A 144,179-nucleotide genomic window follows, 5' to 3' on the forward strand; every position below is an offset into this window, starting at 1 on the left:
TTAGACTCGTATATATAGAAAAGAGGTCTTGTCATTTGTATCATTCAAGAATTTTTCATTTGTGTAATGTAAAGGAGGTTTCCCCCTCAAAGAGGTTGATTCTGAAGTCGTTGATCTATCTTTTCTATCTTTTTGTCAGCTAGTTGCATAACAGTGTAAGGATCCATCTATTGCATTGCAAGCCTTTAGATTATATTCCTTCAATATTAAAAGCATTAAAATATTATTTTGATATCACATATCTGCAACTCTATTAATGGTTAAAAGAATCAGCTAAAGGATATCTGGATCTGTGCATTGAAAATTTTTATACTTATTTATTGAGAAAATCCTCAAAGATATGACTTGACTTGTCAAGGCCACACCTTTCATTTTGTGGTTTACTAGGTGTTATCAATTCAACCGATTAAATGTTTTATATGGAGGGAATATGAAAAAATCTGCATGACTAATTCATTGTATAGTGGATCTTTCTATAGTATAGTAGATGTCTCATGCAAAAATATTTTTCACAGACATCACAAGGTAGTTGGAAAGGTTATATTAATGTTACATCCAACAACAGAAATATATTATATTTTATATATGTTATATTCGGTGACACATATGCATATGGTTATTAGTGCATTTCATTGGAAATCCTATTAATAAAAAGTATTGGAGAGCGTAGTATGTGTAGGTTGCATTAATTTCATTGGTAATATATGTAAGGAGGAAATGGCCCCAACCAAATTGAAATATGGTTCTCTGAAAGATGCTACAAAATGTGTATCTAAAATGAATCAAGTTGAATGTTGTCTACAGCTAGTGAGGAAGTAGTTAATTAATTATGAAGATAGTTTTCCAAGGATAGTGTCAGCTCATGGTGTTACTTTTCAAGGAAGACCTTATATTGTTGGGGTTAGAAATGCATGAAGAAAATGATTGACATCTCAACAGAAAAAAAATATGCTAGGCAAGTCTATGGTGAAGCATTTGTAAGCTAGGCTCGGAATCTTATGCAACATATGAAAAGTTCCTTTATCATGCACATTGCTTGGTATCAGTTTTGTCATAATAAAAGATCAGATGATTGTATCGCTTTGTTAGGTGTAGACAATTTGGCTCATATCAATTTGGTTATAGTGCTTCAAAGTGCTAATTTCATAGGCTACACAATCAGGGAGTTTTGTTAAATTCAAAACCCCCTTGCCATTGACATCAAAGGGGGACGTAAGCAGAGCAAGGATCACAATGATTTCCATCAATGCCAAAGGAGGAGATTGATGGCATTGTTGTAATTGATGGAAAAGGAATAGCGAAGAAGCATCAAAGAAGCAAATATGTGATGGAAAAGGAGAAAAAACAAAGAAGTGTAATGGCAAAGGATTGGCAAGGCAAGAAGCAACAAAGAAGAAAAAATGTGATGGATGTTGGTGAGCTGATGATGTTGCCTTATATTGTTGTCTGCATATGATGATTGATGATTGTTGTGATGTAAGGAAAGACTCCATGAATTCCATGACAACAAGGCAAGGTTGCTGAGACAATAACATGAATATGTTGTGATGCAAGGCCAAGGAAAAGGAAAACATGTTGGAAAGATTGTTGTGTTGCATTAATGGAAAATTTTGTTATTGATCATGAGGAATGAATGCTCAATTATATAGTCATATGTTATTTCTATAATGTTACATGATGTTGGCATTATGTTGATGTATTTAATCATTACATATGGTTGTGTTAATGATGTTGGATCTGACAACATTCAGGGGATTTCCTTGGTATGAAGTCCCAACTAGACCTCACACCATTTGGTGTAGGAGTCCCATCTGGTATGATAGCTCGGTTGCCATTATCTTAAAGATATGCCTTAGCTCTTACTTGTCAACACATGAGAGTGGTTCACTTAGTCTTTAAACAATGAGGTTCATGTGCCTAGTGAGTGCTTAGTGTATCTTTTGTCTAAGTTCTTTCACTGCAGAGAGAGAGGGTGAGAGTGAGTCTCAAGTCGAGAGGGAATAGTCCCAAATTAGGGAGAGACACACAACACAATAGGATTTGTGCAGATTCTGATGGAGTAGTCCACACGGATGCAATAGTCATAAAAACAAAGTGAACAAATAGCACATACAACACCCAATGGAGTATTCCACACGAGTGTGATGGTCATTACAACAAGTTTACAAGGATGAGTCTGTCTAATGTCAACGGATTAGTCCACACAGGTGACACGATGATAACAACTGATACAACACATTTCCAATAGTGTATGTGTTGTAGCTTCCATTGTTATTTAAGTCTTATTTTCAGTTTTATCACAAAACGAAAGAAAAATAAAAAAGAATGAAAAATCAAACCATTGTCTAAAGGTCGTGCAGGTTCAAAAGGCACGATCAAGCGATAGCTTGATGAGTATGATGAGGTATGCTGCAGGAAAGCAATGAGAACGAGGATTTATTAAAGCTTAACCCCTGCAGTTGACCATGATGTTAGCATCGTTGACCACAATGTGTGGCCTGAAATTACTGCGGGGGTTCAACCTCAATGAAGCTCCCATATATTCTTTACCACCGCAAAGTTTAAAAGAAATAAAGTGTTTTGTTTGATTGACGAGATGGCTTTTGAATGTGAACCTGCGAGAATATCTGGGTTGTTCGATCAATAGGCCATAGATACAACGACAATTGGGTGGGTAACTAATCAGATGCAATGGCATATGAAATATAGTTTAATTCGCTGAAGTCCGGGCCAATCTCAGCCATCCATCGAAAGAGACGTGATCTGACGGATATCAGGTGGAAAAGTAATCAGATTTTATCACTAAAATCGGACCTGATGGATCATTAACTAGCAGTTTATATTTCCTATCAGGTCTGTATGGGAGTCAAAGGGCTGTTGAAAAAGTAGGCTTGATAAGGTTTAGTTCAATCAAGTTTAAAGTCTCGTGAGTTCCGAAGGATCGGACAGTTTATTGAATGAGTGATCGGACGGTGATCCTGTATAGCTAAGGTGGACCCAACAGATTTATGAATCAGACTGTTGATTCTTTTGAGTTCTGTGGTAACCAAAGGTTTGTCATATTCCGTGTAAATTAGTCAATTTCGTTGTTTTAGAAGAATAACCAAAGTTAGAAGTGGATGACTAAAAATACAAAGAAAGGTGATTGGTCGGGTTCCCTTGTGTTTTGGCCAATCAAAACACTCCCGATACATACGTGGGCCCAAGTCCACGCACGGGGTTTTTTCAAATATAGTTTATTATGATTAAAATAGTTTAACCATTATTAAAGCATCTATAGAGAAACTTCATCAGCAACCAAGCAACAAATCTTAAAGTGAAAAATAATCATCATTTTTCTAAATTCTGTTACTTCTTGTTATTTTATTTACGAGGTGTCTTTTATCCTCTATGTAATATCCTGTAATAGCTTTCACTTTAGACTGTTAGGAGAATAGTTAAGTAGTTTTATAGTTTTGGTGATCACTAACTGTCTCATAATGTATAAAAAGATGAAAATTTATAGAGAAGGGGTTCGAATTTTGGAGAACTTGGATACTAGGCCACTGAATTCCTGATACAACTTTTGATTAATGAAAGATTCAGAAGTTCTCCATAAATCGTTTGGTATGATTTTGTGACTTCTTTGTTATGTGTCATCTTATGTTTTCTTCCTTTAAGTATGGTAATGAAGCTGCAGGTCTTTATTTTCTTATGTAAATGAAGTTAAAATCCCTTAAAAGAGCACTCCTATACTTGAAGTTCACACCTTTGCAATTCTTCTAAGTTACAGATAGTAGTTTCTGTGTAAGACAACATATTATCTATAACTTCTCCAAGTGTCACAGATAGTAGATCCTGTGTAAAACAACATATTGTCTATGACTTATTCAAGCTTTCTTCATTCATCATTTATATTCAACAATCAAATGGCATTCTGATATTTTCTTGTCACCTAAGTATTGAGGGTTAAAAACCATATTTCCCAGGTCCTTCATTTGAGAACACAACATATAATTAAATGACAATAACTATAAACATTAATGCCTTAAGAAAAATTTCTACACAGCCAGGAAATTGGTTTCTTAAGGTACAACATTCATTTGCGCCGTTGTTGGGGAGAGAAGACAAGAACACTTTTCCCTAGGTTTTCAATATTTTCCTCTAGTTGTTTAGTGAGGAGGAAATATTTGGCTATTTTGAACAAAAGCAATAACTCTGGCTCCAAGGAGACCCCATACAAGGTCAAACACATCACAACAGAAAGTTCAAGCCCTTTTAGATCCTGAAAGGCTAGTTTCCAAGAGGGTTGGAAGGCCTAAAACTCCACTTACACCAAGTCCTACATTGTCTGCACCAGGCAGCTGTTCATCATATGTTTCACATTCATCTTTTATTGACCAAGAGTCACCTTTTACATTTAATTTATTCCAAGAACCCAATTGTCAAGAACAGTCTTTAGAGTCTTTTTCTTTTTCAGTATCTGCTATAGTTATTCAACCTGAACCTATAACTACATTACCACCTTTACACACTCCATTTACTCCTCAGTCAGGTTCCACATCTGTTGGTAATTAAGGTTCAATAAATTTGGGAGAAAACATGGTAGCTCCTGCATTCTTGATGAATAGATATGCACCTATTCAATTTCCACAACAGTTGAATCAAATTCCACAAGAATACTTGAAGATTCTTCCTCATTCCACAGGGGAGGATGAACAAATAGTAGAGAATCATGTATCATTATTTTGTAATTTTGCAAAAAACCTAAATGTTGAACATCTGGATGTTGTTCTAAGACTTTTTGTTCAATCCTTGGATGGAGAAGCAAGAAAATGGTTTAAAGGGCTTCCTAATAACTCTATTCCTTCTTGTGAAGAGATGGAGTTCCTATTCACCCAGAGATGGGGAGAAAAAAGAGATCATGGGTATTCACTCACAAAGTTTAATGCTATAAAAAAGAAATATGATGAAGGTGTTGTTGAATTCATCAGAAGATTTAATAAATTGTACAATAGTCTTCCAGTGGAGATTAAGCCCCCTCTTGCTAGTGCAAAAATAACTTTTGTAGGGGCTTTTGAGTTAGATTTTGGATTTACATTGAGGGAGAGGAGATCCCCAACCCTTGATCAGATCCAAACGTATGCATTAGAGATAGAAGAAAATCTAGTGGATGCAGGTAAAACACCAGATACACAGCCTATCCAAGATAAGGGAAAGGCTAAAGTAGAATCTTCTCAAGATCAAACATTAGAGGATATGAATTATGTAATTAGAAATTTGTCAAATAAATTGATTAATATAGAATTAGAGAGTAAGAATTCTCAAATACAAGTACAACAAAATAGAAATTTTAATCCCCAATATAGGAGACAACCTCTGCAAATTTTACAGAGGGAGAGAAAAGATCAGGATCATATTCAAGCACCACTGTATATAGAGGCAGATCTTGATGGAGTAACAAGGCATCCAAAGGATCATGATGACCATATTTTCACATTGTATGCAGTAGATGAAGATGAACTAGGTGTTGAGGGAGGAGAATATAGTGAAACAGATGTCATCTATGATGATAATGAAATTAAAGAATGTTGGAAGCGGTTTTTTGATTTTATGTAGGCAGAACTACGTAAGAAATATGACTTGAGATCAAGGAAAATATCTAGAAATCAAGAAGATGAAGGTGAGCAGCAAGTTCCAACTCCTTACAAAAGAAGACTCCTCAAAAACAAGAACCACAACCTGCAAAACAATTGAATAAAGGAAATCAGCAACAGAATACAAGTAGCAAGACTCAAATGCTTCAAGGTGAGTCTTCTCAAGACAAAGATGAAAAAATTCCTTTAGAGAAACTTGTTTCCATTCCGCAAGAGATTTCAGTCATGAAGAAAAGTGAAGATGAGAATGAAAGGAATACTAAATAGAGCCATGTGTTTAGTGTCACCAAAGAGATAGAAAAGACCAGAATTCAAGTACCCCTCATAGAGTTGGTTAAAACACCAGCTTATCAAAGAGAAATTACAGAGTTTATTAATCTATCTCAGAATGTGAATATAAATGACATTGTGAATTTGCCAGAAGATAAAATAGTAGTGGTTTTAGGTTCACCTGTCGAGGAGGTAGATTCTTCAGCACCTCCTTTCTACATTTCTTTATTGGTTCATGATTTACTCTTGCACAATTGTATGTTTGATTCAGGAGCCTCACATAACCTTATGCTATTATCGGTGATGAAACAGCTAAACGTACAAGTTACTAAACCTTACAGAGACTTGTATTCTTTTGATTCACATAAAGTCAAGTGTTTGGGGGGCATTAAAGATGTGGTGGTGTCACTAGCCCAGATTCCAGCCAAAATTTTGGCAATGGATGTAGTGGTATCAGATATCCCTGCTAGGTTTGGAATGTTACTATATAGGTTATGGGGGGCTAAATTGGGTGGTGTTTTGAAACTAGATTTTTCCTATGTTGTCATACCAATTTTTGGTGGGGAAGAAAGGAGGATGTACAGAAAAACAAGATTTATTAGAATAATCACAAATAACAAAGCAAATAATTCACCTGTATATAGTCAGGAAAAATATGACTTATCTTGCTTCATACTGCATGATAATGCAGAATTGGCTGAAGGTAAGCAGAGGCAGCTTACTTCAGCCTGTGTAAATACAAAGCTGCAAACAGAAGGGGTGTGGAAATGCTTCTTTGATGGAGCCTATTCTAAAGAAAGAATAGGTGTTTCACAGGATGAAGGTCTTCAAGTTCATCAGTTGGGTGTTGGGCATAGGGAATAAAACCAACAAGTGGGAAATGTTGGACCATAATATATTGAGCCATTTATCATAGCAAAAAGAGGTTATCTTGTGTAAAAAGAAAGTTGATAAAGAGATTGTTTATCTTTGCATTGAAGAACACAATGATGCCCATGGATCAAAGGTAAACAATCTATTTGAAGTTGGCCATATGTCATATAGTGATGTGAAATTTTTTCTTTTTCTTCCTGAGGTCATAATTACAAATTATTTTCAATCAAAGCTTAGAGATGAAAAGTGGAGACATAAAAGTGACATAGATGATTTTCTTAAATATGTTGTTGATTTTTCTATTGAGCATATTATCCCAATAGAAGGTTTATTCAAGCAAGAACCTTCATACATAAAGACTTTCTTTTTTGGAGCTGATCATGACCATATTTTTTCTTATACTTTTGAAGATCATGTGGCAGATTACATGGAGAAATTTATTAATAGCCTACACATACCATTTTGTGGATATATTCCTAATTTTTGTTGTGAGCTACCCTTATGCATAGTTTATTTTCCATTCAAGATGAATTGTAATTTCAAAATTCATTGGTAGAATGGTTATAGATCAGGCACTCAAATGCTAACCCGATACCATTGGAAGATTGACTTCACCTGATTGAGACCAGTCATGCACATAGGTAGGAACCTATACATAAATAAGCTCAGGTGTTGAGTATTTGGTTTCCAGTTGCAGTTCTTTAGTTTAATTTTAGTCGATAAATAAGGGTGATTTTCCTAGTTGGAAATTGGTTTGCAGAGGTTTCAGACTTCAAGTATGTCAAGTTTCAATCTCTCAAATTTTAGGGTTTTCATAATTTCGGACTCCATGCCCAACTAAGGCACTAATCTGTGGTTCTTAGTTCTTCTGTGGCAAAAGCACTATCCCCAAGTGGAGCCAGATGTTGTAGCTTCCATTGTTATTTAAGTTTTATTTTCAGTTTTATCACAAAATGAAAGAAAAATAAAAAAGAATAAAAAATAAAACCATTGTCTAAAGGTCGTGCAGGTTCAAAAGGCACTATCAAGCAATAGCTTGATGAGTATGATGAGGTATGTTGCGGGGAAGCAATGAGCACGAAGATTAATTAATGCTCAACACTCGTAGATGACCATGACGTAGCATGGTTGACCACAATGTGTGGCCTGAAATTACTGCGGGGGTTCAACCTCAATGAAGCTCTTGTATATTCTTTACCCTCACAAAGTTAAAAAGAAGTAAAGTATTTTGTTTAATTGATGGGAAAACTTTTGAATGTGAACCCGCGAGAAGATCTGGGCCATTCGATCAATAGGCCACAGATCCGACGGCAATTGGGTGGGTAACTAATCGAACGCGATGGCATATGAAATACAGTTTAATTCGCTGAAGTCTGGGCCAATCTCATTAATCCATCGAAAGAGACGGGATCTGACGGATATCGGGTGGAAAAGTAATCGGATTTTATCGCTAAAATCAGACCCAATAGATCATTAACTGGCAGTTTATATGTCCTATTGGGTCCGTATGGGAGTCAAAGGGGCATTGAAAAAGTGGACTTGATAAGGTTTAGTTCAATCAAGTTTAAAGTCTCGTGATTTCTGAAGGATTAGACCGCTTGTTGAATGAGTGATCGGACGATGATCGCATATAGCTAAGGCGGACCCGAGAGATTTATGAATCAGAATGTTGATTCTTTTGACTTTCGTGGTAACTAAAGGATTGTCATATTCCATGTAAATTAGTTAATTTCGCTATTTTAGCAGAATAACCAAAGTTAGAAGTGGATGAGTAAAACTACAAAGAAAGGTGATTGGTCGGGTTCCCTTGTGTTTTGGCCAATCAAAACACTCCCAATACATACATGGGCCCAAGTCCATGCACAATTTTTTGTCAAATAAAATTTATTATGATGAAAACAGTTTAACCATTATTAAAGCATCTATAGATTGCATGGTGACTTGGATAAGTGTTGAGATTGTGAATGGAGGTGTGTCTTCGGTAGAGGCACCCGTGTGTGGCGACTTGGAGGCGCGCCCAAGTTGGGCAAACAACACGATCGTGCGACGAGGTGAACGAAGGGTTGGTGAGTCGTGCGGCGACCGTGCAGAGGTGCCAACGAGCTGGGCAACTGAGTTTGCCGAAGATTGTAAATTTGGCTAAGTATGAAACTTGGGGTTTCCAAGTATACTTGTAAAGCTTGTAACTTGTAAAAGATTGTATAATATATTATTCGGGCAGACTCATTGTTCAGGGAGTTGCCCCTCCCTTTATACTGTGCAATTGTGTTCTCGTTTATAATTGCTGATGATAATGAATGTGTATGGGTGTTCATTGGTATAAAAGAAACGTTAATAATACTTGGTTGTGAAACACAAATTAAGTAGGAGTAAGTGGTTAGGCATAGTCCACGAACATAAGTATTGGTAAAAAGAAAGTGTTCGGTGGTGCCGCACCTCGCTAAGAGCAGCTAATTCGGGCATTGAAGGTTGGAGGTGTACACTGATCTTATGTGTACACAACTTGAAGTAAGGGTCAAGGAGGTTGAAGAGGCAAGAGACCAAGGTCTTGCAGAGATTGTGGGCTTGCGAAAGTCTCTTGACGAAGCCAGAGATGAGATCGCGGTGTTGAAGAAGGCCGTGAGGCATAACTCAGGTGAAGGAGTGCCTCATGTGAAAGTCAAGGAACCGGAATCTTACGATGGTACAAGGAGTGCAAAGACTCTTGGCAAATTTCTATGGGACATGGAGCAATACTTGGAACGCTTAGGTCTATCTGATGATGAGACGAAGGTTAAGGTAGTTGCTCAGTTATTGACAAACGATGCTAAGATGTGGTGGCGAAGGAGGATGGATCAGATTGCCAATGGCAGTGCTGGTGATATTACTTCGTGGGATGAGATGAAGAAAAATTTGCAAACCCATTTCAGTCCTCAAGATGAAACATGGGAAGCAAGCATGAAAATTAAGTTCATAAAGCAGATCAGGAACCTTCAAACATATCAGCAGGAGTTTGCAAGTGCGGTTCTGTAACTTCCTGACATGGCGGAGAGGGACAAGGTGTTCAATTTCATTATTGGGTTGAAGCCTTGGGCACGCAATGAAGTGAAGAGGCAGAGGATTAGAACACTTGAAGAAGCTTTTGCTGTTGTGGACAGGTTGGTGGAGCATTATGATGAGACTTCTGATGATAGGAAGAAGAAGTCTGATAAGCCGAAACATAAGAAGAAGGATGGTGCTTTGAAATTGGATGATAGTTCGAAGACGAAGAAAGCTTTGAAGTGTTGGATATGTGCTGGACCACATACGGTGAAGAACTTTCATTCTAAACCGAAAGTGGCTACGATTGCACAATCTAATACGAAGAATGAAGAAGCTTCTGTGGGGATGATGCAGATACTTGGTGCTGCTGCTGCTACAGAGGTGGTCTCTCGGAGGGATCCTGAGAGGAATAGTTTGGAGTATGTTCGGATGAAGGTTGGAGGTGTTGATATACTCACTATGGTGGATAGTGGGGCTTCTCACAACTTCATGGGTGAAGATACTATGAGAAGAATTGGGCTGAAATTTGTACCGGTGAAGGCACAGATGAAGACAGTCAATTCTCCTCCTGATAATGTTCTTGGTGTAGCTGAAAAGGTGGACACAACACTTGGTGAGTGGACAGGGAAGGTCGACTTCACTATAGTGCGGATTGATGACTATGAGGCTGTGCTGGGAATGGAATTCATGAAACAATTTGATGCTATGATTGTTCCACATTTGAGGAAGCTGTACATTTACGATGGAAGGGAAGATGTACCCATTGGTGTACCAACCATTGGAGTGACAAGGCCTGATTGTAAGTTGGCAGTGATGCAAATGGAGGACGAGAAGCAGATGGAAGACATGAGTAAGCAGTTGTCTACGGTTGAGACAAAGCTTACCAAGCAGTGATTGGTCATCAGGACACTTTTAGATAGTATCTTGGATTTGTCAAGAAGGATAGAAGTGGTTGAGGATGATGATGATGAGGAGGAGGCATATGTGAGGTCGAATGTCCGGGGGGAGGATCGGGTCACTTATCTACAGAGGATGGAGATAAAAAATCCTGACAAATGGATTGAGATGATTAGTGAGGGTGAGCCTTTAGGCTCTACCCCGTCCACATCTTCTTAGATGACAAGAAGATGGGGCTCATTGTTAGCTTCTCATGGCAGTGAGTCCTTAAAACAGGTTGAGTAGGTATGGCAGATGGTGCAGAGATGGCTTGGCATCAAACATCATGACATGTTGCAGATGAGATGGAGTTTCCATGGACCTGAGCATGGGAGAGATTCTTGGTGAGTCTGGGATGTGGTAGAATCCGAGATAGACTAGTGAAGGCATAAGGATGTTCACTCTCATGGCTTGAGCGTGACAGTTGGATTAGCTACCCAACTAGTTCAGACATGGGGTCCAGAAGTGCACGGAGAGATGCTGGTATCAGGCAAACAAGGAGGACAGTTCACAGGATGAGGACGACACATGGTGGAGATGGAGTTCTACATATGTTGCAGGGATGTTTGTAGTATGTGGAGAAGTTGACATCATGGACCAAGGATGAGACAGATATTGATGATGATCTTGGTGGATGGCTACCAGGATGGTATGTTGTCGAGGACGACAACGATTTCAGGTGGAGGAGGATGTGAGGACCTGCGGTTCCGATGGAAGTGCGACCGCGTTCAAACGATGAGCGACTGGTTGGAAACTTGAACAAACGATGGAGTGCGAGCTAGACTTCATGTGCGATGGCGTTATGTGTTATAATGCGCACAAGGGAGAGAGCGACGATGGTTTATAGAGATGTGGGGAGCATGAACGCTCAACCCACGGCCGACCTACAACATGGGCAAGCCGACATGTGTTTGGGCGAGATTGCGATGGAGTAGGGGCGTTGGGCAAGTCAGCTGGGCAGCCAAGACTTCGCCCTACCACTTGTATATATTAACATTGCGTTGGAGTCATTTGGACATTCAACCATCACACAACAACATCGCTCAACAAAGAGAAGTGCGCAGAACAAGGTGTAGGCGCAACAAAGGAAGAAAGGCGCAGTTGGAGATGCACCCGTCCTTGGGCAAGGCTGCACGGAGTTAGTCGCTTGTCTTGGTTTTGGGTGAAGGGCACGGGCAGGGTCGCCCGTCGGCTGGAGTGAGGCTTGCACGGGTGTGTGGCGCCTGGTTTGTGCGACGACTTTGCACGGATTCTTGGGTGGCTCGGGTGAGCGCCCGCTCGTTGTGCAAGTGTGCACGGTGACTTGGAGAAGTGTTGAGATTGTGAACGGAGGTGTGTCTCGGGCAGAGGTGCCCGTGTGTGGCGACTTGGAGGCGCACCCAAGTTGGGCAAACAACACGATCATGCGATGAGGTGAACGAAGGGTTGGTGAGTCGTGCGGCGATCGTGCGGAGGCGCCGACGAGCTGGGCAACCGAGTTTGCCGAAGATTGTAAATTTGGCTAAGTATGAAACTTGGGGTTTCCAAGTATACTTGTAAAGCTTGTAACTTGTAAAAGATTGTATAATATATTATTCGGGAAGACTCATTGTTTAGGGAGTTACCCCACCCTTTATACTATGCAAGTGTGTTCTCGTTTATAATTGCTGATCATAATGAATGTGTATGGGTGTTCATTGGTATAAAGGAAACATTAATAATACTTGGTTGCGAAACACAAACTAAGTAGGAGTAAGTGTTTAGGTGTAGTCCACGAACATAAGTATTGGTAAAAAGAAAGTGTTCGGTGGTGCCGCACCTTGCTAAGAGCGGTTGAAAGACTACCACCGGTTTGGGGGCATGACACGCCCATTCGGCACGAGTTCGCACGCCCGCACAGCTCGTCGGCCCGTCGGCGTGTTCACCCGAGCTCGCCCTCCGTTGTCTCGCCTCGCCTAGTACGTATTCACCCTACTTGCTCGTTCGGCATGAGTCACCGCACACCCGCACGACTTCGTCGACTTGCCGACGCTCTCACTTGAGCTCGCCCTCCCGATGCCCTTGCCAAGCTTGCCCGACTTGCGACTTTACCCGACACCTCCATGTGAGTCTGCTTGACCTGCAACTGACCCACGCCCTTAATCATTTAACTCGACTCATTCAGTTGCCCGTCACTGTGCCCTGTGGCCCACCCACCTGTGGTCACCTCACCGAACACCGTTTCCTGTTTTGCGGCTAAGTGCTTCGGCCTATGATGTCGCCTGCACCTCGCCCTAAGTTTCAGTCCTCCTCCTTGGCTTGCCTTTCAACTTCTCCTTGAAGCTTTTCGAACTTGCCTTGGATGATTTCTTGAATGCCTTTCCTCCAACTCACCCACACTTACTTATATACCATCTTCGCCATTATGGGGGCGTCGGTCCATGGCCCAGTCGACCCATCATTTGGTTGTTTGGTTATTTTTCCATGTCGGCCATGGTGAGGGTGCCCACACCCAGGACCGCCCCACCATATAAGTTTGCCATCAAACTCCAACACTTAGTCGTTTTTTCACAAGTGACTTTCACATTTCCATCGTTTTAGCCAGCTCGTCGAACCGTGCAAGTGCGCCCAGCTCGCCGCCCTCTCGCCCATTGTGCACCCAACGCCAAATGAACCCAACTTGGGGGCCTTACACCATGTGAGCCATTAAAGCTTGGCAGAGATAGATAAGCCAATTGTGGGCTATTAATACAATATTTAATCAACCATTATACCATAGAAATCCCCAATTGTGGGCTATTAATACAATATTTAATCAACCATTATACCATAGAAATCCTCATCCGCTTGCGTGGCATATTATTAAGTAATGATTTAATGCATAATTGTAAATATAATTTTTTTGGGTATATATTCTGTATCTAGTTATAAGATGTTACAAAAGCACTTGAAACTTATTTTTAATATCTAATATTTCATTTTTTACCTGAGATTTTAGTTTTGAGTTTTTGTTTCTAAATTTTATTTGACATTTTTCAGCCGTTTATCTCTTATTATTTTTTTCATCATGCTAAGTAGGTGGTGTCTGTAACATCTTACACATAACCGGTCATTATTGGATATAAGTAAATATGATTATTCTTATGAGAAAATATTTAACTTTTCATTAGAAATTTGAAGATAATAATAGTTTTTTCAATTTTTAAAATTTTGAAAAATATGTCTGATGAATATTCTCTGATTTTTTCCTTTATTAAATTTTAGATGCTCGAAATTTTTCCATATCAGTTAGAATTAGCGTTCTAATTCTATTGCTAATGCTGATTCGGTAACAATGAATAAAAACAAAACCAATACATTTATTAGAAAAACCAATAGATGGAGTTTGATCCAGTTACTTTTTGTGCAGCTTCCTTGCACAGGATTCCAAACATAGTCTTCAAACACATAAACATCTGGATTCGCCAGAATCCATTGGATGGGGCGAGCAAGCAGAGTTCTAGTTACAATCTGCCTGACTTTTACGAGAAGGCCCACTGTCTCTCTACTCCATAGTTCCACTGCCTCGCAGGCACCGCCGGGTTGAAATTTAAGACACTCGTGTAAGCCCTGCAACCACCGGAGTGTACCCCTATTGTCTGAGAAGCGGTAAAACCTCCCGCTATAAATGTGCAACAGATACTATCTTTCCTGCACGCCATGGCTGCCTCGGCTTCATTAATATATGTATGACACGAACTGCTTGAACTACAATTTAATGGCGATTATAGGATCGCAGTTCAACAGCATAACCGTGTTCGTACTTGTAAGATTGAAAGGCAGGCTCTGATTCAATTGCAGTCCCTGGTTATCATGTCTCGAGTCTCGCAAGAATCGTTAAGCAGAGGCGAAGGTTGAATAACCAGCCTCATGGTGGCTGGATTGAAACTAACGATTTTATAAAAGCTCCCATTGACGGATTTGAACTCCAGCTCCTTGGCCGCATTACAGTAGATTCTGTAATCAGGGACGCCGCAACCATCGTTGGTGCTCAAAGGGTATGGAACAAAAGTATTGCCACACTTAGGACAGCGAGCTATAATGTCTGCAACACTCGGCTTGAAGTTGAAGTTCATCCATAGTACCAACACGCTTTGAACATGGCCAGAGCCGTATAAATCGAAACAAAATGCAGAACTTTGAAATTTTTTGGGGGCGGAAGGCTTATTTTATCGTTGCCAAAGATTGTAAACAGCACCGCTCACCTGGTGACCCACGGATTCAGATATGTAGATATCATAAATAACGTGTCACTGAGTCGAGACAAGATAGTCGAATTAACGTGACGAGCTAGTAAGAATTTCAAATCTGAAATATCCATTTGGTTTGGTTGGGGTATGTTTTGATTTTTTTAATAAAGATGGTTAGTCTGTTTTCATCATTTCAATAAAGAATACTGACAAATTAGTAAAACAAAATCTTTATATGGGCTGAACCCATATATTACTGGTTAAATTTTATCTATGTTTTGATATTTTAAATCTGAAACATCTGTCTTATTTGTGTTAGTTTTGATTTGAGACGAGAGGCTTATTTTACAGTGCAATATAATGTGTAAGGATGTCTGTTATAAATTGAAATTTTCCTTATGTCACCTGAAATAAAAATTTTAAAAAATCTATAAAATAAAAAAATAAAATAACTATGTATAAAATATTTAAATAATGTTAGCTCAAAAAAAAATTAAACGTAAAGAAATTAGATCACTCTCGGTTCATGTTAGATCCGTATTTAAGATGGATCTATGCTGGTTTTAACAAGCTTTGATAAGTTTAACAAAAACGGTTTTGGTCCATTTTGATCATTTTAACCAAGAATGTGACAACCATAATTTTTTTTGGATATATTAGATAGACAAATTGCTTTTCAAATTCCATCAAAGAAAGTTGATCAACAGTGAGGAATTTCAAATCTGAATCACCTGTCAAATTTGACGGTTTAAGCAACTCTAGTACCCGTTCTAGTCATTTTAACAAAAAATATTGATGGTTATGAAAAATTTCTGACTATATTTGACGAGCAAATCACCTTGTGACGACGAGCAATATGCCTATCAAATTCCATCCCTGTTCAACGCTAATAAAAATCATTAAAAAAAAAAAGAAGAAATTGATCAACACCAATTTATTTTCTTAAAACTATATTGAAAAACAAATTGGCATATAATTCCATCCCTGTCCTGAGTCTTCCATAAAAAGACTAACTAGACTTAGTGACTTGCCCATTAACTCAGTGTTCCATCAAAAAGACTAATTCCATCCCTGTCATGAGTCTTCCATAAAAAGACTAACTGGACTTAGTTGACTTACCCATTAACTGAGTCTTCCATCAAAAAGACTAACTAGACTTAGTTAACTTGTCCATTAACTGAGTCTTCCATTAAAAAGACTAACTAGAATTAGTTGACTTGACCATTAACCAGGAAAGACACGTGTACAACAGAGCAGAGGGGATACGTATTCAAGTGAATGCAGTTTTTTTGGGCTATATTGGACTTGTCTAGCACGAATTCTTTTTGCTTTTTGTTTATATTGGGCAGACAAATTTGACTTTACTAAAGTTGAGGAGCACTAATATTTGGACGGACAAATTGCTGGTCTAATTCCATCCCTGTCCCGAGTCTTCCATTAAAAGGACTCATGGACTTAGTAGACTTGAGTCTTCCATTAAAAAGAGTAAATAGATTTAGTTGACTTAACCATTAGCAAGGAAAGACACGTGTGCAACGGAGCAGTGGGGTGACGGATTCAAGTGAACGGAATTCAGAGATGGACATATTCACGTCAACTCGGCCGCCCGCGACAATGTGAATTCAAATAATTTCGTATTTATCTACGAGATGCACATTTTATGAAATGAACATTAATGGGATTGTGTGGGTTTAGGTTTCGTTAAGTTTAAATTTTATTAGGCGAAGTTGGGGTTTGGGGCAATGTTAAGGTTATACCAATTATTTATTTATTGATTAATAAAGTATATTTTTTAAATGATTTTTTTTTAATTTAATTAAAAATGATTAAATATATTTGTTAGATGATGTTTAATTTAGAGATGAAATAGTTTTTTTAACTGGGATTCACTAAAATTTGGCAATAGAATTTCAAAGGATTTTTGTTGTTTAAAATACAGTTTTCAATGCATAGATTGATTCAGCACCCTCAAAAAATCCAGAGGCACTCAAATTATGCAGATTAAGAAATTTGAAGTCAAGTTTTTAAAAATCTTTGTCAGATTTTGATTTAGATTATATTTTTGAAAAAGATAAAGTGTAAATGTTTTAAGTTTTGTTTTTATTGCCAAGTGATATAATTTTAAGTATAGTTATTAATTTTTGTTGTATGAGATGCAAATTTTTTTAATATATAAATACATTAAAAGTTTTTAAGAAGCGATGAGGCACTTGCTACAAATTTAACAACACAAATATACCATTCTAACAATTTTCGCTATATTTTGTACAAAACAAATGCATTTTTGAATCTATAAACATATTTAGTCTAGAAAAACAAGTGACGTAGTCAATCAATTAAGATTTAACAACTCAATTATGTCATTGCAATAAATTTTGTCTGAACATAAAAAAATATGCCTTGTAAAGGGAAAAGTTTATTTGTTCTATGTTTTTGCCTCTTTTTCCTCAATACAATTCTTTTTGTGATTGCTAGATTTAACAACTCAAATCTACAATTCCAACCATTTTTGTTAGATTTCTAGCAAAACTCTTCAAAAATATGCTTGGTAAAGAGCAAGTTTGGTAAATTATGTTTTTTTCTCTTAAAAAGCTAAGTCTAACTACTATACATTTTTACCTCTTTTAGTGGAATATGGTGATACAATTCTTGGCGTGGTCACTAATTTTTGCCACTTGAAATGCATAAACCAACTCAAAGTGCCAAAAAAAAACAAGGACACTCAATGTTTTTAATGATTCAAGTCTTCCATTCCAATGATTAAACCTAAAAAAGATAGAGTGCTTAGACTACAATTGTGAAAAAGGTGAACCCAAACAATTTTGTTTTTTTAAGTTAATCATGTTATATAATTCTGAACATCTCCCTGTTTGCCTGGGGTAGCTCAAGTGGAAATCCCCGTGGAATGAAGTCTCACCGAACCGGAGATCTTGGGTTCTAATCTTGTACTACCTCTTGGGTTCTAATCTTGTACTACTCCGGTTCAAATCTTGTACATCTTGTACTACCCTCCCCCATTGGGTTCTAATCTTGTACTACCCCTGTTCGAATCTTGTACATCTTATACTACCCTCCCCCCATTGCGGGGTGAATAATGGACATGTAAAAATGAGAGAGTCCTAGCAAGCTTAACAAAAAAAATATTATATAATTCTCGATAGTATCACTGTTTTTTGTAGTCGGAAATGTATTTTTGAATGTATAAACATATTTTAAATTATGAAAAACCCTCAAAGTATCTTGCTCGTACAAATTTAACTAAGTGAAGTTTGTTATTCAAGTAATTTTTAATTAAATTTTAAGCAAAACTAATTGAGAAATATGGCGAATAAAAAAAATGCTACCCAAAATACCATTATTAAAATGATTAATGATACTTAAAATAATTAATGATGTGAAAACTTGCCAATAGGACAAAGACACGATGTGTTGTTAAGGCACTGAGGGGTGTAAAAGTCATTGGTTCAAAATTAAGTGGGCAAAAACTCAGCCATGCTAGCATGGTTTGTATGGCCTAGGTTGATTGTCATTCCCGGTGATCTTGACAACTTAAATACCCCTAGATAACCCCTAATCAAGCCATAGACTAGGCATTAGACATTCCAATGATCTCACTACTCACATAACCTAGTAAACAAAAGAATTAATGATGCTAAAACCTAGTCAAACCTAAACATTTTTTGAAGTAGTGTAACCCAAAATTAGTCAACCCTCAACCTCTTCTAATAAAATTTAACCCGATCCACCTCATCCATTAATGTGGATCTCATAGATAAATTCTAGACTATCTAAATTTCGTAGTGATTAATTTTACATTGTCTAACCATTGTCGGTTTTGAAGTTTGCAGTCAAATCTTAATTTTTCTTGTTTAAAATAGATTTTTGACTATATATTCAACTCTCTGAAATTTTCTACAACAATTAGATTGCAGAGAGTTCACAAATTAAATTTATTATTTCAAAAAATCCCTACCAAATTCTTGACCATTTAGATTAAAAAATATACCCAAAAACCTTTCTAAAACAGACAAACTACCGCTTTGAATTCATCACATTATGAGGACTTGACGACGTGAACATGTCCGTCTCTCCACTCCATTCACGCGAATCCATCTCCCCACTCCTCTGTTGAACACACGTCTTTCCTTGCTAATGGACAAAAGTCAGTTCGCCCCTCTTTTTCTTCAGTTGAAGGAGGATGTCACGTTTATTTGACTATCTTGTCTCATAAACCTTGCCGTCCCCAGAAAGTATTTGAAGGCTGACACGGTATTTATGATATTCACAGAACTCAATCTTTAGGTGACCGATGCCGTATAAACGACTTTTCCATTCTATCGCAACCATAAAATAAGTCTTCCATCCAAAAAAAATCAGAGTTCTGCATCTGTTCCGATTTATTCGGCTCTGGCCATGTTGAAAACGGGTGCGATTGGGAGTCATATTGAAGCAGGAAATATAAAAGATTGGGTTTTTGTTAAGTTTTTCTTGGTACTGTGGATGACCTTCAACATCAGGCCGAGTGTTGCAGGGGTTATACCTAGCTGTCCCAAGTGTGGGAATACTTCTGTTCCATACCCTTTTAGCACCAACGATGGTTGCGGTGTCCCTGACTACAGAATCTACTGTAATGCAGTCAGCGAGCTGGAATTCAAGTCGGTCAATGGCAGCTCTTATAAAATCGTTAGTATCAATCCAGCCACCATGAGGCTGGTTATTCAACCTTCACCTCTGGTTAACAATTCTTGCCAGACTGAAGATATGAATAACCAGGGACTGCAATTGAATCAGAGCCTACCTTTCAATATCACCAGTATCAACACGATTATGTTATTGAATTGCGATCCCATAATGCTGAAATCGCCATTGAATTGTAGCTCAACCAGTTCGTGTCATACGTATATTAGTGATGCCAGGGCAGCCATAGCGTGCAGGAATGATAGTATCTGTTGCACATTTACAGCTGGTAGTTCTATTACTTCTCACATAATAAGGCTACAGCTCGGTGGTTGCAGGGCTTATACGAGTGTCCTAAATTTCAACCCGGCGCTGCCTGCGAGGCAGTGGAACTATGGAGTAGAGATGCAGTGGTCTGCACCGTCGGAGCCTTCGTGTAAAAGTCAGGCAGATTGTGACCAGAACTCTGCTTGCTTGCCTGTTCCAATGGATTCTGGCAGATCTAGGTGTCTCTGTATTGGGGACTATATTTGGGATCCTGTGCAAGGAAACTGCACAAAAAGTAAGTGGATAAAACTACAGCTATGGGTTTTCTGATAAATGCAATGACTTTTACTTATTTGGCTTAATTTGGTAAAATTTCAACTCAATTGTGTACTAATTTTGCAAAACTTTCGCTCCTCAGATGTATCAGGCTGTATTAGTCCTAACGGTTGTGGAGATGATAATCGAAGAGCTCTGATGGGAGGTGAGTTTCGCATGTTCGGATCTTCATATAGTCTGTTATTACTAGCTAAAATGCAAAGTTCGCATTTTTTATTTTTATAATTTTAGAATTTTGATATGTAATTGATTTGTTGTACAGAAAGAAAATTGGATTATTTGAAATAATCTATTGGTGATTGTAAAAGAATAAATAGGCAATTTATTTTACATGTGAAGATTAATTTTTGGGTTCATAATATTAGAGTAACATTTTAATATTAAATAGTGTTATAATAATATTTCAGTATTTTTTTTGGTAAGCTAGGGCATTACCATTTTTATTATATACAAAAGATAAAATATACATGCTTAGGCGACCTCAATCTGCTCTGTCAGGAAACCGGATCTGTTGGTCCCTCAAAAAACATACTGTCTGGAGAGTTTTCTGCTAAAGGCATAAAAATAAACAAAGCAAAAGTAAAGACACGACTTAGACATATCATAGTTTTTCTACATGATATCCATAGATGCTTAGTGACGAGGCCTGGCCTCACTACCATTTCTTTAGAATTACCCTAATTTGTGACCGAAATCAAAATGCAAAAAAGAACTAAGGGAGTAACTAAACTGACATTTCACTCTTCCATATTTTCCTTCTTGACTTCCTCGTCTCGTTTAGCCTCTAGCAGGTTCTTCAGCATTCCACGCATCTCTTCTATTTTGTTATCCTGTTGCCGTATCATAAACTTCAGGCTTGTCATCTCTTTCTTTGTTTTCAGCGTCCCCTGTGTCAGCTCAGCCATTTCTACCACTACTTGCTCCATCACTTTGGCTAATAGATGCTTCAACACCCAGTATGTATGAAGTACTGGCCTATACAACGTTAACCGCCCTCGTGTATTTCCAGGGTCCGGCAGCTACGAATTCCATTCATCCATTTTAGGGTCCGAGGGTTCCTCCAACACCTTATTTTCTAAAACTTCAAGGATTCTTTTGATATCTTCATTTGTCTCTCTGTTGTAGGCTTTCTCTGCTTCCTATACTGCCCGCCCGATAGACCGCTTGCCTCTCCTTTGCTGTTCCATTGCTAGATGCTCCGTTTCGCCGAGGTTCTCCTGCCGCGGTCTGCCTCGTACCCTACGTCTATGTCCTTTACCACTCATGCCCATTCTGCCTCTGTTGCCGCTTTTGCTGCTCTGCCCAACTTCAAAGGTTACCCTCGCTCTGCAATCCTCCTTTCCTATCTCCATTTCATTTGAGCTATATATTTCCACTTTAATTTGTTCTTGGTCTCTCCTCGTACTCCTTAAATCTCCCTCCTTTGCCTGCTTTTCCCTTCCACCTTCCTTCGCCATTGCTCTTTGGTATCGCTTGAGTCTTTGATTCACGTTCCTTTGCCAGACTGCGCCTGCGTTTTCCACCTTCCCTGTCTTCCTGCTATCTGTCATCCCTCCTGCTTCGTTCCTTAATTTATTTTCGCCACCTTGTTGCTGTTGTTGCGATTTCTCGCGGCCTTCTCTTTCACCTGTAATTTTCATGATTTGATATGTTGTTTGCCTTGGTGTGTGTACTATTCCTCTTACCTTCCCCTCTGCTCTCTTAATGACTGCCTTGTTAAGTGGAGAGTGTCTGTCGTCCTTCCATCCCATCCCTGTTGCTGAGTGGCCGTACTTCGCCACCCCGATCAGGGTATGAATGTTATCATGATCGTGTTTATATTGTTGCATTGTAGTCTTGTTCAATGATTTGTTTTAAATTCACCCATCTTGTCGTGGCCAGCTAGGATGTCCATCTAGTGTCCACTTTTTCCCTTAGTTCTCTGCATCCCCGATTTTCCAAGTAGTCTGCTGGTTTGTTTCCTTCACGTCTTACATGATGAATGACCTTGTATGCAATACGTTTCAATGATTCTTCTATCTCCTCGACAAGACCCGCCATTCTCCAGCTTTTAGCCACCTTTTCCCAAGGCTTCCCCTGATTTAATTTTCTAATTGTCTCTATAACCAGAGATGAGTCCCCTTCTATTTCTAATTTTCCATATCCATTTCTTATAGCGATCCGAATACCCCAGTATGCCGCCATGAATTCAGCTTCGTTGTTACTCATTGTGCCTCCACAGTTTGCATAGATCCATTTGGTTTGACCTTGGCTGTCTCTGAAGATCCCTCTGTATCCCGTCGGGCCTGGGTTTCCTTTTGTCGCTCCGTCGAATTTAAGTTTGATGAAGCCTTCCTGTGGGCGTATGAATATTGCTGAGCTTTGGTTTTTTGTAATTTGTTTCCTTTGATGTTGCGGATAGACCATCCCTGGCTCCAAATTTAGCTTTCTTAGGATATTTGTTTCTTCCTCCGAGGTTTTCCAATCTTCCTCTGCCCATGCTTCTGAGAGGATTGTTTCCCTTATTTGTCTTTGAGTTCTTTTCCATACATCTTTGGGAGTGGATGTCTTCCCTTGAAAGATCCTCCCATTTCTCTCTTTCCAAATGTTCCATAGGTTGATCTCCACTGCCAGGTTCCAGGCCCTTCTCAGCACCGGACTTTGGAACTGTCCCTTCCCCCACTGGAACAGGGTTTGTATTATGTCCTGGGGATTTCTTTTTGTTTTTCCAAAGATATCTCTAGTTTTTTCCCATTGATATTGAGCTACTCTGCATCCATTCAGTAGATGTTCCTAATCTTCTCCTTCTTGATTGCATAAGCTACATCTTGGCGGGCCTGAGAACCCTCTTTTTTGGATTTGGTCCTAGGTAAGTATGCACTTTCTCCCTACTAGCCAGGCGAACATCATAACCTTCAGCGACCATCTGTTCTTCCAGTTGCTTCCAATTATGTGCTTCTTCTTCTTGGGCTTGTTTAGATTTTATGATATATGCTTCTTTGGTTGTGAATGTCCCTTTTGTCTCTTTTCCCCATCTTAGGATATCTGGGCCGTCTCTGTTTTTAATCCTCCTAGAGTCCAGTTCTTTATTTAGCCTAACTTTTAGCTCTTATGTTATATTATTGTCCCATTCTTCCTGTTTTTTCCATTCTCTCCATTCCTCATTTTGTCCTCCTTCCTTCCAATAATCTTTGGCTAGGGTTAATCCCCTTGTCATCCCTTCCCTGTAAGTATTCTGCATTTCCTTCCTCCCAGAATTTCATTGTTCAGCCATTTCTTATTTCCCAGAATATGTTTTCATTTATGATATCTCTGTTCTGGCTTGCCAATTCCCATATTGCTGACCCTTTTGGTACTTCTTTCTTTCTCAGGATTTCTTCGGTGCTATAGGCATGTTATATTTTGTTGTCCATATCTCCTTCCAGAGATCTTTACCTCCCTTCATCCAGCGCCACCAGAGTTTCGCCGCTAGGACTTGGTTTAGGGTGGATGGATCTCTCAGACCTAGTCCTCCTTTCTCCTTTGGTTTTATTAGGCTATTCCAAGAGCATAGAGCCCATTTCTTTTGCTACTTAGGTCCTCCCCATAGGAATTTCCAATAAATTTCTATCATCTTAGCGCATACTCCTTTCGGTACTGCCATTACTGAGAGGGGGTATATGGGGATTGATTGAAGTGTCGATTTAAGCAACACTAACCTTGCTGCTATATTCAAGGTTCGGAAGGACTAGTTCTCTAATCTGTTTTTGATTTTCTCTGTTAGTGGCTGCCATTGGCTATCTTAAAAGAGTTTAAATCCAGCATGGTTCCTAAGTATTTGGTAGGCAATTCTCCCTTTTTGAATCCCAGGATTCTCGTAAGATGATTTTTGACTGTCTCCAGAGTGTTAAAAAAGAAAGTTCTTGATTTTTCCTTGTTTATTTCAGTTCCAGATGCTCTCATAAAAACCTCCAGGATCTCCCTTACCTGTTTCACTTCCCTCAGAGATACTTTACAGTAGATCATGATGTCGTCAACGAACTGTTGGTGCGTAAATGGATGTTGTTTCCCCACAGTCTCAGCCCTTTGATTTTCCTTTCTCTTAGTTCTTTCTTGAAATACCTTCCCAGCCCTTCCACCGCTAAAATGAATAGGAAGGGGGATAATGGGTCTCCCTGGCGGAGACCTCTTGAAGCATTAAAGGTAGCAGAAGGTGCTCCGTTTAGAAGAATGGAGAAGTTTGGTGTAGATATCATACTGAGTATCCATTTCACCCATCTATTACCGAACCCGTAGGCTTGTAGAATGGCTTCCAAATAGTTCCAGTTCAGTCTGTCATATGCTTTTGACAAGTCCAGTTTGATCATCATGCCTGGCTCCTTTTTTCGCTTTAGGGTATGCATAACTTCTTGAGAGACCACCAGACCATCCAGGATTTGCCTTCCCTCCACGAACCCTGTCTATTATGAGGATATTATATTGGGTAGGATGGGATTGAGCCTTTTGACCATTACGGTGGCTATAATCTTGTAAATAACATTAAATAAGGCGATCGCTCGAAATCTTTATGCTTGTTCCGAGTGGGCAGACTTGGGTATGAGAGTTAATAGAGTGGAATTTATTCCAGGCCATACTTTTTGGTGGATACGGGCTTCCTCCACAACTTCAAGGATTTCTTCTCCTATGAAATGCCAACATGCTTGGTAGAATTATATTTTGTATCCATCTGGTCCCGGGGCTTTATTTCTTTTTAAGTCCTTCACTACTTCCTCCATTTCTTCAAGAGTTGGTTTCCGCATCAGGGCAAGGTTTTGGTCTCTCGTCACTAACTTAGGAATTTCCTTACTTATCTTGGCTATTGCCTCTGATCTATTTCTCTGGGGTTCGCTGAGTAGATTCTTAAAGTGGTCTACCAGGACCTGTTCCATTTCCTCGTGCTGGAGGATACGCTAACCTTCTTGGTTTTTGATGGAGAAGATTCTATTTCTCTTTTGTGTTGTATCATAGCTTTGTGAAAAAACTTTGTGTTTCTCTCTCCTTCTCTAAGCCAGTGGATTCTAGACTTTTGTTTCCATAAAATTTCCTCCTCTTTCCTTCGTTATTCTAATTGGTTTATTACAATTCCCTCCTCCTTGATTCTTTCCTCATTTCTGCCTTCTATTATATCATTCTGTTGTAGTTCATTCATTTTATGTTCTACGCGCTGTTGCTCCTTGAAGATATCCCCAAATTCCTCTTTATTCCATTTTTTTATTCTCCCTCGCAGCTCTTTCAATTTAAGTTGAAGGGTGTGCATTTTGTTCCTTCCTCTTTGTTCTCTTTTCATCCACCATTCTTCTAATTTCAGTAGTAGTTTCTGATCTCTAAGCCAGAAGGCTTCGAATCTGAAAGGTCTGTCCTTGGGTCTTTGCTTGAGGTCAATCTCCAGCTTGATTGGCCAATGGTCTGAGCCTGTTACTGGAAGGATCGTGGCTTCTATGAACACATCTTTCATCATGATTTGTTCAGAGATTAGGAACTTATCTAATCTTGAGGCTATTTGGTTTGCCCCTCCTCTTCGGTTGTTCCATGTGTGGGTGTCGTTTATAGTTTGGATATCCACCAATCTGTGATCTATTATCATGTCCCCAAACGCTTCCATATCTGTATCTGTCCTTCTCAATCCTCCCCTCTTTTCCTCTAAGTTTTTGATCATGTTAAAGTCTCCCCCTATAATCCAGGGTTTCTCTGGGATGAGATTTCTCATTGCTTTTAGGTTTTGCAGAAAGCTTCTTCGTTCATTTGGGGTGTGAGGTCCATACACTCCTGATAGAACTACATTTTATGATGATCCTATGATCTTGAAGGTTCCTGTTAGAATTCGCGGGAAGCTTATCCAGTTGTCAAATTGTATTTCCTCTGGATTCCATATTATTGCCAATCCTCTTGCGCTCCCTACTGCATCCTGTCCCATTATTTCATATCTAGTGTTGCCTTTACTCATTATTTCTCTTATTTTTTCTGTGTTGATATTTGTTTCTTGTACTATCATTATACTTGGTTTGTCCATTTTCAGTCTCTCCTTCAGGTATCTCTGTTTACCTCTGCTATTGAGGCCTCTTATATTCCAACTTGTAATAATCATTTTAATAATTTTGGTGGTGTTTGAAATACCTCCGATAGAGGTATGACCCTTCCTGAGTTTACCAGCATCTCTCCCACTTCCTGAATTGTCTCACTCATCAATCGTCTACCCCTCTTTCTGCCTCCTTTTCCAGAGCTGCTCATTCCCATATTTTGGTTACCTTGTGTTTCTATCGTCTCTATTCTGTTTTCCACTGTCATCCCTTTTTTTCTTTGTATCTTTGGAATGCTTCTTTGTACATTTGCTTTTTCTCCTCCGGGATGAATATCTCGTCTAGCGCTTGCCATTCCTGCAGTAGCTTCCTCATTACTCGTTCCTCTTCCCCTCCTTTTTCCTTTTGTGGGTCTATCTCCATTTGTGTTTGTTCATTTGGGTTTTCTATTTTTTCTTCTGTCTCCCCAGGCTCTGCGTCTGTTTGTTCTATAATTTTTTCCCCTGATTCCATTGAATACTCCATTACCTCAACATCATTGTCTTCTTTATCCCCTGTTTCAGTTTCTTCTTCTTGAAGGACTTTGAATTTATTCTGTGATTCCAGGGTTATGTTTTTCTTTGGCCCTTCACGTTGCATTTTGCTACTCCCTGTTTTCTTTCTCCTTTGAACTTCTCTGAAATCTTCTTCCCCTTGGTTCATTTCCTGTGTTGTTGTTTTCTTCTCATTTTTTTCCCCTTTTCCTCTTCTGCTCTGATTAGAGGACATTGTTTGAATAGATGCCCATATTCATGGCACCTTCTACATCGGAAGGGTATATGTTCATAGTCCACCGGTTGTTGCCAGATCTCGTCGTGATATTCTAGCTCAATGGAGTCTGGGAGGGGCTCTGTTATATTCATGTACACGCAGATTCTAGCGTATGATGTGTACCTTCCTCTCTTTGTGGATTCTGCAACTTTCACAAAAGACCCTATTGTATTCCCTATACCTTTAAGGATTTCTGGATCCCAAAATTCTATTGGTAGTCCAAAGAGTCTTATCTATACTGGAGCTGCTAGCATTTTTTCCTTATCTGGGTTATAGCAGTCCACCCAATGTCTCATAAATAAGCTTGTGTTATTCATGAAGTAGGGTCCTCCCTCAAAGATCCTTTCCTTATCTTCTATGTTAGAGAATATTACTGTAAAAAAACCCTTCGCACCTAGTTTTAATTCCACATGCCCCTTTGGTTTCCATCTTTGTTGTATCCATTTAGATAAGTCTTTCTCTAATGGCAAAAACCCTACAAATTTACATATTAATGCATAGTATTTCATGTAACTCCTATATTCCTCCAATTTATTGTTTGGTATTACGAACCTGGGTTTCTTCGTTGCCCTAGGTAGGCACTTTCCTTTCAGTCCCGCTTTCCAGTTCGTGCCATTTGTTGGGTCCTCACCTTCGCTTGGTTTCAATCCTTCACACGTGCGCTCCCTGCTCGCCTCCCTCGTTGCCATGCTCTTGTAGGAGGGGATCTCTCCCCTCCCCCGTCCTGTTTCCATTAGAGCCCCTCAGTCCTGATTTTTCTTTCGTTCCTTCTCTCTATAGGTTTGGGATCCTCTATTCTCGCTGATCTCAGTGATAACATCACTCTCCACTCGTTTTCCCTTGTTTGCTGCTGCGTGCTGGATTGTTACCCTCGCTTTTACTTCACCGAAACCCTCATCTGTAGAAACCCTCCGCTAAAACCCTCGTGTTTTAGTGCATTTTCATTTCTAATAATATTTCAATATTAATTAGAATAATATTTTTTATTAAAAAATTAAGCTTATATATTGCTGATAAGAAATCAATATCTTTTATAATTATAATTCGAATTATTTCTAAAATATTTGTTTTTTTAATATCTGATTTTTATTTAAAAAACAACTGATTGTAAAATTATTATATCTAAGATTAAAATTCCCTACATCTCTATCTATAAAGATTTTAAATTTTTTTAATTATTAAAACTGCAATTAAATTTACATTATAATAGTTGAGATCTTCTTTAACTTTTGAATTCACAAAGTTAAGATTCAATAAGTATTTAGTTAAAATAATGAAATTTATATTTTGTATAGAAATCATTTATAACAAAAAATTCCACAACAGTTAACATCAATTGGCTTTTGTTTGTTGTCTATATTCTTAAATAACTAATGCATCTACAAATGCTTATATGTCTTTACCTTGCATTATTTGACAACTTGATATTTCAAAGTCATGTATGACTTCTCCACAAGTTGCCTAGAAAATCAAGCTAGCTATTAAAGATAGGTAAAAATGTTTGAAAGAAAAACATTTAATATCATAAGATCAAGCTAGCTATTAAAGGTAGGAAAAAGGTTTGAAAGAAAAACATTATATAATATTAAAGGAACACATCATTACTTTTGAAAAGACATGTTGGCTTAGGGGCATACCAAAGAGCTATAAAGATTTATAATGAAGGAGACTTCATGCTTAAAAGAGATTTTGTTAAACATTTCCCATTATAACTGGGGAATATTTTATCTAAGTAATGACATAATAATTTTAAATATATTTTATGGAAGTAATGACATCATAAATTTAGATAATTTTATATTAAGTAGTTTGTATATGTTAATATTATATATAAAAGTGAATTTATATATAAGTAATTTCACATATATAAATATAAAACCACACAAAAAAAAGAATATTATAAATAAAATGTGATCTTAAAATATTTCAAAAATTTGAGTAAACATGTGATTGTAAATTATTTCAAAAGTTACACATTAATTAAAAGTCAAATATGAGTTTGACACACCTACTTAGAAATGAAATTTTCATAAATAATGAAATTATCATAAATATTGAGATTTGATATGTGTACTATTATGACACTTGGTGGCAAATATAATTTTTTGATTTTGATTTTTTTTGTTTTTATAAATAATGAAATTTGCATTAATATTAAGATTTGATGTGTGTATTTTTTTCATAAATATTGAGGTTTGATGTATGTACTATTACGACACTTGTGATATATAGAAATTTTTTGATTTTGATATATAGATTTTTATTTTTAAAGTAATTTTTATTTCTCACAATTTATAACCCCATGAATTAGTCATTTCATTTATATGCTAATTTCATTTATATGAGCTAATAAGAAAATGGAAATTCAAATTTCAAAAATTTCAAAATTTGTTTTTAATTTTCAAAATATTCAGTTTAATAGCTATTTTTTTCAAAAGTTTATTAAACTTTATAAATTGTTTTTAAAATTTTGATAACTAATTGAAATTCAAAGAATTTTGGAAATGACAATGGATGTGAGAGCTAGGAAATCAAAGAAAAAATGGTTTTCATGTTCAACCTTCTTAGCATCACAAAGGAGACTGATTATTTCATCACAAGGTAAATTCATTTTTTGTTTGTTTGTCAAGACCCATGGGCATCTAAGGAGATCACACCTAGCTTGGGCCACACCAACACTTAGACCCATGGTGTCATGTCCCCAATTCTTTTTTCGTAAATTGGCTTTTGCGCAGTATCGGCCAAACAATTAACATTATTCATCTTTAACTATTTCCCGAACTATGCCTAACATTCATTCTTTTAACCATTAATATTAATGTGCAGAAACCATTAATATAACATTCAACAGCAGAGAAGACACCTTAATCATATGCAATATAATAATTTTTTATTATAATTTCCAAGTTACAAGTTCACCGGGAGGTAAAGCTTAACTGGCTTTACATCCAAATACTTAGTTGTCGTGCAGCTCGACCTTTAGTCGCTGCACCGTTCAACGTTTCCAAACAACTTGTGTCATTTCCCCAACTCGGGTGCCTACCTGTGTCACCATGGGCATCCGTCACACCTTCGTTCAAACCAACACTATCGTTTCTCCCCTCGCTGGGTGCTCCCACCCACAAGTCACCCTACACGAGTTGTTCAGCCTAACCTGGTTCATTCGGCAGGCGCACACAACCATGTTGCCCTACCTGAACTCCACCACATGGTTTTATGCCTTCGTTCGCCCGTCATGCGGGCACATCTGTTTCTCGACCTGCTCCTAACTACAGACTTCACCGAATGCTTAGCTCGCACTTCGCTTGCTTCATCCCAACAACTCGTCGTTTGGTGTATATCCACCATTCGTCATGTGGGGGCACTCGGCCGACCCACCAACTTTGCATTTGTTCCATCATTGCGCCCACTTAACTCATCGGCCCACCCGCTAAGATGACTCGCCCATCGTTTAAGTCGGCTCATGGGCGCTCCCTCCCTCACCCACTATAAATTCATGCGTTCTAGATCGTCGTCCACATTTCGCCCACTCACTTGCCAACCGTAGCTCACCCTCGCACCCATGTCTCGCCCTTCGCTAGCTCACCATTTCCATCGTTCAAGCACGCCTAGTGGGCGTGCTCGTGTCGCTCGAATGTCGCAACAACCGCAGGGCATTACATCCTCCCCCACCTAAGGTAATTGCCGCCCTCGGAAATCTGGCTATTTTTCGTAGCTTCCTGTCATATTTCACAATCTTTCGCTTCCATCTCCAAAGTGAGTCCTCTGTTTCACAGCTATACTCCTCAGGTGCATCCTTCCATCTAAAAAGAAATTCCCATTTTATGTGACTTCCAATCCCTGCTATCCGACATTTCAGAATCTTGTCCATCACAAGGTTCGGCCTGTCAACAATCATGGCTGGTCCCCTTGGTGGTTCCACTCTCTCTGGATGTTCTGCATCAAGTCTGCATCTCTTCAACTGACTGATATGGAAAATTGGATGTTTCATATGCATATGGTGCGGAAGCTCCAACTCATAGGCAACCTCCCCCACTCGCTTCTTAACTCGGAATGGTCCCTCATATTTCCTTGTCAACAATCTCGTAGTCCCCTTAGGTGGCTGAAACTGATCTCCGGTAATCCTGAGGAACACCATGTCTCCCACACTAAAGTGTGCATCCCGTCTATCCTTATCTACCCATTTCTTCATTCTCCTTGCAGCTTCGTGCAAGCGCACCCATGCTAACTCCAGGGTCTCATCCCAAGCCTTTAAGAACTTCTTCGCATGAGGACTCCTCAACAAACCTCCCGTCACTATGGTATGCAGTGTGACTGGCATCTATCCATTTACTAACTCAAATGGATTGTACCTTGTCGCAAAAATATTTTGTATGTTGTAGCTGAACTGAGCTATATCCAGGAGTTCAGGCCAATTCTTTTGATCAGCCATCACATAATGTCTCAAGTAATCTTCTAGCAATGTGTTGATCCTCTCGGTCTGTCCATCTGTTTGCGGATGGTAACTCGAACTCATCAACAAATCTTTCCCGAGTAGCTTGAACAATGTGGTCCAAAATCTGCCTATAAGTCGCGGATCTTGGTCCGATACAATACTCAACGGCATTCCCCAATACTTCACTATGTTCTTAAATAACAAATCCGCAGTCCTCTTGGCTCCACAAGGCATCTTTGTTGGAATAAAGACAACATACTTGGAAAAACGATCGACCACAACCATGATTCCATTATATCCCTATACTTGCGGTAATTGAGTGATGAAGTCCATCGAGACAATCATCCATGGTCTCTCAGGAATCGGTAAAGGCTGCAACAGACCCCCTTGCCTCTGAGTATCTGATTTGTCCTACTGACAAATGATGCATGTATGTACATACTCCTTTACATCTTCTCACATCTCCCAAAATAACCCTCTCTCCAATAATGTCAAAGAACAACGCTGCCCTGGGTGGCCAGCCCACAGAGAATCGTGGCATTCCTTCAAAAGGTGCCTCCTGAGCCCTAATGACTTTGGAACATAGAGTCGGTTTCCAAAGAACAAGAATCCATCTTGGAGAAAAGACCTTCATGTCTTCCCCTCCTTTATCTACTTCACTATATTTTACACCTGAGTATTGGTCTCTTTCCTTGATCTTATTCTACATCTCTTCTGACATCTATACTCGACTCCTACTTTGTGCTGCCCGGTCTTCTTCTCCCTCCAATTCTGCTAGCTGTCCCTTCCTACTAAGGGCATTTTCCACTGCACTGATTCTCCCTGGTCTGTACTTAATAGTCATGTCAAAATCTGCCAAGAAGCCCTACCAACGAGCTTGCTTCACTGACAGCTTTGGTTGTGATGCAAAATAACTTGCTGCAATGTTGTCCATCTTGACAACAAAAGGCTTCCCAATCAAGTAATGCCTCCATACCTGTAAATAGTGAATGATCGCAGTCATCTCCTTCTCATGGACCGGATACCTCTGTTCTCTATCCCGCAACTTCTGACTCTCGTATGCCACCGGATGCCCATCTTGCATAAGAACCCCTCCTATGGAAAAATCTAAAGCATCTGTGTGTACCTCAAATGGTCGCTCGAAGTCCGGTAACTTCAGTATCGGTGTTGTGACCATCCTCTTCTTTAAATCATCAAATGCCACTGACATTTGTCCGTCCAACTCCACCTCTTGTCTTTCCTCAGTTGATTTGTTAGTGATGATGTTACCTTGGAGTACCCCTCTACAAACTTTTGTTGGTAGTTGGTCATGCCCAAAAAGACCCTCATATCATGGACATTCTTTGGTTCAACCTAGTCCTCGATCGACTTCACCCTGTTCGGCTCCATCCGTATGTACCCTTGACCCACTATGTGCCGGAGGAACGGAATCTTGGTCTGAGCAAACATACACCTAGACTTCTTCAAGTACAGCTAATTCTTCTTCAGCGCCTCGAACACCAATGCCAAGTGCTTCTTATGATCCTCCATGTTACCACTGTACACCACTATATCGTCCAAGTACACTACTAGAAACGAATCCAAGTATGGACGTAGAAAATCATTCATCAAATTGCAAAACATAGCAGGAGCATTGCACAACCCGAATGGCATAACAAGGAATTCAAAGCTACCATACCTTGTTACTATTGCAGTCTTCCTTTCATCTCCTTCAGCTATCCACACCTGATAATACCCATGCCTCAAGTCCAGCTTGGAAAACACTCAGGCTTTCACAAGCTTATCGAAGCAATCTGTAGCTAATGGCAAAGGATACATGTTCTTTATCGTCTACTTTTTGAGAGAATGATAATCATAGAACATCCGTAGCTCATTCGTATCTTTCTTTCACTGGAACAATACTAGAGCTCCATAGGGGGGACCTTGAAGGTCTAATGAAACCTTCATCACTTAACTCCTTTAACCGTCATTTCAAATCCTCCAACTCAGGTCCTGACAACCGATAGGGAGCTTTAGCTGGAGGTTGCTTCCCTGGCTCAAGCTCAATGCTATGGTCCACTGCATGCCTTGGTGGAAGCTTCTTTGGTAGCTCATCGGGCATCACATTTGCATACTTAGCCAACACCTCAGAAATATCAGCTAGAACAGGCATCCCCACTCCATCATCGCCTTTGACTCCTTCGATTACAGCCGCATATGTCTCCACGTCTGACTCCCACATAGCCTTCTCCAAACTTAGTGGAGAAACATGTTGCACCTTGACTTCCTTCCTTGCTTATGGGTAGGCAGAGTCCAAGTTTGTAATTTTCCAATCAACATAACCTCATCGTAGAAGGGGACAATAATTGCCTTATTGCCCTTCAATAAATCTTGCCCCAATATCACATCAAAATTGTTCATCTCCATCATTGTGAAGTCCAACTGACCTTGCTAGTCTTTGATCTGTATAGGCACTTCATGTGCCAAACCTTCCACTTTAGCTCTTGAGTTCACTGCCTTGACTTCCACATTCGATGGGAAGATCATCAGTCCGACTTTTCTTGCTAACCGTGTCGTCATGAAGTTATGTGTGGCCCCCGTGTCCACTAAAGCTTGAATGGTCTTACCATGAACCACCAAGTCTACAAAACCCAAACTATGAATCCATGATTTCTCCATAACTTTTGTCTGCATATTTTTTGGTTTCTGCAATTCCCTCTAATACCACTTGTCATGCCCCTAATTCTTTTTTCGTAAATTGGCTTTCACGCGACATCGGCCAAACAATTAACATTATTCATCTTTAACTATTTCCTGAACTACACCTAACATTCATTCTTTTAACCATTAATATAACATTCAACAACAGAGAAGACACCTTAATCATATGCAGTGTAATAATCTTTTATTATAATTTCCAAGTTACAAGTTCACCAGGAGACAAAGCTCAACTGGCTTCACATCCAAATACTTAGCTATCATGCAGCTCGACCTTCGGTCGTTGCACCGTTGAGCATTTCCGAACGACTTGTGTCGTTCGCCCAACTCGAGCGCCTACCTGTGTCATCGTGCATGTCCATCACACCTTCGTTCAAACCAACACTATCGTTTCTCCCCTCACCGAGCGCTCCCACACACGAGTCGCCCTGCATGAGTTGTTCAGCCTAACCTTGGTTCGTTCAGCGGGCGCACATGCCCGTTTTTCCCTGCCCAAACTCCACCACATGGTTTTCTACCTTCGTTCGCCTGTCATGCAGGCACATCCATTTCTCGACCTGCTCCTAACTGCAGAATTCATCAAATGCTTAGCTCGCACTTCGCTTGCTTCATCCCAACAACTCGTCATTTGGTTTATATCCACCGCTCGTCGTGTGGGGGCGCTCGGCCGACCCACCAAATTTGTGTTTGTTCCATCGTTTCGCCCACTTAACTCGTCAGCCCACCTGTTAAGATGACTCAACCATCGTTTAAGTCGGCTCGTGGGTGCTCCCTCGCTCACCCACTATAAACTCGTGCGTTCTAGCTCGTTATCCACACTTCGATTGCTCGCTTGCCAACCGCAGCTCCCCGTCGTGCCCATGTCTCGCCCTTCGCTAGCTCGCCCTTTCCATCATTCAAGAAACAACCGCAGGGCGTTACACATGGGCATCTAAGGGGCCAACACTTAGGGGACTTGAATTTTTAGCATGTCTCCTCCCCTTAGCAAGGAGCACAACCACCTCGTGAAGTTTGATCCTAGGTGACCTTGCTGATAAAACCCATCCTCAACAAGGTGTGTTAATGGAACTCAACAAATATAATTTTAAATTCAACATAAAATTTTATGTTAAATATTTTTCTTATAATTTCTTTTTATTGTAATTTATAGTTATCTTTAAACACTCTTATAAAATAATATAGTAATTTTTTCAATAACATTATTTTATATTACACATTTTTAAGCATTAAACCTACTCAATATGAAGAAAAACATACCTTTTTAATTCAGTAAACAAATATTCAATGAATAATTCTTACATACTATTTATGCTAATATGGTAGTCTTTTATAGGTTCGGTGTACAGTTGACAACGTGGGCTATTCCTGCAGGTCTCGTAGCAGGGATGTGTGTAGCCATTGTAGTTGTTGTACTTGCCATAATCCTCTACAGAAGAAAAAGATTCCAGATGCAGAGTAGGGCCCGACTGATGAAGGAGAGAGCAAGCATACTATCAGGAAGCGCCGGAGGAAATTCCGCCAAACTCTTCAACAGAAAAGAGATAAAAAGGGCGACCAATGATTTCGCAAGGGACAAAGTGCTTGGCTTCGGGGGCTTCGGGGGCTTCGGGGAGGTTTACAAAGGAATACTATGTGACGGCACCGTCGTGGCGGTGAAAACTGCCAAGGTTGGTAATATCAAAGGAATCGAGCAGGTTTTGAACGAGGTCCGGATTCTGTCTCAGGTGAACCACAGGAATTTGGTTCGATTGCTGGGCTGCTGTGTTGATGTGCAGGAACCGCTCCTGGTGTATGAGTACATTCCCAACGGGACCTTATTCGATCATCTCCACAAGACCTCCGGAGGAAAGTTCCTAGACTGGAGAACGCGCTTGAATATTGCTCTCCACACTGCGGAAGCTCTAGCTTATCTCCATTCCGCTGCCTTCCCTCCAATATATCACAGAGATGTGAAGTCCACAAACATTTTACTTGACAGTAAATTGAATCCCAAGGTCTCAGATTTTGGGTTGTCACGTCTAGCAGAGACGGACCTGTCTCACATCTCCACATGCTCGCAAGGGACGCTGGGGTACTTGGATCCCGAGTATTACAGAAATTACCAGCTCACTGATAAAAGTGATGTGTATAACTTCGGTGTGGTTTTGCTGGAACTGGTGACATCGCAGAAGGCCATTGATTTCAGTAGAGAATCTGATGATGTGAATCTGGCAGTGTATGTAGTTAATAAGTCGGAAGGAGGAAGGATGATGGATGTTGTGGATCCTTACTTGAAGGAAAACGCTTTGCAAATTGTTATGGACACTGTGAAAGCTGTGGTTGTTTTAGCGTTGGGTTGTTTGCAAGAGAAGAGGCACGAGAGGCCAACTATGAAGGAAGTTGCAGAGGAATTGCATTATATCACTAGTATTGAAGCTTCCGCTGCCGTTGTAGCTGAAGATGGGGATAAGACCTCGCCACCGCAGACAAGCAGAGAATCTAGGTTCTCCTTGGCTCTCCATTATAGTGGCCCAGTGCATTGTATTTCGTAAGACTTTTGCTTATCGTATAGTGTTTGATATTAATGGCCCAAGGACGGATTGAATTAATCCGTCGCAGGGATAATGTTGGGAATTAAGGCGAGTAAAATGGATGACAACTGGCATTTGACATGAACTGTGGCTGGGTATGACTGTAAATATGAGTATATACATTGTATATATATATATGAAGTTGAGATGTGTTGACTTCACATACGAAACGTAAAACTAGTCCATCCAAAGATACTAGAACGATGTGCAGCGGTAGTGTGTGTATTCAGCGTTCAAAACTGATATTGCCATTAGCAGGTGTAATTCAACGTATTAATATGAGAGCTTCAAAGTCATGCGGGCAACATCAATCACTAAAGACGTCATGCGGTAATAGTTTAGTTTTAATCGGCGCAGTATAACTGTTTTATGTTCTATTTTTTTTTCAGGGATTCTAACTGTAATATTTTTAATTGTTTTAGTTCTTTTGTGGGTCCGAATTGAGTTATCCTACCTATGGTTTAGTTATTAAATTTTTGAATGTTTGTATATATTAATATTTTGAAAAATATTTAAATTTTGTTATTCCAACTAATTCTGATATAATGTTAACCAATATTTGCGTGAAATAAACATGGAAATGAATCTTCTTTGAAAAATTAAATGTTTTGTTTTTCCGACTTGAAGGGGGCAATAAAACATCACGATTTTGTATATTTTGATTATCTTGAAAAAAGGTTGGATACTCCACCATACAAAAGGTTGAGAATTTTTAAGCACATATAGCTAAATAGTGATTGGGTTGATAGATTAAATTTAACAGTCCAAATTATTTTATGATCAAATTATGATATTATATATATAAGAAGTATTGTTTTAAGCTAGGGAACTATCTTGGACACAAAATCAGTTGGTTGAGAGAATATCTCAATCACACACCAAACTAGGAAACAACTCCTAATTAATAGGAACAAACTCCTTTACACAGCAAGAATCATAACTGAGACAAGATCTACATCTGGTCCAGTCTGGTAATTACACCTTGTACCTTGTTTATGCAAATGCCGATGTCCATATAAAGGAACAACCATCTACCGGAATGCATGGTTCCCAACCACTGCAATCGTCAGTTTACTAGGAAGTCCTTCACATACATGGTTCATCCAACCTCTCGATGAGCTCCCCCTAAATATAAAATTTCACCTCATGGAGTCTAAAACCAATACCGTCCACCCAAGTGTATTTATAAGGACCTGCAATCCTTGACTCATCCGCTGGTGCGAAGTGAGAAGGCTTGGCGATGAGTTGGTTCAACAATTGAGTGCGCGAGCTAACCGATCGACACTTGGAAACATATGTGCGAAGTGTTGGAGTGGTCATGTGTTTATACAGTGGACAACGTGGGCGTTCACCTAGTTGAGCTGACGGTTGAAGGATTGCGTTTGAAGTGTTGGCCGATGGGCCGACCACATAGAAAGGCGATGGAAAGGCGTTGATGGATGATTAGCAAGGGTCGGCCAAAGGAGTGGCACAACGACATGGACAACATATATATTAGCGTGTGAATGATGGCATTTGAGGCATCGCTCAAGCATTCAAGCGAGAGTCTTCAAGGAAGAAGTGCGAGTTAAGGGCCGCAACAATGATCCAGGTGGATGTTGGTGGCAACCCACCTATCCCATTTGGACCTCCACAACTGTCTCTTTCAGTCTTTTCAGTTTCCTAAATTGTAGCGCAGTTTACTATTTTTAGCAGTTTTTCGGGTCCTGAATTTCTAGAGCCGTTTTGAGGCCCTAAATGACATTTTTTGGGAAATATGGGGGTAACATGGGTCCATGGACTGATGTTGTCCTTCCCAAAGTGGTAGTGCTCAGATAGATCTTTCTAACGAGCTATTGTACACGTCAAACGAAGATCGTATGCCAAAGTTACGACCCCGGGAAGTTGATGTACCAATTTACCCAAACGGGGCCCACAGTTTGGCATTTCATCTTCTAGGGTTAGGTTTGGAATTTTAAGGGTTTTACATTGCTTCTCAACAATAAATAGGCCTTCAAGCCTCATTGTAACACAGTTCAAAGGCATGTAGCCACCACATCTCTTCTCAGAGATAAGCTACCATCACCCTAGCTGGTTTATTTCCATTTCTGGGTAAGCATATTTCAGTATTTTCCATTAATGAAATGAAGTATTATTTCCGTTGCATATCTGTCTTTATGGTTATCTCTGTATTTTATTGCATTCCTATTTAAGTCCGGATCAAGCAAGGAAGGAAGGCGCAGGTCGTATGCGCCCAAGTCTTGGGCAGGTCGTTTAGGTGCATGAGTCTTGAACAAAGGCGTGAGGCGCCGGTGCATGGGTGAAGGCGTTGGGCGCCCAATTGTGTGAAGGCATGCACGGGATCTTGGGCAGCTCGGGTGAGCACCCGCCTATTGTGTGAAGGCAAACGCGAAGGTGGAGGAAAGGTGACTCGGGTGAGGTCGCCCGCCCACCGTGCAGAGGTAAACGAAGGGTGACTCGGGTGAGGTCACCCACCCGTCGACAAGGTTCGGTTGTGAAGTTTGGTTGGCAGCTCGTGTGAGGGTGCGCCCGCCCGACTTGGGCAAGGAAATCTTGGTTATCACACAAAGGTGTGATGATGTTGTAAAATTGGCTAAGTGTGAAACTTGGTGTTTCCAAGTGTACTTGTAAAGCTTTGTAATATTGAAAGATTGTATAATATATTATTCGGGTAGACTCATTGTTCAGGGAGTTGCCCCTCCCTTTATACTGTGCAATTTCGTTCTCATGTATAATTGTTGTTGATAATGAATGTGTATGGGTGTTCATTGGTATAAAGGAAAAACAGTAATAATAATTGGTTGCGAAACACAAACTAAGTAGGATAAGTGGTTAGGCGTAGTCCACGAACATAAGTATTGGTGAAAAGAAAGTGTTCGGTGGTGCCGCACCTCACCAGGAGCAGTTGAAAGACTACCGCCGGCTTGGGGGCATGACAGTTGGTATCAGAGCTGATAAACAGGTGCTGGTGTTGAAGATTGAAGCTGATTCAGTGTTGAAGAAGCTTGACAGTTGATGACAGCAAAAGCAGGTACTTGCAGGTGAAGGAAGCTAGTTTCACATACAAGTGGAACAAGAGCTGGTTCATGTTTTGCAGGGAACTTGGTGAAGCTGGTGAATATGGAGAAGGCTGAAAAGGCAAAGATGGTGGATGAACCTACGACAGGTGAATCTAGCCATAATGCAGGTGAAGTCTTCCGGTACAAAGTGTTGGAACAGATGGGTCGATGGAGTTCTAACTGGAGTTCTGACAGTTTCTATAATCAAAGATCTCTGGAATGTTTGGGAGATGAACTGACTGTTGTGTTTAATGGCTGAAGAGTGACTATGGAATCCTAACGCTTCTACATAGCCCAATAAGTGTTTCTTACCTCTGTTTACAGTTTACATGTGTTTATGCCACCGTTATGTCACTATCTAAATAGCAGAAAGAAAGAATAGTTCAGAGCTTTCTTAGTTGTATCCTGTTGTCGATTTCTGTGATTTATTTACGTTTTCCTCTGAATTATTCCTGAATATGAATACTGATCTACTCATATTTACACTAGCTCCTTCATATATGAATGTTGTTTAGGAATCCTTGATTGCTCCTATATAAATGTTCATTCACCTTCCCTCTGTTAGCATAATGAGAGCTACTTAGCTGCCTTTCATTTGTTGACCTTCAGTCCATCTTTATTCCAGCTTAATATTGTTTTATGTGTAGCTATCCTGCTCTGTATTCCTCTTGTGACCAAGAAAACGCAACAGCAAGTCCTACTCCATGACTCCATGCCCAATGGTTTGAAACTTACCACACAATACATTGCCTCTTTACTTGAAAGCATCCTCCTTCCCACCAAATTACAAACAAAACCCCTGAACTTAATAACTAGCCTAAAATCATCATCAACAAAGCTAAATCAGAAAGAGAGAGCCCTCTCTGATTGCAGGTAGGCTAGGAACTGCAATCCAAAGATTGGTTTGTGGTTACCTCGGCCGTATCCTTTAAGGAGCTTAAGGACAACCTGAGTGATAACACTTAGAATGGGTGCCGTGGTGAGTAAGTATTTGAGTTGTTCGAAACTTTTTTGACATTTAGGGGTCCACCTGAAGGTTCTTCCCTTTTTCTGTAAGGATATGATTGGATAGGCTACTTTTGAAAATCCTTCTACAAATCATCTGTAATAGCCCACTAGCCCCATGAAAGATCGGATGTCCGCCACATCTTTGGGTACCGGCCATTTCATTATGGTCCTTATCTTTTCAGGATCCACTGCGATCCCTTCTTTAGTGATGATATGCCCCAAATATTGTATCTGCTCTTTAAAGAATTCACATTTACTAAACTTAGCATATAATTGGTGTTCTCGGAGGGTTTGCAATACTAATTTGAGGTGCTCCTGATGCTCCTCCATAGTCCGAGAGTAAATCAATATATCGTCAATAAAGATCAGCACAAATTTATCCAAATACCGATGAAATACACTGTTCATCAGACACATAAAGGTGGTGGGGGCATTGGTCAACCCGAAGGGTAACACCACAAACTCATAGTGGCCATACTGAGTTCTAAAAGTTGTTTTAGCTATGTCTTCCTCTTTAATCCTGATTTGGTGATACCCTGATCGCAAATCAATCTTTGAGAAAATTGTTTCTCCTTTCACCTGGTCGAACAATTCATCAATACGTGGTAGAGGGTACTTTTTTTTTATTGTCAATTTGTTTAATTGACGGTAGTCCATACACATGCGGAGGGTCCCGTCCTTTTTCTTAACAAACAATATCGGGTCTCCCCAAGGGGACACACTAGGGCGAATGTACTTTTTGTCCAACAGCTCTCCTGGCACTAATTCGATGGTAAAATCTAGGGTGCTCGAGATACTGGGGCTGCTCGGGAGACTAGGGCTGCTCCTGGCACTAATTCGATGGTAAAATCTATATCTATTTTAGGTGGAAATCCAGGAATCTCCTCCGAAAACACATCAGCAAATTCTTGTATCAAAGGAATATTCTCCATTGTGGGTGTTTTATCTTTTGATTTGGCATAGCCCACTTGGACGACATAAATTTGACATCCTTTCCTAATGCATTTTGCGAACTGTGAGGCGGTTATGGGCCGAATTTGCACTGGCCACTTGATTCCCTGCATCTCTTGCTTTATTCCAAGCTCATCCTTATAACTGATAGTCTTGGTTTTACAATTAATTATAGACCAGTGTTTTTCTAACCAGTCCATACCAATCAATATATCGTATGAGCCAAGGGGAAGCACATTTAAATCTGCTGTAACTGACTGTCCTGCTATTTTTAAAGGGCAGTTTTTGACCTTAGCAATTACCCATCTTTTTGCCCCTGTTGCCAACTGAACTAGCCATGGGTCCTTAAACCTAATAGGTTGCAACTTACAATGCTCCACAATTCTAGGACTAATATAACTTAATGTTGCACCAAGGTCATTTAAAAAAGTTACAACAAGGTCTAAGAGTTTACCTTCAAATTCCACCATGGTCGGCTGGTACTCCGCCTGGCGATCTTCCAAAGCGGCATTAATCTTTGGCAGACTCCGTCCTACATCTCAAATTGTAGAGGCTTCGTAGGCCTCAGAAACCTGTTCGGCTCCTTTTCGTTGGGGACAGTTTTTTACGTAATGGGGTCCACCATAGCCCCAACATTGCACTAGAGGCCTTACTGTCCCTTCGTTGTCTATTTTTCCAGGTTGATCATTGGTTCTGGACTCAATGGGGGGCTTTAATTGAAGCAAATTCTTCTGTGATTTTCTACTGATTTTCCCCTTGGTGAATCCTTTGTTACCACCACCGCGATTACCTTTAGTACTTCCAACCAGCTTGCTTCTTTTCTTATCGATCCATCTCTTACCCAAGATTTCTCCCTTCTACTTGCTTTGCTGGTAGCAAATTCATGCTTTGTGTATAGCCTCGTCCATCGTCTTTGGGTTGTCAAATTCGATTCTTTCCCTCATACTCACAGGTAAACTACTGACAAACCTCTGTACTTTATCCTTTTCTTCCCAAATATAAGGCACATAATGGAGTAATGAAGTAAAACGAGTGATGAATTCATCCATAGTCTGTTGTCCCAATCGCAGGTCATGGAATTCTCTTGCCTTTTCGTCATAGAAGCGTTCTGTCAGGTATCTTTCTTTAAAGTATTTTTGAAATTTTTCCCAAGTGATAGTCTGTTCACTCACTCCTCTTACCATCTTAACCTCTTCCCACCACAGGGTGGATTTTCCCTGTAATTGGAAAATGGCCAACCGCGCCTTGAGGTTGTGATCGTATTCATATAGCTGGAAGTATTTGTTCATATTAATCAACCAGGCCTCAGCTGCGTCCTCATGTTCTCCGTCAAAGTGTGGTGGTTTGATTTTACGTAACTCCCCTTGCAACTCTATCCGTTTCCTTTTGGATGTCTGTTGTTCAGAAGCATTATCAGAGCGTTCCTCCTCCCTTCCTTCTGACTCTTCGGGTTCTGTGTGTTGATTCTGTTCCCCTGACATCCTTTTTTGCTTAGCACTGGGATTCAGTGGTTGCTGATTTTGCTTGTCAGATAGGCTCTTTATAATTCTTTCCTATTCCATTGTTAACCTTGCATTATCCTCCCGCAATCGGGCCATTTCATTTTTCAATTCCTGCACTGTCTCCAAAATTGCAAGGTTTGTATTGCGAGCCTCCTCTCCAAGTTGTACCCATAATTCGGGGTTATTCTCTGCAGGTCCCTATCCCACTACAAATCTGTGTGACGCATTGTCTGCTCTCCTCATATTGTCAATCTTGCTCCTGTACTTAACATAAAAATAACAGATGAGTAGTCACGCATCAAAAATTTTTAACTGCTCATTAGAGATGGAAATAAATTATATTCAATCTATCTATCAGTTCCAATTCCCAGAGGCCACAGTTTTTGAAACTTGGCTCTGATACCACTTGTCATGGCTCCATTGCTAAGTAAGATTTTTTTTTTTTTTATTTAAGGTCTTCACGTAACCGTGGTTACCTTTTAGGATTATAATCTCGATTACCTATGATTGTTCACCTAAAGACAACATATGGATACCACTTAACATGTGGCATTGGACTTGATTTATGAGCTGATGTACTAGTTTTAGATATTATTCGAATCACTGTTTGGGTATCACGCATGTTTTCCACGCGGCATCCAGTCAGAAGGTAACCTTTCTTTTTCCTCTTGCCATCATATGGCATTCCTTATCTGCTACCGAGTGTCATTATACTAGCCCTGTTCCGTTCTGTACGGGGTCGACAGGCTGTCCAATCTCTCGACTTGCGTGGTATTGGCCACCTCATCTACGGTGGAGATCGCCCCATGCCATCCAATGGTGGTAGCCTTTCGCTCAACCTAATCTATCGATTGCTTTGGGTGACGAGGCTCATTTGGTTAGGCAACTCACCACGGCCTGCTCTGGTTCAGCCCATGCATTCAGCTCCAGAGAGCCAAACCTATAGACCCTGCTCGAATGCCGGCGGATTTGTCACCAAACCCTTCAGGTAATCAAATGATTCAGAGTCCCGTTTGTTCTGCTTTCTTTTGGTTATGCGCTCCTTCGATTTACTGGAAGATTTCTTGTTTCGCACATGACTCATGCAAACTGCAGGTTGGTTTGATATTGGAGGGCATTCTACAGCACCGATACGAGAGCTGTTCATACGTTGGTTGGAGTTTCCTTTAGTGGGTAAGTTCTTTATCAAGAGCGAGGATGGTTTCCTCTGTATTTTCTACTGCAGCTCGCATTCCTTCCACAGTTGTCTAACTTTGTTTTGTGTGGGTTGCTCTCATGCAGGCTGGGCGCCTGTCCCTCATACGGTGGCCTAGACTCGACTAAGGGAAACCCTCCTTCAACATGTCCAGGGTTCCAGGTATGGAAAAGCCTTCCGGCCGTGGCCTTGTCTGTTTGTCTCGGAGGTTTTCTGGTGTCCAATGGAGGGTGGCCCTTCCAGTTTCTTTCATATTTTGATAAATAATGGAGTGGAGGGTGTTTGCGTCCCCTCAAGGCTCCAGGTTCCCATTGAAATGACATATGTAATTTAATTACTAGAGTTGGGCGTCCGACTACAGTTTCACTGCTCGGACATTGTGATTGTATAAACTTTAATGCATAGCTGTGCACATTTTGCTTGCGGCATGTTTATCCTCTTATCTGGTAGACTATATTTATTGTGAAGAACTATTGTTTTTATAGACAGAGTGGTCTCCTTGTTTATACTTGTTAAAAGGATTACCACACCGCGGCTTGTCTGTACAGGAGATGTAGCTTCTTTTTCTAAAATTCATGGTCTCACCCAGCGTTTAATTATGTCAAGCACTTTGTTTAGTTTGCAAAGAAATGTATGGTTTTATGTACTCAACTATGGGTTGGTCTTGTTCCATATGCGTGCATCTTTCCGTTTGAGAGGGTCCGAACCCTGCACCCCAAACACAGTCTTTAGTTTCTTTCTCATTAGCTCTTGTTTACTATTAGGTTCTTATCTTTGTTTTAATGTGGGAGAGTTAAACGTTGAAGGGTAGCAACCCTACCCAACCTATTTGCTCCACCCTGCTCAATACCCAGTTTTCTTTTTAGGTTCTTTCACCGTTATATAATGCTCATGGAGCGGACCTCCTGCCACGCCCATACTATTCATGGCCCTACCTTAATACAGGGGAAAACATTCTTACAGCACCTTAAAGAAACTTGCAATAGTCTCTGCATCCGATTGATGATATTTCATGGTTGTTACAGCTCGCGGCAAGGAAAACGATGGCATTTTCTACTTGTATATTTAAAAAAAAAAACAGAATAGGCTCAGTCCAAACGTTGCAAGCCAACTAAAGAATAATACTAGAATTTAATCAGTTCTGTACACTTTCATATATTCGGGCCTGTCTATGCATAGCACAATATTTTCTCAATTTGTTTATTATTATTCCTTAAAGCAGTTAGCCTAATTTGCAATGTCTTCCTAAGGGTTTCATTTTCTTTCATTCTCTGATGCTTGAAACTGGTTATTACATTTGGTATGATACCTCACGACAAATTCACTCTGGCAACCCTTACCAAATACTGTTAACGCCTGATTTACCATACATGTTTTAGTTTCCAACCTGAGGAAAAATTGTCTAAACAGAGACGGCTAACTGTAAAGTTCTCTAACCAAGTTTGACCCTCTTCTTGACAGCTTGCTGCTACTGCTTCCCGGAAAACAATTTATATAGATAACTACCTAACCTCACAATTTTGTTTTCTTTTTTTTTGAGTACTCTTTCATAATTCTAAAAAGAACTGCAACCCACAGAATTTAAAGATTTTCTAGTTCAGGTCAGTGTCTCATACCTATGTCGCTTTCTGTGAGTGTCCTTCTTTTTCAAGATAAGGTCACCTCTGCAACTAGTCAACCACTCGACCATGAGATTGTCTTTCGAGACCAATCTCCCCCTAGCTTTCTCAAAGACTAACAGTCTTTGCTAGTTGCACGCGCTCTGCGTCCTTACCATCTGATCATCACCAAACGTGGTAAGCCCTCTCCCTTTTCCTACTGCCTGTCCTCTACAGCACAGTCTTTTTTCCCTCTCCCCCTCCTTTTCCTGGAAACCATTCCACGGTTAGGGGGAAGGGCAGTTAGGGTTTTGCAACTGTTTTTTTTAAATATATATTAACTTCTCTCCTCAGAAGTTACATGATATCCCTGTTACTAGGAAATCATTTCTCATTTCCATTTACTGAAAAAAAAAAAAAAAAAAAAAAAAAAAAAAAAAAAAAAAAACCAATAATTTATGCAACAGGTAATAATCATCATCCTTTAGTTTGTTTCTTTTTTTTTAACTGTGGTAAATAAAATATTTACAATAGTCTGGGGATATGACAAAAATCCAAAATGCAAAATGGTTTGTCAACCCACATTCATCTCGGCCTTCTCTTTTCTGCTTGGAGAGATTGGAATTTCGAGGATAATGAAAAGCAAGATTTATGATCATCATAATATACCCAAAACTGAGTAGCAATTTATCGATAGACTCGCAGAGTTTAGAGATCTTTTCCATGGATCCAAAAGCCCTTCATAGGATTACTGGTTCCCAATTTTTTCTTCTGTTGTCCATTTTCTTGAATCTCACATTGGCTTCCTTAGGGTCTCGTCCCTTGCCGCTGGCTTCTAGCAAGCAAACTGACGCGACAGCTTTGATAAGGTTGAAGAAATTAGTAGAAAAGGACCCGGGCGGGATCTTGGATGGATGGGATTTAATGCACGAGACTTGCAGCTTCTCACATGGTGTGACTTGTGTAGATGGGAGAGTAACAGAGTTGGATTTGAGCATAGCGGGCTTAGTTGGGGTTCTCCCCACGTCTGCCATAGCCAGCCTTGACAAGCTTTGGGTATTGAATCTCCCAGGCCATGCATTCTCTGGTAATTCTTTGTCTCTGACCCAGTTACCCTTTACCTTACAGCAAATAGATATCTTCTCCAATGGCCTCACAGGCCCCATTCCTGAACAATTCTTGGAATCCCATCAATTCACCTTTGTGAATTTATCTTGCAATAACTTATCCAGCACTCTACCTGCAAATTTCTTGAGCTCTCAGGCGCAACTCCAGATCCTAGATCTCTCATTCAACAATTTTTCCGGGTCAATATCTTTTTTCGATCTGAATCTCTCTGCCTGCCATAATCTGGTATCTATAGACTTGTCCTTGAACCATCTGGTAGGAGAGATCCCGCCCTCGTTCTCCAAATGCATTGCATTGCAGAGTCTGAATTTCTCGTCGAATGAATTTGAGGGTACCATCCCTAGATCTCTGGCTGAACTTACAAATCTCCGGAGGTTGGACATTTCCCAGAATCACTTCGGGGGTTCAATTCCCCCAAGCTTGGGAATTGTTGTCAAACGCTAGAACAACTTCTGCTTTCCTCCAGCAATCTCTCCGACCCCTTCCCCTCATCATTCTCCACATGTTCTTCCTTGCAGATTCTGAATCTACAGAACAATAATATTTCCGGGCTCTTCCCAGATTCGATTCTAGGAAATCTCCATGCCCTTGACAAGTTGCTTCTCAGTAATAACTACATTACAGGACCCTTCCCGCCATCGATCTCAAGTTGCAAGAATTTGAGAGTTGCAAACTTGAGTTCCAACAGATTGTCTGGAACATTGCCGCTTACAATTTTCCCAGCTGCAACTACTCTAGAAGAGCTTAGGCTCCCAGATAACCTCATAATAGGGCAAATCCCTGTTACATTAGCTCAATGCACTAGGCTGAAAACAATAAACCTGAGTCTCAATTTTTTGAAAGGCCAGATTCCTCCCGAGCTCAGCCAGCTGAAGAATCTGGAACATTTGATGCTGTGGTTTAATGGGTTGGAGGGCAAGAACCTTCATGAGCTCGGTGGCTGCAGCCAGCTCAAGAATCTGATCCTAAACAACAATTTTCTAACAGGGGAGATACCAGAAAAACTTGCAGATTACAGTAATTTAGAATGGATTTCTCTGACGAGCAACAAGATCTTGGAAGGATTCTCAGGGAGTTTGGCAATCTGAGTTTCAAACGGTTTGTAAAATACAAAATGCATGGCCATGCAACAAAGAAAATAAACTTGAACAAGAAACAAGGCAAGCCAATGCAATGCAAAGTATTGAAGAAAATGATGAGTTAGTGCTTGCCAAAACCCAGGGAAGAAGAACAATGCTTGCCAAAAGCCAGGGAAGAAGAACAACAAAAATAACTGGCAGGGGAAAAGCAATAAAAATATCTTCAAGACTGACATAAAAGAATGGGAAAACGTAGTAAGGCAACTCAACTAATATTTGGAAAAAGCAGCACATTTCAAATCAACGGTTGAAAGTGTCTCACCTGATCAAACATACCAGGGTAAAAGTGTTGACAATTGTTGATGCATAGCAAAGGCCTATCGGCCTAAAAATGAAAGATTGTATATTTAATAAATTTTAATTTTAAATAGGTCTGACTATATTTGGTTTTCCCCACTTTGTAGGTTTACTTATACTTTTAATTTTGGGTAAAAAATAATAATTAATAAAGAAAGAAAGATAATTTGGTGATGTTTCTTAATAAATATTATAAATTTTAAATTAATCTAAAAATTTTTAATATTAATTTTTAAATAGATATCATATTATTTAAGATAAAAAATAAATTAATTTTTTTATTAATTTAATAGTTATTTAATTTTTTTAATATTTATATTAATCAAAAATAATTTTCATATTTTAGTATATATATATGATATAATAATCGTGCTCCTAGGAATTAGCCCAATAAGAAAAAAACCATTATCATAATCATGGTAATATAAATTTTAATTTTAAAAATACCAAACTACTTATCTCTTACATTTGTATTGAGTAATCATGACAACCATTTTTACTATTGCATTTTAATCCTCACCTCTTACATTTGTATTGAGTAATCATGACAACCATTTTTACTATTGCATTTTAATCCTCATAGTATAGTGTATTGAGTAATCATGACCACCATTTTTACTATTTCAAAAATGGGTTATAATTTGTTTTCCCTTATTTTAATATTTTAATAAAATAATTACATTATTTTTATTTATAAAATTTTAATTAATATAAATTGATATTTACATGTATCATTTTGTACTTGCCTGAACTTAGACTAGGTTATATCAGGGGAACTAAACATTTGATCTCTTTCTCATAAGACTTCATTTTTATATACATCTACGGAACATAAATTTAAAAATATTTTAATTTTAATTTGTAATGTTTTTGTAATTCTAATTATTTTCTTATATAATTTATATTATAATAATTAACCTCTATTAAAAGAAAATAATTTATATTATAATAATTAACCTCTATTAAAATTGATTTAAGAAATTATGTGGATTTTCTTAAAATCTTATGAATAAAAAATATTAAGAGAAGTGATACAAGTTCACCATAGTTTTGATAATTTAGGAGATTCAGAAAATCAATATTGGGATAGATATTTTGAAATTATGATCTAATTTAAGTGTAAGGCACTTTCAAAAAGATTACACACTTTAACCTCCCACTGAGTTATGGGATTGTCTAATACATAGTTTAGCTATGTAGCTCATGGGAGTTGGTTTAAATTTTAGAGATGTTATTTGCACTAGTAAAAAGCAATAGATACTTTGATCTTCTAATTAGGGTTGACCACTTCCTTGTAATATCTTAGCTTCCTTTCATCTTATAGTTCTATATTGCACCACATATTCTCTTTAATCTTAAAAGTATAAATATTTTGAATATTATCTGTATTCTATAAAATAACATCTTCCTCTATTTCACAATTCTTTATCCAAGACTTGCCATCTTGATGCCACTAGTGGTTATGGTGGTTATATATGGACTTTTAAGCAATTTTAGGGAGTCTTTTATCATCCATGTTGCTTATCTTGTTCTTTTACATTAATTACCTAATCATGGTCATGTAGTTAATTGAGGAAAGTCTCGCTTCTATGAGGATTATAGGATAGGTTGCATTGCCTTTTGATGTTATATGTTATAAAATTATTTTAAATATTATCTATCTTTTATGGGGATTCTCTAGAGATAATACATCCCCTAAATTCACATCTGTATATTAAAATAACATGAGTGAGAAGAGTATCAAAGAGGAGTTTGTTCTTGTCCCATAACTAAAGGTATACTAATTTACACTTCTTTTTGAGTGCATAATAAGCATTTCATCCTCCATTTACCTTTTTCTAAACATTATAGTTACAATTGATCTTGTGATGAATATCGTCTACCAAAATATTTGTATGAAGGTACTTCCTCCAAGTTATTATTGTCACACATGAAAGTGTCATATTGTTGTCACATAAAAAAGTGTTATGGGTGACCATTTTTTATTTAATTATCATAACCTTTTTCTTGTCGATGTTTATAATTATACCCATACTAGAACATAAGTCATCAATTATTCTTAATTTCTTACTAAGGTGATAGGGTTTCCTTTCCATAAGAACAATATCATAAGCATAAAGAAGAACGATGATGATGATATCAACAAGAGTTAGGCTAGTATAACTGACATATTCCAACAAATACTCTGAGTTGTCAATGTATGCCAAAGAGGGTAGGGGATAGGGGACAACCTTACTTAACTCCCACATTACAAATAATTTCTTTTGACCATCCCATGGTATTTCTAAATTGGAAATAACAATCTCATAAATTATTACTATAATAACTCTTAGCTTAGAAGGAACTTTTAGCTCTTCTAACATATTCTAAAAGTTGGTCCCTAATAGAGTATTAAAAGCTTGTCTAAAATCGATGAAACAATAAAGGGGATTGTTTTTAGTATTGTCAAAGTCCTTTACAATGATTCTAAGTGTAAATATTCATGGCTTTCAAGTCATATGGTGATCTTCTTTTCCAAATTCCTTTGGTATGACATGGATATAGCAGGGATAATCATAGTGGTCCTATAATTATAGCATATACTTTTATCCCTAGTTTTAAATATATGAACAATGAGGCTTTGAGCCTGGGGTTTAGGATGCCCTACTTGACTACTAAATTGAAGATCTTGTATATGTGAGGGTTAAGGATCTAGGTTCTAATGTTTTCAATATTTTATCTTGGTAGTGTTCAACGTCTCTAACTTTCAATTTTGCAAGTTTCTTAATTCGAAACTTTATGTCTTCTACATAAAACATTTCATCCACTACAGAAACATTTGCAATGTTGTCCACAAAAAAGGGTGTTCATAAATATTTATGAGGTAGGAGTTTTAGTATTTGAAAGGAATCATATTATTTTTGGAGTTTTACAAATCAAGATACGCTTTCAAAATCTCTCAAGATCTAGCTTTCGTAGATGTAAAAGCTTCTTTTTCCTTCTATTGATGTAATGCCTTTCTTTCCTTTTACTTAGGATTTTGTATTTTTCGATCTTTAAATCCAATTTTAAGGACTCATTAGAGGCATCTGTAATGGCTTTTATAGCAATTTTACACTCATTTTCATACCAAGTATTGGTTGTCCTATTAGTGTTTTTTACATGACACCTTTATAGTGAAATTGTCAATCAAGGTAGAGAGGGTTGTCATAAAAGTATGATAGAAGTATTAAATATTATTCTTGTATGATAGGAGATTTAATTCACTATTTTAAGTGCTTTAAGAAGAGATCATTATTATTTTTCTCAAGAAGCAAGTGCATTTGGTTGACAATATTTTTTTCAATGAAACTTTTGTGTATGACAAATTGCATAGTTAGGGATAAAGGTTTAGGGTTAGAATTAGGCTCATGATGATTTAAAAGGTCAAAATTTACTATTAGATTGTAGAAGATGATATCTAATCTCACATAATCCATGACAATCTACCCAACCCATGGATACAAGTAACCTGGTTAGATTTTGGCCACTTCATTAGACCATTGTAAACTATTAGATCTTGGAACTACAAAACTTAAGTAGCTTGGTATCAAATAAACTCTTAGTAATTTTTAAAAATTTCCTTCATAAATTATAGCTGAAGCAAGGTTGTCATGTGACCAATGACTATAAAGTTGAAATCATTGCTTAAAAGAATAACTTGATTAATCACATTTCATGCACTAAGATTTCATAATAAAAGGGTACTATCTTTAGTTTGTAGATATCATAATTTAAATTCTTGTGGAGAAAATTTTATTTATATTATAAATATAATTGATTGAGTTGAGAAACCCTCTATAGCCCAATATGGAAGAGAAGTTGTAATGTCCTATTATGTAAACATTTTGTCTAATTCAAATTATTTATAATAAAATTAAAACTAGAAAATTATAACAAACTAATGGTTATAAATATTGTTACAATAGTTGATCTGAAAACGAGATCTTAAATCAATATTAAGGTATTACAGACTCATGTGCAGGAATGCCTATATTATTTAGTGCAACAGATCGAAAAGATTGCGAATAATATAGACAATGAATAGTTATAAAACATAATAAACACACACATCAACACAACAAATAATCAAGGAGTTCACCAGACTTCTTGGCTACGTCTCTTGGTCCAACTTTCAATGTCGACCTCTATATTATGTCTTTAAGAGCAAAATATTACAAGTGTGAGCTCAAACAGAGTCTCAACACAACAGTGACAAAACAACAGGGATTTACTCGAAATCCTCGAGTCTAAAAGAGTGCACAAACTCTCCCTCTTGCTCTCTGTCTTCTGCTTTCTCTTGCTCTCTTCTTTGTCCTCTTTGTCTGCCATAGAGTTGCTTTTAAGCCTCTCAGCTCTGTCCATTCATCTACATTATTGGGCTTTCTAGCTCCCGACCGTTGTCCATTCAACTCCCTCTCGAGCGTTAAACAATCATTGTAAAACGCTTAAGGTATGGCGGCCACCTATTTTCAAATGGAAAGGCTAGCGGAGAGAAAAATCCCAAAGAATTGCTTCTTTGTTTACATAGAGAAATACACAGGAAAAACTCTAAAACAGAGGAATCGAACGGTTGTTATGCCTCGTCCGTTATCGGTCCTTTGGCATCCCACACCGTAGATTTTTTCTCATCCGACAGTTCACATCCATCCCGATCATCCAACCTACTCTTGCATTCTGCACCGTTGATCTATGACCATTTGATTTGATGGCTAATGTGCATTTCGAATGGCTTACTTGCGCGGATATCACTCGCCAGAAAAAGTGGTTTTCTCTCTCCTTGTTGCGTGCTACGTGTCGGTCAATGTATGGGATCGGGCGGTGCCCGTCCAATACCACTTACCGCCTAAAGCCCGCCTGAAATACCAATTACCACGGAACCCAAATAACATAAAGTTGCATTCATAAATCCTTTTGGGTTCATGTTTTATCGTTGTAGCGCCATATGTCATGTCTCCTTTTGCATTTCGGTTTTATAACGAAAAGCCCGACAAAACACTTTTATATCGGAAGTCAAATTTTATAGAGTCGCATTTATAAACCCTTTCGGGTCTGCTTTGATCACTATCGCCAATTGCACGGGCTATGGGTCTTCGCCCCTTTGTGTTGTTGGGATGCGATATTGCGATGCGATATATCGCAATCGCATATCGCTGATCGCTATCACACTTCGACACTTTTCTATGCTTTGGGTCCTTCCCTTTTGGTTTTGTGCGATGCGATAAGTCACAAATCGCATATCGCATGGCCTTTGGGCCTTTGGTAAGTCCTTCCCTTGGAAAACTGTGATGCGATGGTGTAATCGCAGTCATTGATCTGTGCGCTCGATCAACAGTTTGTGCCGTGTTGCCGATCGAAGTTGCATTTCCCCTCGAGCCGTCCCAAATACACTCCACCAATGCGATATCGCCAAACCCTCCGATGTGATCCACTGATTTGATTTGAACTTTTGATTGGTCTGATCTAATGGCTCTGATTCAACGATACTTCAACCTTCGCTTTACTCTATTTTCCGTCATTATTCATGGTTTTTCTTCGCGATAGTGTTTTCCGATAGTATTAAAGACTTAGACTTAGGGGTTTTATGATCCATTTTGGGTCACACCTTCCCATTGAAAATCTTTTGGACCACCAAAAGTTGGTTTTTAGCATTCGAGCAAGTGAGGATATTGCTCTCTCACTTGTCCAATTTCTATCCATCATCCCTTTCTTGGATTTGAACCTTTGAGCCCTACTCTTAGGTACTCAGCATCCCCTTGACGCGTATTTCTAACCTTCCTATCCAAAACTGTGTCCTCCTGTAACTCATTGAGATACTCAGGCAACAGATCCTCAATAGAAGGCAACTGAATTTTCTCTTCAAGTTCTTCAATCAATGAAGGTTCATACAATCTCAAGTTTTTTTCATTAACGACTGAATAGATCTGCATATAAGCTGGAAAATCAAGGCGAAAAGCATTTTCACCAATTTTATCAAGTATCTTGAAAGGTCCATACCTTATTGGTTTTAGATTCTTACCTTCACCTTGCATTTTGTCTTTGCTGATGTACAACTAGACTTGATCACCAACTTGAAAACTATGCTCAACTCGATGCTTGTCATGTCTTGCCTTGTACTTGGCTTGACTTCTTTCCAGCTGTTCCTGTACTGCCTAGTGAATTTCCTGGATTTTTTCAATGAAATTGGTTGCTTTGTCCACATCATTGTGTCCATCAACTGATATGTCTTTACCAAAGACAAAATCCAAGGGAGACTTTGGTATAAAACCAAAACAAGTCTCAAAAGGAGATCTCTGAGTAGAAGAGTGCTCGTCACGGTTGTAAGCATGCTGCACATAATGAAAATGCTCATCCCAAAGCTTGGGATGCTTGCTACAATAGCCTCTGAGCAACTGGATCACTATCCTGTTGACCACTTATATCTAACCATATGTTTGTGGATGAAATGATGTGCTCTTATTCAACCTGGTGTCCATCAACTCCCATAAACTTGACCAAAACTTCCCAACAAATCGAGAATCTCGATCAGATACAATAGAAGTGGGTAACCCAAAATGAACCCATACATTCTAAAAGAACAACTTTGTTGTTTGTTCATTTGTAACCTGCTTGTTACATGGTATCAAAATACACATTTTACTGAACCTATCCACAACAACATACAAATAATCATGACCTTTCCTAGACTTTGGCAATCCCCCAACAAAATCCATGGAAACACTTTCCCAAGGACGAGAAGGAATTGGAAGTGGAGTGTACAAGCCTAATTTCTGATTATTGGGCTTGCTTGTAGCACACATAGTACACCCTTTGATATATCTAGAAACTATCTCATGCATTCTTGGCCAATAACAGAACCTTTGCAAATGTGCAATTGTTTTACTTACACCAAAATGACTTAATATGAGAGAAGTATGTGCTTCTCAGATTATGTTAACTCTTTCAATTTGTGGAATGCATAACTTTCCCAAATGATATAAGAGTTGGTCCTTTACATAATAATCCAATTCTTCTACCTGTTTTCCATGACTTAAAGTTTCATATACATCTTTAAAATCTACATCTTGAGCATATTGTTCAATGTAACTTTCATGCATTACTGATTTATGCTTAAGTATAGTAGATGCATTTATGATTTCTCTTGACAACATATCTGTGACCTTATTGTGTATGCCCTTCTTATATCTGATGACAAGATGAAATTGTTGTAGAAAACCCATCCACCTATAATGTCTTGATTGCTGTAATTTAGTTTGTGAGTGCAAATATTGAAGTGGTTGATGATATGTATGTATGATTCTTTCTTTACCCATGAGGTAATGTTTATAAATTTTCACACTTTGTACTAATGCATACAATTCTTTATCATATGTGGGATAATTAACTAATGCAGAAATAAATGTCTCAGAATGATAGCATATGGGTTTTCTGTGTTGCATCAACACTGCTCGCATGGCATAGTCATTGGCATATGTCTCAATCTCAAATGGATGTTGAAGATCTCGCAGTGCTAGTACTGGTGTTGTACTGATTTTCGCTTTTAAGGTGTCGAAGGCTTTCTGTTGTTTTCCTCCCCACCGAAACACCTGTTAAAGCATGTAATGGAGCTACAATCAAAGAAAAGTTAGCAGTAAACTTTCTCCAGTATTGTGCTGCTCCTAGGAAACTCCTAATCTCTGTAGCAGATTTGGGTTTAGGCCAGTTCACAATGACTTCAACCTTAGAGGGATCTATCTTCAATTCACCACCCCCTACAATATGACCCAAATAATTTAAAGATGTTTTGCCAAATTCATATTTTGATAGTTTTACATAGAGATTTTCTCTTTTTAAAACATCTAAAGTTTGCTTTACATGATTTAAATGGTCTTCCCATGTCTTACTAAAAACAAGAATGTCATCTAAATAAACAATTACAAAGTCATCAATAAATGGTCTAAGTACTTCATTCATAACTCTCATAAATATAGCAGGAGCATTAGTTAAGCCAAAAGGCATAACCAACCATACATAAAGTCCTTGCTTTGTCTTGAAAGCAGTCTTCCATGCATCCTATTCTACAACTCTGACCTGATGATAACCACTTTGCAAGTCTAACTTAGAAAAGTAAATTGCTTCTTTCAATTGATCTAATAAATCATCAATACGAGGAATAGGATAATGATTCTTGATCATTATTAGTGCTCTATAATCAATGCACATTCTCCACGAACCATATATCTTTCTCACCAGCACAATTGGAGATCCACATGGTGATGTGCTTGGTCATATAAACCTTTTATCGAGCAACTCCTGTACCTGCTTCTTTATCTCTGCATTCTCTAAAGCTGACAACCTGTACATTCCAATGTTAGATAATGGAGCATCTTGCTACAAATAAATATCATGTACTATTTCTCGCTTGGGTGGCAAACCTTTTGGTTCTTGAAATAGAACATCATACTCTGAAACAACTTTAAATAAATCAGTTTTCTATTTAGGATCACAGCCTTCAAATGCATTGGATTTTTCAGGATCCTTTACCTTTACAACCATTAGTAAAAATTGCTTACTTGAATTCACAATTCTTTTCATCTACCCTACGTTTATGAGATAATAGTTATCTTTGAGTTTATGAGCTCTTATAATGTATTCTATTCCATATTTAGTGAGTTGATACTTATTCTAAACTCTATAGAAAATAGCTTTCATATCATACAAGTATGGACTTCCCAAAATAATACCACATATATCCAATGGAACTATATCTAACTCAACCTCATCTACAAATGTTGATCCAATAGCAAACCTAAGTTTACATTGTCTCGTTACTTGTAGCTTTGTTTTATCACACACCCAACCTAATGGATATGTCTTCTCATGAGGTTTTGTTTATAATCCCAACTTCTTTACAATTGTTTCAGAAATCAAATTTACTTGTGATCCACTATCAAACAAAGGATCAATCTTATTGTGTTTGGAAATTACTCTAATATGAAAAAGCTCATTTCTTGCCCTCTCATTATTTTCATTATCAATAGATTGTGCAAAATTACTTGTGGATGCTTCAGAATCTTTACCTTTAATACCTGTGGCTGTAACTGTTGTTTCATCGCCTAAATATAATCCCAAGTCCTTTTAAATAGTAGCATCATTCTTCTTCTTCTTTCCACCGAACTTCCTAGGTCTCCATTTTGGATGCAAAGACTAGCAGTGTGCCTCATCGTGTCCTTCTTTCTTGCAATGAGTGCATGAAGGTTTATCCTTCTTTACAGTGTTTTCTTTCCTCTCCTTCCATTTCAGTTTCTTCTTTTCCTTTCTCTTGCTTACAGAATATTTAGATGATCCCCCAACCTTTGGGTTTACATTCTTACATTTAGCTTCTAGATGTGTGGCTTGAACTGATACATCATCTAAGCTAGTGGTATTAAACATGGAATAGTATGCTTTAAATAGCTATGAAGACCACCTATATACTTTAACAAAGTCTCAGGTGAATCTAATGATATACCTAGAGTTAAAGCTCTCTTTCTGAATTCCTGAGTATAACTTTGTACACTTTGACCCTTCAATTGATGAAGAGTTTGCCAACTCATCATTGCCTGCTGCATGTAAGCTAAAGGATAGAATTTCTTTTTGATAGCAGAAACAAATTCATTCCAGGTAGAAATTATTTTACCATGTTTTTGCAGATCAGCTTGTGTCTTGCCTTCCCACCATACTAGTGCAGTTCCTCCAAGTCGAAGGCTAGCCAGTTGAATCTTCTTCCTTTTTGAATCAATGTTCTGTACCCTGCAATATACATCAATTTGTCTTATCCAATTATCTAGCTTTTCTGCATTGAGTTCTCCATCATAAATTGGCAAATCAAACTTCACATCTAATTTGATTAAGGAAGTTTTCTTCTTCTTCTTAGAAGAGCTAGAAGATGATGAGGATGATGAAGGTGATGATGGAAGAGATGGTGGAGGAGGTATTTCCCCTTTTCCTTTGCCTTCTGGAGGGGCAACTAGAAAAGGTTCCTCTACTCCTTTGTCTGGTTTAGGTGTTGAAGTGCTTTCACCTCAACCCTTCTTAAACTCTAGATACATCTCTTCCACCATGGCTTGGAGTGCCTTAAAACTTTCTATAAATTGAGATTCTGATCCCAATGGAATTTCTTCTGCCATTCACTTCTGAGAATAGACTTTTCCAATCTCTAGATTAGCCTGAACAAGTTCTCCTTCTCCTAGTCTGAGCTTTAATCTAGTTAACATTCAAAATCCAGCACAAGCTTGTCTAACCTTAACAAAACCAAAACCAAATGCTTTGATACCACTTGATCTGAAAACAAGATCTTAAATTAATATTAAGGTATTACAAACTCATGTGCAGGAATGCCTATATTATTTAGTGCAACGGATCGAAAAGATTGCGAAAAATATAGACAATGAATAGTTATAAAACATAATAAACACACACATCAACACAACAAATAATCAAGGAGTTCACTAGACTTCCTGGCTACGTCTCCTGGTCTCGCTTTCAGTGTCGACCTCTATATTATGTCTTTAAGAGTAGAATATTACAAGTGTGAGCTCAAACAGAGTCTCAACACAACAGTAACAAAACAACAAGGATTTACTCGAAATCCTCAAGTCTAAAAGAGTGCACAGACTCTCCCTCTTACTCTCTGTCTTCTTCTTTCTCTTGCTCTCTTTCTGTCCCCTTTGTCTGCCATAGAGTTTCTTTTAAGCCTCTCAGCTCTGTCCATTCATCTACATTCTTGGGCTTTCTCGCTCCCGGCCACTGTCCATTCAACTCCCTGTCGAGCGTTAAAAAATCATTGTAAAATGCTTAAGGTATGGTGGCCACCTATTTTCTAACGGAAAGGTTGGCGCGGTGAAAAATCCCAAAGAATTGCTTCTTTGTTTACATAGAGAAATACATAGGAAAAACTCTAAAATAGAGGAATCAGACAACTGTTATGCCTCACCCGTTATCGGTCCTTTGGCATCCCACACCATAGATCTGTTCTCATCTGACAATTCACATCCATCCCCATCATCCAACCCGCTTGTGCATTCTGCACCATTGATATGCAACCATTTGATCTGACAATTGATGTGCATTTTGGATGGCTTACTTGCACGGAGATCACCCACCCGAGAAAGTGGTTTTCTCTCTCCTTGTTGCGTGCTACGTGTCGGTCAGTGTATGGGATCGGGCAGAGCCCGTCCAATACCACTTACCGCCTGAAGCCCACCCGAAATACCATTTACCACGGAACCCAAATAACATAAAGTTGCATTCATAGATCCTTTCGAGTCCACGTTTTATCGTTGTAGCGCCATATGCCTTGTCTCCTTTGTATTTCGGTTTTATAACGGAAAGCCTGACAAAACACTTTTATATCGGAAGTCAAATTTTATAGAGCCGCATTTATAAACCCTTCCGAGTCCGCCTTGATCGCTATCGGCAATCACACGGGCTATGGGTCTTCGCCCCTTTGTATTGTTGCGATGCGATATATCGCAATCGCATATCGCCGATCGCTATCGCACTTCGGCACTTTGCTATGCTTCGGGTCCTTCCCTTTTGGTTCTATGCAATGCGATAAGTCACAAATCACATATCACATGGTCTTTGGGCCTTTGGTAATTCCTTCCCTTGGAAACCTGCGATGCGATGGAGTAATCGGAACCGTTGATATGCGCGCTCGACCAACAGTTTGAGCTGTGTCGCCAATCGTAGTCACATTTCCCCTCGGGCCGTCCCCGATACACTCCACCGATGTGATATCACCGAACCCTCCGATGTGATCCGCCGATTTGATTTGGACCGTTGATCGGTCCGATCCAACAGCTCTGATTCAACGATAATTCAACCTTCGCTTTACTCTGTTTTCCACCATTCTTCATGGTTTTTCTTCTACAATAGTGTTTTCTGATAGTATTAAAGACTTAGACTTAGAGGTTTTAGGATCCATTTTGGATCAATATTTCACGTAAAATTGAGGTCATAGAGAATATATTGTTAGCACTTTTTGGTCTCCAGGTTTTGACAACCCATGGATTTTCCAATGCTATATATATATATATATATATATCACCAATCTATATCCATCATAACTTCCTCAAGGCGTAAACCTTTCCTCAAATTTTGCATTCAAAAGAGTTTTACACCTTGAGAGATTTGATCTTTGATCTCTCTCAAAGCTTTAAAGATCCAAACTTGAAATAGATATAGATTGATTGAGTAAAATAATTAAATTTAGTATTGACAATTAAAAAATATTATTGCTTTTTTTTTTCGTTCAAATCTACATTTCACTTTATAACATATTTATTTAAAACAAATAATTTATATTGTCTACAATCCTTAATCAATTTATGTTTATTATAATTTTTTTAATACATTTTTCTTTTCATCGTCTTCTTTTTCTTCTATTATTATTATTTATTTATTTATTTTTAAGTGTGGTTTTTGGACAAACTGCTACATCCACGAAAACTATCTAAGCAAATACAAGAGCCTAACCTTGTGACCTCCCATTAGCAAAGGTACTTGAATTGAGCTAAACCTTGGGGTTGTTTTTAATACATTTATTACTTACCTCAAAATACAAAATATACTCTTCATTTCAAATTAAAATCTAAAATAATTTATTGAATTTCTTTTTATAAAAATAAAAATAAAAATGAAAATTTTAAACTTTATATATTCATATTCAATTTTTCAATTAATTAGTGGGATTGTCAATTAAAATTAAACATAAATAATTAAGAAAGCTAGTAGTCTAATTAATAGATGAAATGACCTTTCTAGTTAAGTTTTTTTCTTTTTCTAGTTAAGTTTGCCCAAAAACGGAGTACATTTTTTTAAATCATAAGTTTCACTTGCTTAATTTGTAAAAATATAGTATCCCAAAGGGTTTTTATGTTGAATCCATGTATGCATTCAAAAGTGCATTTTACATAACAAGAAATTATAATCTCATTAGAAATTGTATTATCCATCCAAAAAAACCATTTCATCTCTTAGTTTTTGTTTAAGATTTGACTTTGCATTACTTCAAAAAGGCATTACAAGAGAGGTTGCTTTGTGTTATTGGTACGCCTGAAGGGAAACTAGACTTGTAACATAAGTTCACAATCTTGAGATTACATTGTCTCCTTTTAACCATGTCATCAAACAATATAAAACCATACCAAGGGCTTGCAACGAAAGACAATGGAAGGTAGACACACAACACTTCTATGTAAAAACACAATTGCTATCACTAAACATGAAGTATAAAAGGGTAGTCCTAGAGTGCTTGTAGTTTAAGAGAGTCAACTTGAAGAGGCTTGAAAAGGATGAACCTGTTGAAATATGGCATCAAGAATATTCCAATTTAATTTGTCCTTGAATTAAATTATGAATTAAAATCAAATTTAGTCTTAACAGCTACTTGGAAATAATTAATTAATTTATTTTAAATTAATTAGTTGGAGAAATTCAAGTTAGAAGTCTTTCTGAAGTCATGCAAGAGTTATCCCTTAAATTAAGGAGATAAGATTGAGTTATATTTGAGTTGTAATTAGTTAACTCAATTTATTGAGTTAAGTCCAGTTAAATTAGTTCCAAACTGTTTTAGGAACTAATAGTGAGTTAACAGTCAGTTGATGCATTAATGCACTCAACTAGTGCTACTCCAGTTAACTAAAGGTTCCCTCATCAGAAACTCATGCATATCTACTCTGAGAAAGACCCAGTTGAGATTAATGTTCAAGGACAGTGTACTATGAGTTGCATGTGTTTTCTCATGGAGAAAACTCATGCATTCAGTCAAGGATTTATCCTTGAGGATTGCACGATTTTTAAGGATATTTTTCCACTTGGTGAATGGCTAATCATCCACAACAAACAATGCAAGGAAATAGGAGCTTGGAGGGCAGACATGAAGGCTGGAGAGAAGCCAAGATTACCTGTGAGCATCTGTGAGGATTGTACTAAGAGATAGATAGCTGTGAGAGCTAAGGCTTTGTATAATTCCTATGTATTTCCACCATGTATGATAATACAATAGTGTGGGGTTTTTAGCTGAGGCTTTCCCCAAAGTATTTTAATGTGTATTGTGCCATTGATTCTTCTTCTTATGGTTATATTGTTCAGCTCAATCTTTAAGCTTCGCAAATTGATAATAGAAGTAGGTTATAGTATTCTTATTTGATTTGTATTGCATTATCAGGTTAACCTATCACAGATTTTCTACATGGTATCAGAGCTGTGAACAGTATACTGAGAATAGAATTCCAAGTTTGAAGTTCGGGGTTGCAGGTGCAAATCGAATTTGTATCATACTTCAAGGTTAGCCAATGGTGTTCTATGGCTTGAGACTCGATTATGCCTTGGAAGGTAGCTCGAATTACATAGCATGGAAAGATAGAATGGAAGCTATATTAGAAGACAATGGCTTGAAGGAATTCATTGATCAAGAAATCCCAAAGCTAGCTTCAACTAATGCACAAGAGTTGGCTGAGTGGAAGAAGTGTGTGGCGAAGGTGAGACGGATCATCCTCAAGGGAGTTCGAGACCATATTGTCTCGAGTCTCCATGGGAAGGATACTCCATTTTCAATGTGGAAGACATTGAAGGACCTCTGCCAGAACAATAGCGACCATAGGAAATTGGCGCTCAAGGATAAGCTTCAAAGAATCAAGATGGAGAAGGACAATACTATTTCCACATATATGAACAAGCTCACCACTTGCAGAGATGAGCTTGGTAGTTTGGGAATAACTACTGTCGATGATGATATGGTGAGCCTTGCTCTCCTTGGCCTTCCAAAGAGTTGGAATAGCTACCAAGACTCTATGAATGGAAGGGAGAAACTACCGCTTTGGGAATGACTGTGGTCGGATCTTATGCAGGAGGAGATCAAGAGGAGCACACAAGATGGTTCTTCATCCAAGAATGATGATGAAGAAAATCTGACCTTAGCAAGTAAGGCAAGGAAAGGGAAGGGGAAGGATTCCAATTTCAAATCGAATTCTTCTCATGGAGGGAATAAGGGTGACATGTCTAAAGTAAGATGCTTTAATTGCCACAAGATGGGACATTATGCAACTAATTTCCCATTGAAGAAGTAAGAGAAGGGATCCTCGGAAGTATCGGAAGGTGAGGCATTAGCCTCTCAGTTCGAAATAGGCTTTACCCTCATTGCATGCATGGAGTCATTGATGATGGGTTGTGTCTGGTATCTTGATAGTGGAGCCTCATTCCACATGATTGGTGATAAAAATTTATTTAGTGCCTTGGAGGAGAAAGCCCTGAACATGCGCTTAGAGATGGGTGACGATGAAAGGTATAGTGTTTCGGGAGTGGGCACGGTTGCTTTTCAGAGGGAGCATGGAGCTCCTCTCACCTTGACAGATGTGATGTATGTGCTTGGACTAAATAAGAACTTGGTATCGGTCACGATGTTGGAGGACAAAGGCTACGATGTTGTCTTCAGTAAAGGAAAGGCGTTCCTAAGACACATGGCCACGGGTCAGACCAAGAGGATAGGGATTCAGGTGAAGAATCTCTATAAACTAGAGGCAAATGATTGTGCATCATTGAGTACGAAATCAGAATTGGTGTGAAGCCAAGACATTGGCAAGTTGTGGCACAGGCAGTTGGGCCATTTGCATCATGGGGATTTGAAGATAAGGTAGCAGATATCTACAGGACTTCCCAAAGGTAAACTTGAGAAAGTTGACACATGCAAAGGTTGTACCTTGGGAAACTACACCAAGTCTTCCTTTCATGATCGAGACAGTTGAGCAGAGGCTATCTTAGAGCAAGTTCATACTGATTTGTGTGGACCATTCTCAACGGCATCCACAACGAAGAAAAGGTATTATGTGAGTTTCATTGATGACTATTCTCGTAAATGCTGGATTTATTTCATGCAGAAGAAGGACCAAACTTTCACAAAGTTTTGTGAGTTCAAATATTTGGTCGAAAAAAAGTCCGGGAAGAAGATCAAGGCCTTGAGAAGCGACAACAGTGGAGAATATGTCTCTCAAGAGTTTAAGGAATTATGTGCAGCGGAAGGAATTAAACGAGAGTTGACGGAACCTCATAACCCACAGCAGAATGGGTTGGCCGAGAGGAAGAACATAACTATTTTAGGGGCAGCACGGGCAATGCTGCATGACCAAGGCCTACCACTTCACTTGTGGGTTGAGGCATGCAACACAATAGTCTATTTGTAGAATAGAAGCCCACATCGCATACTTGGGATGAAGACTCCAGAGGAAGCTTTCTCCGGTAAGAGACCATATGTGAGTCACTTCAGGATCTTTGGCTCATCGGTATATTTCCATGTGACAAAGGATGCACGAAAGAAGCTTGAGCCAATAACAGAGTTGGGGATATTTGTGGGGTACACTGATACACCTCACAACTATTGGGTGTACTTGCCTACCAATCGGAGGACAGTGGTTCATAGAGATCTCAAGTTTGATGAGCAGAAGGCCATGCGATTTTCCCTTGAGAGGGAGCTCCAACTACAAGCTGTGGAGGAACTGTTGGTTCCTAAGGAGGAGGAGCCTCAGACTGATGCAGAGCAGCTGCATGTAGAGGTTCCAGGAGTGGAGACATCCACTCAAGTAGAGTCTTCTAGAGATAGACCGAAGCACACAAGAGAAGCTGACAGATTATTGGAGGATGCGAGAGAGAATGTGGGAGCACCATCTTCTTAGCGCAGATAGAGGAGGTCACCTGAGAGGTACACTGGATACATGGCCCTTGCTGGGGAATGTGTTGAGACTGAGCCATCTTCCTTTGAGGAAGCAGTGCGGCAGCCGATTTGGGTTGATCCTATGGTGGAGGAGTATGACTCCATAGTTCTTAACAGTGTTTGGGACTTGGTTCCCAGACCGGAAAACAAGTCAGTTGTGAGTTTTCGTTGGCTTTAAAAGGTAAACAAGCTACTGATGGTAGTGTGGAGAAGCATAAGGAAAGATTTGTTGCCCATGGATTTTCACAGGTCAAGGGGATTGACTATGATGAGACTTTTGCTCATGTCGTAAGGTACTCATCTATCATATCTATGTTGGCACTATCAACACAAATGGGTTGGAAGATCCATCAGATGGATGTGAAGACTACATTCCTTGATGACCAGTTTGAGGAAGAGGTGTACATAGAGTAGCCTGAAGGTTTTGAGACCTTCGATCGTGAGTCGCATGTGTGCCGACTCAAGAGAGCGTTGTACGGGTTGAAGCAAGCACCTTGTGCTTGGTACCCCAGGATAGACAACTACTTCTCCAAGTTGGGCTTCACAATGAGTGAAGTGGATGCAAACCTGTACCACATCGTGGTGAAAGGTAATTTGTTGTTTTGGGAAGTTTTAGTGTCTACGGGTAAACGCTTAAACCCCTAGACTAGTATCTAAGTCTAGAACAAAAGTTCAAAGCATTCTCTACCTTTTCTATAATCGATAGATTAAATAAGAGAATAGAGAAATCTACTTGTAGCTTTCGCTTGTTCCTTATCTCCCTTGACCGATTCTGTTGCTCCTTTCCGTCAGGGAAAATTTTAAGAACCACCCTAAATTTATATGTATAATAAATGGGCTAATCCCCATGATACATAGGAAAAATGGGAGGTGATTTTATCAATAATATAATATGTATATATAATTTTTTTGGCGAATCTCTCACCAGATTATATTATCTTGTACAGTGATGGAGAATCTTTCACCGAATTATAAAATATTGTAAGATCTTGGCAAATCTTTTACTGAATAATAAAACATTTTGAAGTCTTGGCAAATGTTTTGTTAAAGTATGAAACCATATATGATAATAAGAAAACATATTCATTAAACTGTAATATACTAACATACATGTTTGGAAAAAAGAAACATAATTTTCTCTTCCTACAAACAATGTTCCAAGTTTCAGTGGCCATGTTTGTCAAGGTTCTTACAATACACTCTTTCATATCCTTCTATTAGTTTTGATAATATTCCACAACAAAGTTCTTGTAGGTGTTGATATTGACCACGAGTTCTGTCAAGGTAGGAGAGATTAATCTTTTCTCTACAACTTTTGTCAAGCTACCACTTTTTTCAAGTTATCAAATTTCTTTCTTATTCCAAAGACCTCAACTGCGAGATAGAAAAAAAAAAAAAACACCAAGTTTGTTTACCCCAACACACCAACAAGTAGCAAGCCCCAACTATATTATATAAGAAAGTATTAGGTATCCCAAAGGCTTGAAGGGGATCTAATTGAAAGAAGTGACCATTGTGAGAAGCCTTCCAATCAATATATGAATATATAAATGTAGATTTATCATTATTTTAATTGGAAATTTTCAATTAAATAATAAAATTTAATTACGTCCATCCCAATCTAAATTTCTTATTAGCATAATTCACTACCCTCATACGTCTCGCATTTTTTAACAGCGTTGTAACATGTAGATTAATTTCCTTTTTGGTGAACAATCTCCATCTTTTAGAAAAATATGGTGCAGTGGCTCCAACCCCTACAGATCATTAGGACAAACTAAGAATAGCACAGAAGATGAAAGGTTGTACAAACCAGCTTATTTTTCAAAAAATTAATCCAACATCAATACCTAAACTTTTTCATGAAGATATCATATTGAGAATGTTTGAAAAATGGTAGTAAATCTTCTGCGAGGGTGATGTGGAAAAAGTGATAAGGTTTCACTGTTTTGAACTTTTTTTTTTAAATCATAAAAACCAATATTAATGGAGATATTGGTATTTTTTACTAAATTTTGTGAAGTGACTAAATGTAGCTTTAACCATTCACCTTAAGATGTTTTTACAATATAATTTCCTAAGTCTATTTAATATCTTCATTATCATAAAAACCAACCTATATCCATCTTAACTCCACATCTACCAATGTTAGAGGGATGAAATCTATTTATGGTATTACCATGGTTTATCATAAACCTGGAGCTTAAAAATTACTATTAGTAATTTATAAAAATTAATAAAATTAATAATTGATTTTTATTTTATTTTTTATTTTAACCAAGTTAAAATGTTTAACATACATTAAATTACAACATCCATTTTTACTCTTGATCCACCAAGCCCCGAGAGTGATCAAACATTTTTCACTCTATGCTAGTTTGCATATCACGATATTTGATCCCTCTCGAGGCTTAGTAGATCCAGAGTAAAGATGGATCTATGTTGGTTTAATTCCCCCCTTTAAATAGGCTACATTCCACGTGAATACCATGGGTCAATACCATGTGCCATTTTTATTTTTATTAATACTAATATTAGGTTTAATAATGTTTTTTGCATGGTATTAATAATAATTTAGCCCATGGTATTTGGCCCATAGTATTTTTCCCATAGGTTTCACCTAAATATAACGCATTTTTTGAGTGTTCGTAAATATAAGGTGACTTATGGATTAAATATAAAAAAATGTTTTATTTATTTACCATACCTCTCGTTTATTTATATTTTTATTAATTTACCATACATTTTTTACAAATATGGTATTTGGCCCATAGGATTCACTTAAATAAAACCTCTTTTTGAGCCTTCCTAAATAGAAAGAGGGTTATGGACTAAATATAAAAAGAGGTTTTATTTATTTACCATACCTCTAGTTTATTTATATTTTTATTTATTTACGATACCTTTTGAGTAAGTATAAAAATAGGTTTTATTTATTTACCATACCTCCACTTTATTTATATTTTTATTTGTTTACACCTTTCATGTATATAAGCTGACTTATGGAGTAAATAGAAAAAATGTTTTATTTATTTACTATACCTCTCATTTATTTATATTTTTATTAATTTACCATACCTCTTTTATAAATATGGTATTTGGCCCATAGGATTCACTTAAATAAAACCTATTCTTGAAAATTAGAGCGAATGGAAGGTTGTAACTCCTAATTTCAAGGGCTAGATTTACCTTTTTTACCCTCTCCCTTAAAATAAGGTGGGCTAACCTCCATACCTAATTTTTTTATGTAATAAATTTGAGGCTGTTAGCCTCCTGCTGCAGCAGGTATTCATCTTTCATGATCGACATTTTTACATGCCAAATATGTCATACTTTGCATGCTGCAATGTTCCATATTTGCTACAGAGGCCAAAGAAGTGTCCATGAGAGTGTGCTAGTCCTAGTGCCATTGCTGTGTTCCATTTTTGATGTGTTAATCCATTTTTGATGAGTTTTCAGTTAAGGGAAGGCCAAACAGTTTAATCTTGGCTTCCCTAGGTTTAAATTTCATGTTTTAGAATATAGAGATGAACATCTGTCCAAACTGTTTAATCTTGGCAGATTTGTAGATAGGTAGAGAATCTTGGGCACTCATCAGCTTAATCTGAGCCCCGGAAGAAATAAGGGTCGACTTAGATAGGAGGACAACAAGAAGAAAAGAATGAAAAGTTGGGTTTGCTAGTTCAAGTGCACCCAAACTAAAAAGAAGAGAAAATGCTAGGTAAGTAGGCCGGGTAGGTAGCTTTTTGGTTGCAGAATCATGGCTTGTGATCCATTTCATATTTTCAAGTGTCATATCTATTCACATCTCAAGCATGAGGCAGTTTTCCATTTAAAGGAGCTCAAGCGAGGCATGTCTAACTTCCCCTTCTTCCTCTTCCCCAAATCACTCACTAACTTCCCCTAAAGAGGTCAAGATCTACCTGATATCTCTTAGTCTCATCATTTTCATATCAGTTGCCTTGGTAAAGATCTGCTTTACTCAAGGAATGTCCATACTTCCTCTATGAGTCATTTTCCCCCTTAATAGCCTAAGATCTCATACTTAGCGCTTTTTCTTATCATTATCATGTTAACTACTAACTTTACTATGTAACTCCCTATCTATCTCCCCTCCCCTTACTAAAACAATGTTAATAACTCCCCTATATACTTATCCCCTCCCCCTGGTTGAAAAATAACCATAAGTACACTTGGGAATTGCTAAGTTTACCTGAAACTTAGCAAGAACCCTCATTTGCCTCTCAAACCATCTTCTAAATGCATTAGGACTCATTCCTATGCATAAAATCTTCCTCCAAATGTACAAATCCATCTTTTGGCCTTGTTTCTACCTTTTCCAAGGCATAAACCCCTTTTTAAAGGCCTAAAACCCCTCTCAAGTGCCTTTGGAATCCTTCCAAGGCATGAAATTCCTCTTTTTTTAAGTTATTGGACCCCTTCCGAGGCCTCAAAAACCCTTTATAAAGCATGCATACCTTTTTCCGATCAGGTAATTTCATCCTCGATCCCATAAAGCCTCATCGCATCCCTTTGAAGCCTTCTCCGAATGCTTTAACCCCCTCCGAAACGATATCGCTGTCGAAGGTGTGGTCAACTGTTGGCATTTATATATGTATATACCCCCGATTACAGTGCCTCCCTTTTTCGACCGATAGCGATATTGCTATCGCGCCCAATGCATATCGCATATAAATATCGCATCGCTATCGCGCACATGTATAAAGCCCTGACCCCCAGTCCCCGCCGAGAGCGATATTGCGATTAGATCGCAACCGTCCATCGCCCCCACCCAGATCAACGGCCCATATGTATTATCGCATCATTCCCATATGGCTCTGTCTGGTGGAGCCGAAAAGTTATAAAGTGTGGCATGTAAGGATTTCGGGTCCGATAAGGCCCTTTTCTACGGCAAAGAGGGACCACTCCGATAGGGCAGAGCGGAAATAACAATAAATCAAAGCATAAAGTGTCTCAGGTCTGGAAAGGGGTAGTACTGTACCCTCCATTTCGTGACCCGAAAAGTAATGAAAGATAGTTTTGAAGGGTTTCAGGTTCGCGGACCCGTTCCATTATGAATTCCGTCGATATGGATTCGCTGATGGGCCGGACCCGATTTCAAATAAAGAGAACCCTAATAAATTTTCGAGTCCGCCCTTTATATCGCTCGTCGGGGGTTTATGTGTTGGGACCGCCGATCCGCCAAACCGCCGATTTAGCGCCAGCTGTTGGATCGGCCCGCGCCGGATCCAACGACCACGATTTAAAGAAATGAATAGTGTTGCGGCAGGACCAAAAATTCATCAATTTTGCAGTTTTTAAGGCTTTTCCCCCTGTTTTATGAAATAGGCCTTTTCAAAAATTTAATCGTGCGGTGCCTGCGCCCGCCACAGCTGTAAAGGAAGCAAGGCATTCCTCAGTTATAATAGATCGCTCCAGGCCCAAAATACTTCCAAATGTAGGGTTTTTGCCTCAGCAGGCATCCAACGTCCAGTCCTCCTCCATTTTGGCAACAATTCTTCCTTTTTGATCAGATTTCAATTGGCCAGGTGCTGAAACTCTTCCAGAAGCCCCTAGAGAGCCATGGAAGGTACAACAGCAGTCAAATATCGCCATAAGTGGCCATAAAGGGCGATTTCGTACCGGCAAAGAGTATCAGTGGGAGAAAAGCGGCCCATTTCAGTTTAAAGAGTATAAGAGCGCCGAAAAGTGTATCAGGTGAAAAATATCAGCGGAGGACTTTAAATGCGAGGCAGATGGCAGTATAGGCCCCAAACAAAGTCAAAAAAACAGCTCAGAGCCATCAAAGCCCACCAGATCTCAGTTATGGGCATTAAAACCACTTTGCAGCAGCAGAACCGCCTAACAGGAGCAGATAGGAGATTTAAGGCCCAGATATTGCAAAAGCAGTGTATGAAGACACCTGAGGGCAGCGCTGCAAGTTCCCAAGGCGCAGTTATGGCTAAATGGCCAGCGCATCACAACAAAGGACCCATATTAATTTATTCTTGAAGCGGTTGCCTCCAGCGTAGCTCATAGAGATATTTTTAGCATTCATTTCAATAGATGTTAGGTTAGAATCATTCATTTCTCCAGATCTGCCATTAGATCTATATTTGTACATATTTTAGATATTTTCTCTATAAAGACCGCCCTCTGTATTGTGAAAAGGGTTGGTTGGTTGTATCTTTCATTCCAGGACTTGCGCTGTATATGTTGAGAGTTTTTGTAATCAAAGATTGCTGGAATATTTGCATCTGAACTGGCTGGTTGTGCTTTCAATGGCTGAAGAGCTTGATATGGAATTCTCGTGCTTGCTCATGGTCCAATAAGTCTTTCCTCCCTCTATTTATTAGTTTATATGTACCTGTATCATCTATATATCATAATCTAAGTTGCAGGAAGAAGGAATAGTTCAGAACTGGTTTTCATGCCCTCTGTCCTCAATTCTTGTAACTTTTCTATGTTTTCCTCTGAATTAGTGATGAATATGCATACTTAATTGATCATGTTTAAGCTATTTCTATCATTTCTAAATGTTGTCTAGGAATCCTTCATTGGTCCTATTTAGCCTTCATCCACTTTCCCTCTTTGGCTAGATGAGAGATCCTTAATTGCCTCTCATCCCCTGACCTCCATTTCATCCTTGTTCCAGCATTAATCATTGTGCCATGTGTAGCTATCCTGCTCCATATTCCCCTCTTCTGCCAAGGAAAACACACCCTTCAGTTCACTTTCATGGACTCCATGCCCAATGGTTTGAACTTCTTACACTTTGCATGCCAAATCTGCTTGAATAGATCAACCATCCCACCAAACTCAAAAAAAACCCATGTGCATCATATCTAGCCTAAAATCATCCCTTAAACAAAGCTAAATCCTAAAGAGAGAGCCCTCTCTGACTGCTGGTAGGCTAGGACCTGCAGTCCAAAGATTGGTTTGTGGCTACCTTGGCTGTATTCTCTTAGGAGTCAAAGGGAACAACCTGAGTGTTAACAGAGGCGATTTGTAAAAATATACTATGATACAAAATATTCGTCCACTAAAAATTTAAAACCCCTTAATTTCACCTAAGGGCAAAAATTCGCTCCTAAAATTTTCCATGCTTTCTGTACTTAAGCCGCTTGAAAAGTACTTGCACACAGACAAAAACAAGAACCCATCAAAGCATATGATAATGATATATTTATTAAACGTAGCATGGAATCAAGTACATGATAAACATATGAAAGAATCAAAGGACAACGCAAGCATATGGAAAAATCTTTGAACACTTTATTAGTAAAAGGAAGAGTTACAACCCAATTTTCCTGATTCAACATCACTCCTCCAGTTCAATCCCATCCTCTCCTCATAACAAGCGAGACACTTTGACATCATTAAAACACTTACAATCAACTCAAGTCTCATACTAATAGCATCTTCCTATAATTCAATAATTTCCAGCCCAGCTAGCCAACCCCTGATCACTTAGATGAGTGGTCCTTTTATAAGTGACTGAAGGAAGTTAGGCCATCAATGGTGATAATGAATGCTCTCCCAAAATTAGTATTTAGTTCCATGGAGGAAGGGATAAAGGGATTGATGTTCCTTAACTCCCTCCCTCATCCAAATACGAACCCAAAGGAGTGGATAGCCTTGAGAAACTTCTAGAGGCATCCAATGGACAAGGAATCTTTCAAACCCTCATGGAAATTCGCTCAAATTCACCCAACGCGGGCCAAAGAGGGACCAAGTGCACTCCAATGCACACTGACAGTGTATTGGCTGCACTGCAACGCACCCTAATGAAGGCCTTTCTACGCTAATCTTCTTCGAGGCAGTTTCTGGATGATTTCAGTCATGGAACTTCTTGGGAAGCTAGGCATTCTGATGGTTGACTTCTTCAGGGCATGTAACAACTGAATTAGGGTTTGATGGGACCTAATAGTACTGATATGTAAGTTGGGGTTGATGTGCCCAAATGGATCTGTAACAATTTCCCCCTAAAGCATGAAGTCGTAAATATGTATGTCGACTGAAATGCTTTATCATGTGGAGAGGAGGTTTCGAAGCGGAAGGTGACCTGCATCAATTACAATACATATATCATGATAATTTGATTTTTCTCATGAACTAGCTAAGGGAAGGCATACCCATGCTCAGCTTATAAAGTTTCATTACAGGTACAAATATAGTCGTCTACATATATAGACCCATGAATGGATGACCATGAATGTAAGGCCATTTTACATTTGATTTAGTACTCCTGAAAATATCGCAGCCCGGATGGATGAAACTAGATCTGGGGTCTTCAATCTCGTTCAATCTTTTGCTCAAGTACAAGTCTAACCATGTGAATAGATGTTCTGAAGTCAAATATGGGAAGACATCATTTGATTACCAGCCAATGATGTAGGAAATTAACAAACGCGAGGGGAATCACCGATAATGATAATGACCCTCAAAGTACTACAATACATTTCGCATGGTGTGAATAAATGATTTGATGTCAAACACCATAAAAAGTATTTCGGTTGAAGGCCAATGATGTTAACCTATTTCCGGAAGTGAGAAACTTGCCGTTGATGTATGCAAGCCTCAAGGTACTGAAGGGGTGTTTCTAAGTCAACTTCTTAGATAATGTGCTGATGTTGACAAGAAGCGACTCATCGCAGGAGGGCCTTGATGTATCCCACATCAACAACACGAAACGAGGTAAATGATTTTGGAGATGAAAATCGACTAACGATAGAAGGTTTAGGAATGGAGGTCATGAAAATGAAGGTTTACAGTATTGCAAAGGATGAAGTTTGAGCTGAATGACTTCTCTTGAACATGTCGACGACACTAAGATGAATTGGTAGCATTGACCCAAAACAAAGTAATGGATGGTATGATAGACCAATGGTGTGATAACCATCAAGCTGAATGACCCAACTCACATAGTCATGGTGATGAGGTGAAAGTGTCATGTTCAAGAGCGACTTGCTACCATAAAGTGTTTTCCCCTTTTTCCAATTTTCCCCAGTCATTGTTGACCAGTACCTCTTTATTTTTAATCAAGCTTGAGGAGGATAACATATGCTTGTTGTATAATTTCACCCTTCGGGTGAATCCATCGCTATTTGATGTTTTAACGAGTCTAGCAAAGGTGAAACTCGATCTTGTCTAGATGGACAAGTTTGTCGCTATTTGATGTTTTTAACTAGTTTAACGACAAAGATAACTTGGTCCTTTTCATGTTTAGAGAGTTTGAAAAGGGACGAAAAGAAAACTCCACAAGTTATTTTTCATAAAATAATATCTCAAGTCCAAAAAAACGTAAAATAGTACAAGAGAGATATCATTTCCAATTCGTTTAACGAGCTGGAAAGGACAAATGCTTGGCAATATTTTCATATTTAGAGAGTTTGAAAAGAGCTTAAAGAGGACTCCATTTTGAGGAACGAGTGGTGGCTAGGGTAGCAACTGGTTCCGATAATGTTGGAACTTCTCAAAACATGTTGATTTATGTGAAGAGGTTGGCTAATAAGACCACTCATTGCAACTATTCCTCAAAAAGGGTAAAACAACCAAGTGAAAGTGTATGATCGGCCAAAGAGATGGTGGTGATGGAATGAAACAACCAAGGCTCATCTAATAGAAAAGGCTGATAAAATGGCTATCACAAGGGTTAAAATGGAAATGGATTCATTTTTACACAAGATTGAACCATAGGAAACTATGCTTAGATTCAGTTACATGTTTATATAAGCTTGAAATGAAAAACTATGCTTGAGATTGGTTTACATGCCCCCAGCATGATTTAAGGGAGAGTCTCCTGTAACCAGATGGAAGTCACTACGGTGAAGCAGGACGATTATCCAACACCTTTTTGGCTTCGTCCAGATAGGGACAAAGGTGAATGGGGTGATTCCCTTCACATAACCTACAGGGAAACTTAACTTTACCATTAGGTGCATGCCCCCTAAGCTTCATTACATTCACATAAGTAAACTACTTGTGGCTATCATATGGATGGAATGAAGGTTCGTTTATGAGATCAAGTGAAAGACTCGACTGGGATTTTACGAGATCTAATCAAAGACTCGAATTGGAACTTTGCTCCAAGGGACCTTGTTTAATTTTTTTTAATGAGATTAACACAAGACAAGGAACTTTGCTCAAATTCCTTGTTTCATTTTTTAACGAGATTTTCACAAGACAAGGAACTATGCTCATGGGGGTTGTTTCATTTTTTAGTGAGGTTGACACAGTAAAAGAATTGTCCTCATATTCCTTGTTTCATTTTTAAATGAGGTTGACACAAGACAAGGAACTCTCCTCATACCCTTTGTTCCATTTTTTAACGAGGTTGACACAAGACAATGAACTATCCTCAAATTCAATCGCAACTCATAAGAGGTCATGAAGGAGAGATCTAGTTCCAATTCCCCCAGTACATGATGTACAACATCACAGAATTGATCGTCAGTTGATGTAGGTATGGAACAGGTTGCCACATAATTAACCTGTGGCGGGGATGATACCATTGGTACAAAAGGACCATTTAGGTAAGATGGTTGACTAGGAGCCATATTTGGACCGTGAAATGAAATCTAGTCAATAGTGACAATTCTGCCTTCATGTGGGAAACAAATCACTCAAAAGAGTCTTGAAACAATAGATCCCATGCCATAAACATAGTCACGCCCAAGAAGTAAATTGTAATCTAAAGGGCCTGGGACTACCATCACATTTAGATAAATGATTTTTCCTCCCAAAGTAATAGGTAACTGAGGGAGGATCCCTTATGGTTGACTGGTTCCTCTGTTAAAACCCAACAGATTTTGTGGAACAGGCACAAGCGGTGGCGAATCAAGCGCTTGCCAAGTAGTTGAGGAAAGGATACTCACAGACACGCCTTCATCTATAATAGTGCCAGATACAATCATTACAAACTTGTACTATGATCTGGAAAAGCACATAAGAAGGAAGACGGAAACCTGCCAATCGATTCCAATCAAAGGAAGTGACTAGACTACTTTGAGGGGGTACCGTAAGAATGGGAGGATTAACCCCTTGAGTTACGAGAGCGAGAGGATTTTCCTCCTATCTTGATGGAACAAGCAGATTGCCCCCAAGCTCATTTGAATCTGAAGAAACAAAAAGAACTTGAGTGGTATCATATTCACTCTCTTTGAGAAAGGTACGATTTACTGAAGGTGAAATCGAGTCAACTGTTACCTCGACCTATTGATTTGGGTCGAGTGTAGACTCATTGGTTTCACTTTCAGAGATAGTGGGTTTGACTGACGATTGATTTTAGTCAGTCAATTCATCAACTAGTGAAGGGTTTAGTGAGTGATCCAAAATGGATCTAGAATAGACTTCTAAGTCTAAAAGTATTTCTCACAAAGGAAAATGAAAGTCAAAGGATGCTCTTGGAAATAGTCTCATTGCATAAATATCTTCATTCTGAATCTAATGCAATTTGAATGGGCTAAAATGGACTTCAGATGAAGAAGTTATTGTAAAGAGAAATTTTCCCATTATCCTTTGAAAATGAGGTAATTTCTTATAAAAATGGACTTAAGGGCTCTTAAAGAAAATCGCATCGGAAAGGCTCAAAGGGAGGACTTAGGAAAAGGCGAAAGGACTCCCCGATTAGCAATCACCGACATATCGCATCGAAGGAAGGCTTCATGCGATATTGGAACCCCGAGCCGTTTACATGTGCAATTAGCGATTACGATATCGGTGATCAGCGATCAGGTCGTGCAAATACCAAGGGGGTCATTACATGCGACATATGCCGATACCATGGGCTGATAGCGATAGAGCCAATAGAGCGATCGACAAATCCTCGATACAAGGGTTGTTGCGACTTGCTACATGCAATTGCGATATGTAATCGGCAATTGATGATCGACGATCAGAACAAAGGAGCCATGCTAATGCAACGTGCGAATGCAAAATTCAATAAAGGCCGGACCCGATAAGGTTATGGGCGTGATTTCATAATATTTGAAATCCAAATTTGCAAATTTTCTTTGTATTTTCCATGTATTGGGTTGTTTTGGCCTATGCAATGCGATTGTGATATTGCAATAAAGGACAGACCTGAAGAGTTTATAAATGCAGCTACATATTATTTGAAGTTCGGGTTAAAGGCCCATGATGTGTTTTTTGTGAGTTTTCCTGTGTATTTCCATTATGAACCAGAATGCATTATTTCGTAGATTTTGTTCTGAAAAAAGGCCGCCGGTTCATTTCCATTGGAAACAGTCTCTCGCACCTATGCCATGCTGTAAGTGGGCATTTTGTAATAGGAATACGTTATAGAAGATGCAGAGCCAGTGAGCCAGAGGGCCAGACGCAGAGCCACAGAGCTAGAAAGGCAAAGGGCCAGATGCAGAGCCACAGAGCCAGTGAGCGAGAGGGCCAGTCGAAGATATGCAGAGCCGCAGAGGAATGATTACACAGAGAGGAACAACTGGGGGAACCGTAGAGTCGGAGGATTCCTCAAAGGCTAGAGAGTATGAATCTCACGGGGGGCTCACAAAAATGTAGCAGTAGAGAAGTTAAGTCTCCCTTCAGGGAGCTCACGGCTGGGTAAAGAGCCACATAGCCGAGAGCTTGAAGGCAGGAGAGCCAGAGAGCAAGATAGCTACAGAGCTAGAGAGCCAAGCAGAAGCAGAATCCACCAGAGGTTGGGAGCGAATGGCAAAAGGATGATTCCTCGGGATGAGGAAGGGATAGAGAGCCCGAGAACTTGAGCACCGAGAGCCAGAAATCCTGAGAGCTTCAGAGCCAGAGGATCGAGCAGAGGTAGAGCTAGACGAACAGATCCAGATAGCTAGGAGAGCCAGAGCCAAATGAGCTAGAGAGCTGAGAGCCAGAGCCAGTTAGCTAGAGAACCAGAGAGCTCAAAGCAGACTTCTAAGAGCCATGGAGCTATAATGAAGTTCAGAACAGCAAAGAGATCAAATGATAAAGCTATTGTTGATGTTTGATGTGTGTTGAAGATAGAAGAAGGAGTGCCAGAGACAGTTAACAAAATTCTGAGGGAGTTGGTGCAAGCTAGAGTTCAAGATAGCTCAGAGCACTAATTGAAGGAGTCTAGTCCAGAGAAGCCTAGATCTATCTACAGAGTAAGGATAGTAAAAGAATTTTGAGGGAGTTGGTGCAAGCTAGAGCTCAAGATAGCTCAAAGCACTAATTGAAGGAGTCTAGTCCAGAGAAGCCTAGATCTGTTTGCACAATAAGGACAGCCAGGGGTAAGATGGTATTCTAAGCCCATAGGTACAGTTGTAAACCTATGGAGTTAAGTGTGGAACTTGTTAAAGAAGCATTACCATAATCCCAAAGAGCCTAGTCGATTTGATTAGGGGTCAAGGAGACATAGCCCAAGATATCAGGGTGAACTACATATTATATTGTTGTCTCATGTGTTTACTTATTTGTTGCATTGCATTTACTGTTATGTTTGTTTTACATCAGCATAAGCAAATGTACATAAGCACTTGAACAGTCTAAAAACAAACACAAGCATACACATATTTCAAGTACTTAATTCTGCAAATTATCTATCATAAGCATAGATCTTGGGAATATATAAGCTTTGGAGTGAGAGAGGTTCTTTTAAGCTTGACAAGAAGCCTTTAGTGCCCCATTTCAGATCAGGTGGTATCGGAGCTTCAGGTTGATTAACCCCACCTTCAAAGAAGGTGGTATCGAAGCATCAGGTTGATTAGCCCCACCTTCAAAGAAGGTGATATCAGAGCTTAAGTTATACCAGAGCAAGTATAGCATGGAGCAGGTGGTATCATGAAGTAGGTTGTATCATGATGAAAGTGGTATCAAATCAGAATGCTTGATTGATAGAGCAATCTATATGCTTGGTTGAATTGAAAGGTGTTTGATTGTTTGTAAATTGACTATTGTTTGAGTTTTCAAAGGTGAAGGGAAAGTTATGGATAGCTAAGTCCAGGGGAGGACAAGAAGGAAGAATAGATGAAGGCATTCTCCTTATCCCGAAGGCCCTCAAGACAATCCTTGAAGCACAAGAGGCTTGTTGCAAAAGGTTGCTTTTCTTTTGATTTAGTGCATTTCATTTCTAATGAGATCCAAGTTGCAGGATGAAAAAGTTGAGTAGACAGACTCACTTTATTGTTGCAAACATTATGTTCATTTCAGCTTCGAAAGTACAATGTACTTAAGCGAAAGTTGAAGGATGAAACATTATATTTCATTTCAGCTTCGAAAGTACAGTGTACTTAAGCAAAAGTTGAAGGATGAAATGCATGCATGAGAATGATGTACATGAACACGGGGATGCTGATGATTTCCTTGTATTTGAACTTGTATGTGTGATTAACTTGAAGAGTTGATTGCTTTGTTTTTAAGCATACATGTAATATCGGGCTGGTTATCTAGTCCATCATTTTTAAATGTAGATGTAAAGACATGGAGGTGTTCACAAGATGTGAAATCTGTTTCTTTTGATGAAGCAAGAGTTTAGACCATCCAGTTGTTGTATGTAATTTTGTTGTTGTTGATAGTATCTCAAACAGATACAAATGTAAATTTTTGTGAAGAAGATGTAACTTCACATTTGTTTGAGCCACCTTGGATCAATGATCGAGGAAGAGAAGTTCAAACTACCTTATGTAACCTTCTCATCAGGAGTTCTGCATGAAGTCAAGGAGGAAGACAGTTCTTCCCAGGAGGACCAGCACATCCAAGAAGGAAAGTGGTCAAAGGCTTTGGTTCAGAGGCACTATGCAAGGCAAGTGTATGGATGTTGAAAGAAGAGGGTGATGTACTCTCATTTACTATTCAGATCAATATATCAGTCTTTTGGAGTCCAAAAGCTTTTTAGTGGGAAGGCGTCATCCAAAATGGATCTAGAATAGAATTCTAAGTCTAAAAATCTTTCTCACTGAGGAAAATGAAAGTAAAATGATGCTCTTGGAAATAGTCTCATTGCATAGATCTCTTCATTCTAAATCTAACATAATTTGAATGGGCTAAAATGGAATTCGGATGAAGAAGTTATTGTAAAGAGAAATTTTCCCATTGTCCTTTGAAAAGGAGGCAATTTCTTATAAAAATGGACTTAAGGGCTCTTAAAGAAAATCGCATCGAAAAGGCTCAAAGGGAGGACTTAAGCCAAGGCAGAAGGACTCCCCGATTAGTGATCTCCAACATATCGCATCGGAGGAAGGCTTCATGCGATATCAGAACCCCGGACCATTTACATGTGCGATTAGCAATTGCGATATCGACAATCGGCAATCGAGTCACGCAAATACCAAGGGGGCCGTTACATGCGACATACGCCAATGCGATGGGCCGATAGTGATAGTGCCAATAGAGCGATTGTCGATCGGCGATCAGAAAATCCTCAATACAAGGGCCGTTGCGACTTGCGACATGCGATTATGATATGCGTTCGGCGATCGGCACAAAGGAGCCATGCTAATGCAATGTGCGATTGTGACATGCGATAAAGGCCAGACCCGATAAGGTTATGGATGCAATTTCATAATATTTGAAATCTGGATTTGCGAATTTTCTTTGTATTTTCCGTGTATTGGGTTGCTTTGGCCTACGCAATGCGATTGCGATATTGCGATAAAGGGACGAACACGAAGGGTTTGTAAATGCGGCTACATATTATTTGAAGTCCGGGTTAAAGGCCCATGATGTGTTTTTCGTGAGTTTTCCTGTGTATTTCCATTACGAACCAGAATGTGTTATTTCACAGATTTTGTTCTGGAATAAGGCCGTCGGTTCATTTCCATTGGAAATAGTCTCTCGCACCTATGCCACGCTATAAGCGAGCATTTTGTAACAGGAATGCATTATAGAAGACGCGGAGCCTGTGAGCCAGAGGGCCAGATGTAGAGCCACCACAGAGCCAAAGGGCCAGACGCAGAGCCACAGCACCAGTAAGCCAGAGGGCTAGTCAAAGAGACGCAGAGCCGCAAAGGAATGATTGTACAAAGAGGAATGGTTGGGGGAACCGCAGAGTCAGAGGATTCCTCAAAAGCCAAAGAGTATGACTCTCACAGGGGGTTCACAAAAATGTAGCAGCAAAGAAGTTAAATCTCCCTTCAAGGAGCTCATGGCTGGGCAAAGAGCCACAGAGCCGAGAGCTTGAAGGTCGGAGAGCCAGAGAGAGAGATAGTTGTAGAGCCAGAGAGCCAAGCAGAAGCAGAAGCCACTAGGGGTTGGGGGCGAATGGCAAAAGAATGATTCCTTAGGATGAGGAAGGGATAGAGAGCCCAAGAACGTGAGCACTGAGAGCCAGAAAGCCTGAGAGCTTTAGAGCCAGAGGGCCGAGCAGAGGCAGAGCCACCAGAGGTTGGAGGCAGAGCCACACAGACAAAGCCAGATAGCTAAGAGAGCCAGAGCCAGATGAGCCAGAGAGTTGAGAGCCAGAGCCAATTAGCCAGAGAGCCAGAGCCACAGAGCCACAGAGCTCAAAGCAGATTTCTAAGAGCCATGGAGCTGTAATGAAGTTCAGAATAGAAAAGAGATCAAATGATCAAGCTATTGTTGATGTCTGATGTGTGCTGAAGACAGAAGGAGTTCCAAAGACAGTAAACAGAATTCTAAGGGAGTTGGTGCAAGCTAGAGCTCAAGATAGCTCAGAGCACTAATTAAAGGAGTCTAGTCCAAAGAAGCCTAGATCTATCTACAAAGTAATGATAGTAAAAGAAATCTGAGTGAGTTGGTGCAAGCTAGAGCTCAAGATAGCTCAAAGCACTAATTGAAGGAGTCTAGTCCAAAGAAGCCTAGATCTCTCTGCAGAGTAAGGACAGGCGGGGGTAAGATGGTATTCTAAGCCCATAGTGTTGTTGGGAAAAGTATCCAATACGGAATGACCCTATCCCACTCTAAGGGTGATAGTTCCTTAGCAACAATCAAAGAAAAGCTATCTGAGATTACTTCTTTATGAGATGTAAAAGAGGGGAGAAAGAGATCCACTAACCAATGTCTTTCGCTAGTGGTTGATCCAATCTTCTCTCCTTGCTGCTTGCCCCCAGCTCCTTGCTCTTTCACTGGCCCAGCTACACCAAAATCCTGCAAAATGGCAAGAGAGGGAAACTACAAGAAGCATACATTCATAATTGATTCAAGGATTAGAATAAATCAAATACACAAGTATAACAATACACCATTGAGACACATGCATATAGAAGAACCTCAAATGCTTTATTAATGGAAGAAGTAAGGTTCAGGAAGTGATACAACCATAAGAGGCCCAATCCAGCATCACCTTCCTAGCAGAAAGAAATCTCCTCTTCACCTCCTTCAAAGCAAATCACCCAATAGTTCTAAACTCAAACCAACATCAATTCTTTACATTCACAAGATTCCAGCCCCTGGATCTCATGGGAGAGAGATCCATATATAGGAGTTTGGAGAGAGGATGAGTCAGCCTGAGATGTGACTAGTGTCCTCTCCCACTCCAGTTCTTCTTCAGTTCTTGAGTCCACTTGGAGGTTCTTGCTTCCACTTGGAGATCTAGAACCTCTTACTCATCACCAGTCGAATTCCTTGATCCAAGTGTCATTTTGGAAGCTTCCTGGGCATTGACTCATTGAGGAATGAGACTTCCACATGTCAAAACTCGCTCAGCGCAGGTAGCCTTTGTTGGAGTTGACATTCAACGCAGGTGGTCCATGGAGCAGTTGACCTTCAGTGCAGATGCTCAGTGGAGCAGTTGACATGATCCAGAATTGCCTTGTTTTTGAGTAATTTTCAGTGGAGAACTTGTTTGGATTGCTGTGGTTTGCTGACCTTGTTCCCCTAGGGGTAGGAACAACATGTTTAGGGACTTTGGATCCCTTAGATTATGGACATTTCATGCTTCATGCTGTAAGGCACAAAAATGTCTATAACAGTTGCCCCCTAAAGTATGAGGTCGTTTATCGGGTGAAATGCTTTATCAGGAGGATCCGAAGTTCATTCAATCGTTGAGAGGTGACCTGTAATAAGATACAATACAATACATTATTTTTCATACTGCTTTCATGATCTAGCTGAGGCGGGCATTCCCATGCTCAGCTTTATAAATACATTTTTCTGTACATAGAACAGACAATCGTCAGATGGTAGACTGATAATTTTCTGTTGAAATTATCATCCTTTGGGTAGGATGGTCATCTGCTGCACATGTCAATGTCTTTATTTCCTGAATATATATCGCAGCCCGGATGGATGAAACTAGATCCGGGGTCTTCAAACTCGTCCGATCTTCACTCTAAGTACAAGTCGATCCATGTGATAATTTCTTGGAGTCGAACATGGAAAGACATCGCTTGATTACCAGTCAGTGATGTAAACTGTTAACAAGCGTGAGAGGAATCACCGATAATGATGATGACCCTCAAGGTACGGCGGTACAATCCACGTGGTGTGAATAAAGGACTTGGCGTCGAACACCACGCAAAATCTTTCGGTCGAAGGTCATTGATGTATACCTGTCGCCGGAAGTGAGAAACTTGCCATTGAGGCATGCAAGCTTCAAAGTACTGAGGGGGTTGTTCCTAGATCAACTTCTTGGATAATGAGCTGAAGTCGACAAGAAGCGATCCGTCAAAGGAGGGCCTTAATGAATCCCACATCAGTGACACGGAATGGAGCTAATGATTGTGATGAAGGTGAAAACGATCTGTGAAATATGATTCAGGGTGGCGGTCATGAAAGGATGAAAGATGATGTATGGTAGTGGATGGGACACGGTTGACTCTTTCCGAAGAACATCTCTTGAACATATAACGACACTGATGCGATGGATCGGTAGCATTACCCCAAATGTGGATGGTTTGGCAGGACCATGGTGATGAGACCGGTGAATGAAACAACCCAACCCGATGTGGTACGGAGGAAAAGTGTCATGTTCAAGAGCGACTTGCTACCATTAAAGCTTTGAGGTTCTCCCAATTTTCCCCAGTCATTTCTGACCAGTACCTCTTTATTTTTGTCAAGCTTGAGGAGGATAACATATGCTTGTTCTATAACCTGCCCTTCAGGCAAGCCCATCGCTATGTTTTAACGAGCCTAGCGATAGGGAAACTCGTTCTCGTCTAAAGACAAGTTTGTCACTATTTAATGCATTTTAACGAGTCTAGCGACAAAGACAACTCGGTCCTTTTCATTTTTAGAGAGTCTGAAAAGGTACGTAAAGTTAACTCCAAAGGTCCTTTTTCGTCATCTAATCCCTTAAGTCCGAAAAAGTATAAAACAATACAAAAGGGATGAATGTTCGATAGTTTTATCGAGCCGAACCAGGCAAGCGCTCAATCTTTTTGTGCAATAATCCCTCAGGTCCAAAAAGATTAAAATCTAGAGGAGGGATAGCTCTTCCGGTCATTTTAACGAGCTGGAAGGCCAAAACTCGGCAAAATTTTCATTTTTTACGAGTCAGAAGAAAAGAGCTCAAAGAAGACTCGTATTTTGAGGAACGAGTGATAAACAGGGATAGCAGCAGGTTCCAGGTACAGGTTGGAATTTTCCAATCGCGGCAGTGTCACAAGGATGGCTAGGTGAAATCACTCTTCGCAGCTGTTCCTCAAAATAGGTAAACAATCAAGTGGAGGTGAATGATCGGCCAAATGAAAAGTGGAGGTGACGGTGCAAACACGACCAAGGCTTTTATGGCAGATGAATTTACGGTCTCAAATGGTCATTTACCGGTTCATTTTTTCTGGATGAGCTTGAACTCTGGGGGGAAGCTTGCTCATAGGTGAATTTATTTTTTAACGAGCATGAACTCTTTCTAAAACTGCTCAATTGTGCGTTTATTTTTTAACGAGCATGAACCTTGCTAAAACTGCTCGTATGATAAGTTTGCATGCCCCCAGCATAATAACGCAAATCGAGGTGCATGCCCCCCAAGCTTCATTGCATTCAACTCGGTGGTTGGAATGAAGGTTTACCTTTGAGAAAGGGGATTTGTTTCATTTTTTAATGAGGTTGACACAAGATAAGAACCGTCCTCGGTCCAGATCCATTAGATATAGAAGGCTTCATATTCCATTGTGGCCACTTCCGCCAGATTACTTGGAGGCGGTAGGGCAAAAGTACCCATTAAAGCAGAGTCTTTTAAGAGACCTACTCCGATATTTTGGAGCGAATGATTGCTTCTATGTATCATTGGAATGCTTCCCGTAACTTGTGAGTTGTTGGGGAGAAAATTTTGTTGGTCGACGATTGTAATTCCTCCTTGGAAGGGAAATGCAATCTTCCTGAAGTAGGTCGACACAACTGCAGCCATGGCATAGATCCACGGTCTTCCTAGTAGGATGTTGTAATCAAGATTCCCCTCGATGACTTCAACATCTATTTCTACCGTTTTTCCCTCTAGTTCAACTTTCAAGTTATTCAGTATACCATATGGGGTATATGTCCTTCCGTCGAATGCTTTTAACGTCGTCGCAGACCTCGACAAGGTTGGAGATCCTAAAGTTTTCCAGCAACTCATCGACATAATGCATGTAGATTCCCCCTCATCAATAATTGTTCGATGAACAGTTTTGTTGAGGGCTTTCACTTGAATAAGGAAAGCTAGTTGAGCTGGTAACTGAGGGTCATATCCTTTATGATCAAAGGCCACAAGATTGGAATCCATTGGGTCAATTCCACCTATTGCTGATAATAAAGCTTGCTCTTGGGAGAAGCAATTTTGCGGTACCTCAAGTGTCGACATAACGGACAGCGATTGGGCCAGGTCCTCTATCTGTGCTATTTTTGCACAAGGATTAAATGTCGATTTGTGTACTGCTCCCTTTTGCGACTTTATCATTGGCTTAGGGACGAAAGGTGGCACAACTTCGGTCAAAGTTATTGTCGAACTACTAGGTTGTTCATTAGCCTTGTTGTTCGACAGCTTTGGATTTCTGTAATCCTTATTCCTCGTCAAAGCATCACTTTGCTGCTTTGATACAGACAACATAAGCACTTGGGATCGGGAAGCATTTTGATTAGCAACCAGTTCGGTTCTCGGGCTTGGAAACGGATCAGTCAACACAGCTGAGGTTTTCGAACTCTTAAAGAATCTTTTAAACTCAGCTTTGTATGGACAATCTGCTGTCCAATGATCCTCATCGCATATATGACACCCCGTAGGGGGTTTCCTTTTTCTCCCTTTCTTTTTCTTCTTGCCCCTGGTTGCTTCAGTCGTTTTCCCTTGTCGTCCGACACGGCACTTACTTCCGAGGCAAGAAGTTCTCCATTTTCATTTTGACCGGAAATCATACGGGCCTTTTTAGATATAGCCTTTGTCGATTTCATGTTTGTTGCGCCAATCACGCCATCGCCGGCATGAGAGTCACTATTTGATTTAGGAGGAGGAGGAATTGAAAATTCCGGTCTAGGGGCGTCAGGTATTTTATCATAGAGCGTGCCGGACTGAGTATATACTAAGTCTAGATATTGTGCATGAGCAATAACTTGCTCCTCCGTTACGACTCCCCCCTTGGCCACATCTTCCGTTATGGCAGGAAGTAACGACTTTATAAACCATTCAGCTAACAGCTGATCCGGAACGTAAGTCTTTACCATCCTGCGACGACGACGCCACTCATGTATATGATCGGATATATGTGTGTCCGTCGTCTGCTTGAAGTTGGTTAAGATTTCTGTTCCAGTTTCATACCTTATCGGTAATTGAAAATGGGTTAAGAAAGTCGTGGCTAGGGAACTGAAATTCTCGAAAGAGGCTCTAGGTAATTCAATATACCATTTAGCCGCTGGACCCGTCAATGTCCTCTGAAAAAGGCGAAGCCTTATCGAATCATCGTTCAGGGTGTTCGACAAACACCACAGATGAAAAGTCATGACATGATTCGATGGGTCTTCACCTGGATTTCCATTGAATTTAGGAATGTCCGATGGAAGTTTATGCGGAATCGCTGGCCACCAAGGGGCATAAGCAATTGGATCATTCTTCAGCCGGTTTAGATCTGGTAATTCTAGAGTTGCTACAAAGGGAAACTGTTGATTCAGGTTAGGCGGAGCATACCCAGGATAAGATGGAATCGCCTGAGCAGTGGGTCTTTGCATACCAGCTTAATGTATTTGATGCTGGCAACTTTGACAAGTTTCATGGGCATAACTGTTATTATACGGTTGCCCATTACTTACAAAGACTTGTTGCTCGGGTCCTTGATATGATTGCTGGAATTGCGGTTGTTGAGTTTGAACCAGCTTCGGTTGTTGGACCATTTGCTGTTGTCCAATACTGGATGATTGACCAAGATGAGGAGTCATAGTACTTGTTTGAGCCTGAGTCGCTCCAGATAAGGAGGCACTAACCGGAGGTTGTGATTGAGTTGTCGAGACAAGAGGCTGTTGTATGGCAACCTGAGAAACTTGGGGTTGACATACAACAGGTAGCGCTTGTACTTGCGACGTAATCAACATACCAGGTATAGTGGCAACATTCGACACAGGGTGGACTGGTTGCATTGAATATGCAACCCTTGGTTGCTGAGGCAGTATTGGTACCCAACCGCTGGATGTAATTCCAGTTTGACCTGAACTTTGTTGTAAACTCCCATATGGTTGTTCTCCGGTAGAGAACAATGAAAAGGCATACTGCCCTCCATATGGTGGTAGTCCAGTACTTAAAGGACAAATTGGCCTTTGAAGACACATTGGATCAATTTGTTGAGTTTCAACATAAGAAATACCAGATGATAATCCGGATGAAGAAATAGGAACTAACCATGTCGTCAAAATAGTCTCTGATTGGACTCCAGCTTGTTGTTGACAATTTGCCGGGACAGATGGTATACCATCGAACATCGTTGGGGTAGCAGCAGGAGGTCGTGCCACTGCTGTGTCGGATGACACAGTCCTAGATGTCGATGGTTGTTCAAACATATTTAGTCTATCCAAAAGATTTCCTAGTGATTCTACAAGAACTTTGTGATGAAGGTAGACTAACTTCGAAGATCAACGCAGGAATAAAGGGTGATTGTTCCGTTTAAAATAAATTGTTAACGACGCTTTAGACACAACTTGCTTTTTCAGTTTTAAAGAGTCGAGAAAAAGCTAAAGATGACTCTAGTCTCCTTCGATGTTTTAACGAGCCCAAAGTGACAAATGCTCGGATGGACTTTTTCTGTTATAGAGTCTGAAAAAGGCCAAAAGGAACTGCTCTGGAGATCTAGGCAGAGGGTGTGCCAAACTTTTCGCAAAACCACAGAATACTTTTTACGGTACGGGTGGTCGATCTTCGTGAATGCTGTGTTCACTGCATTGCGATCAGTAGGGCGACCGACACGGCTTCCTAAGGATAAAGGATATATGCCTATAGGGGTCTCCCAATATATACTCGACGGTACGTGGGAGCACAAATCCGTATTAGCGCCATCGACTCTCAGGAGGAATCACCCACCTTCTTCGAGATCGACAGTCACTATGTTTAACAACGCCGGAACACGTCTCTAGCCTAGACCTCTATGTTGTGCGTTATGTTACAAAGCGTTGTTAGGTTCATTCAGTTTATTTTAAGTTGATCTTTTTAAAGTTTGTCTTTCAGGATCACCACGAGATGTATGGTACAATTCCTAAATGCAGTCTAAGATGATAAGCAAGCTTTATAATCTTTCAACTTTGAAAATCCTAGCTACTAAGGGAAAAGAGAGCGACTATCTTTTCTCAAAGAGAAATCAGCACACTCTAATGCACTCTTCCTAAATCACACATGCAAGCTGTCAAAATGCTCATGCACAATGCAGGTATTTCTTTTCTCTTTCTTAATGTTGATGTACTACAAAAAGAAAGCTGTTGTATAACTTTGAATTCAATTTCAAGTGAAAGCAAACAAGCTTTTGTCCAAAATCAAAACACACCTTAAGATTTACTTGTTTCAACACTAGAAATACATAAATTCAAACCATATGACGAAGCAAAAGCTCAATCAGCTATGAACAGCAAACAAACTAACTCTTAAGATCAGAACGACACTTATCACAGGTCTAGATCTAAGAGGCCACAGCAAGACTAGTTCACTTTCGTTATGGGAAACTGCAAATGATGTAAGAAATACACAAAGAACAAATACAGTTTCTTTATACGACTGAGGCGGAATAGTGGCAAAGAAAGGTGGTTTCAAATAGGTACATTGACTGATAACAGGCTGCAAAAACAGGGATGAAAACAGGGCAACAGAAAGCAGAAAACCCCAGTTGCATAAGGCCACACTGGTTCAGCGCAGGTAGAACACTGTCAGTTTGAAATTCAGCGCAGGTAGCCCCTTCGGGACCTGTGTTGAAATGCAGACTGCCTTCACAGTGCCTGTAATGAAGAGAGAAACTCTCGTTTCTCTTGGGTTCTGGGTCACAGATTGCTCAAAAATCAACAGTTTTTGGTCAAATCAAAGCTACCAATCAAGTACACACTAAAGGATGATTCAAAGGAAGATGAAAAGCTATCACTAAGAGCTGTTCAGAGTCCTTGTGGATCAGCTCTTCAAATCATAAACATGCCCAGAAACTGAGCTAGAGTAGCTGCCCTCTACTTTGCATTTGAAAGATCCAAATGCAGTTCGATTCGGTACTCCCTGTGTTTAGGAAATGAATAGCAAAAACACAAACAACCAACAAGATACGATCCCCAGTGGAGTCGCCAATTTGTTGTTGGGAAAAGTATCCAATACGGAATGACCCTATCCCACTCTAAGGGTGATAGTTCCTTAGCAACAATCAAAGAAAAGCTATCTGAGATTACTTCTTTATGAGATGTAAAAGAGGGGAGAAAGAGATCCACTAACCGATGTCTTTCGCTAGTGGTTGATCCAATCTTCTCTCCTTGCTGCTTGCCCCCAGCTCCTTGCTCTTTCACTGGCCCAGCTACACCAAGATCCTGCAAAATGGCAAGAGAGGGAAACTACAAGAAGCATACATTCATAATTGATTCAAGGATTAGAATAAATCAAATACACAAGTATAACAATACACCATTGAGACACATGCATATAGAAGAACCTCAAATGCTTTATTAATGGAAGAAGTAAGGTTCAGGAAGTGATACAACCATAAGAGGCCCAATCCAGCATCATCTTCCCAGCAGAAAGAAATCTCCTCTTCACCTCCTTCAAAGCAAATCACCCAATAGTTCTAAACTCAAACCAACAACAATTCTTTACATTCACAAGATTCCAGCCCCTGGATCTCATGGGAGAGAGATCCATATATAGGAGTTTGGAGAGAGGATGAGTCAGCATGAGATGTGACTAGTGTCCTCTCCCACTCCAGTTCTTCTTCAGTTCTTGAGTCCACTTGGAGGTTCTTGCTTCCACTTGGAGATCTAGAACCTCTTACTCATCACCAGTCGAATTCCTTGATCCAAGTGTCATTTTGGAAGCTTCCTGGGCATTGACTCATTGAGGAATGAGACTTCCACATGTCAAAACTCGCTCAGCGCAGGTAGCCTTTGTTGGAGTTGACATTCAACGCAGGTGGTCCATGGAGCAGTTGACCTTCAGCGCAGGTGGTCCATGGAGCAGTTGACATGATCCAGAATTGCCTTGTTTTTGAGTAATTTTCAGTGGAGAACTTGTTTGGATTGGTTTGGTTTGTTGACCTTGTTCCCCTAGGGGTAGGAACAACATGTTTAGGGACTTTGGATCCCTTAGATTATGGACATTTCATGCTTCATGCTGTAAGGCACAAAAATGTCTATAACACATAGGTACAGTTGTAAACCTATGGAGTTAAGTGTGGAACTTGTAAAAGAAGCATTACCATAATCCCAAAGAGCCTAGTCGAGTTGATTAGAGCTCAAGGAGACATAGCCCAAGATATCAGGGTGAACTTCATATTATATTGTTGTCTCATGTGTTTTCTTATTTGCTGCATTGTATTTACTGTTATGTGTGTTTTACATTAGCATAAGAAAATGTACACAAGCACTTGAACAGTCTAAAAACAAACACAAGCATACACCTATTTCAAGTACTTAATTCTGCAAATTATTAATCATAAGCATAGATCTTGGGAGTATATAAGCTTTGGAGTGGGAGAGGTTCTTGTAAGCTTGACAAGAAGCCTTTAGTGCCCCATTTCAAATCAGGGAGAGTTTCCTGTAACCAGATGGAAGTTGTTGCAGTGAAGCAGGACGATTATCCAACACTTTTTTGGCTTCATCCAGATATGTACAAAAGTGAATGGGGTGATTCCCTTCACATAACCTACAGGGAAACTTAAATTTACCCTTCTTTCCATGAACTTTACTGCCACTAATTGATGGTGTGTCACCAACATGATCTCTAGAAGTTGATGACACAGGATGGTGTGAATGAGAAGACTATTCTTCTAAGGTCTGAGGAATATCAAGACAATTTCGAAGAAGATGGTCTCCCGCACAAAGTTTGCATGGAAATCGAACTTTGTGAGGCTTGATGGATGATTTCTCATCATATGTTAAATTCAAAGCAATGGCTGCTTGGTTGCCCCTTTGCTGAATTTGATTCTTCTTCTTCTTCTTCCCTTTCTTCTTCTTCTTAGCCACTTGGTTACTAGTACCAATACTTTCACCAGGCGAAGAGGAATAAGGGGAGGAAGAAACATATGAGGAAGAAGGCAAAGGGTCAACTTTAGGATCATCTAGAGGTTGATCTTGTCTAGTTGGAGGTGTACTCGATTGCGGAGAAATCACGACATTTTGAACCAAGGAGGTTGAAAACAACCATACTACCAAGCCAATGGTAAATCCCGGAAGGGACAATGTAGCCATATATGGAGCACCAATATTTTCGAAAGGAGGAAAAGGACTAGGATTCCCATAAAAAGGAATTCCTTAATCGATGGGCTCCAGATTTGTCGCCATATGTTTCAACCTAAGATCAACTAAGGAATGAGCGTGGAGGATGTTATCCATGGTCAATTAATTTATTTTAATCAAAGTAACATAACAAAACAAAAGAGGGATAATCTAGGAAAAAGGTTTACCAAGCAACTGTGAACTACAGAATACCTCCCGGTGAACCGAGAAGTATGGGCAGGCAATCTCCCCGAATGTTGTGTTTGGTGTATCACAGTCTGCAAGGTGGCCGACTCGGTTACCTAAGGATGGATAGCAACCTAGTGTTGTCCTCCCATATATACCCGAAAGTACGTGGAGGCCCAATCCGTATAAGCATTCTCTAATGCAAAACTGCACAGTGAGAGCATTCCCATATACTTTACGTACCGTAACACTGCCCTATATACCCAAAGGTACATGGACGAGCTATGATATACTCACGTACATGGAATGAGGTATCACACTCGGGATGTATTGAAGACAATTTAATGATAGTTGCTTTGTTTTATGACATCGGAACACGTCTCTAGCCTAGACCTCTAAATGTTTTTCGTTAGGTGACAATGCTCAATTAGGTAAATTTAGATAAATTTTAAGTTGATCTTCTTAGAATTTTCCTTTTAAGGTTCGTCACATGATGTATGTTTGCAATTCCTAAAATGCAACTAATATGATAAGCATTCTTTCCATTCAATTTAACAATGAAAATCCTTAGCTAATAAGGATAGAGCAATCAGATCTTTGACAAAGAGCAAAGAGCACATCTAATGCAATTCCCTAGCTATTCATTTCAAGCATTTACAAACTACAATATGAACGATGCAAAATGCATGTATTTCTTTTTTATTTCCATTAATGTGAATGAACAAAAAGGAAAACTAATGCATAATCGATCAATAAACTCTTTTCATAAAAATGACAATTTTGTGATAATTTCTTTTCAAGGAAAGGAAGACTTTATGACACTTTCGTTTTCAAAAAAATGAGGAATTACGACACTTTCAACGAAAATACTAATCATATGCACACATCAATCAATCGATATTTCATGAATGAAGACTTTACGACAATTCAATTTTCGAAGGAAAAGTCGATTTTACGACACATTCTTTCAACAAAGATCAATCAACTATATTGTAACTTTGACTATAGACTGATAATGACGAAGAAAACATTAAAGAAACATTAATCAATCCAGTCAAAGTAGGGCTAGCTAAGGAGATGAAAAACTATTTTCAGAGACATGACATCCATTTACAATAAGCAATCAGAAGAATTTTGGCAAAAATTTAATTCCAAGAGTGGGAATCTGACCCTAGGAAGATTAGCGCAGGCCATAGAGGGAGTAACTACGCTGCAATGCACTGTCTCTAATTGGAGGGTGCATTGCAGTGCACTGTCTCTAAGCCTAGCCTGCGCTGATTCCTATGAGGCCACTCAAGAGTCATCTGACCTCAAATTTTGACCAAAATTCAATGCAAAAGGTTGAATTTCAACAAGTAAAGTATGTCAAGGTGTCTAAGGAGGTGGATTAGCTACTAGGAAAGATGATTCACTCCCCAGTGGAGTCACCAATTTGCTTTGGGAAGTTTCAGTGTCTATGGATAAACGGTTAAACCCCTAGAGTAGTAGCTAAGTCTAGAACAACAGTTCAAAGCATTATCTACCTTTTCTATAATCAATAGATTAAATAAGAGAATAGAGAAACCTACTTGTAGCTTTCGCTTGTTCCTTATCTCCCTTGACTGATTCTATCGCTCCTTTCCATACTTAAGCCGCTTGAAAAATACCTGCACAGAGATAGAAACAAGAACCCATCAAAGGATATGATAATGATCTATTGATTAAACATAGCATGGAATCAAGTACATGATAAACATATGAAAGCATCAAAGGACAACGCAAGCATATGGAAAAAGCTTTGAACACTTTATTAGTAAAAGGAAGAGTTACAACCCAATTTTCTTAATGCAGGATCACTCCTCGAGTTCAATCCCATCCTCTCCTCATAACAAGCAAGACACTTTGACATCATTACAACGCTTGCAATCAACTCAAGTCTCATACTAACAAAATCTCCCTATAATTCAATAATTTCCAGCCCAACCAGCCAACCCCTGATCACTTAAATGAGTGGTTTTTTATAGGGGAGTGAAGGAAGTTAGGCCCTTAATGGTGATAATGAATGCCCTCCCAAACTTAGCATTTAGTTCCATGGAGGAAGGGATAAAGGGATTGATGTTCCTTAACTCCCTCCCTCATTCAAATACGAACCCAAAGGAGTGGATAGCCTTGAGAAACTTCTAGAGGCATCCAATGGATAAGGAATCTTTCAAACCCTCACAGAAATTCACTCAAATTCGCCCAGCGCAGGCCAAAGAGGGACCAAGTGCGTTGAAATGCACACTAACAGTGTATTGGCTACACTGCAGCGCACCCTAATGAAGGCCTACCTGCACTGATCTTCTTAGAGGCAGTTTCTGGATGATTTCAGTCATGGAACTTTTTGGGAAGCTAGGAATTCTGACGGTTGACTTCTTTAGGGAATGTAATAAATGAATTAGGGTTTGATGGGCCCTAATAGTACTGATATGTAAGTTGGGGTTGATGTGCCCAAATGGATCTGTAATAGTTGTTGATCATCGTACTTTATGTTGATGATCTCATATTGACTGGTGATGATCAGTTGATCGTGTCTTACAAGGAGGACATTGCAAGAGAATTCGAGATGATATACATGGGTCTCATGCGTTACTTTCTTAGCATGGAAGTGTGGCAGAAGGATGGGGAGTTGTTTGTGTCTCAGGGCAAGTATACCAACGAGATACTCAGGAGATTCCACATGGAGAAGTGCAAGCCCATGCAGACTCCTCTAGCAGGTAACTGGAGGAAGGAGGTTGCTACTTCAAGAGAAGTGGTAGAGGCTATTGTGTATAGGCAGCTTGTGGGTTCACTGATGTACTTAGTGAACACACGACCAGATTTGTGCTATGCGGTGAACCAGCTGAGTCAAGCGATGGTTCAACCTACCAAGATGTTTTGGAAGGCGAAAAAGCATGTATTGAGATACCTCAGAGGCACATCTCAGTATGGATTATGGTACAGATGGACAGAGGGAGTGAAGCTACAGGGCTTCACTGATGCAGATTGGGCAAGGAGTCCATCATATCGGAAGAGCACATCAAGAGGGATTTTCAACCTTGGGTCAGCGGCAGTTTCTTGGTACAACAGGAAAAAAAGGTCGGTTGCACTAAGCTCGACAGAGGCAGAATACATGGTTGCAAGTCAGGCAGCATGTGAGGTCATCTGGATGCAGAAAATCCTAGTTGGTTTGTTTGATCAGAGGATGGATCCGACTGTGATATATTTTGATAATTAGAGTTGTATCAAACTCTCTGAGAATCCAGTATTTCATGATAGGTCCAAGCACATCGACATTCGTTATCATCATCTCAGAGATTTTGTAGCGAGGAGGATCATGTTGTTGCAGTATATTTCGACAGAGGAGAAAGATGTTGACATTTTGACAAAGGCATTTTCAAAGTGTAAATTCGAGTTACATAGAGACAGGATCGGGGTGGCAGATAATCCCTTTCTTGTTGAGAGGGAGTGTTGAAATATGGCAACAAGAATATTCCAATTTAATTTGTCCTTGAATTAAATTGTGAATTAAAATCGAATTTAGTCTTAACAGCGACTTGGAAATAATTAATTAATTTATTTTAAATTAATTAGTTGGATAAATTCAAGTTAGAAGTCTTTCTGAAGTCATGCAAGAGTTATCCCTTAAATTAAGGAGATAAGATTGAGTTGTAAATAGTTAATTCAGTTTATTGAGTTAAGTCCAGTTAAATTAGTTCCAAACTGTTTGAGGAACTAATAGTGAGTTAACAATCAGTTGATGCATTAATGCACTCAACTAGTGCTACTCCAGTTAACTGAAGATTCCCTCATCAGAAACTGATGCATGTCTACTCTAAGAAAGACCCAGTTGAGATTAATATTTAAGGACAGTGTACAATGAGTTGCATGTGTTTTCTCATGGAGAAAACTCATGCATGCAGTCAAGGATTTATCCTTGAGGATTGAGCAGTTTTGAAGGAGAGTTTTCCACTTGGTGAATGGCTAATCATCCACAAGGAATAGTGCAAGGAAATAGGAGCTTGGAGGGTAGAGAGGAAGGTTGGAGAGAAGCCAAGATTTCCTGTGAGCATCTGTGAGGATTGTACTGAGAGCTGGCTAGCTATGAGAGCTAAGGCTTTGTATAATTCCTATGTATTTCCACCATGTATGATAATACAATAGTGTGGGGTTTTTAGCTGAGGCTTTCCCCAAAGTATTTTCATGTGTATTGTGCCATTGATTCTTCTTCTTCTAGTTATATTTTTCAGCTCGATCTTTAAGCTTCCGCAAATTGATAGTAGAAGTAGGTTATAGTATTCTGCTTTGATTTATATTGCATTATCGAGTTAACCTATCACAGATTTTCTACAGAACCGAGATAGGACACAACATACCTAAAGCCACATGCTCTGAGTAACCTGAGAGGAGGATTCTTAACTCAAGGAAATGTGTTGACAATTTCCAAATTGCAAAGTCATGACCATGAGCAATGAGGCATGAGATCTAAAGCCATGAGCCGTAAGCTGAGACACCAAAGACCACAAGACACAAAATTTGAAGCCATAAACCATGAACTAGGGAACCATGGACCACAAACCAAGAACCATGATACGATGCCTATAAGTTAACACAAGTTGCCACCCAACCTAATTAAACTTTGTATGTCACCCGAGGTGTTTGAGATTGAAAACTAGGAGATGCCTTCGTGTGCCCACGCTACTCCAATTATCCTGAGACCTCAATGAATTATATAACATAACAGAGGACCCTTTGCATAAATTTAACTCAGTGTTGGAAGATGCCTCTGAATCAAACTTGAAAATGTGACTTTAGACAAGGCCCAAGGCAAAAACATTGATGTAGTGACAGTCTGTTAAACCAACATGCGGAGATAAATGATATAGGAGAGGCGACGAAATAATTGAATTATCAAGTTGAGATGCGACAAACATCCTGAGCCCCAAAGGCACTAGGTGATCTCCGACAAGGAGTTAGAACCCAAAGACAAGTTCAATGTCACACCTATGGACAAATTCTTCATAGATTCAAACTACTTATGTAATTTTCTAAAACAAAAGACTTGAATCTACTCTAATCATCAAGGAAAAAAATTAATCGATCGATAAATCAGGAAGCACACAAGAGAAAGAATTCACTCAACACATTACAAAATGATTTCCCGGGGAAATCCACAACTAAAAACCCCTGCTATATGTATATTGCATTAGTCTAGAAAATATGATAAGATTACAATGTTTTTCTCAAGCCCGAGCAACCTCTGCACTATCTCTATTTGTCTCACTACTTCCAAGACAAGCCTAGGCCAATAGTTAACCAATTTTCTTCTTTCCCAAGTCCCTATTTCCTTGTGGTGTTTCCTTGGGAATTAGCCCCCTATTAATTAGGAAAATTCCTCAATATGAATTCTACAATCCTCATAGGCCTTCCTCTCACTGCATGCACCACTTGTACAATTCAGATGATTATACAACTGATAGTACATTGCCCTTGAACTCCAATATCAATTGGGTAACTCTAAGATCTGACAGGCATGCGCTATTTACAAGCAAATCATCAGTTAACTCGTTGAACACATAAAACAACACCCCGTTGTCTGACCTCCTACTAGTTCCTCCATCAATTGGAACTAGTTTATCTAACTTTAACTCAGTTAAATTGGATTAATTAATTACAACTCAAAATAAAATGAACCAGAGCTCCTATAAAGTAGGAGACACTCTACATGACTCTAGTTAGACCCTTAACTCAACTTAACTGAGCCAACTCAGTCAAATTAACTTAGTTAACTCGTACAAGCTGTCTTGTGATGTGGAATTACAATTTTATTCCTAATTTAATTCAAGGACAAAATTAAATCATGATTTTCTTGTTGCATTTTCAACGCTCCCTCTCAACAAGAAATGGATTATCAAATACCCCAATCCTACCTCTATGGAACTCGATTTTGCCTCTTGATAATGCCTTTGTTAAGATGTCTTCATCCTGTTCCTCTGTAGTAATGTACTTCAACAACATGATTATCCTCTACACATAATCACATAGAAGGTGATATTGGATGTTGATATGCTTGGACTAGTCATGAAAAACTGGATTCTGAAAGAGTTCGATAAAACATTGATTGTCATAGTAAATCACTATAGGATACATTTGTTGACCAAATAACCCAACAAGGATCTTCCTCATCCAGATAGCCTCACAAGTTGCTGGACTAGAAGTCGTTTACTATGCTTCTGTCGAACTTAGTGCAACTGATCTCTTCTTCATGTTGTACCAAGAAATTGTTGCTAACCCAATACTGTAGATTCCCCTTGATGTGCTCTTCCTATCGGATGGACTCCCTACCCAATCTGCATCTGTGAATCCTTGCAGCTTAACTCCCTCTATCCATCTATACCAAAGACCAAACTGAGTGGTCCCTCTGAGGTATTTCAACACATGTTTAGTTTCCTTATAATAGAGTTTTGTTGGCTTAACCATATCTTGACTAAGCTGGTTAAATGAAAAACATATGTCTGATCATGTGTTCACCAAATACATAAGTGAACCCACAAGTTATCTGTAAATATAGCCTCCACTACTTCACCTGAAGTAGCATCTTCTATCCTCCAATTTCCTACTAGAGGAGTCTCCATGGGTTTGTTGTTCTCCATTCCAATATCTGGTTGGAATATTTTCCCTGAGAGACAAACAATTCCTCATCTCATTTCCATACTTCCATACCAAGGAAATAATGCATGAGCCCTAGGTCCTTCATCTCGAATTCTCTTGCAAGATCCTCTATGCAAGATTTGACCAACTTCTCATCACCTGTTAGAATTAAATCATTGACATATAATACTATAATTAATAATTTACCTTCAACCGCAATATGGTAAAGGTTTGTATCTGCTTCACTTTTGGTGAAGCCCAAACTGGTGAAATAACTATCAATCCTAGTGTACAAAGCATAGAGTGCTTGTTTCAATCCATACAATGCTCACTGGATTCTACACACATGTGACTATCTGTTGAAGGTTTCAAATCCTTCCCGTTGCTCAATGTACACCTCTTCCTCAACCACTCCATTGCGGAATGTTGTCTTCACATCCATCTGATGTATCTTCCATCCCATCTGAGCTGAAAGTGCTAGAATAGATCTGACTGAAGAGTACCTTGCTACTAGAGCAAAGGTCTCCTCGTAATTACTTCCCTCCACCTAAGAGAACACTCTAGCCACAAATCTGGCCTTGTGTTTCTCGACACTCCAATCTACAACTTGCTTTACCTTGTTAAGCCATCTGGAACCCACCCACTGACTTGTCTGCTGGTCTTGGGAAAAATTCCCAAACCTTTTTTATGATAATGGAGTCATTCTCCTGTACCATGGCATCATGTACTCGAATGGGTATGGCTCAATCTCTACATTCTCACTCATCAGAGCCATGTAGCCAATGTACCGATCTAGTGACCTCCTCTGCCTGCACTGTGATGTGGGTGCTCCCACTTTCTCTCTAACATCATGCATCAATATATTTGCTTCTTTGGTGTGCTTTATTCCATCTCTGGAAGTCTCTGGATGGGTGGGTGCTTCCACTCTCTTCTCATCTGCATGTGGCTACTCCACATCTTCTTGGGGTTCTTCCTTTGGAGAAAAATGCTCCTCATCTAAATGCAACTTAAGCTCCCTCTCAAGGGAACATCTCATGGCCTTCTCTTCATCAAACTTCACATATTTACAAACCAATATCATCCTATGAGATGGTAGGTACACCTGATAGTTGTGAGGTGTATCAGTGTACCCCACAAATATGCCCAACTCAGCCATCAGATCTATCTTTTTCCTTGCATCCTTGGTAACATGATAGTAAACTGATGAACCAAATATCCTAAAGTGTGCCACATTTGGTTTCTCACCTGAAAAAGCTTCTTCTGGTGTACTCATCCCAAGAAACCGATGAGGACATGTGTTCTGCACATATATAGTTTTGGTGCATGCTTCAGCCTACAAGTGAAAAGGTAGGCCCTGATCATGTAACATCACTCGTCCAACTCCCACAATAATTTTGTTATTCCTTTCATCTGCCCCATTCTGTTGTGTGTTATGGGGTGTTATCAACTCCCATCGAATTCCTTCTGATGCACAGAAGATCTTGAATTCATTCAACACATATTCTCTGCCATTATCACTCCTGAGAGTCTTCACTTTCCTACCAGTGTCTTTCTCAACAAGTGCTTTAAATTCACAAAATTTAGAGAAAGTCTAATCTGTCTTCTGTATGAAGAAAATCCAGCACTTACATGAGAAATCATCTAAAAAATTACATAATACATGTGCTTCATCGTGGAGGTTGTCGAGAACAGTCCACACACATCTGAGTGGACTCTTCCAAGGATCGCATGCACTCAACTGTCCTTATCATGAAAGGTGGATTTGGTGTACTTCCCCAATGTACACTCTTTGAATGTATCTCTCTGCTATACTACACCCTTAGGAAGTCCTATAGAAATATGTTGCATGATCTTCAAAGCTCCACAATGAAGATGGCCCAATCTTCTATGCCATAATGCACAGATATATTAGCTTGCACCTTCTCTACTTTTGTGCTCAATGCTACACAATCTTCTACATCCAATTTCTATAGGTTCTTCACCCGAACCCTGATCTCCCTCACTTGTATTGAGGCTATGTATCTAAGTAAGGACTTTCCTTTGCTAAATATCACATCGTAGTTCGGTCCTCCAACATAGCAATTGAAACTAAATTCTTCTTCAGACCCAGAACATACATGACATCTTTTAATGTGAGAGGATAACTAAAATCCCTATGAAAAGTAATAGTACTTATGTCAATGATGTTATACCTTCCATCATCTCCCATCTCGATGTGCATCTGGAGGTCCTTCTCTTCCAAGTCACTGAAAAATTATTTGTTGTTGGTCATATGGAATGAGGCTCCAGTATCCAGATATCACACACTACCCATCACTGATGTCACCATGCAAGAAATGAGGGTGAAATCCAACTCAAATTGTGAAGCATGAGCTTCACCTGTTGCTCCTCCTAAGGGTTTCTTTTCATCCTTCTTGTGCGAACACTTCGTGGCACAGTGTCTTAGCTCATGACAGTGAAAACATTTAATCTTTGACAAGTCTTTCTTGTCGCCCTAACTGGAATCTCCTCTGGATTGGAATTTCTTTCCTTTCCCTTTCTTCACCTTTCCAGCTAAGGCACAATTCTCCTCATAATCATGCTTGTATGAGGTTCCATCTATGGTGTTCCCCCTTATCTCTTCTTACACTAAGTCAGACCACAAACGCTCCCACTTTGGTAGAATCTCCCTCCCACTTATCGAATCATGGTAGTGATGCCAGCCCTTGGGAAGGCCTAGAAGTGCCAGGATGACCAGATTATCTTCAACAATTGTAATACTGACACTCCCAAGTTCATCTCGACATTGGGTGAATATGATCAAGTATTATGGCATTGTGTCGCCCTTATCCATCTTAATCTTCCAAATCTTGTACTTCAGTGCTAGCTTCCTGTGGTCACTGTTATTTTGAAACAAGTCAATCAAGGCTTGCCACATTGCATATGGTGTATCCTTCCCATGGAGGTTTGAGACTATATGATCTCGAACTCCTTCTAGTATGATCCTTCTCGCTTTTGCAACACATTTCCTCCACTCTGCCAGATCTTGAGCATATGTTGTTGGATGGCTAGGAATATCATTGTATATGAATTCCTTTAGCCTATTTCCTTCCATCATTGCCTCCATCCCGTCCGTCCAAGAAATATAGTTCGAACTACCCTCAAGGGCATATTTGAGTCTCAATCCGTAGGATGACATCCTGCTGGCTCTGAAGAATGATACTACAAATTTTATTTCCCCTACAAAATAAAAACTCAGATTCTCCTCTTCTAGAGTGATTTTTGTTGCAATACCATGTAAAAATTCCTTGTAGATTCAAACTGCTTATGTAATTTTCTAAAAAAAAAGACTTGAACTACTCTACTCATCAACATAAACAATTAATCAATCGAGAAATCACAAAGAATATAAGATAAAGATTTCATTCAACACATTACACAATGGTTTCCTAGGGAAAGCCACAACCAAAAACCCCTGCTATCTGTATATTGCCCTAGTTAGAAAATATGAGACTATTACAATGCTTTGCTCAAGCCAGAGCAACCTCTGCACTATCTCTATATGTCTCAATGCTTCCTAGACAAACCTAGGCCAATACTTAACAAATTTTTTGCTTGACCAAGTCCTTATTTCCTTGCGTTGTTTCCTTGGGACTTAGCTCCCTATTAATTAAGAAAATTCCTCAATATGAATTGCGCAACCCTCATTGGCGTTCCTCTGACTGCATGCACCACCTATACAATCTGGATGATTATACAACTGATATTACACTGCCCTTGAACTCCAATCTCAACTGCGTAACTCTTAGATCTGACATGCATTATGAATGAATCACCAATTAATTGGTTGAACACATGAAGCATCACTCCACTATCTGACTTCCTACTAGTTCCTCCATCAGTTGGAACTAGTTTCATTTACTTTAACTCAGTTGAACTAAACTAATTAATTACAACTCAAAATAAACTCAACTAGGACTCCTATAAAGTAGGAGACACTCTACATGAATCTTGTTAGACCCTAAATTTGAATTAACTGAGCCAACTAAGTCAAATTAACTTAGTTAGCTCCTACAAGTTGTCTTATGATGTGGAATTACAATTTTATTCTTAATTTAATTCAAGGACAAAATTAAATCAAGATTTTCTTATTCTATTTTCAACAACCTAATCACCATGCTTGAGAGAACCAATAAATACCCACTAAACACCTAATCATCATGCTTGAGAGAACCAGTAAATACCCACTGAGGGGCCAACCAGAGGGCACATAAAAGAAGAGAAAATAACTCACACGAGAGTAGCTGCATATCTAGGCATAGAGAGATTTTAACAATACTACTAGCTGCACTTGTCACCATATCTAGGGGAGAGTACCTCTTCCAGATGACGTGAGGACCTACAATCTGCACAAGTGAGCTCTCCATATCATTATTCCCAACCATCATTAGTTTACAGGGAAAGTAGTACAACCACCAAGATTCTGTTATGAAACCAGCTCACAAAAAGATAGAAAAGAGAGATCCACGCCTTAGAATTCAGCCTCTTCGAGGGGGCAACCTCCTTTACATTACATAAATGAACAATTCTTGGATGATACAAATGAAAATACCTCCTTTCTATATATAGGAGTCTAAGTGGTCCCAATACAATCAAAGCCTACATAACAATAATATTGTAGGGCACAACAGTAACAATGGTGGCTTCTATGTGGCATAATAGTAACAATATGGGCACTACATGGGTACATCAATATAATAAGTGGGTTATACTAATAACAATAAGGGGTTACACTAGTAGTATAGGGGCCTAACATGCCCCTCTCCTTCAAAAAGCGTTGTCCTCAACGCTTGAGTAGTTCTTGATGCTTCTATATAAAATTCTTGTCCTCCCATGTGGAATATTCAGCGGGTAAGTTCTTCCACTTGATGAGATACTCTGAAATTGATCGATTTCGTAGCTGTCGGGTTCTTATTTCTGTGACTGCTCCAGGTTCCAATATGATTTTTCCTTCCTCTTCAATTTCTGGCAATATTGCTTGAATTGGGATCTTTTGCAACTTTTGAATAAGTGGCCATACTTCTTCGTTCTTCTTCCATTCATTCGTTGCTTCGTTTATCCAATTTGGTTGGATAATATAAATAGCACAAAACAATGCTTCCACATCCTCATCCTTGAAGCGTCTTCCCATTCGGTAAGGTCGCCATTTTTTAAGTGCATGTAGTATTGCCAACATTTCCTTCTCATAAATAGCTTGCTTGAGATGTAGCAGTAAAAATACCCAATCACTCACATCAAAACATTTTTCACTACGATGTTGATCTACCTGTTGTTTCATTTGATTTTGCACCGAAGTGGCGTTATCCTTTAAAAGTTGGAGAACTTGTTGTTGATGCTCGATATGATCTTTCTCTACTTGAACCTTTTTCTTCTTGATATGTCCTTCTATCTTGAGAGTTTGAGGAGTGGTAATTCTTGCCAATGGTTTACAAGATATGGTCTGATTCATTTCTTCTTTCTCTGGGGTGGTGTCCTGACGTATATCCTCTTCTTTTGATGTTTCTTGATCCTTTTCTTCCTCCTCTTCATATTCTATGTAAAATAATTTCTTCTCAGCACACCTATGACCTTTAGTGCATTTGCTATCACAATTGTAACAAAGCCCTTTTTCTCTTTTTTCTTCCAATTGTTGTGGTGTAACCCTTGTAGGATGTGGAAGGCTGGGAGAAACAACACTTCCATCTTTATAGTTGTGAGGGGTATGCTTCCTGGTTTCCATAATTTTGCTTTCCATTATGTCACAAGTCTGATCCAAATTGGATTCTCCAAGAAAAAGTTATGCACAATCTCCCGCAGTGACCTGATTATAGACTAGTTCAGTAGAGCAAACTTGTATGAAGTGCCACGTGTCACTGTTTCAGCCTTTGACTCTGAAAAATATATAAGAAGAAACTGCAGTCCGTCCTCTTTCTGTGCCTTCTTACGAAATTTCAATCCGATGCTCAGAAAGAAAGTTATGACGATTTTCCCCAGGTCACATGTTTTGAGTGTAATTCAAGAGTCTGCAAAAAGACCAACTTCCGCAGATCATATCTCTGAACATATCGCGTAAAAAGATCTGAAATTCGGACCCAAGGTTCAACGCGATTTTTTCTCAAATGGGTTTTTTTTACGACTTCTGAAACGTCACAGAAAAAAATTTATAGCGAAAATGCCACGATGACCTGTTTAGAGCAGCGAAACCCTAGAATCCAAAGCTCTGATACCAAATGTTATGAAACCAGCTCACAAAAAGATAGAAAAGAGAGATCCACGCCTTAGAATTTAGCCTCTTCGAGGGGGCAACCTCCTTTACATTACATAAATGAACAATTCTTGGATGATACAAATGAAAATACCTCCTTTCTATATATAGGAGTCTAAGTGGTCCTAATACAATCAAAGCCTACATAACAATAATATTGTAGGGCACAACAGTAACAATGGTGGGCTTCTATGTGGCATAATAGTAACAATATGGGCACTACATGGGTACATCAATATAATAAGTGGGTTATACTAATAACAATAAGGGGTTACACTAGTAGTATAGGGGCCTAACAGATTCTTAAATACCCATCTTGTTTGAGAACTTAACAACCTGTATTCTAGGTCAACAGAAAGCACCTTACAAGTTAATGCCCTTTGCTTCTCAATTTCTTTTTTTATTTATGATCTTGATATTTTGTGTATTTGTTAAACTATGCTTAAAATAAAACAATTTTATTTTTAAAATATAAACTAAATTAAAAGATATTTACTATAAAATTTCATAAAAATATTTAAGTGAAACTTTAATAATTTTTAAACTTATTTTAATAAATAAATTATATACATTTTTATTTTAATATTTTTATAAAAATAATTATTTATTAATTACATATTTTATTTAAAAAAAAAAATTTTTTATTTATTTCTATTTTACATTATTATATTTAAAATTATTGTTTATTTATTTTAATTTTTTAAATATTATATTTAAAATTATTATTTATTTATTTTAATTTTTTAAATATAAATATTATTACTTAATTTTTATAAATTTTCTCTATAATAAATCATAGATTCAAAGTTATAAAAAATAATTATAAAACATGAAAATCATCCCACACAAAAAGCCAATCTAATAAAGTTGGTATCTTTAAATTCAATAAACGAAGTATAATTATTTTATTTTTGAAATCCTATTCATAGTTATACTATTTCGGGTAGCCCTTCATAAATTTGAAGCATTTTCACAGTAATACTATTTATGGTAGTTATACATAAATTTGAAAGTATAGTTGTTTTATAATAATAAGTATATATTTATTTTAATGGTGTATATTTTAAATTTCTGTAACATTAAATTTATATATATATATATATATATATATATATATTTATATATATATATATATATATATATAATTTTTTGGTATGTATGATATGAAAAATGGTTTGTATTTCAAAGAGATTTAATTTAGCCTTAATTTTTTTTAAGAATTTTCTAATTAAATTATATTTATATTAATTATATATAGAGAAATACCATGTGTAATTTTCCATTGTTTAAATTGCATTTTTCAATATACAAATGGATACAATGTCTTGAAATTTGCACATTTAAATTGTGTAAACTACACAACTTAAATTTGCAATTCCAACAAACTTTTGTATAACTAAAAAACTAAAATATAAAATTATGAAAGTAGTTAAAATGTTTTAAAGATTCATTTTTTCTAAAAACTTCTTTTATATAATATATACACAGTTTATATTGAAATATATTGATATAAAATATTTTTCTGTTATTAATATATTTTAAAATACACATCAATATTACTTGTAATATTTTATTTAATAATAACAAACAATAATTTTCTACTTAAAGATTAAGTTAATTATATATCTCTAAGGTAACTAAATTATTAAACTTTTAATTACTTCTTAGTTTTAAGTATTGAAATATTAAAATATATTAGTAAAAAATAAATGTCATTTTGAAATATTTAAAAATATATATAAGTAGTTTTTTTTTTTTTTTGGACATAAAATTATATTTTTTAACATAGATGTTGAAATAGTTTATTTATGATTTCAAAAGTGAAAGTGAAATCTTTTTGCCCACGGGGCTTTGGATTGACAGTGAATGGGTGCACTGTTAAGGCACTCCTTGCGATAGGCCACTGGTTCAAATCCCCCATGGGATGTTGAAATATTTTATTTATGATTTCAAAAGTGAAAGTGAAATCTTTTTGCCCATAGGGCTTTGGATTGACGGTGAATGGGTGAATGGGGCTTTGGATTGATAGTGAATGGATGCACAGGGCTTTGGATTCACGGTGAATGGGGCTTTGGATTCACGATGAATGGGGTGAATGGGTGAATGGGGCTTTGGATTCACGGTGAATGGGTGCACGGGGCTTTGGATTCACGGTGAATGGGGTGAATGGGTGAATGGGGCTTTGGATTCACGGTGAATGGGGCTTTGGATTGATCACGGTGAATGGGGCTTTGGATTGACGGTGAATGGGGTGAATGGGTGAATGGGGCTTTGGATTCACCGTGAATGGGTGCAAGGGGCTTTGGATTCACGGTGAATGGGGTGAATGGGTGAATGATTTGGATGCTTTGGATTGACATGGCTTTGGATTCACGGTGAATGTGAATGGGTGAATGGGGCTTTGGATTCACGTGAATGGGGCTTTGGATTGATAGTGAATGGGTGCATGTGGGTTTGGATTCACGGTGAATGGGGCTTTGGATGCTTTGGATTGACAGTGTGCACGGGGCTTTGGATTCACGGTGAATGGGGTGAATGGGTGAATGGGGCTTTGGATTCACGGTGAATGGGGCTTTGGATTGATAGTGAATGTGCATGTGGCTTTGGATTCACGATGAATGGGGCTTTGGATGCTTTGGATTGACAGTGAATGGGTGCACGTGGCTTTGGATTCACCGTGAATGGGGCTTTGGATTGACGGCGAATGGGTGCACGGGGCTTTGGATTCACGGTGAATGGGGTGAATGGGGCTTTGGATTGACGATGAATGGGTGCACGGGGCTTTGGATTCATGGTGAGGATTGACAGTGAATGGTTACACGAGGCTTTGGATTCATGGTGAATGGGGGTGAATGGGGCATTGGATTCACTGTGATTGGGGCTTTGGATTGACGGTGAATGGGTGAATGGAAAGTGAAATCTTTATACCACATGTAATATTAACAAAATCCCTTGCGATAGGTCACTGGTTCAAATCCCCCCGTGGGATGTTGAAATATTTTATTTATGATTTCAAAAGTGAAAGTGAAATCTTTTTGCCCACCGAGCATTGGATTGACGGTGAATGGGTGCACTGGCACTCCTTGTGATAGGTCACTGGTTCAAATCCCCTGTGGGTGCTTACCTACCAAAAAAAGAAAGTGAAATCTTTATATGACATGTAATATTAACAACTAAATAAGCTAGCATAATAATATTGAGATTATTAATATTTTATTTAATTAAAACCAAGAAAAAATGTATTTTCATCTCTTATATTATTGCAGTTATTGTTTTTTTTTTATTTAAAGTATATTTTATTTTTATTTTAAAAAAGACATGTGCCAACTCAGGGTTACTGTACATCTTCTAGACTAAGTTGTAAAATATGCCTAGCTGCAAGTTGTATTAATAATTTATTTTAAGATCATGACACTTAGTTATAAAATAAAAATTATTTTTAATTAACAAAATGATTAAACTATGAAAAAATATACATATTCTATTTCTTTTTAAGATTTGAAATTATACCTTTGGAAAATTAAAAAACAAAAGAAAACATGTATGTTATGTTATTTAAGAAAGAAAACATATTGTCAATCATCATTAAAACTAATGAAACCCTTGAATAAAATCACCAAACTTTAAAACTAAATAAACAAATAATCAATGAATATGGGTTAGCCAGATCTAACCATTTTTATTTCAAAAAATCTAACTATAAATGTGTTTGAATTTTTTTTGAATAGTAAAAATAAATTCAGCACTATAAAATTAAAGTTTGAAAATTACTGCAAGATTTTATCAAAATCTTATTGAATTTGCCTAAAATTTGTAGAAGGATAATCCAATGCTCTCCATGTGTTTCGTGGCATGTGGTTAAAGGGTAACGGCAATTGTGACTCTAGTAAGTGGTATCAAATTGTGACTCTAGTAAGTGGTATCAGAACCAAAAGTCTTGAGTTTGAAACACACCTGGCTTGCATTGGGAAGAGATTGTTGCACGTCGGTTTACTAACACCTGTAGGTTTTGGTGTATCGTGACTCCAACAAAATTACTACAGAATTTTATCAAAATCCTCCTGAATTTTCCACTAGTTTCCTAGCAAATTTGTCACTTCGTTAAACTATTATTTTATAAATTCGGTGTACAGTTGACAACGTGGGCTGCTCCTGCAGGTCTCGTAGCTGGGATGTGTGTAGCCATTGTAGTAGCTGCACTTGTCATAATGCTCTACAGAAGAAAAAGACTCCAGATGCAGAGTCGGGCTCGACTAATGGAGGAGAGAGCAAGCATACTATCAGGAGGCGAAGGAGGAAAGTCCGCCAAACTCTTCAACAGAAAAGAGATAAAAAAGGCGACCAATGGATTCGCAAGGGACAGAATACTCGGCATCGGGGGCTTTGGCGAAGTTTACAAAGGAATACTCAATGACCGCACGGTCGTTGCAGTTAAAACTGCCAAGGTCGGTAATATCAAAGGAATCGAACAGGTTCTGAACGAGGTCCGGATACTATCTCAAGTAAACCACAGGAATTTAGTTCGATTGTTGGGCTGCTGTGTTGACTCACAGGAACCCATTCTGGTGTATGAGTACATTCCCAACGGCACATTATACGATCATCTCCACACGATCGACAGAGACATCTTCCTCCACTGGGAAACGCGATTGAATATTGCTCTCCAGACTGCGGAAGCCCTGGCTTATCTCCATTCCGCTGCCTTCCCTCCAATATATCACAGAGATGTCAAGTCCACAAACATCCTACTTGACAATGACCTGAATGCCAAGGTTTCGGATTTTGGGTTATCCCGTCTAGCAGAGACAGACCTTTCTCACATCTCCACATGCGCTCAAGGAACGCTGGGATATTTGGATCCCGAGTATTACAGAAATTACCAGCTCACTGATAAGAGCGATGTGTATAGTTTCGGCGTAGTTTTGCTGGAATTGGTGACATCGCAGAAGGCCATTGATTTCTGCAGGGAAGGGGACGATGTGAATCTGGCTGTGTATGTAGTTAATAAATCGGAAGGAGGAAGGATGATGGATGTTGTAGATCCTTACTTGAAGGAAAACGCTTCGCAGATTGTTATGGACACCGTGAAATCTGTGGCTGTTTTAGCGTTGGGTTGTTTGCAGGAGAAGAGGCACGAGAGGCCAACTATGAGGGAAGTTGCAAATGAGTTGCATTATATCACTACTATTCAAGCTTCTGCCGTTGTAGCTGAAAATGGGGATCAGACTGAGAGAAGCGGAGAATCTGGGTTTCTTCTTCGCTCTCCATCATAGACGGGGTCTACCGCATTTTATTTGGTAAGATGTTTACTTATTGTATAGTCTTTGATCTTTGTTGCCTAAGATGCTAAACTTATTTTTGTGATGTTAGATTTTGGAATATTTCTAAATGTGAGAAGCACCAATAAGATTAATTGTTTAATCTTCTGATTGTATAGTTTTTTATTATTATTATCTAAATTGCTAAACTTATATTGATGACAGATTTTGGGAAGAACACCAATAATGTTAATTATTTAACTTTATCTTATTGATTTCCGTAGAATTCTAAGATATTTCTAGCATCTATACTCTCAATAAGTATTTCCTCACCTAATCACGTTTGAACAATGCAGAGATCATGTTGTGAATACGGGCTGTAAAATGGATGGCGGTTTAAACTATAAATATAAATATACATTGTATATACCATCATGAATCGTACGCCCCTTGCTTGAATAAAAGGTCCATCGCCTGGTAAGGGGATGATGCTTCTAATTCTGTAAACACTGATAATAAGTTATATATCACCGTTCTCGCTATGCAGACCAAGGTATCCTACCAAAGAATCCTTCACAAGAAAACTGGGATTCCGTTCTCCCTTCCTGTGGGGACAAACAAATCCTGCTCATGAAAACTATATTATGTTGGACTTCGTTATATGGTGTTTATATATTTTACGAGGAATATGCCTAGAGGTTTGCCACTGTTTAATAGACTATATTAGGTTGGACTTCTTTATATGGTGTTTATAAATTTTACAAGGAATATGCCTAGAGGTTTGTCACTGTTTTACAAGGAATATGCCTAGAGGTTTGTCACTGTTTAAGAGACAACATTCAATAGAGAGTGTAATTGTTCTTTGTTTTGGTTTTTAAGTCGGAATCAAATTATTTTTTTTTTTATAAGATTGTGATTTTTAGTTATTTACCATATGTTTTCAAATGTATAAATAAATTCAGTACTTTTAAAATCAGATAATATAGAATAAATAGTTAGCTTTCCAGTGAATTTTAGATAAAATTAACCTCAAAAGTATGCCCAAAAAAATCCAAAATATAAAAAAACCAACAATTTTATGTATGAATTCTTTTTTCAATCAACTTTTCTAATTAATTTCACTCAAAATTTAAAATATATTTATTAAAAACAAAAATTTAACCTAATCTATATCAATAATTTATTTGTAAAAACAATCCTCAAAGGTTTAGTTACAAACCATTGTTACAAAATTCAAAAAAATATATGAGATTTGAAAAAGTCCAAAACATATTTGAAAATGTATGTTTGTGCAATGTCCTCCACATGAATGGATAAAACATTTTTTCCCTTTACCATATTAGCATTTTATCATACACAAACTTCTAATTGGTATTACATTTTTAAGATATTAACTTTTTACCATAATAACACTGAAACAACAAACTTGAAATTGGTATTATCTTGATTTTTTATTTTGTATTGAAAAACTTACATATTTGAAAATGTATGTTTGTGCAATGTCCTCCAAATGAATGGATTAGTTTTTGTGCATGATTGTTGATTAGTTTTCTACCATAGTTTTTAACATATTTGAAAATCCATGTTTATGCACTATTTTCCTCATAAATGAATTAGTTTGTGTGCATGACTCTTGACTAGTTTTTTTGTCTTTTTTAACAAGATCGGGTAGTTTGTATGTTACCAAAAGCTTTGATGGAGCATGCTCCTATTACAAAAGACTGTACCATGAAAAACATCTAAGCCATGAGATAGGAACACAGTCTCTTCTGCTAGGCTTGTGTTCAGGACTTCATGTATTTTTATGTGTATTCTAGAGTACTGCCTAACAAACTGACCGACTAGAAAGAGAAATTTACATGTCACAGTTTTTCAAGGCTTGTGGACTGATTGCTCCCGATTTGACTGACTCTTCTTGTCATAATTGTCCGAGTTCTCTCCTTCAGTGAGTTGAATTCCATGTGGTTTGTTTGGTTGTTCTTCTTTCGTCTCTGCTCTCTGCTCCAAATTTCGCTGTGCTTCTTTGATTTTTTTGTTGCCTAAGATGCTTATTCTATTGCTGTTGTTGACCACTTTCCTTTCAACAGACAAGGATGTCCAAAGAGTAGTGGCCAAGATTAAACTGCAAATATTGGGATTAGGGGATGAACGGTGGAGATTAACTAGAGGTGTTGATGGGAGAGGAGACTGGAGGAGCCATTCCATCCGTCGATGGTTGAGATCTATGGTCATTAGGCGCAAACAAGTCCACGTGTTAACCGAGATGAAAGGCGGGAATAAAAGCAGAGATGGTATTTCGGGTGTGTTATAAACCATAAGTGGTAAAAGGGAGGGGTCACCCGATTCCACTGACCTAGTGACACATAGCATCAGAGGAGAGAGACAAAACCGCTTTTCAGGCGGGTAATCTCTGTGCTTGTTGTCCGCTCGAAAGTCGTCTGATCTAATGAGTACAGATTGACAGTAGGGAAGAGGCGCGTAGATTTGATTGAACAGGGTAATCAACAATTGTTGGATCAAGCGCCCGATCAAGGATCCTAATTTGATCGGAGATCGAAGAAAGGAGGAGGAAACACTGCGAAAAAGGCTTTGGAGTGCGAGGCCGATGGCCGATGATAATAATAGATGCAAATGAGTGATTTTTTGAGGTTCATATAAAGCGCTCGGATGGGTTTTTCCTTTGTAAACTGAAAGAGCTAAAGTCCCTGTGAAAGACAGACTTGAAGGAGGGTCAAATATTGGTTATATCAGTCGGGGGGGCTGATATAAAGAGAGGGGCAGAAGGAGAGTGTGGATGCTCAGAAGGGAGTTACGCTCGTTAATAGGAGGGAGTGAAGGGTGAGAAGAGGTACGAAGTGCTCAAGCTGGGTAAGTAGAAGGGTGGGGGCTTAAGATGAAGTTTGCGTGCTGAACAGAGGAAACATTGTTGGCTATTAGAAAGGACATGGGGGATCTTTGAAACCAAAGTATTACTATAATAACATGGAAAATGGAGATTTCCTCGCTGAAATTGTTGCTGCGATTTTTGTGAATGTACCCTCTATTCTTATAGTGCTTTATCTCAGCCCGAAACCTACCTTCAATGAGATAGATTGCAGCGTAGTTCTTGTGACTAGGATCACAATCTTCATTCCTACTGTTTCTCATACAAGAGTTTGAAGTTTCATGATTTTTCCTTTTCTTTCCCATGATTTCCTGGATGTTGCTGCAGTGAAGAGTCCTTTCTTGTTTTATAGCTGTTGTTTTTTTTATTGGTTGCTTTTATCATTGTGATTTTTCCTTTGGAATTGGTTAGCTTTATACTTGTGGTTTTTATTGGTTATTAAGGAACAAAGTTGTGGTATTCCTCCTGGTTTTCCCGAACAAGCCCTTCATTTTTTTTCACTGCTTGGTTTGCAAAGTAATCTGCCTGTTGATTGTGGGTTCTCAAGACATGTCTGTAGATTACATCGCCAGAGCCTTCCAAGTTCTTCCTGATTCTTCTAAAGATTATGTTCATGAACTCATTGCTTGGTTTTTTGTTTCTTGCCATTGCCTCTATTATTATGGCTGAGTCTCCTATTATGATAGGATTTTGGATTTCTCTTTTTTTTATTATTCTTGTTCCCATCAACAAGTTGTAAGCTTCTGCCTTATTATTTGATATTTGTCCCAATCCCCATTCATAAGTGACATTTTCTTTCCCATCAGGATCGAGGATTATTGATATGCTTGGACTAGTCATGATGTGATCTTCCTGTTGAATGGATTCTCTACCCAATCTGCATCTATGAATCCTTGCAGCTTAACTCCGTTTGTCCATCTATACCAAATACCAAACTGAGTGGTGCTTCTAAGGTATTTCAACACATGTTTAGTTTCCTTTCAATAGAGTTTGGTTGGCTTAACCATATCTTAACTAAGCTGGTTAAATGAAAAACATATGTCTGATCATGTGTTCACCAAATACATAAGTGAACCCACAAGTTATTTGTAAATAGTAGCCTCCACTACTCCGCCTGAGGTAGCATCTTTCGTCCTCCAATTTCTTACTAGAGGAGTCTCCATGGGTTTGTTGCTCTCCATTCCAATATCTCATTGGAATATTTTCCCTGAGAGACAAACATTTCCTCATCTCATTTCCATACTTCCATACCAAGGATATAATGCATGAGCCCTAGGTCCTTCATCACAAATTCTCTTGCAAGATCCTTTATGCAAGATTTGACCAACTTCTCATCACCTGTTAGAATTAAATCATTGACATATAATACTATAATCAATAATTTACCATCAACCACAATATGGTAAAGGTTTGCATCTGCTTCACTTTTGGTGAAGCCCAAACTGGTGAAATAACCATCAATCCTGGTGTACAAAGCATAGAGTGCTTGTTTCAATCCATACAATGCTCACTTGATTTTGCACACATGTGACTATCTGTTGAAGGTTTCAAAGCCTTCCGTTTTCTCATTGTACACCTCTTCCTCAACCACTCCATTGAGGAATGTTGTCTTCACATCCATTTGATGTACCATCCATCCCATCTATGTTAAAAGGGCTAGAATAGAATTGATTGAAGAGTACCTTGCTACTGGAGCAAAGGTCTCCTCGTAATCACTTCCCTCCACCTATGAGAACCCTCTGGCCACAAATCTAGCCTTGTGTTTCTCAACACTCCAATCTGCTACTTGCTTTACCTTGTAAAGCCATCTAAAACTCACCCACTGACTTGTCTACTGGTCTTGGGAAAAATTCCCAAACCTTTTTTATGATAATGGAGTCATACTCCTGTACCATGGCATCATGTGCTCGAATGGGGATGGCTCAATCTCTACACTCTCTCTCATCAGAGCCATGTAGCCAGTGTACTGATCTGGTGACCTCCTCTGCTTGCACTATGATGTGGGTGCTCCCACTTTATCTCTAACATCATGCATCAATATATTTGCTTCTTTGGTGTGCTTTATTTCATCTCTAGAAGTCTCTGGATGGGTGGGTGCTTCCACTCTCTTCTCATCTCCATGTGGCTGCTCCACATCATCTTGAGGTTCTTCCTTTGGAGCCAAAAGATCCTCATCTAAATGCAACTTAATATCCATCTCAAGGGAACATCTCATGGCCTTCTCTTCATCAAACTTTACATCTCTATAAACCACTATCATCCTATGAGATGGTAGGTACACCTGATAGTTGTGTGGTGTATCAGTGTACCCCACAAATATGCCCAACTCAACCATCAGATCTATCTTTTTCCTTGCATCCTTGGTAACATGATAGTAAACTGATGAACCAAATATCCTAAAGTGTGCCACATCTGGTTTCTCACCTGAAAAAGCTTCTTCTGGTGTACTCATCCCAAGAAATCGATGAGGACTTGTGTTCTGCAGATATATAGTTTTGGTGCATGCTTCAGCCTACAAATACAAAGGTAGGCCCTGATCATGTAACATTGGTTGTGTAGCTCCCACAATAATTTTGTTCTTCCTTTCATCCACCCCATTCTATTGTGTGTTATGGGGTGTTATCAACTCCCATCGAATTCCTTCTGATGCACAGAAGATCTTGAATTCATTTGACACATATTCTCTGCCATTATCACTCCTGAGAGCCTTCACTTTCCTACTAGTGTCTTTCTCAACAAGTGCTTTATGTTCACAAAATTTAGAGAACGTATGATGTTTCTTCTGTATGAAGAAAATCCATCACTTACATGAGAAACCATCTAAAAATATTACATAATACATTTGCTTCGTCATGGAGGTTGTCGAGAATGGTCCAGACACATCTGAGTGGACTCTTTCAAGGATCACTTGCATTCAACTGTCCTTATCATGAAAGATAGATTTGGTGTACTTCCCCAATGTACACTCTTTGCATGTATCTCTCTGCTCTACTACACCCTTAAGAAGTCCTGTAGAAATATGTTGCATTATCTTCAAAGCTCCATAGCGAAGATGGCCTAATCTTCTATGCCATAATTCACAGATGTTTTAGCTCTACACCTTCTTTGCTTTTGTGCTCAATGCTGCACAATCTTCTACATCCAATTTGTATAGGTTCTTCACCCACGCCCTAATTTGCTTCACTTGTCTTGAGGATTTGTACCTAAGGAAGGACTTTCCTTTGCTAAATATCACATCATAGTTCGATCCTCCAACATAGCAACTGAAACTAAATTCTTCTTCAGACCCAAAACATAAATGACATCTTTTAATGTGAGAGGAGAACTAAAATCCCTCTGAAAAGTAACAGTACTAATGTCAATGATGCTAAACCTTCCATCATCTCCCATCTTGATGTGCATCTGGAGGTCGTTCTCCTCCAAGTCACTGAAAAATTCTTTGTTGTTGGTCATATGGAACGAGGCTCCACTATCCAAATATCACACACTACCCATCACTAATCTCGCCATGCAATAAATGAGGGTGAAATCCAACTCAAATTGTGAAGCATGAGCTTCACCCGTCGCTCCTCCTGAGGGTTTCTTGTTGTCCTTCTTGTGCGAACACTTCGTGGCACAGTGTCTTAGCTCATGACAGTGAAAACATTTAATCTTTGACAAGTCCTTCTTCTTGTCGCCCTGACTAGAATCTCCTCTGAATTAGAATTTCTTTCCTTTCCCTTTCTTCACCTTTCCAGCTAAGGCACAATCCTCCTCATCATCATTCTTGGATGAGGTTCCAACTATGGTGTTCCACCTTATCTCTTCTTACACTAAGTCGAACCACAAACGCTCCCACTTTGGTAGATTCTCCCTCCCATTAACTGAATTGTGGTAGTGATGTCAGCCCTTAGGAAGGCCTAGAAGTGCCAGGATGACAAGATCATCTTCAACAACTGTAATACTGACACTCCCAAGTTCATCCTGACATTGGGTGAATATGATCAAGTATTGTGGCATTGTGTCGCCCATATCCATCTTGACCTTCCAAATCTTGTACTTCAGTGCTAGCTTCCTGTGGTCACTGTTATTTTGAAACAAGTCGATCAAGGCTTGCCACATTTCATATGGTGTATCCTTCCCATGGAGGTTTGAGACTATATGATCTCGAACTCCTTCTAGCATGATCCTTCTCACTTTTGCAACACATTTCCTCCACTCCACCAAATCTTGAGCATATGTTGTTGGATGGCTAGGAATATAATTGTATATGAATTCCTTTAGCCTATTTCCTTCCATCATTGCCTCCATCCCGTCCTTCCAAGAAATATAGTTCGAACTACCCTCAAGGGCATATTCGAGTCTTAATCCGTAGAATGACATCCTGCTAGCTCTGAAGAATGATACTACAAATTTTATTTTCCCTAGAAAATAAAAATTCATATTCTCCTCTTCTAGAGTGAATTTTGCTTCGATACCATGTAGAAATTCCTTGTAAATTCAAACTGCTTATGTAATTTTCTAAAACAAAAGACTTGAACTGCTCTACTCATCAACAAAATCAATTAATAAATTGAGAAATCATGAAGCATATAAGATAAAGAATTCAATCAACACATTACACAATGATTTCCTAGCGAAAGCCACAACTAAAATCCCCTGCTATCTGTATATTGCACTAGTCAGAAAATATGAGATGATTACAATACTTTGCTCAAGCCAGAGCAACCTTTGCACTATCCCTATATGTCTCAATGCTTCCTAGTCAAGCCTAGGCCAATACTTCACAAATATTTTGCTTGCCCAAGTCCCTATTTCCTTGCGTTGTTTCCTTGGGAATTAGCTCCCTATTAATTACGAGAATTCCTCAATATGAATTGCGCAACTCTCATTGGCATTCCTCTGACTGCATGCACCACCTATACAATTTGGATGATTATACAACTAATATTACACTGCTCTTAAAATCCAATCTCAACTAGGTAACTCTTAGATCTGACATGCATGAGTTATTTATGAGTGAATCATCAATTAATTGGTTGAACATGAAGCATCACCCCACTCTCTGACTTCCTACTAGTTCCTCCATTAGTTGGAACTAGTTTCATTGACTTTAACTCAATTAAACTGAACTAATTAATTATAACTTAAAATAAACTCAACTAGGGCTCCTATAAAGTAGGAGACACTCTACATGAATCTAGTTAGACGCTCAACATGAATTAACTGATCTAACTAAGTCAAATTAAATTAGTTAGCTCCTACAAGTTGTCTTATGATGTGGAATTACAATTTTATTCAAGGACAAAATTAAATCAAGATTTTCTTGTTCTATTTTCAACAACTTAATCACCATGCTTGGCAAAACCAATAAATATCCACTAACTACCTAATCACCATGCTTGAGAGAACCAGTAAATACCCATTAACGAGCCAACCAAAGGGCGCATAAAAAAAGTGAAAATAATTCACATGGTTACCTAGTAGCTGCATATCTAGGCATAGAGAGATTTTAACAGTACTACTAGCTGCAATTATCACCATATCTAGGAAAGAGTACCTCTTCCAGATGACGTGAAGACCTACAATCTGCATGAGTGAGCTCTCCATATCATTATTCCCAACCATCATTAGTTTACAGGGAAAGTAGTACAACCACCGAGATTCTTAAATACCCATCTTGGTAGTACAACCACCGAGTAGTACTCTTGCTCAACAAAAAGCACCTCACAAGCTAAATGTCCTTTGCTTCTCAATTGTTCTTTTTTGTTTATGATCTTGCACTTGAATCATCACCCACCCTAAAGGATATTTTGTGTATTGGTTAAACTATGCTTAAAATAAAACAATTTTATTTTTAAAATATAAATTAAATTAAAAAATATTTACTATAAAATTTCATAAAAATATTTAATCGAAACTCTAATCATTTTTTAAAGTTATTTTAATAAATAAATTATATATATTTTTATTTTAATATTTTTATAAAAATAATTATTTATTAATTACATATTTTATTTTAAAAAAATAATTTTTTATTTATTTTTATTTTACATTATTATATTTAAAATTATTATTTATTTATTTTAATTTTTTAAAATATAAATATTATTACTTAATTTTTATAAATTTACTTTATAATATATCATAGATTCAAAGTTTTAAAAAATAATTATAAAACATAAAAATCATCCCACACAAAAGCCAATCTAATCAAGTTGGTATCTTTAAATTCAATTAAAAAGTATAATTATTTTATTTTTGAAATCCTATTCATAGTTATACTATTTCGGGTAGCCTTCATAAATTTGAAGTATTTTCACAGTGATACTATTTATGGTAGTCATACATAAATTTGAAAGTATAGTTTTATTATAATAATAATAAGTATATATTTATTTTAATGATGTATATTTTAAATTTTTATAACATTAATTTTTGTATATGTCTTTTTTTGGGGGATGTATGATATGAAAATGGTTTGTATGTTAAAGAGATTAATTTAGACTTAATTTTTTTTAATAATTGTTTGATTAAATTAGATTTATATTAGTTTTATATAGAGAAACACCATGTGTAATTTTCTATTGTTTAAATTGTATTTTTCAATATACAAATGGATACAATGTCTTGAAAGTTTCTTTGCACATTTATATTGGGTAAACTACACAACTTAAATTTACAATTCCAACAAACTTTTGCTATATTTAAGACAAAATTGATAGAAAAAATATAACTTAAAAAACTAAAATATAAAATTATGAAAGTACTTAAAATGTTTTAAGGATTAATTTTTTCTAAAAAATTCTTTATATAATATATACACATAGTTTATATTGAAATATATTGATATTAAAATATTTTTCTGTTATTAATATATTTTAAAATACACATCAATATTACTTGTAATATTTTATTTAATAATAAACACAACAATTTATTACTTAAAAATTAAATTAATTATATATCTTGAACTAAATTGTTAAACTTTTAATTACTTCTTATTTTTAAGTATTGAAATATTAAAATATATTAGTCAAAAATAAATGTTATTTTGAAATATTTAAAAAATATATAAGCAACTTTTTTATTTTATTTTATTTTTTGTTTTTAAGTTGACTTAAAATTATATTTTTTTATTATAAATGTTGAAATATTTTATTTATGATTGAACAATACAGAGAACATATTGTGAATGCTGGTGGTAAAATGGTTGGCAAATGGCATTTGACATGAAGTCTCGCTGGTTTGAACTATAAATAAAAATAAAAATATACATTGTATATACCATCATAAATCGTATGTTAAGTGTGAAGCCAAATTCATGTAGGATTCTAGATCCTTCTACACTGCCAGTAGTTTCTAGAATCACTTGCAGGATTCTAGATTCTTCTCCACCGCTATTAGTTTCTAAATCATCATAGATCTCCATCTGAATCACATACAGGATTGTAGATCCTTCTTCTGCCCCAATAAATTTGTAATTTCTCTAGCCAAGGAAAGCAAGCCAAGGCCCATGCCTGTTATGTAATGTAAAGTGATTCCTATTCTCTAGTGATTGTTTTATCTATGCCACGATTGTTTTATTTATTCTGTTGTTTATGAGTGAGTAATCTTGTTGTTTCTCCATTTGTCTCTCTAAATTATTCTTTGATATTGCCCTCTAAGTCTCTGAGTATAAATCCGCTATGTGTTATGTATGAAGGATCTATCGAGGAAATAGCTGAGGAACGTTGTAACTAAAAGACAGTTGCTGCAAGAAAAACAAGGTCATGGATCTATGTTGAAATGTGTTGCTAGAATTTGAAACGTGGAGATGCATGGAGTTTGGAGTTGAAACATGGTGTTCGTAAGTTTTTTTTTACATCAAGCTTGCACGTATACATAAAGTTTTTTCTCAAATCGACATATGTATGTGTGAAATGTGAAAATGTTAAAACATTATATATGTTTTTATATTTATTAGGAACACATATAATTATATGTTGGAATTTTGAAAAGTATATTTTAAAAGCAGCAGGAATTTTGAAAAGGGTATTTTAAAAGGAGAAAGGTCATTACTACTAAATTTTAAAGGGTAATAATTAAAGTTTTATTTTGAAGTGGAGTTTTTGTGTTTTGGGGTGTGAATTTGAAAATGGAGATAGCAGTTACAAATATGGAGAAGTTGAGCGGGGCTAATTTTGCCCTATGGAAATCACAGATGGAGGATATATTGATTTTAAAGGATCAGTATTTTCTGATTGAGGACACAACAAAGAAACCCTCATCGATGACAAATGAAGAGTTGAATAAGCTAGATAGAAAGGCGATTGCAGCAATCCGCCAATATTTAGCAAAGAATGTTTATTTCAATGTGTCTGGAGAAAAGATGGTTGAAGGATTATGGAAGAAGCTCCATGATCTATATGAGAAGAACACGACACCAAACAAAGCGTTCTTGATGAAGAAGCTTTATAATATCAAAATGAATGAGAGTGCTTCAGTTGTTGAACACTTGAATGCATTTAATATTATTACTAATCAACTTGCCTCTGTTAAAATCATTTTAGATGATGAAATTAGAGCCATATTACTGATGTGTTCTATGCCAAACAGTTGGGAAAATTTAATTGTAGCTATGAGCACTTTAGCAACTAGAGGGACCCTGAAGTTTGATGATGTCAGCAGTAATTTAATGAATGAGGAGCTATGACGCAAGCCAATTGCGGAAAACCAAGGAGGAGAGGCTCTAGCTCTAGATGATCGTGGTAGGAGAATGGATCAAGGCCAGCGAGGGCGATCAAGATTGAGAGGCTGATCAAAATCAAGGAGAGGCAGAATCATCTGCTTTCATTGTGGCAAACCCGAGCACATGAAGAAAGAATGTAGATTCTGGAAGAAAGGACAAAAGGATCAGAGACCGTCCAGTACAAATCACAAGTCATCCAGCACAAATGAAGGTGAGACTACTGTTGTAGCCACAGATGGTGATGTGTTGTTCACTGTTTCAGTAGAGGATGCATGTGTATATACATCTAGCAGTAGCTTTGATTGGATCCTTGACTCTGGGGCATCTCACCATATAACCCCATGCAAATGGTTTTGTTTCATATAATCCTGGTGATTATGGTAGAGTGCATTTGGGGAATAATCATTTTTTCAGTATTGTTGGAGTGGGAGATGTCCAGATCAAGATGAAGGATGGACAAGATATATTGTTGAAACAGGTCAGGCATGTACCAGAAATGCGCATGAGTTTAATTTCTATGGGACGACTGGATGATGAAGGCTATTTGACAAGCTTTGAAAAGGAGGTTGGAAAATCAACAAAGGTGCATTGGTCATGGCCAAAGGACTCAAGACAGGGACATTATACACATTGAAGACAACGATAGGAAAATCAAATTTGGCTGCTGTCACAAAAGAAGGAAATTTAGCAGATTTGTGGCATAAACGTTTGGGTCACATGAACGAGAAGGGCTTAAAAATCCTTGTTAGTAAAAATTTATTGCCAGGTTTAAAATCCTACAATCTTGATCTTTGTGAGCATTGCATATATGGTAGACAAAGAAGGGTTTCATTCCTTAGAGGTGGCCATGACAGAAAGAAAAATGTGTTAGAATTGGTACACTTAGATGTGTTTGGGCCTGTTAACATCAAATCATTAGGAGGAGCATCATATTTTCTAGCATTTATAGATGATGCATCCAGGAAGGTTTGGGCATATCCTATGAAAAATAAAAGTGAAGTGTTTGGAATATTTCAAAAATTCCATGTTGTTGTTGAAAGAGAGACTAACAAATTGCTGAAGTGTTTAAGAACAGATAATGGTGGAGAATATTGCTCAAATGCATTTAAGGAATATTGTAACAAGTTTGGCATAAAGCATGAGAAAATTGTGCTTGGTACTCCTCAACAGAATGGTTTCGCGGAAAGGATGAATCGCACCATTATGGAAAAGGTGCGAAGTATGTTGTCCAATTCCGATTTGGAGAAGAATTTTGGGCTGAAGAAGTTAGGACGACTTGCTACTTCATAATAGATCTCCAACTACATCCTTGGATGGCAGTATCCCTGAAGAAGTTTGGACTAGTAAGAATTTGAATTATTCTCACTTGAAAATCTTTGGATGTAAAGCATTCGTACATATTCCCAAAGAAAATAGAACTAAGCTAGATGATAAATCTATGAAATGCATTTTTTTGGGATATGCGGATGAAGATTTTGGTTATCGTCTATGGGATCTAGTCAAACATAAAATTATTAGAAGTAGGGATGTTATATTTAATGAGTCAGAAATGTTCAAGAGGACTGTAGGTGAGTTGGAGGTCAAGAAGGTTATTGACAGGTTTGAAGTGCAGTAAGAAAACATACCACCAATACAAGAAAATGAACAGAAAATTTAGAAGCATGAAGAACAACAAGTGGAAAATGATGAACAACAAGAAGGAATCTTGCAGAAGACTTTACAAGAGATTCAACCTGATAATGCATCACCACAGTTGGTTCGCAAATCTTCTAAGCCTCATAAGCCTTCACAAAGATATCCTCCTTCAAACTATATTTTGTTGATTGATGAAGGTGAACCTAATTGTTTTCAAGAATCTTGTAAAGTCGAGCATAGTAAAGAATGGAAGAAAGCAATGGAAGAAGAAATGAACTCTTTGCAGGTAAATAAAACTTGGGAGTTGGTAAACCTCCCAAAAGGTAGAAAGGCTCTACAAAACAAATGGATGTACAGGATTAAGCATGAAGGTGACGAAAAGGAGAGGTATAAAGCAAGGCTGGTGGTGAAAGGTTTTGCCCAAAAAGAAGGTATTGACTTCACTGAAATGTTCTCACCTGTTGTTAAAATGTCATCCATTAGAGTCATTCTTGGTCTAGTTGCTACTTTAGACCTAGAATGTGAACAGTTAGATGTAAAAATTGCATTCCTTCATAGTGAATTGGAGGAAGAAATTTATATGGAGCAACCAAAAGGCTTCATAGAAAAAGGCAAAGAAGACCTTGTTTATAGGTTGAAGAAGAGTCTCTATGGGTTGAAACAGGCACCTCGACAATGGTACAAGAAATTTGATTCATTCATGTTGGAACATGGTTTTCAGAGGTTGGAAGTTGACCATTGTGTCTATATCAAGACATATGATCAAGGAAAGTATATCATATTATTGTTATATGTGGATGACATGTTGATTGTTGGGCATTATAAGAATAAGATCAATAGATTGAAGAAAGATTTGGGTAGAAAATTTGCAATGAAGGATTTGGGACTAGCACAACAGATATTGGGCATGCAGATTATGCGTGACAGGAAAAACAAAAAGTTGTGGCTGTCACAAGAAAAATATATCAAGAAGGTGCTTGACAAGTTTAATATGAAGGATGCCAAGCCAATTGGTACACCCCTTGCAGCCCACTTCAAGTTGAGTACTGAATTATGTCCTAGTGATGACAAGGAGAAAGAAGAGATGAGCAAGATTCCTTATGCTTCAACAATTGACAATTTGATGTATGCCATGGTATGCACACAACCAGACATTGCATATTCAGTGGGAGTAGTGAGTAGGTTCCTTGCCAATCCATGCAAACAACATTGGCAAACAATAAAATGGATTTTGAGGTATCTCAAAGGTACTAGTCATTATTGTTTATGTTTTGGTCATGATGAGACTGTGCTTGAAGGATTTACAGATGTGGATATGGCTGGAGATATGGATACCAGAAAGTCCACTACAGGTTATTTGTATACATTTGTAGGTGCAGCAGTATCTTGGGTGTCAAGGCTACAAAGAATAGTAGCCCTCTCTACAACAGAAGCAGAGTACATAGTTGCAACAAAAGCTTGTAAAGAGATGTTGTGGATGCAACGATTCCTAAGAGAGATAGGAATAAAGCAGGACAAGTATGTGTTATATTGTGATAGTCAGAGTGCCATTCACTTGGCGAAAAACCCAGCATTTCATTCAAAAACCAAGCACATTGACTTAAGGTACCATTGGATCCAGCATGTGTTGTAGGAAGAACAGTTATCCTTGGAAATGATCCATATAGATAGAAACCCTACTGATATGCTCATTATGATTCTACCACAAAATAAACATGAGTTATGTATAGGCATGGTAGGACTTGGTATGACTTGATTCATATTTGGCTTCAAGTGGGAGAATGTTAAGTGTGAAGCCAAGTTCATGCAGGATTCTAGATTCTTCTCCATCGCCATTAGTTTCTAGCTCATTCCAGATCTCCATCTGAATCACATACAGGATTGTAGATCCTTCTTCTGCCTCAATAAATTTGTAATTTCTCTGGCCAAAGAAAGCAAGCCAAGGCCCAAGCCTGTTATGTAATGCAAAGTGATTTCTGTTCTCTAGTGATTGTTTTATCTATTCCGCTGTTTCTAACTGAGTAATCTTATTGTTTCTACATTTATCTGTCTCTGTAAATTATTCTTTGCTATTGCCGTCTAAGTCTCTGATATAAATCTGTTGTGTATTATGTATGCTCTGATCTAACATCGTACACCCCTTGGTTGAATAAAAAATCCATCACCTGGTAAGAGGATGATGCTTCTAATTATGTAAACACTGCCAATAAATTATATATCACCGTTCTCGCTATGCAGACCAAGGTATCCTACCAAAGAATCCCTCACAAGAAAACTCTGATTCCGTGCTCCCTTCCCGTGGGGACAAATAAATCCTTCTCATGGAAACTATATTATGTTGGACTTCGATATATCGTGTTTATATATTTTACGAGGAATATGCCTAGAGGATTGTCATTGTTTAACATTAAACAGAGTGTAATTGCTCTCTATTTTGGCTTTGGAAGTTCAAACAACACATTTTTCCTTACACAAAAAAAATGTTTTTAAATATATAAATAAATTTAGCATTTTTTAAAATTAAATTGTATTAGACTAAATAGATATTATTTTAATAAATTTTAGATTAAATTAGTTTTAAAAAATGTTTGAGAAAAGCCCAAAACATAAAAAAATCAATTATTTTGTATTTTAACTTTTTTTTCCAGTCAATTTTTCTAATTAATTTTATTTAAAATCCAAAATAAATTTAATAAAAACACAAATTTAACCTAATCTATATCAATAATTTATATGTAAAAACAAGTATAAAATTCAAAAAAAAAATGTGATTTGAAAATGTCCAAAAATATAAAAGAGTTAATAATTTTATATACAGTATTCTTTAAGCACAACTTTTTACAGTTTCTAACAGATTTCCTATCAGAATTTGAAGATAAAAATTGTGGTCAAATCTTGATTTGTGTTGTTTAATAAGGTTTCTTTTATTGCGTATGTGGATTCAACAATGTAAAAAAACCCTACGACACTTGCCGGATTCATGATTTCAATGAATCCTTGCCCCATTCTAGACAAATTAGAACATAAAATAAACTAGGAAACTACTCGACATTTTAATCATTTTCTAGTTATATTTTCTACTTAATTTAATTTAAAATTCAAAATAAATGGTATTCAGGGTTCAGTTTTACCTTTGATTTCATATTACTTTATCTTTGACCAAAAATTTATGCTACTTATCCATGTTTTAATATTGGGAATTTAATTTTTGTTATTTATTATTACCATTTAAATTTATTTTTTGTAAGGTGATTGGTTGAGGGGGTGTTGTTTAGTAACTTCCATTTTTCTATTAGTTACTATTTTTTTGTATTTTTTGTTTTATTTCATTTTTATCACCCTTTTTTTCTTTTTCTTATTATTTCCATTTTCATGAATTATATTTTTTTCAATTTAAGATGAAAAATTTTAAAGAGGAAAAATAATTTAAAATAAAATTTCTAATATTTTTTTTTAAGTTTTATTACTTTTTAATTTGACATATATTTATTTTTCTCTTTTTCTATGGTTTTTTTTCTCCTTTTTTAATTCTAAATCCAATTCTATTAATCATAGTTTTTTTTATTGTTAATTCTTTATTTGACATTTTTTCCCTTTTGTCTTTCTATAATTTTTTTTATTAAATGAACAACTATACAATAAAACTTCCATTTCAGGAAATATAATTAAATTAGTAAAAAACATTTCTTAGAATAAGAAATTAATAAAATTAAAACAAAATTTCAGTGTAATTTTTTTTGGTTGTCTTATATACACGGACGTCTTATTTTTCATTCTACTCAAATCTTACAGACCTCCTGTCATTCTTGTGTGCACTCAAATATTAGAGATTTGGAAAATGACAACTTGCAAAGTTAAAGTTCGCAATCTTTGTAATCTTTTTTATTTATTTCTGTTAGTGTTCAATTTTTAGATTTCAAATAATCATTATTTTCTTATTATTTACGGATCCTCAAATCCCATTAATAGCACTATTGAGGTGTGAAATTTTTGTAAAAGTATTGCAGAAATTTAATTGTTATTACTCATAATAGTAGTGATTTAAATAATGGATGGGGTAACTTTGTTTTAAAAATAATTTTCGATGGAATAGATGAAGTATCTAAGCAGTGTTGAGCTGATTTTTCATGAGAACATCTCTTCCTATTTGTCATAATTTTTATAATCTTGATAGTTAACAAGTTTTTATGTAAATTATAGATTTCAATACAATTTTTATCAACAACTTGACATGTTATTGGTTTACTACATTTTCTCAAAACAATGAAGTTTATGATTTTCTAGAAAGTGTTTTTAATTTATTTTACTAAATAAAATGTTCAATTTTGTCTTTTAAATTTTAAAATTTCAAATTATTTTAATTTTGTTTTTTTACAAAATGCTAAAAATCTAAGAGGAACATCTTGTATTTATGTTTAAAGATAAACAAATTTTAAACACTATTTTAGCTTTTGTTTATGAACATAGATTAGATTTTCACCATAATAATATTGAAACAAACAAAAATTTCAATACTGGTATTAAAATAATTAAAAGAAACTTGTCTTATCCTAATTTTTCATTTCTTATTGTAAGTCTACCAATATACAAAATTTGTAAACATGTTTTTTCAATTTTTTAGAGTTGCAAAATATCTAATTAGTTTTTTGACATGTTAATTGGTATTGCTTTTTTTACATAGTTTTTTACCATAATAACAAGGAAACAATAACACGCTTGAAATTTGTATTATATTAATTTTTTATGTTGTATTGAAAGTCTTACATATTAAAAAATGCATGTTTATGCAATGTCCTCCACATAAATGGATTAGTTTTTGTGCATGATAGTTGATTAGCTTTCTACCATGATTTTTACATGTATGAAAATGCATGTTTGCGCACTATCTTCCACATAAATAAATTAATTTGTATGCATGACTCTTGATTATTTTTTAACCATAATAATACGAAAACCATTGTAGATTCAAAAATGATATTATTTTAATTTTTTAAATAAAATTCTAAAAATATAAAAATTATAATAATGAAAATTAGTATACAATTTATTTTTCATTAATGTTATTGTTTAACTTATTTTTGGTTTGCACCCGGATGCGGGTGTCTTTACTAGCCCCTCACCATGCCACGCGCCATGATACCTGTAGGCGGAAGAGAACGCCGACGCCTGTACAAGGCAACCTGTACAGAGCTCTTAGAGTTAATGCAATGGTTTATTATTCTTGGTCTGCGGCAACAGAGAGAGGACGCTGCATTAATGCCGAGCATGGCAATTCAGGCCCTGATGCGAAAGGGGAGAAAGGCCCAAAGCCTTTCCCCCGTGTTGAACCTGCAGGTTAAGTATTCTATGGCTCTTGAAACGCTAGTCACAGCGCAGAACCATTCTATTGTTACTTTCAGTGCATTGAGTGAAGGCATCCTGTCTGCAAATTCTCAAGGGCTCGCTGAGTGTTTGGTAGTGCTTATCCTTCAAGCCATGCCGCGCAGTAGAGGGGTTCCTAGGCGTGGAGGAAGGTCTGGCACCCGCGTGATTCTGGACGATTTACACCCAATTGCGCCAATTGCTGTAGAGCCACCCTCTTCCTCTAGTTCGGAGCAGGAGTGTCTCCTCCCACAGGGCACTTACCAGACCTTCAGATTTCGTTTTCCTAGCCGCCTTGTTCGCCCTGAAGTGGTGGTTACCTTTACAGTCTTCATCTCTGAAGATGAGCCTGGCCGGTCTAATTCCAGCTCCCCCACAGTGGAAATTGTCCAAGACAGCGATATCCTCCTGGCTGATATGGAAGGTTTGGTGTATCGCACTCATCGACACACAGCCCAGCAAGCAATTCAGGAAACTTCTGGCTATGAAGCCTTTGTGCAAGAGGTCCAGCCGCTGCCCAATTCCAATATGGAGGTGAACGTTTACAGCCTCTGTGCTCCAAGACAGGGCATTACCGGTCACGCCGCCTTTGTACACGAGGTCATGCCACCGCCCAATTCAAATATGGAGGTGGAAGTCTTCAATGTTCGTGCTTCGCCAGTTCAGGGACACCCGCTTCAGAACGAAGACGAGTCAGTGATTTGGCTTGGCCCGCCAAGCCCAGATACTGGAAGGCAGGAGGCCACATCCAACCAGCGAGTATAAGTCACGGGTGCTCTGTTTTTAGTTTTCTTACTGTCATGATACTGCATTTCCTGTTGTGTTTTTGGAGTCCTTTTTATGTTTTTGGGTCAGATCTTTGCTGCAAGCCTCAGGCTTCAGCAATTTGCTATTTCTGTTTAATGGTTCATGATGTAAAATGGCTCTGTCCGGCCAGCGAATATGAAGTCTTTGTCATTTTGGGTCTAGATTGTATGAAGTCCAAGAACTATAATGGACTCTGTCTCATGATACGGTTAAAGTTGCTTAAGCTTGAGGACTGGCTTCGGCCTCCTCGCAGAAGGTAAACCTCTATAAATATTTTCTTTCCTTAATATAGCAGTAGTCTTAATTTAGAAAAAAAAAAACTTATTTTTGGTTTGCTACATTTTCTCAAGATAATGAAGAGATACATTTTGTCTCTTAAACCTAATAACATACAAACTTTTAAACATATTTTTATAATTTTTTTTTGAATTGTAATATTTAAGTTTTACACATTTATAGTTGCATGTTTATACAACATCCTTTACATATCTCCAGCACTACGGATTCAACCATTATTTTAAATCTCTGACTGGGTGGCGGAAGCACTAGAACCAGCTCTAAAAATACAGGTTCCTTTCGGGATGCAGTGAAAGGGAAGGAAAAAATGAAAAATAAAACAGAACCACCATCAGAGTTACTAGGACCTTACATTGTTGAACAAAAGCCAGAATCACCAACGCTACTAGTATCTATGCTAAAGGTAACTAGTCTACACTCTGATTTATCTAAAAATGCAGTTATTTGTAGATTTAATGGGTTCTGGCCTAAATCAGATGCCTTTACAACATGGACAACAAACTGTGTAATTTACCTATGCCCCAAAGGGTACTTCATAGTTAGATTTAACACAGATTTAATGGGTTCTGGCCTAAATCAGATGCCTTTACAACATGGACAACAAACTGTGAAATTTACCTATGCCCCAAAGGGTACTTCATAGTTAGATTTAACACAGAACAAGAACGAGACAGCATTATTAATCAGGGCAATGCTGGCCTCTTCCTCACCCCATGGTTTTCTAATTTCGATGCTAATACAATGAAAGACTCAACGATGCCTGTATGGGTTAGAGTACATGGTCTCTCTCTACACTTCTGGCATCACAAAGTATTAGCTGCTATTGGGAATTCCCTGGGGAAATTCCTAAAAATGGATGAAGACAGAGCTATCAGGGGAATATTTACATTTGCCAGAATATGTGTAGAAGTGGATTTGAGTCAGGCTACCTGACCACATCAAGCTGAATTTCAATAATTCTCAATGGATACAACAACTCAACTATGAGAACACAGCGTTCTCGTGTAGGGGATGCATGCAAACAAGGCACCTTCAATATGATTGCCCATTTGCTCGAAAGGACCCCAAAAAACCAAGAAACAACAAAAAAATCCCAAAGGCTCGCAGCACATCGACCCATTGGAAGAAGAAGACATAAATGTGGAGACTACAAAGAACCAGACAGAACCTAATACTCAAACGAGACAGACATATACTCAACAAGAGAATGCCCCAACTACTCATTTGGGGCTGCACACAAGAGCCACAAATGGAAATAAGCGGCATCAAACGAACCCATGGATCAGAGGGCTCAGAATATGACAAAGAACTTCAACTGATCCCAATGGAAAATCAGCTAGCTATTATTACACCCACCCGGACACTGGTGGTTGCCCACTGGTGGAGAAGAAGAAGGGTAGAAAAGTTTAGTCTTGCTGGAACATTTTTTTCTTTTTCCCTATTTCTGTAGCTTCACATTTTTTTCTTTTTCTCTATTTCTGTAGCTTCCTATCATTACACGAACAGTCATCTACTATCTTGTGTTTTTTTATTTTCTTAGTTTGCTACCTGTTATTACAGGAACAACTATGTGAACAACTATGTGAATATGCCTCATGCATCTACAAAATGTAATTTTATCAATATGAATAAAATTATGATTTTTTTTTGACTTTTTTCTAAGGAAAAAAAAAACATACTTTACATATATATTAAAGTAAAAAAAACTTCGTAACTAATATTATTTTAATTTTTAAAATAAAATACTATTAAGTTATAAAATTTATTGTTAATTTAAATTTGTTTTCTAATTAGAAAAAAATTGCATATAAAAATATACCATCCATAATTTTATTTTCTTATTAAAAAATTTTGTTACTAACAAAACTTTACTTTCAAAACCCAACCCAAAAACAAAAACTAGTTCAAAAGAAGTTCCTTATTCAATAGTTGATGGGAGTGAGAAAATGAGGTTTCAGCCAAGTTTATTTATAGATTTCTGGCAAAAATGGTCACATCAGACGGTCGCACCATTTCGTTTTTGCTACTGATGAAAAAACTGGAAAAGGTTTTCAGCGGAATGTAGTAGATTGTCACAGACAAAAACATTATTACTTTCGACGGAGGAAAAAAAAAAAAAAAATTCGGCTGGAAACTGCAACTCTGCAATAATTTGCATCTATTGAAAATTGTAACTATGTTTTAATTGTAATTCTGTTTTAATTTGTATCTGTTTACCCTTCTCCAATTTTGAAATGGTTAAATTTTATTAAATATAGTAAATTTATTTTCGGAACCAACACTAGCATTTGTAGAATTGAATCATAGAAATTTGTTAATTTTAATTAATTTTCAATAAAATATGTACAATTTTTTTTGTCAAAGTCATTATGATTTAGTGAAATCAAAATTTTGTATCTTCCAAAATACACTATGAAAAGATATGAAAAATTTATGATGTATTGTATCCATCCTCTTTAATGGATAGTTTTTAGATTTTGTTAGCTTTTAACTAATACAATGTAGTTTTTATATTTTTTAGTTTTTAACTAATACAATGGAAACATGGTGTTTTTTAAACATCTTCAAAATAATTTTGCATATTGGTTCAATTCAAAAACGCAACCTTAACAAGGAATACATTGGGGGCCAAAAACATAGTTTTTCATCAATCCCTCTATTGTTAAAGAACAATCAAACAATTGATAAGTTGACATATCAAATGCAAATAATTTTCTTTTATTTTTAAAGAATAGTCAAACAATTAATAAATTGATATATCAAATGTGAATAATTTTTTTTTTTTTTAAATAGCAATAGAAAGCTAATAAAAATTTGTGACAAATTTTCTTTTTATTGTTAAAAGAAATTCTAAACAAAACAATTACTTTTGCTTACTAGAAATTAAAAGAAATTCAAAAAATGATTTTTTTTTTCAAAAAAAATATATTTTTGTTATTTCTGAAATAATAGAAAGCAATTGTTTAAACATTTTATCATAGAAAAATTTATTAGTTTAGATATATATTTATATTAAAAAATATTTAATTAATTTGGAGCTCTAATTAATTATAGAAATTGAAAATAATATTTTTTTATTATTCTAAAAATAAATATATTAATATTATATTTTTTAAAATCTTTTTTATTATTTTTTATTATTCTAAAAATAAATATATTAATATTATATTTTTTAAAATATTTGTCTTTATATATTTCGAGGATGATGACAAGTTGTTAGGTGATAAACTTTATTTTTAATTTAAACTTATTTTCTAATTAGAAATATTAATTTTATTTCTTTAAAATAAATAAATATATATATAATTCACCATTTTATTTTAGTATTTAAAATATGCTTTAATCATACATAAAAGATTTATTAATTTAAAAATATAATTATATAAATTGTTGAATTGAAACAAAGGTCTTTCTATATGTGATTTACGCGAGAAGCTCTTCTTATAATAATTATATAAAATTTATCTAATTGAATTTGAGTTATAATAAATGATATATTCTAAATTATCGACTATATATATATATATATATATTCACTAGAATTAAGTCATACAATTTCAAGTTAAAATGTACGTTTTTGTTAGTTAAAATACATTTTTGAAGATATATATATATATATATATATATATATATATATATATATATATATATATATATAATTTTCTTTGAAGTATTATTTTTTAGTTGTATAATAATTCACTTAGCTTCTTAATAAACATTTTATTTTAGTATTTATAATATGCTTTACTCATACATAAAAGATTTATTAATTTAAAAATATAATTATATAAAATTTATTTAATTGAATTTGAGTTATAATAAATGATGTATTCTAAATTAGAGACAAAATAGTTGTTTTTCACTAGAATTAGGCCATACAATTTCAAGTTAGAATGTACTTTTTTGTTAGTTAAAATACATTTTTGAATACATAAATGGATTTGATACCTTTAAATCTCTGCCTAATTTTAATTAAAATTAATCAGAAAAAATATTGTGAAAAAATTCATTTTGTTCTATAAATTAAAGTACACGATAATAAATTATAGTAATTGAATTTTTTTTTAATTATTATTTTATTATTTTAAAAATAAATATATTAATAATAAAAAATTTATAAATATTTATACAAAATAATATTTTCCGTACTCTATTAATCAATTTACTAGATATATATATTAATTTCAATTTAAAATATTTAAAATAAATGGCAGCTACCGAGTACTGGCTACTATATAACACTGTAAAAATACAAATTTGCCCTAATCTATATCAAATCAAATGATCTATTTGTAAAGATAATGGACAATCGTTTAGTGTCGAACATATGGCAGGCTCGATTACCAAACATCCGAATTGTCACGCTCTAAAACATAGGTAAATTTTTTTTTATATATAAGTAGATCTACATTCACCAGACCATAATATATCAAACGTATAATCCACATGTACCGTGATTCTCCAAGAATTTGACTTATATGTTTATGTAATAATGTTACAGCATGCACCTAAGACCTTTTGGGCTTTGACACATTCATATTTTATTGCATGACACGCACTTTATAATCATCACAGTCAACATTCATTTGATTACAGTATTAGTCGTAACATTTGATTCCCTATCTAATTATAAAAAGGGTTTTCTTATATATATATGGGTTTATGTTGTGGCGGTCATGGGACTTGCTGCCACGGCAGATCCCGGGTACCATGGGCTGGCACCAACCTTAACTGCGACCTGTATGGCGTTCAACCCGAGATCGGACTAACTTGCTCTTTGGAGACATGGGTACAGTAATGCACTGTCGTTTGCAGTACTGGCCTGCTGTGGTTCATCCATCTGGCCCGATCAACGGCTCACCTTCGTTCTGCCATGTGCAGTGGCGTGATCGAGGGCTACGAGGCTGGCTCCTCGGTCTTACCATTTCGCGCTCAAACCCTTCCGGATCCTTCTCGTTGATCGGACGGTGGTGGCAGACTTCCTCAGATCAAAGGCGGAGGCTGTGCCACGAGGCAGGGTCATGCGTTGAATATTTAAGGTTCATTTTGTATTGGCTTGGTTATTGTTTTCATTCTGGGTCGAGAGTTTGGCTGCCGAAGTCCTCGGCTCGACTGTGTTCGGCCGAAGACCTTATGGTTCTCCACCGCACCAGGGTTCCACGCTCTACCAAGGCACAAAGAAACTCTCCAACTCACTGCTCAGGTTAAGTCGAGTTCTTGAGAGATATTTCCGATATTGTTTATATTTAAATGATTTCGTTCCTCAGTCGTTTCACATGTTACTCAGTCATCTGTCTCCATGGTTTTACAGGGAAGGCTTTCGGCGTCCAGACATCGTTGGGGAAAAGACCCGACTTTCCAGCCCCGACCATCCTGCCACAGGTATGAGGAAATCCTCTTTCTTAGAATCTGATTTCGATTTTCTTCCTCGGAACAGTGGCTAATCCTATGTTCTGTTGAACAGGGATGCCGAGTTCCTTGCTACCAAACTTTCCTCCGCTATACGACCAGGTTCTACTTGTTACGAACCTATATGGTTCATTTCCCTCGTCTGTTAGATTATTGTATTTAGTCTTTGTTTAAGGGCTCATGATATGACGGCCTCTGTCTAAGCTTGGTTCACCGAGTAATGTATCTATGCACAGTTTATCATCTATTTAAATGCCCGACTCACGGCATAACTGTTATTCAAATACGGTTCTGACTTTATCATGCTATCCATTGGGTTATGCTCGTCTCAAGCTCGTCTATATATTACAACTATTAAGTTTTGGCATTACCTGTTCTCGGTATAATAGCATTGTTTCTTTTTTTATCAGCGTTAAGCCTGTTTATGAGTTGCATGCCTTAAATATGTTTTAAGTTCTGCGTTAACCTTGTTTTCTTGGTATACAATCCTATACCCAAGTTTATTTATTATTTTTCGACTATGGCGCTCCGTCCGTCCTGAATAAGCTTCAGCCCAGCTCGTATAACTTATTCTGAGCGAGGGTTTTTACTAGAAAGCTTTGGCTGAGACTGCTTGTAACCACAGTTACCATGCAGTCCTCGGCATACATATTTCTTTTAAATGTTATGAATCTTGAATGCGTAAACCCTTTGTTGTTTAATCCGTGCATATGAATATTATTAATACAGTGCCAGGTTCTTCGACTCTAAGGTACTTGCGGTCCTCCTGGCCGGGGTCAATGTATATATATATATATATTCTTTTATTTCGTTGGAATAAGGCAATATCTACTATGGTGTATATATTGGGTTTGCGAGACTTGCCAGTCCCGTCTTATAAAATAATTGACATATTGTTATGAGCATAATACATTCCTTTGCAAAGAGTGTCTGTACTTTTCTTTTCGATTCTGTCTGTAAATAAAGAATTCTGATTCTTTCCTTCGACATGTAAATATAAGTAGGAGTTTTTACAATATTACTTCTGTTCATATTTCTTGCTGTCCCTGTAGTAGCAAAGACTTATTTATTCAATTTTTCTACTGTTATTTCCGAATGAGATATGCAAGGGTTTAATATTCGTTTCTTCAGAATGCAAGTGTCTTGGTCTCTGTCTAAAATACAACAACTAGTGTTCTTTTCTTATTTTCGGTTATGAATGACAGTCAAAGGGTTTCCACTGAATCAATCTTCTTAGCGCAGAACAATGTATCTTTTAACACAGAACCATACAAGAGACATCTCAATAAGTAAATATACACATAGTAGGCCGTACCTGTTTCTTTACAAACCTACTTGTAATGCTTGTCAATCCACCCGTCCGTAGGAAGAGTTCCTCTTTAATATTCCACCCCCAAGCACTTGCAGGTCCTCTCGACTGCAATTACACTGGTCTCGCCAGTAAACGCTATCTGATCCTAACCAGACATAGCGTACACAGGAAAATTCCTTTCCTTAATGCCATCTGATCCTAACCAGACATAGCATGAACATTTTCTTTCTTCTCTGCCATCTGATCCTAACCAGACTTGGCATTCCCCCTTTTCCTCTGGGGTCTCAACTACCCCTGAAGGTAGTTAGGGTTCCATTGTAACTGATTCCACAGTTACTAACCATGATTTAATCATAAGCTCAGTTCAAATAGCACTAACACAATTGTTTTTAATTAACATAAAATTAATAACAGAGTTATATATATTTTTCAAATAAAGTCTTTGTTCATAATTACTTTTATTATTTACTAACATTAACTTTTCACGAGGGATGTTACATCTCCCCCTCCTGAAAGTCTACATCGTCCCGATGTTGTTGTTCATCCAAAAACAGTCTGGGATAAGTATCCCTCATCATTTGTTCATCCTCCCAGGTGGCCTCTTCAGGCCCAAAGTGCTGCCACTGCACTTTAACCTGGCAGATGACCTTTTTCCGCAGCTCGACTCTTCTCCGATCTAATATGTTCACTGGTTCGACCAGGAACTCTCCTTCCGGTTCCACCTGAAACACATAACAATCAGATCAGCTGCTTACTAGTATTCTATTTCAGTTTACATTATATAACAGTCTTTCCTTACCTGAATGTCCTGCCAACTTATTATATGCCTAGGGTCATACACATATCTCTTTAAAACTGATACATGGAAGACATTGTGAACCCGAATATGGCTGGGTAGGGCGAGCTGATAAGCTACCGGCCCTACTCGTGCCAGAATTTGGAATGGTCCACAAAAACGCGGTGCCAATTTGGCACAAGCATTCCATTGGAGGGTACTTTTCCTAGCTCGAATTCTGATGTACACATGTTCACCCACTTGGTACTCTTTAAATGTTCTCTTCCGATCTGCAAAATTCTTCTGCCTGTCCTGTGCCAACTTTAGATTAGCTCGAACTTTTTTCACCATAACTTCCATTTCTTCCAACATCTCAAGACCCAGCAAGAATTTTTCCTCCGGTCCACCCCAACTGGAGGGTGTGCGGCATTTCCGGCCGTAAAGTACTTCGAATGGGCTTATCTTCAAGGACGAGTGATAGCCATTGTTATAGACGAATTCCACTAGGTGTAAATACTCCTCCCACCGCATAGGTTGCTGCATCACATAAGACCTCAGCATGTCCTCTACTACTTGATTCACTCGTTCGGTCTGTCCGTCAGTTTGCGGATGATATGCAGTGCTGAAGCTCAATTGAGTTCCTAGACCTTCAAATAAGGTCCTCCAAAAAGCTGAGGTAAACTTAACATCACGATCAGATATTATTACTTTCGGCAGCCCATGAAGTTTAAATATATTTTGCATAAAAATATTTGCGATTTGAGCTGCACGATAAGTGGATTGAACCGGTATAAAGTGAGCTGACTTGTTGAGTTTATCCACTACCACCATTATAGAATCATTGTTATTTTTGGATTTCGGCAACCCGGTAATAAAGTCCATGGTTATGGTCTCCCATTTCCATTCTGGTTTGGGCAATGGCTGTAGTAATCCTGCAGGGTGCTGATGTTCATCCTTCACCTGTTGACACTCCAAACAGCGTGCTAGGTATTCTATAACATCCTTCTTCATGCCAGGCCAGTAATACTCCTTCCTTAGCGAGGTGATTAATTTCTGGTAACCCGGATGTCCTGCATAAGGACTTCTATGATTTTCATCCAGAATCTTTTCTTTAATACCACTCTGATTGGGTATATAAATCTTCTTCTGGTAGCACAAAATTCCGGCTGCATTCAAGGTGTAACCTTGTTGTATTGAACGGGTATCTGAATTCTGCACCAAATGCTTCTTTTGCAAATAAATCTGATCTTGCGCCGCAGCCTCCTCAATCTCTTTGTCAAGGGTGGACCATCCTTGACTAATACCAATCTCGTAAATGCAATGCACCTTTCGGCTTAGTGCATCAGCTACTCTGTTCTCCTTTCCCTTTAAGTGCTTAATTTCGAAATCGAAATTTCCCAAAAAGTCCACCCATCTTGCTTGTCTTGCGTTTAAAGTGGGTTGACTAAAGTAACTAGTCAGGCTGTGGTGATCCGTCATTAACAAAAATTTCCTCCCTACTAAATAATGGCGCCACATCTTCAAAGCATGGATCACAGCGGTTAATTCCAGATCATAGGCAGAATATTTCTGCTCATGTTCCTTTAACTTCCTGGATTCATAGGCAATCACTTTACCTTCCTGCATTAGCACACCACCCACGCCCTCCTTACTGGCATCTGTACAAACTACATACTCCTTTTCGGGATCTGCCACACACAACACAGGTGTTGTGGTAAGTAAATGTTTGAGCTGTTCGAAAATCCATTGACAGTCTGCTGTCCATTTAAACACTTTTCCATTCTTTTGCAAGGAGGTAATAGGGTAGGCAACTCTAGAAAAACCTTCTACAAACCGCCGGTAATATCCAGCCAGCCCCATGAAGGATCGAATATCTGCTACATCCTTGGGTGTAGGCCATTTCATTATAGTTTTAATCTTTTCGGGGTCTACAGCTATACCTTCCTTCGTAATAATGTGGCCCAAATACTGGATCTTTTCTTTATAAAAATCACATTTGCTGAATTTTCCATATAACTGATGCTCTCGTAAGGTCTGTAACACTATCCTCAAATGTTCCTCATGCTCCTTGATATTCCGGGAGTATATAAGTATATCATCAATGAAAATCAATACAAATTTGTCTAGGTATTGATGAAATACACTATTCATCAAACACATGAATGTTGCAGGTGCATTAGTTAATCCAAAAGGCAGTACCACAAACTCGTAGTGTCCGTAACGAGTACGAAAAGCTGTCTTGGCTATGTCCTCATCTTTGATTCTGATTTGATGGTAACCAGACCTTAAATCAATCTTAGAGAAGATTGTCGCTCCCTTCACCTGATCAAACAGCTCATCAATGCGGGGTAAGGGGTATTTGTTTTTCACAGTCAGCTTGTTCAGCTGTCTATAATCTATACACATACGCAGAGTTCCATCCTTTTTCCTTACAAATAACACAGGTGCTCCCCAAGGAGATACACTAGGACGGATATACTTCTTATCCAACAGCTCTTGCAGTTGCATTTTTAACTCAGTTAACTCTGGCACACTCATCCGATAGGGTGCCCGGGACACTGGGGCTGCTCCGGGTACCAGCTCAATGGTGAAGTCTAAATCCCTTTTAGGCGGCAGCCCCGGAATTTCTTCAGGAAATACATCTGCAAAATCTTGCACTACCGGTATATTTTCAACAATTGCAGCCTTATCCACAGAATCTGCATACTCCACTTGTACTGCATAAATCTGCCATTTCTTTCGGATACACTTAACCAGCTGTGAGGCCGTGATCGACCGAATCTGCACTGGTTTCTGGATGCCTTGAATCTATTTTCCCACACCCAGTTCATCTCGGTAAGAGACTGTTTTTGTTTTACAATTAGTTATAGACCATCGTCGTTCCAACCAGTCCATTCCTATCAGCACATCATAGGAACCAAGAGGAAGTACGTTTAACTCAATTGTTATTGTTTGGCCAGCTAACCTTAATGGACAGTTGCTGACTTTAGTTAGTACTCGTCTTTTGGCTCCAGTGGCCAGCTGTACTAGCCAAGGAATTTTAAATTTGGTACTTTGCAAACCACAGCTTTCCACAACTTTGGGACTTATATAGCTTAAAGTAGCTCCGGGATCTACTAAAATAGAAACAGGTCGATCAAAGATCTTACCTTCAAACTCTATCATTGTTGGCTGGTAATCATCTTGTTGATCCTCCAATGCTGCATTGATTCTGGGTATGGATCGAGCCACATCTCCTACCATCGAAGCTTCATAGATCTGGGACAACTGATCGCTGTCCTTCCGATGAGGGCAATTTCTAATATAATGGGGTCCGCCACAACCCCAACACTGAACAGGTGGCCGAGCTGAGCCTTCATTGTCCAATCTAACTTGCTGTTCACTATACTTGGATTCTGCAGGAGGCTTGAATCTGTTCTGATTTTTAGTTGGATTTTTAGTATTGGCTCCTTTCGAGAATCCTTTTTGAAAATTGCTGCGTGCTCCCTTACTTCCCATAGGCATTTTACTGCCCCGCTTATCTGTCCAACGCTTCCCAGAATTTTCTCCTTTTGATTTGTTCTGCTGATAACACAGTCTTGCCTTCCGAATTGCTTCATCCATAGTCTTCGGATTATCGAACTCTATCCTTTCTCGCATGGTCAGAGGTAGGCTGCTAATGAATCTTTGTACCTTAGCCTTCTCTTCACGAATATAGGGCACGTAACGAAGCAGGGATGTGAATTTAGTTACGAACTCGTCAATGGTCTGCTGTCCAAGCCGCAGATCATGAAATTCTCGCGCTTTTTCATCATAAAAGCGTTCTGTCAGATACTTCTCCTTGAAATATCTTTGAAACATTTCCCATGTCACATCTTGTTCACTCACTCCCCGCACCATCTTGACCTCCTCCCACCATAGCGTGGCTTTGGCCTGCAGCTGGAATATAGCCAGCCTTGCCTTAAGATGATGATCATATTCATACACTTGAAAATACTTATTCATATTAATTAACCACGCCTCTGCAGCTTCTTCTGATTCCCCATCGAAATGAGGTGGTTTAATTTTCCGAAATTCCCCTTGCAGTTCCATCCGTGGTCTTTTTGGAGTCTGGTAATCAGAAGCATTGACAGACTTCTCTCCCCGCGTCTCTACTCTGTCTTCCGCTTCCTCTGGTTCAGTGTGAAAACTGTGTTCATCTGATACTCGTGGCTGTTCAGGCCTCGGATGTGACTGCTGTTGATGTTGCTTATCGGATAAACTTTTCAGGATCCTCTCCTGTTCCACATTTAATCTTGCGTTATCTGCACGCAACCGGGCCATTTCATCTTTCAGTTCCTGAACTGTCCTCATTAGCGTCGAATCAGTATTGCGGCCTTCTGCTCCCAGTTGCACCCAAAACTCAGGATGTCCCTGAGGTTGTCCCACATTTTCGGGTTGATCCAAATTTCCATGAGGGGCGCTAATTGCTCTCCTCATTCTGCTACTACCTGCTTAAGAATCACTCATTAAACAGATATAATTTACTTTTAGCGTAATCTGAACTTTCATCATGATACTGTTTATATTTATGTTACTGTAATTTTGAAATTTTCCCAAAGGTCACAGAGTTGTAAACCTTGGGCTCTGATACCAAATTGTCACGCTCTAAAACATAGGTAAATTTTTTTTTATATATAAGTAAATCTACATTCACCAGACCATAATATATCAAACGTATAATCCACATGTACCATGATTCTCCAAGAATTTGACTTATATGTTTATGTAATAATGTTACAGCATGCACCTAAGACCTTTCGGGCTTTGACACATTCATATTTTATTGCATGACACGCACTTTATAATCATCACAGTCAACATTCATTTGATTACAGTATTAGTCGTAACATTCGATTCCCTATCTAATTATAAAAAGGGTTTTCTTATATATATATGGGTTTATGTTGTGGCGGTCATGGGACTTGCTGCCACGGCAGATCCCGGGTACCATGGGCTGGCACCAACCTTAACTGCGACCTATATGGCGTTCAACCCGAGATCGGACTAACTTGCTCTTTGGAGACATGGGTACAGTAATGCACTGTCGTTTGCAGTACTGGCCTGCTGTGGTTCATCCATCTGGCCCGATCAACGGCTCACCTTCGTTCTGCCATGTGCGGTGGCGTGATCAAGGGCTACGAGGCTGGCTCCTCGGTCTTACCATTTCGCGCTCAAACCCTTCCGGATCCTTCTCGCTGATCGGACGGTGGTGGCAGACTTCCTCAGATCAAAGGCGGAGGCTGTGCCACGAGGCAGGGTCATGCGTTGAATATTTAAGGTTCATTTTGTATTGGCTTGGTTATTGTTTTCATTCTGGGTCGAGAGTTTGGCTGCCGAAGTCCTCGGCTCGACTGTGTTCGGCCGAAGACCTTATGGTTCTCCACCGCACCAAGGTTCCACGCTCTACCAAGGCACAAAGAAACTCTCCAACTCACTGCTCAGGTTAAGTCAAGTTCTTGAGAGATATTTCCGATATTGTTTATATTTAAATGATTTCGTTCCTCAGTCGTTTCACATGTTACTCAGTCATCTGTCTCCATGGTTTTACAGGGAAGGCTTTCGGCATCCAGACATCGTTGGGGAAAAGACCCGACTTTCCAGCCCCGACCATCCTGCCACAGGTATGAGGAAATCCTCTTTCTTAGAATCTGATTTCGATTTTCTTCCTCGGAACAGTGGCTAATCCTCTGTTCTGCTGAACAAGGATGCCGAGTTCCTTGCTACCAAACTTTCCTCCGCTATATGACCAGGTTCTACTTGTTACGAACCTATATGGTTCATTTCCCTCGTCTGTTAGATTATTGTATTTAGTCTTTGTTTAAGGGCTCATGATATGACGGCCTCTGTCTAAGCTTGGTTCACCGAGTAATGTATCTATGCACAGTTTATCATCTATTTAAATGCCCGACTCACGGCATAACTGTTATTCAAATACGGTTCTGACTTTATCATGCTATCCATTGGGTTATGCTCGTCTCAAGCTCGTCTATATATTACAAGTATTAAGTTTTGGCATTACCTGTTCTCGGTATAATAGCATTGTTTCTTTTTTTATCAGCGTTAAGCCTGTTTATGAGTTGCATGCCTTAAATATGTTTTAAGTTCTGCATTAACCTTGTTTTCTTGGTATACAATCCTATACCCAAGTTTATTTATTATTTTTCGACTATGGCGCTCCGGCCGTCCTGAATAAGCTTCAGCCCAGCTCGTTTAACTTATTCTGAGCGAGGGTTTTTACTAGAAAGCTTTGGCTGAGACTGCTTGTAACCACAGTTACCATGCAGTCCTCGGCATACATATTTCTTTTAAATGTTATGAATCTTGAATGCGTAAACCCTGTGCTGTTTAATCCGTGCATATGAATATTATTAATACAGTGTCTGGTTCTTCGACTCTAAGGTACTTGCGGTCCTCCTGGCCGGGGTCAATGTATATATATATTCTTTTATTTCGTTTGAATAAGGCAATATCTACTACGGTGTATATATTGGG

The 144,179-nt window shown here is 38.1% G+C and overlaps 2 protein-coding genes and 1 pseudogene across 2 annotated transcripts; all 3 read left to right on the forward strand.

The window, feature by feature from the left end:
- Window positions 1-19,296: 19,296 nt before the first annotated feature.
- On the forward strand, window positions 19,297-36,811 carry LOC149186078 (wall-associated receptor kinase-like 20). The gene is made up of 3 exons (XM_089412553.1): window positions 19,297-20,162; window positions 20,286-20,348; window positions 35,531-36,811. Exons 1-3 carry the CDS (start codon window positions 19,337-19,339, stop codon window positions 36,688-36,690), a joined length of 2,049 nt encoding a protein of 682 aa, XP_089268679.1. The 5' UTR covers window positions 19,297-19,336; the 3' UTR covers window positions 36,691-36,811.
- Window positions 36,812-44,206: 7,395 nt separating this feature from the next.
- Window positions 44,207-77,792, forward strand: LOC149186079 (uncharacterized; annotated as a pseudogene).
- A 31,598-nt stretch (window positions 77,793-109,390) lies between these two features.
- LOC149186080 (wall-associated receptor kinase-like 20) lies at window positions 109,391-110,509 on the forward strand. Its single transcript, XM_089412554.1, has one exon. The coding sequence runs from the start codon at window positions 109,391-109,393 to the stop codon at window positions 110,489-110,491; it is 1,101 nt and encodes a 366-aa protein (XP_089268680.1). The 3' UTR covers window positions 110,492-110,509.
- Window positions 110,510-144,179: the final 33,670 nt, after the last annotated feature.

The sequence above is a fragment of the Pinus tabuliformis genome, chromosome 3_1 (assembly GCF_031772625.1).
Source record: "Pinus tabuliformis cultivar Carrire ecotype Pingquan chromosome 3_1, CPIR1, whole genome shotgun sequence".
NCBI lineage: Eukaryota > Viridiplantae > Streptophyta > Pinopsida > Pinales > Pinaceae > Pinus > Pinus tabuliformis.

Excerpts from the sequence above, each read along its gene's own strand:
- LOC149186080 (XM_089412554.1), top strand. The coding sequence starts at position 109,391 with ATGTGTGTAGCCATTGTAGTAGCTGCACTTGTCATAATGCTCTACAGA.
- LOC149186078 (XM_089412553.1), top strand. The coding sequence starts at position 19,337 with ATGTTGAAAACGGGTGCGATTGGGAGTCATATTGAAGCAGGAAATATA. Across the intron at positions 20,163-20,285 it reads GCAAGGAAACTGCACAAAAA|ATGTATCAGGCTGTATTAGT; the intron begins GTAAGTGGATAA and ends TTCGCTCCTCAG. Across the intron at positions 20,349-35,530 it reads TCGAAGAGCTCTGATGGGAG|GTCTCGTAGCAGGGATGTGT; the intron begins GTGAGTTTCGCA and ends CTATTCCTGCAG.